The 120595-nt window shown below is 30.2% G+C and overlaps 16 protein-coding genes and 2 pseudogenes across 23 annotated transcripts; 8 read left to right on the top strand and 10 right to left on the bottom strand.

The window, feature by feature from the left end:
* Positions 1–1749: 1749 nt before the first annotated feature.
* LOC112691517 (putative ankyrin repeat protein RBE_0220) lies at positions 1750–2230 on the top strand. Its single transcript, XM_025565784.1, has 2 exons — positions 1750–1999; positions 2077–2230. Exons 1-2 carry the CDS (start codon positions 1872–1874, stop codon positions 2228–2230), a joined length of 282 nt encoding a protein of 93 aa, XP_025421569.1. The 5' UTR covers positions 1750–1871.
* An 8823-nt stretch (positions 2231–11053) lies between these two features.
* On the top strand, positions 11054–11442 carry LOC112691502 (annotated as a pseudogene).
* Positions 11443–32511: 21069 nt separating this feature from the next.
* On the top strand, positions 32512–39986 carry LOC112691516 (zinc finger MYM-type protein 1-like). The gene is made up of 2 exons (XM_025565782.1): positions 32512–32641; positions 38779–39986. Exons 1-2 carry the CDS (start codon positions 32512–32514, stop codon positions 39984–39986), a joined length of 1338 nt encoding a protein of 445 aa, XP_025421567.1.
* A 1108-nt stretch (positions 39987–41094) lies between these two features.
* LOC112691505 (ATP-dependent DNA helicase pif1-like) lies at positions 41095–41348 on the bottom strand. Its single transcript, XM_025565771.1, has one exon. The coding sequence runs from the start codon at positions 41341–41343 to the stop codon at positions 41095–41097; it is 249 nt and encodes an 82-aa protein (XP_025421556.1). The 5' UTR covers positions 41344–41348.
* A 26-nt stretch (positions 41349–41374) lies between these two features.
* Positions 41375–42042, bottom strand: LOC112691515. Its single transcript, XM_025565781.1, has 2 exons — positions 41438–42042; positions 41375–41384 (listed from the first exon to the last, which is right to left on the bottom strand). Exons 1-2 carry the CDS (start codon positions 42040–42042, stop codon positions 41375–41377), a joined length of 615 nt encoding a protein of 204 aa, XP_025421566.1.
* An 88-nt stretch (positions 42043–42130) lies between these two features.
* Positions 42131–42754, bottom strand: LOC112691514. The gene has a single exon (XM_025565780.1). It carries the CDS (start codon positions 42752–42754, stop codon positions 42131–42133), a length of 624 nt encoding a protein of 207 aa, XP_025421565.1.
* Positions 42755–44833: 2079 nt separating this feature from the next.
* On the bottom strand, positions 44834–45757 carry LOC112691513. Its single transcript, XM_025565779.1, has 2 exons — positions 45727–45757; positions 44834–45606 (listed from the first exon to the last, which is right to left on the bottom strand). Exons 1-2 carry the CDS (start codon positions 45755–45757, stop codon positions 44834–44836), a joined length of 804 nt encoding a protein of 267 aa, XP_025421564.1.
* Positions 45758–47056: 1299 nt separating this feature from the next.
* Positions 47057–51804, bottom strand: LOC112691504 (probable pyruvate dehydrogenase E1 component subunit alpha, mitochondrial). The gene is made up of 6 exons (XM_025565770.1): positions 51613–51804; positions 49069–49134; positions 48821–48994; positions 48331–48549; positions 47710–48207; positions 47057–47328 (listed from the first exon to the last, which is right to left on the bottom strand). Exons 1-6 carry the CDS (start codon positions 51649–51651, stop codon positions 47140–47142), a joined length of 1185 nt encoding a protein of 394 aa, XP_025421555.1. The 5' UTR covers positions 51652–51804; the 3' UTR covers positions 47057–47139.
* A 127-nt stretch (positions 51805–51931) lies between these two features.
* On the top strand, positions 51932–76669 carry LOC112691503 (leucine-rich repeat serine/threonine-protein kinase 1). 7 transcript variants are annotated; one of them, XM_025565762.1, is made up of 31 exons: positions 51932–52044; positions 52146–52349; positions 52443–52602; positions 52678–52742; positions 53003–53168; positions 62368–62527; positions 62605–62749; positions 63349–63485; positions 63551–63692; positions 63772–64071; positions 64137–64493; positions 65166–65456; positions 65532–65806; positions 65871–66077; positions 66156–66355; positions 66418–66602; positions 66677–66830; positions 66900–67177; positions 67251–67541; positions 67596–67842; positions 71840–72064; positions 72129–73510; positions 73574–73780; positions 73872–74265; positions 74328–74560; positions 74643–74832; positions 75059–75254; positions 75314–75559; positions 75635–75813; positions 75875–76008; positions 76077–76668. In XM_025565762.1, exons 2-31 carry the CDS (start codon positions 52308–52310, stop codon positions 76359–76361), a joined length of 7473 nt encoding a protein of 2490 aa, XP_025421547.1. In that variant the 5' UTR covers positions 51932–52044; positions 52146–52307; the 3' UTR covers positions 76362–76668. The 7 variants fall into 7 exon arrangements, with proteins under 7 accessions (XP_025421547.1, XP_025421548.1, XP_025421550.1 ...); XM_025565763.1 differs by having other exon boundaries at positions 51932–52084; XM_025565765.1 differs by lacking the exon at positions 51932–52044 and having other exon boundaries at positions 52051–52349; positions 52678–52718; positions 76077–76361.
* A 3288-nt stretch (positions 76670–79957) lies between these two features.
* LOC112691512 (tigger transposable element-derived protein 6-like) lies at positions 79958–84087 on the top strand. Its single transcript, XM_025565778.1, has 4 exons — positions 79958–80162; positions 80238–80794; positions 83791–83912; positions 84030–84087. The coding sequence occupies exons 1-4, from the start codon at positions 79958–79960 to the stop codon at positions 84085–84087; spliced, it is 942 nt and encodes a 313-aa protein (XP_025421563.1).
* A 573-nt stretch (positions 84088–84660) lies between these two features.
* On the bottom strand, positions 84661–85617 carry LOC112691511 (protein ZBED8-like). The gene is made up of 2 exons (XM_025565777.1): positions 85426–85617; positions 84661–85206 (listed from the first exon to the last, which is right to left on the bottom strand). Exons 1-2 carry the CDS (start codon positions 85615–85617, stop codon positions 84661–84663), a joined length of 738 nt encoding a protein of 245 aa, XP_025421562.1.
* A 2351-nt stretch (positions 85618–87968) lies between these two features.
* Positions 87969–91409, top strand: LOC112691510. The gene is made up of 3 exons (XM_025565775.1): positions 87969–88033; positions 89501–90896; positions 91011–91409. The coding sequence occupies exons 1-3, from the start codon at positions 87969–87971 to the stop codon at positions 91407–91409; spliced, it is 1860 nt and encodes a 619-aa protein (XP_025421560.1).
* A 4101-nt stretch (positions 91410–95510) lies between these two features.
* LOC112691509 (zinc finger BED domain-containing protein 5-like) lies at positions 95511–95936 on the bottom strand. The gene has a single exon (XM_025565774.1). The coding sequence runs from the start codon at positions 95934–95936 to the stop codon at positions 95511–95513; it is 426 nt and encodes a 141-aa protein (XP_025421559.1).
* A 90-nt stretch (positions 95937–96026) lies between these two features.
* On the bottom strand, positions 96027–96389 carry LOC112691507 (protein FAM200B-like). The gene has a single exon (XM_025565773.1). It carries the CDS (start codon positions 96387–96389, stop codon positions 96027–96029), a length of 363 nt encoding a protein of 120 aa, XP_025421558.1.
* A 1774-nt stretch (positions 96390–98163) lies between these two features.
* Positions 98164–104057, top strand: LOC112691498 (death-associated protein kinase dapk-1-like). Of its 2 annotated transcripts, XM_025565759.1 has the most exons (17): positions 98164–98259; positions 98778–98978; positions 99043–99243; positions 99308–99462; positions 99535–99655; positions 99725–99911; positions 99968–100089; positions 100150–100360; positions 100517–100746; positions 100886–101032; positions 101327–101515; positions 101586–101804; positions 102366–102539; positions 102608–102820; positions 102887–103099; positions 103171–103405; positions 103922–104057. In XM_025565759.1, the coding sequence occupies exons 1-17, from the start codon at positions 98164–98166 to the stop codon at positions 104047–104049; spliced, it is 3042 nt and encodes a 1013-aa protein (XP_025421544.1). In that variant the 3' UTR covers positions 104050–104057. The 2 variants fall into 2 exon arrangements, with proteins under 2 accessions (XP_025421544.1, XP_025421545.1); XM_025565760.1 differs by lacking the exon at positions 100886–101032 and having other exon boundaries at positions 103922–104049.
* Positions 104058–104449: 392 nt separating this feature from the next.
* Positions 104450–104986, bottom strand: LOC112691506 (gamma-glutamylaminecyclotransferase-like). The gene is made up of 2 exons (XM_025565772.1): positions 104804–104986; positions 104450–104743 (listed from the first exon to the last, which is right to left on the bottom strand). The coding sequence occupies exons 1-2, from the start codon at positions 104984–104986 to the stop codon at positions 104450–104452; spliced, it is 477 nt and encodes a 158-aa protein (XP_025421557.1).
* A 492-nt stretch (positions 104987–105478) lies between these two features.
* Positions 105479–107286, bottom strand: LOC112691499 (splicing factor 3A subunit 3). Its single transcript, XM_025565761.1, has 2 exons — positions 107178–107286; positions 105479–107047 (listed from the first exon to the last, which is right to left on the bottom strand). Exon 2 carries the CDS (start codon positions 107038–107040, stop codon positions 105538–105540), a length of 1503 nt encoding a protein of 500 aa, XP_025421546.1. The 5' UTR covers positions 107041–107047; positions 107178–107286; the 3' UTR covers positions 105479–105537.
* Positions 107287–107692: 406 nt separating this feature from the next.
* Positions 107693–109484, top strand: LOC112691500 (annotated as a pseudogene).
* Positions 109485–120595: the final 11111 nt, after the last annotated feature.

The following is a 120595-nucleotide window of genomic DNA, read 5'->3' as shown; positions in this document are numbered from 1 at the left end:
GTTGTCGAGGCCTTGTTCTTTATAATAAAAAAAAAAAAAAAAAAAATTATAATACGATTTAAAAACTGTTAATAATGTGATTTAGTGTTTGAAATCTAAATTTAAGATAAGATTTTACCTGTTCTACGAACCTTGATTCATATTTTTTTCTTTTAACTTAAGTTAGATATTTCTATTATTGGTAATTGGTATCCATTTTTATTAATATTTATCATTCATTATTAGTTCTAAAAGTAGAATTTTACGAGATTTTTTTCAACAGTCTATTTTTTTTTTCACTATACCCATTACACACTTTAACTTTGTAAAAGAATTATTTTTAATCATAACAAATTATAATTTTTAACTTAGTAATTTTTAAAAATACGTTTAAAAAATGAGATCTAAAAAACACATACGTTTATTCAGTTTACGATTATAATTTTTTATAATCGTGATTCTGATCAAAAAGTTATCACTTAGTAAGACATTAAAATTATTAAATAATATTATTCAGCTTATATTTGATTTTGTTAAAACTATTTTTTGTGAGTTTTATTTATTACATTTTCTATATTTTTCTGTAAACATTTTAAGTTTCATTATATAATTAAGTAAATAATTTACAGTCTAACTTGAAAAATTGCTCTGGTTTTTTTTATTAATAAATACTAATTATTCGAAACACGAAAGAATTCTTATTCTAGTTTATATTAAATTAAAAATTGCTATTTTTGACAGACATTAGTAAAACACGTAAATGTTCTTTTGTTCAAGCAAATGCAAATAATAATATTACCATTATGTATTGTATTATATATACATATGGGTATCATAGATCTCGTGTGTTTTCCTTTTTATGTAATTCTACATGAAATTTAGTAGCCTTAAAAGTAACAATAACTACCTGAATTAGTCATTTTTTTTATGTAATTCAATCATTGTCAGAAGTTTTAAGTTAGAACCAACACCATATCGGAATTGTTAGTTTTTCATGCAGTTAATCACATTATAACCGTTTTCCATGAAGGAAATATAATATAGTAATCTTCAATATCGACAAAATAAAAATTTCATTTATATTAAATTGTATTCAAATATTTAAATCAAATAATATTTTTACCTACAATATTAATTATTTTTACAAATGTTTTAACTGTTTAATTTATACAGATTCCATAAATGTTTTAAAATACTTAACACGTTTATTTCTTTTATGTAGTTATTTTGTATCAATAACAATTTGGAAATGTCTTTTTGTACGAAATATTTTGTAAGTGAATGTGTGTATATTTTTCGGTTTCCCTTTGAAATATGTAAGCCACACGTTTTATTACAATACTAAATAGTAGGTAATTGGAGTTTAGGTTTTGATTCGTTGTACAAGGTCCTTTGTTCATGCTGAATCAGTCACGGCACATTTAAAGACTGTTGTAGAAATTTCTATTATTATTTTCTTTCCCTTCTTTGGTTATAATAGTTGTCAGTTATACGAATGTATTAATATCATTCGTCTTTGTCATTAAGTCGAAACAGTGTTTGCGAATTTGTGATGATACGAAAATGTTTAATTGGCTCACCCCTAGTGATCTATTTACAAACAAATGTCTTAAAACAGAAACCGGTATAGATGCATGTGCCTACTTTATAAACGAAATACGTCAATATTGTAAGCTATTATGTTACTAAAAATTAAAATTTATATCTTTGAATTTGTTTAAGAAAATTTTTTTTTTTTTTTCAAAAAAAAGAAAACACACAAGCAATACAGTAAACAAAGTTAATTAAAAATAAAGGTTTATAATTATTTTACTCACATTATATAAACTTATGCTGTTATATTGCTATGTTCTGTTAAAGATTCCTGGGAAGAATCACAAAACACAATTCATATGGCATTACGAGATGCCATTTGCAGAGGAGATTTTAATGCAACCCGTACAATTTTGTTGGAACTTGGGTCAAAAGAAGATTTCATTGTTAATATGGCACCTAATGGTAGTACCACATTGTTATACTGGTATTAAACTTAATTATTTACAATTCATTATTATTATTATTATTTTAATTATAAACTAAAATATTTATTTTTATTAGTGCTTGTGAAGTTGGGAGAAAAGACATAGTGAAAATGTTACTTGATCATAAAGCTGATGGTAGAATACATCCAATAACTCGGTATTCTCCTCTTTACATTGTTGCTTTTAAAGGAAAAAAAGATATTGTTGAAATAATTCTTAAGGTACTATGAATAAATTAAAACATTTATTTGTACTATATATGTAATGTACACTCATTAATTGTTATACATTTTGTTACCAATAATATTATTAATCTTCTCAACAATACTAATAAACTTATAACACTAACATGGATTCCTAGCCACACCGGAATTGAAGGTAATGAAAGAGCAGACATGATGGCAAAACAAGCAACCAGTGATCAAACCATCGAAGTATTGAACTTGCCTTCTAAAAATGATCTTAAAAGAGAAGCCAAAAATATCATAACAAACTTATGGCGTAAGGAATGGCATTTTCTGAGGGACAACAAATTAAGAGAGATTAAACCCACCACCGATAGATGGATTAACCCATCAAACATAACTAGACAACAGGAAGTAATTCTAACCCGCTTAAGGATTGTACACTCCTGGCATACCCACAAACACCTCGTGGACAAAACAGACTCAGAACCATGCATCACCTACGGATCCAATATCTCCATCAAACATCTCCTTTTAGAATGCCGCCAATATAATGAAGAAAGAACTAAACACAACATTCCAAGTAGCATCGCCGTATATCTCAACAATGAACCTTAAAATATCAACAGTACACTAAGTTTTATAAGAGACACCAATTTATACAAAACCATTTAACTTTTATTCTCTGTATTTTGCTTCTTTCGTATCTAATTCTTATTGTTTTGTTACCTACTATATATTTATAATTATTTACCTATAATGTAATAATTAATGTGTAATCATCATTCGCGACCAATGACCTATGTTGTCGAGGCCTTGTTCTTTATAATAAAAAAAAAAAAAAAAAAATCAATACTATAAAAAATACCCCATACTAAAGAACTTATTAGTTTTTTTAATGATATGCAAATTATCATTATAAGTATTATTATATCATTATATTAAGTTATGCTACTGTGGATTTTTTTGTAATAGTTGTTTTTCAGTTCACCAGTATCTAATTCATAAAAATATAAACTACTACATTAATTATTAAAATAATTTATAAATGTTCAGAAATTGGGGCCTCTCAACACAAATTCAGCGAGGGCCCCTGATACGTTGACGTCCTATCGGCCATGGACAGGCTGACACTGCACCATTAAATTATGTAAAATATTATAAACTGTTTTAAACTAATAAATAATAATTATTTCGAAACGCGCACGGACAACACAATTCAAATAATAAAAAAAATCAAATAAAAACCTAATTCTACAATATGCCATTGACATCAGTAGCAGGTCAAACACTCAAAGGATTAGTCCAAGGTCTATTCCACCATACTTCCCCATATAACATGTGCACTATTCACTACAACCCTCTACAGCACTGTTGACTATAGGCTGTCAGTTAGTTCTTAACAATCTCTTGATCATAAGCCTCTATGTGTGAGCATCGACCGCCGAGGATCCTTTAAAAAGCTTTATGTGACAAGTTATTTCTACTTATTTCAATTTAAACTTTGGTTTGTGATTTGAGTTATCTGTGGACATGTCGAAAAGTATCACTTCACCAAATCCTGTGTCGTTTAACTTGATTTCAACCTCACTCTATTCTTATAGCAATGAACTATGTATCTATATAAGTAGTTGACCCACTGGACAAAGAATATAAAATATAAAATATATTTTAAAATACTTACCATGTTTACCAAGTAAGTGCTATGTTATTTAGCTTCCAAGACTCTCCAAGTTGCATTGATCTGGAACGTTTGTAACCTCAAGAGCCCTTAAACTAGAAGAAATTTAATCAACTCAAACCTCACTACTTATCTTTTCATATATCATTTCTCTTTTCTCTATTAAATAAATCTGTTCATTTTATTTATTTTTCATTTTGAGTTATTATAAATCTATTAATTTATTCTTAATATATTATGATCGTTTCATGTGAATAAAAATAAAAAAACCAAATCAGACGAAAAATTATTGAGTTCATATCAATTTCGATTACTGTTTTTTATATGTTATAATTGTATTTATAAAACTGTTAATAAATTGATGTTGATAGTCGTTTATTACTCATTGATTTTTTTATACAACCCACCAATACCTAACTTCCGTTCAACGAATACAATTTTTCACTTTCTCCAATATCAACTTTCTTCGGGTAGCGACGTAGTATTCGTCCATCCGCTCAAAGTCGTCATATTCTGCCCTCCTGTCCTGTTGGTCAAGGTGTTCTCAATGGGTTCTGATGTAAAGTTTAATATGTGTCAATAGTTATATTACTAAACAAAACAGTGGCGTATTTACAGGAGTTGATCTGTGTGATATATCATCCCCCAGAACCTTTTTTTTTTATTAATTTCACTTTTTTTATTTTTCTTTTAAATGCTTGAGCCGTAAATCCGTAAGGATATTCTTAGTATTTCTAAGTATTCTATCAGTCCGTTATCAATAGAAGTTAATAATAGACATAGACAGTTGTAAACAATATAGTTATTAGTAGTTTCAAGAAAATCGTGAACATTTGATAATTATGATGAATTATTATTATTATTATTATAGTTTAATATCCTAATGTTCATGGTTATTTTATATATCTATTAATTGATTATATCTGTGATTATTAAATTTATACTATACTAGCCGACCCGTCACAGCTTCGCCCGTGATTGGTTGTTTATTTTGCCTTCGGACCATGATATGTAGAATTTTTTATTCAAATATTATTGTTTAATGTGATCGGCAAGTAAATATAAAAAAAGGGTCAATGAAAACTTATTAAAATTTTTCTAGCGTTATAAATGATAAAAATAAATACAGATAAAAAAGAATTAATTTATGTTTGAATAATTTAAGAATTTGATTGAAGTTGATGGAAAAAAAAGAAAAAAATAGAATTAAAATAAGAATTTTACAAGACTTCTGAGTATATGATGTTTTATGTTATATTTCCTGTTGAAATTAAAATCATAAGATGATTCGGGTCCCCAGTTCGAGAAAATGCCACATATAATTGCGCATGTTAAGTTAGATCACACACCAATCGTGTGATTGACAGAAATGTAACCATTTTCATGTTCTAAAGTTCCATTTCCAATTTTCAATAACTGTGCTGGAAAAATATCGTCCCCTCCGCATAAATAAACTCTCATGTTTGTTCGCAAATAAAGTTTTTCAACATAGTTCCATATAGGGGAAGATTTTAAGCAAGCATTAACGACATCAGCTTGAGTACCTTTACGGATTACTGGTAAGGTTTGACGGAAATCACCAGCGAAAACAAATGTTATGCCACCCATAAACTTATTATTACACCTAAGATCTTTTAATGTTCGATCAATTGCTTCGATTTGTGATCTGTGACTCATTGTACACTTATCCCACACAACGAATGAGGTTTCTTGAAGAATTTTTCCAAGAGGGCCATTTTTACGAATCGGACAAACGTATTCTGAATCAAATAATATATTTAACGGTAACTTGAAAGTCGAGTGAGCAGTTCTACCGCCACTAAGGAGAGTTGCTGCTATACCAGATGAAGCTACTGCTAATGCAACTTTACCTGAGGATCTAATTTGAGCCAACAACAAATTAATTAGGAATGTTTTTCCTGTACCACCCGGAGCATCTAAAAAAAAAACTCTTCCTTGATGATTCATTACAATTTCTGTAATAACATTAAAAGCATATTTTTGATCATTTACTAATTTTGGTAAATTGATTTCTACAAATTCTCGTAAGATTATTATCGTAAGAACGCAAAATTGAAAATTCAAAAGAATCAGATGCATTTTCATTTCGAACAGGTGAGTTCATTCCAAATTCAATTAAATATTTTTCAGACAGACAAACAACTTTATCTTCTATTTCAATCAAACCTCTATTAAATATTTCATCAGAAAAAGTAAATTGCAAGTCATTTAATCGAGTGCGCTCTGTATAAAGAATATCTTCACAAAAATCATTTCTAAACTGTTCCCACAAAAATTGAGGTTCAGACGGTTGGCAGAAAACTATGATTATTGCGAATAATTCTCTTAATTTTGAAGGACTTTCTGAAAGAGTTGCCTCCGCTAGAGCATTTTTCCATTGCTCGTCATTTTCTATAAGCCCAAGAGCAAAAGAGGTAGCTTTAAAAGTCGCGTGAATGACTCCATCAAAGGCCTTCAAGCTTTCAAATGAAGTAGGACCTTGTACATACTTTATTAACAATCTTAAATGGAAGCACTCACTTTGATTTGGGTGAATCGTGAAAATTCTACCAATGGCAGTGTCCATTTTTATTCCTTGCCAACCTGGAACATCTTTTCCCCGTCTTCTTTTTAACCAGTCTCTGCTATTATCCCAGGTATAATAAGAAGGAACTTCATGATAGAACAGTGTTTTCGCAAAATCATCATGTGAACACAGTTCAAAAAATGCAGTTAGTGTCGTTTTTCTTGGATTTTCAATAACTTGATGAAGATTATTAGCATTAAAGAAAACACGCTGTCCATTTTCTAGATGAACAGCCAAGTGCTGAACTGTCAGATCTCTATCATGGATTTCAAAATTGAAAATTCTCCAAAACGCTTCAAAAGTACATATGTATCGACCATTCAAATAATTTGTAATCTCATCGTTTTCACGATTAACAGAAAAAGTAGCTCTATCTGATCCTTTATTAATATATTTACATATGTATTTTATCGCTTTAACCGAATGACAGTATTCTACGTTAATATGCGCATTAAAGCACCAAGATAGCACTGGACAATACGGTACAACCCAACGGTTGTCAACCACGATTTCTGTTTGACCACGAACTTTTAATATTGCAGTATAACCTCCATCATATGGTGATCTCCGTCGGTAAGTCGGATAACCATCATCTCAAGTTTGAGTATCCCTGACCAATTTGTGAGGGTATTTCTTACTACATTTTCCATTATTCATACATGGCGATCTAATATTTAACTCGCCGCATGGGCCATGAATCATATTCTTGCATACTATTTCATAAAGTATAGGATCTCTGTCTTTGTTTGGTATCTCGGAAGAAATAATTTTATCCATTTCATCTGGCTGAATTTTCGTTTGTAACCACAAAAAAATGTGGCAGTGTGGCAAACCTCGTTTTTGCCATTCAACACTGTAAACATAACAATTTACATCTCCGAAAATATATTTATTTTTTTATACATGCATAAACTTTTTTAGTTTGAGATGAAAAACTCTAGAGATTATATCGTTGTCTATCAAACGACTTTTGGTCTTGAAATAATTCATTTTTTATTTCCAGCCATTCCGGGTTGCATGTGAAAGTAATAAATAAATCTGGATGGCCAAATTTACGAACATAAGTCATGGCATCCTGATTTTTTTTATGCATGTGACGTGGGGAGCTAGTAAAAGAGGAGGGAAGAATTACTTGTTGCCCCACGTTATTAGTATTAATATTTGCATCATTGTTAACAGCATCTCGGAGGTGAACATAACCATCCGCAAGTAGTTGTTTTTTTATGGTTACGAATAAAGTGTAGTCTTTCAGAAATCATTTTTGCCATCATATCTACGGCGAATTGGCTGAATAATGTTTTGTAATAATGTAGATGATTTAGACTTGTTTCTCTAACCATAAACCTATAAGAATAAAATTGCATGCAGGAGACAGTTTTTTTTCTGTAAAATATTAATGTGATAACCGTCTTTGCCTCTAGTATACATCTAGTATACATATAGTATAGATAGATATAGATAGATAGATAGATTAGCGATAGTGTGTAAACCACGTGTTAAGTGTTCACATTTGCTCTCGTCCTTTCGTGTAATCGTGTCTCATTTAAAATTAACCGATCGGTGAACAGAATTTTTTTTAAATGTCGAATACCATAAAAAATTACTTTTCGATAACTCAACCTAAAAGAAAACTGGAAGTGGTGGATGACAACGATGATGAACCCATGTCTGTAGTTATCATGTATGTATTATTGCTATTATTATTATTATTATTATTATTGTAACTGTTTAATAAGAGTGTTGGTGATATTGTTAATACTAGTGGTATAACTATAAAATCCGTGGATTTTGTCAATTATGTACATCATACAGTTCCATTAACAGATAATGAAAAGTTATTTGTGATTATTATTGTTCAAACTAAAATAATTTTGTTTGAGCCATAAATTTATTTTCATTGTACTTAGGTGCTTAAAAATATCTGGCATCCTCCTCGAAATTATGCTTTTCCATTATTAGAAAAAAACAAATTAAGAGGATTAAAATGTCAGTTTGAATGATTAGATTAATATGCATGGCTTGCTTACTCAGAAGATAAGGCAGGCCTTTTTTGTAAATATTGTGTTGTATTTGCTAGAACTGGTGATATGCAGGAGAAATTACTTGGTCAGCTTGTACTGAATTGCTTTAATAGTTATGCTAAAGCTACAGCGGCAAATTATCTAAACTCTTGGCATTGTTCTTTTCTAATTCATACTGCATTAGTGTAATAAATAATTTATTATAAACATTTCGAGAGCATGTTAAACATAAATACAATTGCCAATCTGTTATACTATTTTATAAGTATAATGAAGAAAAAAAAATTAAAAATGATTGATCAAATTGACTTTGATAGGTATGTTTTATGAATTATTAATAATTTTAATCACTGATTGTATAATTTAAGATTTAATTCATAGAGTGTCTCAGATTAAAGAAAACCGTAAGAGACTTATTCCAATTATTGAATGTGTGATACAATGTGGCCATGAAGAGCTTCCCTTAAGAGGATATAGAGACAGTGGATCAATTATTGTTGATGGTAAATTTAAAATAAACAAAATGAAATAAATTGGTATTTAATTTGCTTTAGTTTTGTAAAAAAAATAAGAAATAAATCTAAAGCTAGGGTAAAATAATTGTTATAGAAATATTTTATTAAAAATGTATAATTATTATTATTATTTTTTTTTTTTTTTTTTTTTTTTTTGATGGATGATACTTTTAGAGAAGGCAATTTTAGATCTATTTTAAAATATAGGGCGAAAGGTGATGAATATTTAAAACACATTCTCGAAGGACCTGATCAAGGAAACCGACGTTATACTAGTCCCATCGTTCAAAATGATATAATAAATGCTTGCAATACTATTTTAATAAAAAGAATTTCAGATAATGTAAATAATTCTAAATGCTTTTCTATTTTAGTAGATGAAACATCTGATATATCTACTATTGAACAGCTTTCAATATGCGTTAGATATATCAATAATCAAAATATATTAGATACATGAAGATTTTCTGCAATTTTTTGTTATTGAAGTTCTTACTGGTGTGAATTTAGCAACATTTATATTAAATGGTAACTATATTATAATCAAAAATTTATAACTTTTGTATAATAATTATTAATTACTACTAAATATAAATGGTTAAAATTTAATTTAGGTTTAGCTCCTTATAGTATAAACTGCAATTATCTACACGGGCAAGCGTATGATGGAACCATGAATATGGCAGGTAGAATTAAAGATGTTCAGTCAGTGATAAAAACAAAATACCCTAAGGCTTTGTATGTACACTGTGCGGCTCATTCATTGAACCTAGCAGTGTCGGCAGCTAGTGATCAGCAGCCTATCCGTAACTGTTTAGGCATAATGAGAAAGCTCATGTTTTTTTCAAAACTCCAAAACGCAATAATGTTTTACAACATGAGATTGAAAATGGTGATATATTACCGATGCAAAAAAATTGAAACGCTTATGAGCCACTAGGTGGATACAACGTTACGATGCAGTTAATGACTTTATTCAATTATTACCATTTGTTGTCAATGCACTACAAACAATTGCGACTGAGTGGAAAGATTCATCCTCAATAGATGCAGATATGTTGAAAAAGGCTATACAGAATCAGAATTTTTAATTTCTCTTCATGTAATTAAAGTGAGTTGGTTAACTAATTAGTATAATAATTTATAATTGTTTTAATTATCTATAAATAACTGCATTTGCCACCGTGTAGTTAAACAATAATTTATAGTAATTAAACCTGCATGTTGTTTTTTTTCTGGATTTTTATAGGTCATATTTTCATATGGTTTGCCCTTTTGTAAAAAATTACAAAAAGTGCGTATCGATTTAAAGCAGACGATAGAGTTAGTTGAGGAGGTAATAGATTGCCTTCGAAATTCAAAGAATTGTAGGGATACAAAAAAACAAAGCAAATCCTAAAGTTGACGGTTTATCTATACTCTATTCAATTTAAGAGTACATCAGGCGACGGACGAAAACTGGTCGTAACCGCACATGCTATTCCCCCACTATCGGTTATCGGTGGTTCAGTCACTACATTCGGCCCCACCACTAATTATAATCATGATGTATAATAGTTTATATGCAATATTATTTACCTTGATTATAATATATACGTCAGCTTGTGATAACGACGTTGTAGTCGACGGTGTACGATTTATAACGGCGCTCGGCGATAAGAATCGACCGGAAACGATTATTGTCGCCAATTGATTTTGGAGGGTCGGCTAGTGGGCAGCGATTAGTCGTACATGCGCAAACCGATGTGCTCTTAAGTTGAATAGACTATATAGAAAACTATTACAGAATAGTTATTTTCATTCCATATGTAGAAAACTTTATACATGAAATTAAAAATCGGTTTATGAACCACAGATGTATTTGAAGGTAAATAATATATAGATTGTATTAGGTCTACAATTTTATTACATTTTATTCATGACATTCATTAACATAATTTTTTAGGATTTTAATGTATCTTTGGCAGTTCAAAACTTACCGCTGAAGATATTGAACAATTCAATAAATTGATTGAATTTTATGCTCCAGAAATTCATACAGATGTGGCATTGACAGAATTAAAAATGTGGAGGAACAGACTTGCAAATCAAAACATTACATTAAAATCGGCATTTGATTGTTTGCTAAAATGCAATGAAGATATATATATCAAAACATACATTTTTTACTTAAAATATTGTCTACATTGTCAGTTCCAACAGCTTGTCCGAAAAGGTCATTTTCAAGTTTGAAAAGAATTAAATCATATCTACGCAACACAATGTCTGAAGTAGGTACTTAATTAATACTGAAATAATGTATTAACCCATGTACTTTGTTATGTTTAATTTTTTTAATTTATAAGAGGCTAAATGATTTAGCGATGTTGAGCATTCATCGTGATATAGAAATTAATGTAGAAGTATTGGATGAAATATCTCAAAAACCACGAAGAATGGACATTATTTTATGATCTAAATTGTACTTATTATGAAAATTAATGTATAATATTATTAATGTTGGTATAGTTTTAAATAAAATCATGTTATATAAAAGTGCACTTTACGGAAACTGGAAAAGTATGATAACAAGATCCTCCTAGAAGATATTTGTCCCCTTGACTCCAAATGTACAAAATAGTTATGGTTATATCACCTCCTAGAAAAAAATCCTAGATACGACACTGAAACAAAACTAGTCATAACCAGCCGTAATAAAAATACATATTAGGAATTAATATGTACCAATCTATTGCAGTACTACTGGAGTGTATATTTAACACAGGATGAATTCAGTCAGTTGAAAAGTGTTTAAAAAAACCGTTACGGTTTCTGTTTTCATAAAAAATATAAATAATATTAAATTTTAAAAGTAAATACATAATTTTCTTAGATATTTTATTACGAAGCGCATTATTTCGATTGGTATTTTATTAAAAATCGCAAAATAAATCTTGATTTATGTTTAACATCTTCGGGTGGTAGTTAGTAAATAAAACCATCAAGGGAAGACACCCATTTTTTTTTTTTTAAGTGAATATGTATAAATATAGTTGGCGTCCTATAAATATATTTTTCTCGCGCTCCTTAGAGTAACCTGGGGTAAGATGACGCACTTTTTTATAAAATGATTTTATAAAAATACATTTTTATTATCAGAACTTAATACATGATAAATAATAGCCAATATAGTGTAGAAATGGTAAAAAAAAAAAGATTCCTATATAAATAACTTTTCCAGTGTGAATAACTAATTTTATTCTATCTAAATATTACATCAAAAAGTAAAAAATTAAAACTTATCTCATTTCAAGCTGTTGTTCAAGTAAATTTCGTTTTTTTTTTTCTGTTACTGATAAACATAGCTGGTACATTGATAAACACTAAACAGTATGTCCATAATTAAAAATCTTAATAATTTATTGATAATAGTTTATCTTACCCCATGCGTCATCTTACCTTAGGTTACTCTAGTGGTGGCCAGTACGGACGTGGTTCCTTATCCAGTGTATCATAGAAATATGCATTGCACCTTGGACAGCCGCCTCTATCATACTCTGTGTTCTAGCCAAGAAATAAAAATAAAAATATCTTATAAATATTGAACTGAACACTAATTAAATGAAAAAAAATAGTTACTATACCAATAAATATAACTGTGCCCAATTGTTATTATTTTCCATTAAATTTCACTTGAAATAAATTACTTGGAATATCTAAAGTCTAATATATCCAGTAGCGTAATTTGGAATTGGTTTTGGTGTGGGATTGGGATATAAATTTATACTATCATTCTAGTAGGGCTATGCCCCCCACACCCCCTTTAAACATTAAATCTCATATATCTCAATATTATATTAATTTATTATAAATTAAATGGTATAATAATGATTGTAAAAAATGTTAATTTTTAATTATTAACTTTTTCTAACTTTGTACTTACAGGTTGTTCTACAGAAATCATTGATCTAATTCTTTGTTGTTCCAAAGAAAATATCCTTATGTTATTGATTTTTAAATTTATGGATATGGATATGCCATAATAATTACATAGAAATAAGAAATACATAAATGTATGAAGATTTAGATTATTTCAAAAAATATTTCAACTTTATTACGACAAGTTTTTTGCTGGGTTGGTCTTGATCTGAATTACATTTTGACAAGCTGTTTTCTTTATCAGTTTATTTAAATTTTGTTGAAAAAAAGAAATAAAAGCATACTGCCTTTTCATTTTTAATTTAATAATTGAATACGTAATTTAATAATATATTAAATTTACATTATCGCACAATAGACACACATCCACAGTTACAGAAAAAATAATATTATTTTATTACTCATTTTATTATATATAATATAAATAATAATAGACATTGGTGTTGTACTATTGCTGATCGTTTACAGTTTTATAATATTTCAAAATAGTTAATACCAGTATTGCCAGTTATAATTTTTTTAAAAAGCTATGAGTACTATCACATAAGGCCGGAAATCAGCTGAAAAAAAAAAAAAACGATTAATAACAAACATATTAACGGCTGGTACCAAATTGGTTTCATAACTCCAAACCCATATGCCGAATTGGTTCCCGTCTAAAAAAGGTATTTTATTAGGTATAGCCAAATTGGTTCCCGTTTAATTACGCACATTTTCCTCCTCAATTTTACAGGCTTAGGACTATCAACTTTAAAGTAAGCTTGGTTAAAAATGTGCGTAAATGTGTGATAAAAAAAAAAATGAAAAAATATCTACAATTTTAAATCGTTGATTTGGAAGTCAACTTGTGATCACTTTAAGTACAAATAATAAAATATAATAAATACAATTTAAAACAATTGATTTGTAAATTTGAAGCTAACTTTCTTTAAATATTCAATTCTTGTAATCTTTTTATTAATCTAGTCAGTCATATAATTTTCCAAATTCAGTAATCTATTGTGTATTATATTTCTATACTTCATCTTATCGATATAATATGATCGATATATGATAATATATATTTAAAGCTTTTAAAATTTTGTTTCTTCTCTTCTATGCACTGGCCTGCTGAATTTTAATTTTTAATAATGTAAGTAAATTGTGTTAAAAATTAAAATTTTCAATATTTTTCCTGTAAACAAACGAGAACCAATTCGGCTATACCTAATAAAATACCTTTTTCAAACGGGAACCAATTCGGTTATACCTAATGAAATACCTTTTTCAAACGGGAACCAATTCTGCCAAATGGGAACCAATTCGGCTACTCCCATATTAACACAAAAATAAAAATATTAATACTATTAAAATTGTTGGCAATTTCTATTTCTTTCTTTAGTAAAGCTATTAATCTTTTTATCATATTTTACAAATAAATAATATTATTAGAACATTAAATATAATAAATAAAAATATTAAATAATCAAATTCATAGTTTATTAAATTTTAATGTTCTGAGCAGTCCAACATTAAAACAACAAACGAGGAAATAAAATAATAAGTATTAAAAATAACAAAACAAAATGAATAGGTAATACTTAAAAAAATGTTAGAATAGTGAATTAAAGTCTTTTGAATCACGAATCTACAATCGTGAAACGAACTAAGATATACTAGTCCGAGGTGTAAAGTGATAACTATTAACTAGATATAAATATAAATCCGATTCGTAATTAACAACCACCACAAATAAATATAATTTGTTTTGATATCAACCATAAATATGGTTTATCATATGGAGTGATAACGAAAACGAAGGGAAAAACTCATGATATCAAATGTATATGTCGTTGTGTAATATCATACTTATATACACAAACAAAATATATGATTATATAAATATAAACAGTGGCGTAGCCAAGGGGGGGGCTAAGGAGGCTATAGTCTCCCCCATGAGCCATGTTTATATGTATTTTAATCAAAGGCTTATTGATGTTATGCCACTTGAAGGACTTATTCCGGCAAATTTAAATATGTATGACGATAAAAATATTATAAATGCTGCTAAAATATATGTCCAAGATCTCCATGATGATATCTCATCTACAATCAGAGCTGACCTGTTCATATGGGGGCAACAATGGAGTCAAAATACTATTCCAAAACCGAATTCTGCTCTTGATTCACTCTCTCGTCGCACCAATCTTTGACCTAACATTAAAATACTTTTACAATTATTCGCCACGTTACCAGTTACCTCTTTCACTCCGGAAAGAACGTTTTCAGCATTTAATCGCTTAAAAATTTTTTTAAGAAGTACTATGTCGGAAAACAGATTATTAGCTATGGCTGATATAAATAAAAAAGAGCAATTCGATGAAAGTGAAATAATAACTGAATTTTCCAGAAATTCGCCTAAGAGAATGCAGCTGTCAGAGTGAAGCAAGTGACTGAACACTAAAACCAAAATTATTATTATTGTTACGGATTCTTCCTCGGAGAGGAAGACGACGTGTAAAGAAGAGGAATTGTAATCACGTTTCTCAAAGATATACACTTTATTTTGACACTCAATTAAAATACATATAATAAAACATAAACTATAAAAGGTTCCGTAAAGTATGTTCGGCCAATGCTAATACCAGACTGACTGCCTCGGTCATTCCAATGGCCGACGTCTGTCCGCGTCCGGGTAACATGCTGTCTCAGCATTTGCGCGGTGTGACACTGCACATGTTACTACATAATACGAACATAATATTATTCAGGGGTTCGTAACACCCCCCCGACTAAATGAGACACGGGGGTCCCATGACCACCGTGTTTCATACTAATTACATCTTAAGGTTTACATAATGTTCTGAACTAAAAGAGAGAGAAAAAAAGAAAAAAAAATTTTTACAAAAATTATGGAATGTTTATGGTTCTGTGTTTTCCCTTGTACCTTCCGTCTGATCGTCGGGTATGTCGGGGTTATACATTTTTATATGTTTTTTTCTTAGTACAATCGTCAGTATTATATAATAGGTTTTAATAACTAATAGAGATTCTGAGGATACTCGGGGTAGCCTGCCTATTTCAATTGCCATTTTAGCTAGTTTAATAAAATCTTTAATAGCGTACATTCCCGTTATGTTCTGTGGTACAACATCTTTTAACATTTCTGCTAATAGAGGCAGTGTTTCATTTTTTTCGTCTCTGGGTATTATATCCATTTTTATGTTCTGGACGTTCTGATGTAATGGTGTAAAAACGGAATGATCTATGTGTAACTCACATCGATGGGATAAGGTTAATCTACCTATTCCTACTAGTTCAATTTTGAAAGTTTCGGCAGTATGTGAACAAGTTATAATTCCTGAATTAGGTGGAGTGGCATACAACCAAGAATTCGTTTCTGACAACGTATGCCATATTGGTTTATAACTCTTTATAACTTTCAGATTACAAGTATTTGGAAGTGTCTGGTGGCTAGTGAGTAGAGAGACTTCACATAGTTGCGAGTCCAATCTCAGATGTGTTGGTTCATTCCTGTTACATAGTTTACCGGTTTGTAAGGTTTTGCATTTTCTCAAATTTTCGGTTGTAATCGTTAGGAATTTCTCATTGTCAGCACTAATCGCTAAATAGTCAACATCTGGTGAGATTAGTACTAAAGTGTCTGAATTAAGTTGAATAGGGAAAGGAATCGAACGGTAGACATTATATTCTGCATTCAAGACGAGTGGTATCTCTATCACATAAACTAAGTGGTCATCTTGAATGAAAACCGATAATTCGGCGACGCGGAGTAACTCTGTTAAGGATTCTGCCCTGATATCTACTGGTAGAGAACTTCCAGCCGGTAGTGTCATCTTTACTTCTCGCAATTCTCTAAGTAATTGCTGTAAAGAGAGTACACTGGTATGTATCTTTCCATCTATAGCAGCGTTTATTATCGCTATGAGGCTCTGGGTTTCATACTCAAATTTATTGAGGATCATTTCCATCAAGAAAGCTTGCTCTACAAGTTTAGTTTTGAACTCTAATTGGTCGATGGTCTGATTATTGTCTATCATTTGCTGTTGTAAGTACCGGAGGTTCTGGTCGATTTGCTGCTGGTGTTCTGTTATTCGTTCGAGTACGCGACTTTCCGCTGCTGAGTCTACTTTTAGAATTCTAGTCTTTTCGTTGATTAAATTTAGACTTTTTAATTTACCCTTTCCTATGTCAATGATTTTATCCATAAGGAATGTAGTGTTGATTTTTGAACAAATACCATACAGGACGTTGGCCATTCGTCCGAAGGCATTCTTCGATCCTCGACGTGCCCTATCGTGTGGGTTGTAGCCAATGGCTAGCATTAGGCTACGATAATTTGATTCAATTTCATAAAGTTGGGTTAACGTTGCTTGGTTGAATTGTTTTACAAACAAATCGCATATGTGAGAGAACTCTGGATGTTTAGACGTTGTGGTGATAGTACAAACTTGTGCAGTAGCAGTGTAGTGAGACAACAACTATTGATATTCGGAAACATGCCGTTGAAGATTGATATACGTGACTAATCCCCAAGATGTGGATGACAATTTCATGAGTCCATGGGCTTCATAATATAACCTTTGATTATCTTTAAAAGAAGTTATATCATAAGCTGGTTCAGATGATCTGTCTAAGGCTTTGATGTCGAAGTTTTGACTTAAAGTTTCAGTGTTTGCCATTGATTTTATCATGAAGATTCTGGAACAAAAGTGTTCCTCTCATGAAATAATTTTAATAAGTTTCTGTGAAGGACTACTGGTTTGTTCTTTTTTAGAATTGTGATGTTCGGAGAATCTGGGCTAAGTTCGATTACTGTATAAGGTCCATTCCATTTCGGTGCTAATTTCCCTTTGTTAGCTTTCTCTTCTAACATGACTTTATCGTCTATTTTAATGTTTAGTGGCGCTAATTTAGAGTCATATCGTAGTTTCGATTTCGATTTAGCGTTTTGAAGTTGAGTTTTAGCTAATCCATGGGTTTCTTGCACTTTTCGTTTGATTTCAAAATAATAATCATTTTAATTATATTGAGGTTCCGGTTCGCGGGTGAAGGAGTTCGGGATAGTAATTTCGTGACCATAGACTAGTTGATATGAATGGAAATTTGTAGCAGAATGTACTGTAGAAATGTGACAGAACATAGCGTAGGGGATGTAAAAATCCCAGTTTTGAAGTTCTTTATGGACGAAGCTACGCAAATATTCTCCTAAGGTTCGGTGACTCCTTTCCAAACTACCATTGCTCTGCGGATGATAAGAAGTGGTTGAAGTTTGCTTAATTTTTAGAAGATTACATACTCCTTTAAAAACCTTGCTTAGGAATTCGGTTCCACAATCTGTAACTAGTGTTTGTGGAAGTCCGTGTAGGCATACAAAAACTGTGTCACAAAATGATGAGCGGCAGTGTTGGCTTCATGACTTACCATAGGTACGGCCCACGCAAATTTTGATAGGTCGTCTTGTAAAGTAAGTATGTAAACATTGCCATCATGGAATTTAGGTAGTGGATCTACGATATCCATGAAGATCATCTCAAAGGGTCTGGAAGCAGTGGTAGTGACCACCATAGGTTTTTTAGTTGTTTTGGTAGCAGATTTGCTAAGTTGACAGATAGGACAAGAGAGGACGTATTTCTTAATTGTCTGTCTCATTCCCTTCCAATAGTATTGTTTAGAAATACGTTGGTATGTGCGATTTATACCTTGATGTCCACCCAACGGATTTTCGTGAAATTCTGTAACTATCCGAAGTCGTTCTTTCTCGGTTAGCTGATCACGGGCTATCACGGTTATCGTGATAGTTGATTTTCGGAAGATATAACACAACATTGAGCGTACCGTCTCCCATTGGAGTCCATCCAATGCGCAACCAAGACGGGGACAGGCAAGCTGAGTGATGTTGTTGTTTAGGCAATGTTCTTTAAGATTCAGTAGGGTTTGAAATAAATCAAAATACGTTGGTTTCTGCCAATAATGTTCCTTGGTGATGAGGTATAGAATGGTCCGGTTTTCCACTTCCAAGGAGGCTATTTCAGTCACCATTTTCTTTTGTTCTCTTAGTTGCGCCACATGACCGAATTTTCTTCTCATAGTAAGTGCTATTCCACGTTTCATGTGAAAATCTGCCGAAACGCAGTGTGCTAATGGTATGTGGCTTTCTGTATTGAATAAGTTTCCTTCGACTTCTCGTATGTTTGAAGTGAGCGTCTTCAAATGATTGTCGGCAGAAAGGTATTGATGATAATCGAGAGGTTTTGAAGTTAATGGAAGTTTCTGGTCTTTATCTGTAGACGAAAGTTGATTAGATTCTGAAGTTTCTGGCAGGTTTAAATGTTCTGTCAAATTGGTCGAAGTTGTCGATGATTGAGAAGGTTCAGGTGATTTACTAGGTTGCTGGGACCTCGTTACAACTTGGTGAATCCGACTTAGGGCATCGGCATTCGTATTATTAGCTCCTGCCTTAAAATGTATAGTATATTAGTACTCTTCTAGTTTGAGACGCCAGCGTGTGAGTCTCGAACCAGGGTCCTTTAAATTAAATAACCATAATAGTGCACGATGGTCGGTAATAATGTTAAAATTTTGACCGAAAAGATAAGGTCTGAAAACCTTAATCCCCCAGACTATACTGGAAAGTTCCTTTTCGGTTGTATTATAATTAACTTCTGCTTTACTCAGAGTTCTAGACGCAAAGGCTATCGGTAGGTCTTGACCGATAGGACCTTGAGAAAGAATGCATCCAGGGGCGTAATTACTGGCGTCGCACGTTAGATTAAAAGGCTTTGCAAAATCGGGATACTGAAGGATCGGGGCATCAAGCAGTTTTTTAAGGATTCGAACGCCTGTTGACATAAGTCGCTCCATTTGTATGGAACATCCTTTTTCAACAGTACTGTTAACGGTTTGGCAATTTCTCCATAGTTTGGAATAAATTTTCTGTAATATCCCGACAATCCCAAGAAGGACTTAATGTCCTTAACGTTCTGAGGAACTGGAAAATTCTGTACACATTCAACCTTTTGAGGATCTGGTTTTATACCTTCATCAGTAATCAGGTGTCCTAAATAATTTACTTCCTTCCTAAGGAATTCACATTTCACTGGTTGCAACTTTAGATTGTATTTCCTGAGTCGATCGAATACCTCTTTTAGCTTTTGAGCATGATCTTTAAGATCTTTAGCGTAAATAATTATATCGTCCAGGTATACAAATGCTTTGAGTCCGTTTACACCAATTAATACTCTGTTCATTAATCTTTGGAAGGTTCCGGGGGCTCCTTTTAGTCCAAAAGGCATGCGTAAAAATTTATAATGCCCCTTGTCAGTGGAGAACGCGGTTTTTGCTCTATCTGACTCTTTCAAAGGTACATGATAGTACCCTTGGGCGAGGTCAAGCGTACTATAGTATCTGGACTTTCCCAATTGGTCTAATATATCGGTGATGTTGGGTAGAGGGAAAGCGTTTCCTGTAGTAATTTGATTTAATTTTCTGTAATCCACACAAACTCTATATTTGACTTTTCCACTAATTTTCGGTTTCTTTGGAACTACTAGAAGAGGTGCGTTCCAGGGTGAATCGATTGGGGCTATTACACCTTCCCGTTCTAGTTGTTCCATTTGTTCCGTTATCTCTTGCCTGTGGCGTTGAGGCAGTCTATATGGTTTCTCGTTAATGGGACGCACGGCGTCTGGAGTTCGAATTTTATGAGCCACTGCTAACGTGGCTGATATAACATCACCTTCGAGTGCGAATAATTCTGAATATTCTTCGCAAATAGTCAATAATGATGTCTTCTCTTCTTCATTTAAATGTTCAGTTCGAAGGGCTTCACGTAGCAGTTTTAGTCGGTTGCTATCAACACGGGTATTTGACTTCTCATGAATGTGCATAGCATGTACTGTTGCTTCGTTAAATTCATCATAGTTCAAGTGTTCCAAGTTGGGAATTTGTATCTCAATTGATCGTTCTGTGAGGTTTATTAATGGTATGAGGACGGTATGGTTACTTACAGTGGCAATACAGTTTCCACAAAGTATATCTTCCATAATGCTCCGAGTATTGATTAAAATATTTGAATGGTCTGTGAGATTCGGAGCAGACACAGAAACGATTGTTTCCGTTCGAGGTTGCAGTGTTACTACAGAAGTGTCAGTTACTATCAATTCTTTGGTTTGATAGTTAATAATCGTCTTTCTTCCGATTATGAAAGGTTTTCCTAATATTCCTTCATTTGGTACAGGGAAGTCATTATCCACTACCTGAAATTCCGCTGGATATCTCTCGGTTCCTATTTGGAGTTCCAGAGTAGCCGTTCCGAGAGTCTGTACGAAATGTTCTGTTATCCCTTTTAACTGATAAATAATATTGTCATACACCATGACATCATCATTCAGGGCCGATAATTTTATCAAGTTCATATCGCTACCTGAATCGAGTAAAAGTTTAATGGTCTGCTTAATAGTCTGAGGACATTGACAAATGACATAGTCATTTGCGAGTGTTTGTAGTATTGATGCAGTTAAACGTTTCTGCAAATGGAACGGCGGCGGTTTTTATGCTCCCGGCTGGGCGTCCGCTGCGGTCCCAGCCTGTAACGTGTTTATTGAATTCGAAGGTGTTGTACTTATTGAATTTTCTGTGCGCTGTGAATTTACGTATTTTAGCTTGCGGCACTCTTCCTTGGTGTGCCCAAGTTTCTTACAGTATCGACAAGTAATTGTACGTACCTCTAGTTTTTGGAAATTTGTGCTATCCTTGCTTCCGTTTGAAGTTGGTTGAGTTTGTCTTGACCTACAATCTCTAGCCCAGTGTCCTCCTTTTCCACATGGAAACAGGGAGTGGGTGGTTTTTTTGTGGTTGATTTACCGTTACCGTGTTTATGGTTGGTTTCGAAGAATCTTTTGGATTCTTCGAGAGAATTCCTCACACTTTCTTCTTCTCTTGCGGCTTGCATGGCTTTCTCTAGTGTCGGCGGGTTTCGGGCTTTGATGAAATCCTTCAATTTCCCTAACCCTTCTATGAATACTTGAATAGTCTGGGCCTTGAGGCTGTTTTCCAAAGCTGTAGCTACTTCCACAGATTTGCCATTTGTTTCCTGCTCTAATATAAGGGTCTGAAGCGATTCGATTCGGGAGGAATATACCATAACATCCACTTCGGGTTTCTGTTTACTTGAATACAATTCGAGGTACAAATGTGTCGTGGTTCTCTGCGGTTCTAAGGATGTCTTGAAGGTTTCCTTAAGTTCAGTCCATGATTGAATTGAACGAAACTTGACGGCTGCCCTTGCCTTTCCTGTAAGACGTATGATAATTCCCTGGAGTAACCGTTGTTTGGCTTTATCGTTCGCGCATAATATCGCGAATTCACATTGTTCTAAAAACAATTCGAGATCTTCATGATTGGCTCCACTGAAAGAGTGTGGTAATAATTTCAAGGCCGCTTCTAAACCGATAGTGTCCACTAATTTGCTCGAATTTGATAGAGGTTCTTGTTAAAAGTTTGGGTCTGGATTTTCTGGTCTAATTTCACTAGATGATCTGGAGGTGGTTGCTACTGAATGTTCTCCGACGGGTATTTGTACGTTGTCTGCCATGTCGATGGTCAAGTCTAATAAATTATACTGCAAGGAATGGTCAGTAGTTTCTAGGACTATATCTACTTGGTTTAGTGTCTGATTTACGATCTGCAATAGTGCGTCGTTATTTTGAGTCTGGTTAACCAAAAGGTTATCTACCAAAATGTCTGCTACTGGCCGTTCTGAGTCGGCGTTAAGTGGGTTTGCGAATCTAATAGGGAGACTTGTTCGGGGGGTTATACTGGGTAATATGCCTTCCGAATTTTCCGAATTTTCTGGGTTCCTATCACTGCCCTCCGTATCACTCATTAACTCTAGTACACGTTAAATGGTTTGCGAAAATTTTACAAGTGGACTTAATCTAATGAATATTTTTAAACACAATTTTAAAATAGAGTCTAGTGCTTAAAAGTAATTATGATATGTGTACTCACGCTACCAAACGTAATGCGGTGCTCATCATAAAGGTTGTCGTCGCTGTTTGGCATGACATTTCACAACTGCTAGTCTCAATGCGAAGTTGAATGGATGGTCTGAATGCGAGGTTAAACGGATAGTCTATAGTTGAAGTCGAACGGATGGTCTGAAGTTGATAGCCCGTCTCGAAGTCGATCCCACGTAGGCTTGATGTAACTTCTTTGACGGTCTGTCATGCTTGTCTTAACATGCTGTCTCAGCATTTGCGCGGTGTCACACTGCACATATTACTACATAATACGAACATAATATTATTCAGGGGTTCGTAACATTATTATTATAAATTATATATTAATAAATATTTTTAAAACTATACTAAAATGCTTCAATTACGTTTAGAAACTTGGTGGTAGATGGTGGGGGGGTTAAGGGTGAATTCTCATATCCTCTCTTACCTTACTTATCCAAAAAAAGTGGTTAGCCCCCCCCCCCCCATTTAAAAATCCTGGCTACGCCACTGAATATAAACATATTTATATTAATTAAAATATATTATATATAACTTAAATCAGTATTAAGCTAGTTAAAAACAATAAATGGCTAGAAAAAAAAGCTAGAAGCAAGATTGTGTATTTTTTCAGTTATATTGAAATGAAAAAGGCCAGATTTAGCCTTAAAAAGGTCAGATTTGGACTTAAAAAGGCCAACATGGCATCAATGGTTAATACCTTATACCACTGAATAGAATAATATAATGATACATTGTTTGTCGACGTCGTCGAAAGCAATTTCCTAGGAAAATAAACCAAGTTTTGCTATAATGCTATAAATAGTCGAAAACAAGACCCAATATATATAGTATAATATAGGTATTATAGTAATATGTCAACCACTGTACTCATTTCATTAATATTAATGATTATAATAAGAACTTTTAGATTATATAATAAATAATTGATAAATAACTAACATTAATATTTGTTTTAGAAAACATTTCAATGTTTCACGTTTTTGTGAAATATTGCATGCTTTAAGCACTAAACAAAATTGGTAAATTGTAGATTTATCAGTGTTATATTTTAACTCTGAGCTATACAATTTTCTTGTCATATATTACAATTGTTGAACTATCGTAGTTTTATATTAGTAAAATAAAAAAAAATCTCAACTATGATAATATCCATGTATTCTTATTTCTTATCTTAAAATCTTTTAAAGCTTAGTGCTTACGGAAATTTAATTATAATTATTCTAAAAAAAAAGCGTCTGGGGGGGATATATCCCCATATCCGCCCCACCAAAAATTACGCCATTGAATATATCTAAATATTATATCAACAACGGCATTCAGAAATTTTTTTAGATCGCAGGTAAGTTGCTTTAATATTTGTTTTCGAATCCTTTAGTTTTCATTCACTACTTCCTCAGCCGCGCACGCACATTAGCTGTTTTATTTATATAACGTCGAACTTATAGACACGCGTGTATTCGCTTGTGTTCCAGGTGCCATGGACCAAGTTTGCATTCAGTAGAATTAATCAGAGATTTTTACCCTTGTCACGGCCCGTGCTCAGGGAGTCTAATATCACCATAAGCAAGTTCGACAGGATGCCCTTGCCCTACGACGTATTGGGAAAACGCATTAAAATAGTCGATAAGAGGTACGTTAATGATATGTTCATTGTTTTTACACTTTTGTAGAACAACTATTCTTAAAGATCACTGATTTTTTCCACAAAAAGAGCGGGTACCAAAATACTCAATTTCAATACAATGTCATCAAACTGAAATATTTAGTGGTACCTCTTAGCACGAACACACTGCATATGTTAAATAAATAATTTAAATAATACCCCGTATTATACAACTTACTATTTTTTTAATTATGTACATAGTTTACTGTTGATTTTTTTGTAAAGTTGTTTTTTCAGTCAACCAGTATCTAACATTATAAAAATGTATCATAAAAATATCAATTACTACATTTATTATTAGAATAATTTATAACTAAATTGGGGCACAAATTAAGCTGAAGGTCCTCGGTACGTTCACGTCCTATCGGCCATGGACAAGCCGACACTGCACCTTTAAATTATGTAATTTGTTATAAACTATTTTAAATTAATAATTAATGATTCTTTCGAAACGCGCACGGACGACACAATTCAAATAATAAAAGCCTAATTTGACACACACCATTAACATCTGAAACAGATCAAACGTTCAAAGGACCGGTCCAAAGTCTATTCCACCATATTTCCTCATATAACATGTGCATAAAACACTTTACCGTACTGTTGACCATAGGCTGTCAGTGAGTTCGTAATATTCTCTTGATCATAAACCATTTATGTGTGAGCATCGACCGCCGGCAGTCCTTTAAGAAACTTCATATTACAAGTTATTCCTACGTGTGATTGTTTTACTTTATACTTCACTTTGCGGTTTTAGTTATCTGTGCTCGTATCGAAAAGTGACAATTCATCAAATTCTGTTTCGTTTAGCTTGATTTCAACCTCACTCAACTCCTAAAGCAACTATCTATATTATCTAACGTATCATATATATATATATATCTATATAAGTGTTGGACTCACCGGGCAAAGAATATAAAATATATTATAAAATATCTACTACGGAACAAGTAAATGCTATATTATTTAGCTTCCAAGACTGTCCAAGTTGCACTGATCTGGAACCTTTGTAACCCCAAAAGTTTTCCTTTAAACTATAAGATATTTAATCAATCCAAACTACACTATTTATTTCTCCATATATAATTTCTCTATTAAATAAATCTTATTTCATTTACTTTTAATTTTAAGTTATTATAAATCTATTAATTTATTGTTTATATACTACGATTGTTTCATAAGAATAAAAAAAAAACTATAACAGGTGAAAAATTGTTGGATTCAAATCAATTGCGTCTACTGTTTTTTATAGGTTATAATTGTATTTTTAAAACAGTTAATAAATTTATGTTGATAGTCATTAATTTATAATTCAATGTGAATTCAATCTGCATACTTCTAGTAACTAATAGAATACTTGTACCCACCAACCAGGGGGACAACTGGTGGGTGACCCAAAAGTCATGTTGCGTGATACCAAAAGGTATGTCAATGGAACTTAGAGGTTTTTGAGTGTATTATTTTAAAATTTAAATAAAAAAAATAAATATAAAAAAATAAAAAAATAATAGATAGATATATATTAAGAACCACATTTGTCGAGAATCTCCATAATGGTTATAAAATATGAAAAAAGTATTTGTGGGGAGGGAATCTACTTGACTGTGATAGCATTGAATGTTCAGGTATGGTTATGGTGTTCTTCGGCTATGTACGTCCGCCGTGGGCCCGTAAATAGTTAGCCCGACATCGTATTGACTAAAAACGAGCGATAAAAATAGTAATTGTTCAATATGGTGAATGACAATTTAACAAATTTCACCACCATTCGGTGAATGAGAGTCAGTACCAATCATTAACAAACCAGGGAAAGCATAATTTTCAAGAACAATCTAAACAAAATCTGATAACATTTTTATTTTAATAATTTTATTGGAAGTACAACTGTTAAATATCATAATATGTTATAATATAACTGTTAATGTCTTATTTTTACTTGATGGATGATTCCTGAGCCAGGATGCCAAAATCCAACTCCATATTTAGCACTGGCGGTTTTTGAAAAGTCTACTTCTTTATTTAAATATTTTGCACGTTTTAAATCTTCCACTGACAGAATCACTCATTAATGGACGAATAAAGTTTGAAATTGTACAAATCTGAAACAAAAATAATATATAACTTAAATGAACAATTTACCTGTATTATTTTACAAATATTTACCGTATGGTCATTATTAATTGTTGAAAATTGAGAATCTTGAGTACATAATAAGTTTAACTTAGAAGAATTAACTGCTATAAACAATTATAAATTTACAAAACTAAGAGAGAGTACTAATGATAATTATTTAAACACAAAAAAGTAACTAATAAATCAAAAATAATAATAAATTAAAATCAATAAAAACAATAATAAAAAAAAGTAATAAAAAACTAAATAACTTTATTCTTTACCATTTGTGTCTTTAATACAAATAGCATGTTCACTGCCTAAAGTGTCTTCTGAACATTAAACAACACTGCTTTCTACATGAAATATATATATATATACAAATTACTTAGTACAAAATAATTTTTTAGTAATAATTTTATTATTTAAATTATAAATTATATTGTAAAATACTGAATTCAATACTATCTGTAACATATATATATTAAAATATAAAAAATAATATTCGTTAGGCTATATGTAACGATATGTAAAAACATAAACCGGACTCTAAATTAATAGTAATCTACACATTTTTGAAAATAAAACAATTAATAATAATATTTCACATTCATTTCATCAAATTTCTACTGTGTTAAAACTTGAGATTTGTGAAATATTGTTAATTAACAGTTAATATCAACTAAAAGGATTAAAGTTTAAAATATGTTAGATCGAAAAAAATATGGTTAAATAATAAAAAATTTAATTAAAATTAAAAAATATTACAACACTTACCATTAGTTCGAATTTGATTTAGCACATGTTGAAAATTAATTTTTGTCTGATTTGAAGATGAACCACTTTCTAGAAGCAATTGTTCATTTTTCTTACTTCATTTTTCATAGCCTGACTTGTAAACTCATATCTCATAACTCATATCAAATCAATATGTATTTAACTTCTAAAAACATTTAAAAGAACAATGTACGTAAAAAAACAGAAAATTTTAAATAATATGTATAAAACACTGATTGAGGATATCACAATTCACAGTATCTTATAGTGTAGTCACAAAATATTATCGAATAACAGAATAAATAACAACACGGACACACGTCATTCAAAATTCTGTCGGACAGTTACGGTTAAACTGTTCTAAATATAGGTATTAGCAGTGGCGTGGCAAACTGATAAATTTTCAGAGGCGAGTTACAAATACTCCAAGTACCCACCCACCCACCGGTAATGATGATTCTTTGATAGAAAAAATATATTTTATTGATTACCTGGAACTGGAAGACAAGTTGATGTAGCAAGGACAATTAGTTCTTCATAAGTTAAGTTATCATTTTCAAAATCATTATTATTCATTACTTCTATAATAATTCAAATATATCAGTACTAGTTTTAGTAGGTAGGTATGTGAAAATACAATTTAAGTGTAAATCTTTATTATAGATAGGTAGTTTGTTATTATTAAATCAAAAATTAGTTAAATTACAAGTCTACGTTCCATTAAAATAATATGATAAAATATTTAAAAAGGTATCAAATGGTTAGGTAATTAATAAATTGTGTTTAAATATTTTATTAAATTTTATTCAGTAAAATACCTAAATGTAAAATGCTAAAATCTTATATTGAATCAAATTAACTACCGACCTTTATCAATAAATTTTTAAAATTAATAGTTTAAACTGGCAATTACTTAATTTTCCATTAAAATATTGTTTTAAATAAAAATATGAATATCAATAAGTATAAAATATGGACAATATGGTACAACTAATGGCAGTGCCGTATTTACGGGGGGGGGGGGGGGGGCCCGGGGGTCCGGGCCCCCCCCCAAAACCCCCCAAAAAAAAAAAAAATTCTTACATATTTGCAGACCCCGATTTATGTAAGCACGCGCGGACATGTTTTTTTCCCGTGAACAAAATATTTATATGAAATATAGTTTAAAATTAGTCAACAGTCGAACGATCAAAAACCCGCCGCCAACGTAATTAAACTTTTCCTTGTATTGTATGTATTACCACTTTATAAAATACCCGTATTAGATAAACATCAATAATTCTCGAAACAGTCAAAACATTCTTATCGCCAGGAATTGACGACTCACATCATTCTCCAATAAACTATTTCTATAGGACAATATAGATATCTATTATTAATCTATATGAATTTTTGCTTTGTAAACAACTAAACAAGGAAATTGTCGTAGAACCATTTACTTCATGTTTGTATTTCGTTACTGAACGACGGCGTCGGCTACGAGTGCGAACTGCATTACATTTTTTCAATAAAATACATTAGATCTATTACGTAAGTACCAACTAAATATATAATAAATTAGTAAATAATAATAATAGCTCATTGATCTGATGTGAGCCGTAAGGAATTTATTATTTTTAATAATAACATAAAACATTAATGTAACTTTTGGAGTCAACTGGTCGACAATTAGTATTCATTTAGAACCATGTTTACCTACGTAATATTTATTTTCTGTCCAGAGATAAGCAGAGTGATATGGACGACTGTTGTCATAATGTCATATTTCTATAATGTAAACCTATTTTTACGTTTTAACACGAAGTTGACAACATATTATTAAACTGCTATAGAAACAATATTAATTGTCAACGTGTACTGAGAATAATTATTGATATAGGTACGACTATCAGAGCTACGAGGCATACTTCAATATTCGTTTAACCTATATTATATACTGAACTTTTATATACAAAATCATATTATTTTTTCTTTAAAAATCTATCTGTACCCTGTGTCTCTGTGATGTATATCGGTTCATAAATGTCTCTGATATAAAATGCATAGGTATTGCATATAATCGTCTTGCAAATCGTCGAATACAATGATTTTTTTTTTAATAACCTTTTGTTTAAAATTAGTTAATATAGAATACCTATTTATTTTTAAATACAAGGGTCTCTCATTTGTGATAGGTGTGAATACAGATTTGACAAAACCTAACATTTAATAATTATTTAATAAATACTATCAAATTTATTTTTTTATTTTTTTTATAGCTCTATATTTGCATCTATTTATTGTTTGGTAATTGGAATTGGAATAAATATGTCTTCCAATAAAAAAATAAAACAAAGTTCATTGAAATCATTTATAATTGTTTAGATTTTATACTTTAAAATTATAAAATATAATAAAAAAACTATTTTTTATTCTTATAATCTATTAAAAACTATTTTTTTATATCAGTACCTACATATCTATATTATGTTGGAATTATTGGACCCCCCCCCCCAGAAAAAAATTGAAAATACGCCACTGACTAATGGTACCATTATTTGTCATTAAAGCAGTAAACTGAATTGTTTAATTATTGTACCAATTTCTATTACCAAGGTAATCATTATTCAATGTTTTTGAAATAAGACTATTATAATATATTATCACTGTGGAAATATTATTTAACTGAAGAAGATGAACCATCAAATGTAGATTTTTCACGGTTTTGTTTATCATATTCACTTGAGGATGATGTATGATTATTACACTCAACATCAAAACTATTGTAATTTGTATTACCTTTCATTAATAAGTATAAAATAATATAATAGATATAACAATGAAAATATTTAAATAGAGTAGATTACTTACTTTCCGATATTTTGGTAAAATTATTACATATTTTTTTGGTTTGAGGTAAAGTAAAAAAAGACTTAATATTTTTATTTTTTATTTTAGATTCACGAACAGGGCATGTATTTATGTGGCGAGTCCAGTTTAGATCATTCATAAAACACCTTTTTTTTTTATTATAATCGCATTGTTCATTAGAAGACATTATTTTAAAATACGGTTAAAAACCCCTTCTTGTTATAAAGTATTGCTTATTAGTTAGTAAGTACATAAATGCTGAGTCGCATTTTCATCGACAGCCATCACCATCGGTCTGCCGAAGTAGCTCAGGCAGTCGAGGACAGTCGAACATAAACAACATACGTCAGTCGACCACATTTATATTAATAATTAAACTTAATACTATGTCATTATTATAACTTAATATATATAAATAGTTCGTCAGTTGCTGTGTTTTTTTGTGTTAAACATTCTTATTTATGAACATATTTGTCTTCCGTTGGAACTAACCGATGGGACATAACAATTAGGGATGGGCATGAAATCCGAATATCTGAATTATCCGAATATCCGGATATCCAAATCTGGATTTGAATCAAATTCTTACCCGGATTTCCCGAAGTATCCGGATTTATGGATTTGCTTTTTATGTGACTTCAGACTTACAAATATTTTTAATGTATGGTAAAATAAATTATTTTATTATAATGAAAATTTAACAAAATGTTATATTATTAAAATATTATAAGTATATAAAAATGAGTCATTGAACAGCAAAATCAAGTTGAATAATCTGGATATACCCACCACTACTAACAATACACATACATCGAAAAATAAAATCGATTCTAACAATGATACATCAGGCAGCTCAGCAGCAGTATTCAACTGTATCATTATATGATTTCAGGATAGTGGTGAAAGATAATATATTATTTCAATTTTGCTGTGGTCTATTTTTAGCCAGAAAATGTATATTTCTTAGAATGGCAAAGATGACAACGATATGTCGATAACATCATATTGGTATTATTATCGGTTCATTATCAACGGTATTAAAAACTAAACTAGCCAATAAGATTGACAAATTATGATAATGTAAATATATGATTCAAACGTAATTCCTTTTTTTTGTATTGTACACGCAAATAAAACAATAATTTACCCAATGGCTATTTAAATTATATATATTAAGCCGCGTACACACTTGTAACATTCGCGCGTAACTAAACTCCGTAACGCAACTTAGACGCGTAACAGCAATCGCTGTGTGGACGTGAAGGCGTAACACCGTCGCGTAACAAAAGTTGATACGCGACGAAGTTACGCGGCGTCTCACGAGTTGTCGGTAAATTTGAACCGCATCAAAAGATTGTTGCGAGGTGAGGTTACGAAAAGTGTGGACGTAAATAATAACGCAACTTCGCAACAACGCATTATTTGTATTCTGAACGTCACGCTACACGCTTTAAGTCGTAAACACTGTTGTCTGTAATTAATTTTTGTAACTTAATATTTCAATGTGGAGTGGAATGAAGAAAATACAATACAATTTATTGAATTGTATGAACAAAAACCATAACTTTAGTATGCAAAATACCCTCAATATTATAATAAAATCAAAAGAAATGATGCTTTGGAAGAAATAACAAAAGATATTGGGTTTACTGCTGATAAATGTAAAAAAAAATTCTTGGCTTGTTATCAGGATTGGACAAGCTTTATAGCTCGGCCCGGGCAAAATAATTTCGAACGGCCTCAATGGAACTTTATAAATAGGTAGGTACCTGATCAAATTATTGTTTAACTGAAAATGTAACTTCGTAACTCAAAAAACAATATTCACACAAGTACATTTGAATATTTTCAGATTAAATGTTATACCTTAAATTAATCTAGTTTACGCATAATATATCTTATCTATAATATTGATATAATGACCTGCCTATTAAGATAAATTTTACACCATAAAAAATGATTTGATATAAATATGTTCATACATTTAATTTTAATTGAGTTAGAACAGTGAGGTCGGCAACTAATGTCTCTTTTATGCGGCCCACGGTTACCAATGGTAAAAGATGGTTGGAACCAGCAGAAAGATTACTTCCTGGTAACAACCTAGACTGGCCGGTATGGAAGACACTGAACAGACTGCGTGTTGGTGTAGGTCGGACAAAAGAAAATATGAGAAAATGGGGATATGGAGAACAAGACATAACTTGCATATGTGGACAAGAGCAGACTACGTCACACCTACTTGTCTGTCCAAGAGGGCCAAGCCCATGTACACAAGAGGACCTTATGATAAGCAACAAGAAGGCGGTAAATACAGCCATATATTGGACAAAAGAAAAGATATAATTAGTACAGTGGCGTATTTAGGAATTTTTTATGGGGAGGGTCCAGATAATTTTCAGAATACAAAGCCGTGGGGGGCTTTGCCCCCCATACCCCCCCCAATTACTCTTTATTATATAAATATACCATATTTATAATACAATTTACAATTTAGTTGTTACTTTGTCATTTTTGTTCACATTTTCATTCTTTATATATTTAAATGTCAAATACCGCCAAGCAAATTTCATAAGGCACCCAGTAGCATAAATACCATAGTCCATCCAAATTCCACATATTATATAGTATACAATATAAAATATAAGTAGAAGCATTTAGCAAAATATACAACTATGGTCTATGAGGAAAGCAAGCTTAACAACTATAGATTTCAATTATATAATCAAGATAATAATAAATTCAGATTTTAAACAGTAACATACCTGAGAATTTAATTTCTTATTCAAACTTTGCTCACCGTCTTCGTCGATAGACCTTTACAGATTTAAAGTCTCGGCAGTCTCGCTAGGGGTCGCACTACTACAAGTGGACTCTGTAGACCGAATCGCAGTGAAAAAAGTTGTTATTTTAGGTGTGTTGTTCATTTTGAATTTTTGAAAGATTAATTAAACAAAAAACGACACAGCGAAGTTTCGAATTCGAACGGTTTTGAAGATCATGTAATGCATAATCATAAATAAGAAAAACCGTCCGTCATCATTGTTATCTACCGGCTACCGCTATCATTTAATTTAATTTGATAAAAGCAGAGCGTTTGTTTAATAACCAAGAACTCGGTATTTTTCAACCATGTTTGGTTCCAAACTGATAACGAAAAATCGTGATAACAATTGAAAATGTTGATAATACTGACGCTTCGAAATTTTTTTACAAAATTGTTCATATCGACATATGTCATATCCTATGATATAATTTGTTTTTATTAAACGTATAAAATAAACATATAAAATCACAAACATTTACATGTACGAGTCACGAGTCAATGGGGGGGGGGGGGGGCCGGCCCCCTTGGACCCCCCCCCCCCGTAAATACGCCACTGAATTAATATGCAATACTTGTTACCATTATATAAGTGTGTTATTATTATTCATATTTTACTTATTTGATATTATTTATTTATTTTTGTTTTATAAATTACATGTTTGTTTTAAATTTAATTATATGATGCCTGACACGAGAAAAAAAATGCGGCCCACAGTAAATTTCAAAACTAGCAAATATCGTTGAATATCATATACATTTTTTATATTGTCTGGCTCTAGAACCATTTTTAATTTGTGAATGTGGCCCAAAGGTCCATTAAGGTTGGAAAATAGTAACAGACTTGTTATTGACTAAACGTCAAAACTATTAAAATGCTTTTGAATAAAAGTCTAATAAATCTTATAAAAATTATTATTATCGAAAAACAATTTCGTTATCGCATATCTTGCTTGACAATGTCTACCCATACCATGGTCTTAGAAAATTAATCTTCTAAGACCATAACCCATACCAACATTTTATTTTAATAAAATGTTGTTTGAACAAACGCGAACGGTACTTCGTATGATTAACATATTGTACACATCTTTTGTATTCAAATTTCCTACAATTTTTCTATTTATAAATATTCTGATGATATCCTTGTTATCAATTGCCATATCGCGACATTAAAAATGTTAAATTTTCAAACTCCGAGTTACCTAATCCTGTGTCACCGCATCCATTAGTAATGTCATGTTACAAGACGATATTTTTTATTTTATTTTACGAATAGAAGATAGACGCATTAAATTAAAAACAAAAAAATCTAAGTTATTTTATTTAACCAAAATTACAGCAGCCCACCGGGGCATGCCCCGGTGCCCCGGTGGCCTAGTCCAACCCTGCTTATTATCTGCAATGAGACGAGAAAAATCAAAAATCAAAGTAAATAAATAAATAAACATAGAACACTACACAACATAGCCACACCGCATCACCTACACACAAATAATGATATCGCAACACGTAACACTACAGATTCACGTTATGGCGTTTCGTTACGCGCGAATGTTACAAGTGTGAATGTTACAATTAAAATAATTTAAAAATTACCTAGTAATACCTACTTTGATATTGATACTGTAAAAACTGCTTTTCGTGAGAATTAATTTTTATAGTTATTCGCATAGAATAGAGATGGTTATTCATAGCAAAATTACCTAATTTATACGACACATAGAATTAAATTACACCTATGTCATACCGTCTTAATTTATTTAATTTTAATTCTCACTGATGTTCAATAATTTATATAATTAAGATTTCGTGGGGGGGAGGACGTGCTAGAGGGGCTACGGCACTGTTATTGATAAATAAATAATATAAAGGTTTGTACCTATTATAAAAAAAGGAAAAAAAATAATATTATAATTTATAATATAACAAATTGCCGAGAGTATTTAAATAATAAGATGTAATGAAATTAACAAACAAATGAAAAACCAAAAAGAGTAAAACCTTTCGAATTTTATGAGTTTTTTCTTCAAATGTTTATTAATCATAAACTGATATGATTAATGCATACAAATCTAATGCAACTAAGATCACATTCAGATCAGTATTTGACAACCTATCGAGTATTTAACACACCTACCCCTTATTTGAAAAAATCTCAGAGGCAATTGCCTCTGAAATTATCATTCGCCACGCCACTGGGTACTAAGTAGGTACATTGGTCTTTCCGTCTGACATTCGATAACAATAAATTTACAATAATAAAACTCGCTCACATAGATAACACTTTAACATAAATCATAATTTCTAGTAAGTATTTGTTGTTTTTAAAATGTTTTTTTGCTGCAGTCAACAACTGTTAACAATTGTGATTGTCTGTTAAGTGTGGTTATTAGTTACATACATCCAGTGGCGTAGCCAGAATTTTCAAGTGGGGGGTCTAACCACTTTTTTGGATAAGTAAGGTAAGAGAGGATATGAGAATTCACCCTGAACCCCCCCCCCACCATCTACCACCAAGTTTCTAAACGTAATTCAAGCATTTTAGTATAGTTTTAAAAATATTTATTAATATATAATTTATAATAATAATAATAATTTTGGTTTCAGTGTTCAATCACTTGCTCCACTTTTATAGCTGCATCCTCTTAGGCGAATTTCTGGCAAATTCAGTTATTATTTCACTTTCATCGAATTGCTCTTTTTTATTTATATTAGCCATAGCTAACCCATTCAATCTGTTTTCCGACATGGTGCTTCTTAAAAAAAATTTTAAGCAATTAAGTGTTGAAAACGTTCTTTCTGGAGTGAAAGAGGTAACTGGTAACGTGGCGAATAATTGTAAAAGTATTTTAATGTTAGGTCGAAGATTGGTGCGATGAGAGAGTGAATCAAGAGCAGAATTTGGTTTTGGAATAGTATTTTGACTCCATTGTTACCTCTATATGAACAGGTCAGCTCTGATTGCAGATGAAGTATCATCATGGAGATCTTGGACATATATTTTAGCAGCTTTTATAATATTTTTATCGTCATACATATTTAAATTTGCCGGAATAAGTCCTTCAAGTGGCATAACATCAATAAGCCTTTAAATAAAACTAGCATCCATTGATTCTATTAAATGGTCAAGATACATTATACATATAAACACGGCCCATGGGGGGGCTATAGCCCCCTTAGCCCTCCCTCCCTTGGCTACACCACTGGATACATCTACATATTGTACACTTGCACTGAAGGCTACTAGAAATTAAATTATTACGATATTAATAATTTAATATCTTGGGGAACGAGGGCCCCTCGACCCAATCCACGGTCAGGGCCCCGGACGCATTCGTGTCCTAACGTCCATGGCCAAGCCGACACTGCTATATAAATAGTGATAATGATAGCCACTGACAGTGAATGATTTTTGTAGTACTATTGAATTGTTTTTTGATTCAAGTGCTCACATTTTGAAATTTTTAAACTTAATTTGATTTTGTTTTAATTAATTATTATTCGTTATTTAATATTTAAATAATCATCTAAATTAAAAATGTTCGAACCAGTGTTAGGTTAGGTTAGGTTAGATGTTGCAATGATTAGAGTCATTGGTGAGATGATTGTTTTGAAACAAAAACTAAAAACTAAAAGTAGTGAAAGAGAATGGGTAAGGAAATGGATAGAAAGATCTGCCTTAGAAATTTCCAATACTTCGGTACAATCGGTTATGAAAATCTATTATGGCCTTGTTCCACAAACATGGATGTTCTTCATAGCTTTTAAGAAATTCTAATGACAAATAGCTTAGAGAACATGACTATCTATTATAATTGAGATATTTAAATTTTAAATTAACCGATTACACTCTATTGGATACGTGCTTATAATAGATAACACTATGACAAAAATGTGTAAACAGTTTACACGATAACATATTTAGTTCTACCATTGATTATAGAATATTCTATTCTATAATCAATGGTTCTACGATAACTACTGTCATGCAAGCGCGATAGTACTGTCACACTATCTAGCATAGCTAGATAGTGTGACAGTACTATCATAGCAGGGGCGTAATTACGGGGAGAATGTGGGGAATAGATCCCCCCCCCCCCATGAGCTGTATTTATATATTGTCTTATACCCAGGGCCGGCGGAAGGCATGTGCAGGCAGTGCATTCGCACAGGGCGGCAATATTACAGAGGCGGCAATATGGGCAAGGAGATAATTATAAAATACAAACAATACAAATAAAAATATGCTTAAAAGTTTGTGGTAATTTATTTTTTCTGTTGTATATTATATTAAATTAAAATTTTTTATGTGAGCACGTCATCAATATGTGTAGTGCGTTATCAGTAATTAATAATTATTGCCTAGGTACCGTATTGCTCACCTGCCGCCTGAGACAAACCGGTATAATTGTGATACATAAATGTACATTAGACGGACGTCGCGGCGGCTTTTGGACTAGGTGACGGCGCGCGGCGTACCACGTATCGATAATGCACCAAGCATTATGAAATATACCAATATAGATGGAACGGGAATCCCTGGTTTTTCGTTATCGCGCCGCCGCCGTCTTAATTTATAGGGCAACGACTGTAAGATGTAACGACTGCAATAGACGACATTAATTGTAGTTCGACCACTGACAAACACACACGTAATACATTTACAGCAGCCTAGTGACAGAAAACGAACAATAATTAATTATTAGTTATTACATTGTGATTTGCGAGGTAAGTTAAGATTGTTTATTCTTATTCGAAATTACACTAAAAATATAAATTACTTATAAGTAGGGCTCGGATTTTAAAGTATAATAAATAACAAAAAAGCTAAAATAAATTGGTTTATTTGGAATCAGAATGACGTAAAACGAATTTATGTATAAAAATTTCATACATAAAAAAAGAAACATTTGCTTTAAAATCCTAGACCTGCTTATAAATATTAGATACTGAATCATTATAATCATCATTGAATCATAATACAATACAAGTTTTTAACAATAATTATAATTTTAAAGATTATTTGTAATTAGGACTGAGATAGTGAGGTGCTGGGGCTTCTATAATTTTAATATTTTATTATAAATATAATTCATAACCCTAGGGCCTAGGGAAACTGTATAATTAAAATTTATATTGTTTTGCTACATTAAATAACGCATATTTAAGTATTTAAAAAAATTAAGAATATTAGAAAATTGTCTATATAATTTCACTGTATTTTTTTACCACTTTTTAAAAAAAAAATTATCCTTTTTTAGTTTATTCGGATTTGATAAATATGTCAGATGGCAGGCAACGTCTTTCGGGTTGTGAGTATAAAAAAAGGAAAGCTGAAAAGGAAGCAAATATAAAAAAACAAGCAGGATCATTGAAAAAAATTTTCCAAAAGTCTACTGTTCTACATGAATCTATATCTGCGAGTAATAACATAATTACTTATCATACTCAAAATACATCTACATAAATAGTTATAAATTCTGTTATTCTAACTTCTGACCAAGTTGATGAAAATCCGATAGAAACCGACATTGCCTTTACTAAAACGTTAACCTCATTAAACGTTCATCAAACCATTTAATTTCATCTGAATCTAAAGAACTAACGTTAATTATAGGCACTGATCCTGTAACTTGGCCAACTTTTTTAAGCGATAAGTTAAAAACAACAATCGTTGAAAAAGGTCCTCCTTCACCCATCGCCAAAACTTTTGTATTTCCTTTAGATGACAATAATCGTAGATTTACAGTTTTTAATTATCAACGTTGTCTGAGTAATGGAGAAAATATTCTAAGAACATGGCTTGTCTATTCCTTGTCCAAGAATGTTATTTTTTGCTATTTCTGTAAACTGTTTTCAACTTCAAAAACTAAACTAGGAACAGATGAATATAACGACTGGCGACACGTTTCTATTATTTTAAAAGAACACGAGACATCAAATTCCCATCTTAGAGCACATCAAACTTGGATAGAATTTTCTTCAAGATTAAAAGCTAAAAAAACGATTGATGACTCTAATCAACGCATATTTGAATCGGGAAAAAAATACTGGAATACGGTTTTACAGAGAATCGTGTCAGTAATACAGCTTTTAGGTCAACAAAATTTAGCATTTCGGGGTTCATCAGATCAACTTTACAAACAAAACAACGGCAATTTTTTAAAAATTATAGAGTTTATGGCGTTATATGATCCTATAATGTCCGAACATGTTAGACGAACAATGAATACTAAAAATAAAACTCATTATTTGGGAAAAGACATACAAAATGAAATCATAAGCTTAATATCTGGTGCTATTAAGACACGCATACTTAATATGGTTAAGGAAGCGAAATATTACAGTATAATTTTGGACTGTACTCCTGATTTAAGCCACGTTGAACAAATGACCATTATTATTCGTTTTGTATTTGTTGAATCGTCAAAAAAAGAGTCAAATGTTACAATTTGTGAACATTCTCTCGGTTTTATTCCAATAGAAACGAGTACTGGAATGGGCCTTTCTGATATTATTACACAGCAGTTGAAGGACTTGAGAATTCCAATTGAAAATATGAGGGGCCAGGGATATGACAACGGAGCGAATATGAAAGGCAAACATTCTGGTGTACAACGAAGAATTCGCAATATTAATCCTCGCGCTTTCTTCGTTCCTTGTAGTGCACATTCTTTAAATCTTATTGTAAATGATGCAGTTAAGTCATCAAAAGAGGCGATTGAGTTTTTCGATATTATTCAAAAAGTTTACGTTTTTATTTTCGGCATCTTCACACCGTTGGCAAAGGCCCCCCCACAAGTTTACCCTACAAATTTATTTTGATCAAATATTCTCAGTTACGCCACTGTATCATAGTGTAATGACAGTTACTACCAAATAATTTTCATCATGACAGTTCCTTGACAGTGACTGTCACCATATAAATGAGTATTTAGGAGTACGCCGAAAATCGAAAATCTGCTGACGGGTATACTCGCGTATCCGTACTAATACACCCATGTATAGGAGTCTTATCTAGAGCAATACAAAAAATAAAAATAAAACAACCAATAAACTTGTAATTTGACAACAATAATTTCTGTTTACAGTCAATTTTAACGCGATCGTAAACTATGTATAGAAAAAAATCTTTCTCTCAAGGAAAAATCGTGATTATGTACCAAGTGAAGTATTTTTTCAAAGGCACTTAACAACGTAAAATCGATGAAAAATTATGCATTATAAATCATATTATTTAGTTTAATATCATTGTTATAGCTTAAGTCATCTCAAAGTACTTGTAGTTGAAAATTTATTTTAACAGGTTTCCCATAGCCATTAGGTTGTTTGACATTAGTATACAACGTTGGACTTGATTAGTGTAATATTACAAAACACATATTATAGTCGCGGCAACGAAAACTGGCCGGTGACCGGCGCGACTCTAGCGGCCATTTCCACTCGGGGGTCATTATACTTCCAAAATTAATTGCCGCGTTTTTTTAAATTAATTTATTAACATGGTATATTATATTCATTTATTATTATATGAAAGATGGGACAAAATGGTTTAAAAATTATTAGCGTAAAGCATTATTTCAATACATATATTATACATACAATTTATTAATTGTTAATAATAATTGCAAAACAATCTATAAATACATATTATATATACATAAAATAAAAAAAAATCATAATATAATATAACTAGCTGACCCGACAGACTTCGTCCTGTCAAAAAGATGACCCGACAGACTTCGTCCTGTCAAAAAGATTTGTAATGTGGCAGTTTTTGTGCCTACGTATTTTAAAAAATTCTCCTGAACAGAACCGTCACCCTGGTGATAGAGCGTTGTGAATAAAAAATAATTAAATAAAACATATATAAGGATTTAAAAGTAAGTAATCGCTTTATTGTTAATCATGTGAATCATAATTATTATTATTATCATTGTAGTGCTTTGTAGTATACGATGTTTTTTGTTTGATTACCTGGCGCATAGATAAACAAATCTGATGGTTTTCCAACACGGGAACAGGCAACATACAATTGACCATGTGAGAAACATGGGTTTTCTAGATTAATACCACAAACACTTAATGATTGCCCCTGGGACTTGTTTATAGTCATAGCAAAAGCAAGACGCACTGGAAACTGTAGTCGTTTAAACTCAAATGGCACATCAGTCGGAATCATTGGGATGCGCGGTATGAGAACATCTTCTCCTTTATACTTTCCTTTGAGTATAGTTGCTTCTATCACATTATTTAGTAATTTTTTTATCGCTAACCGTGTACCGTTGCAAAGACGCGGTTGGTTGATATTTCGCAACATTATAACCACCGATCCAACCTTTAATTGAAGATTGTGAGGTGGCAATCCTGGCAAATCCAGCGAGTTTAAAAATTCCGGTGGATAGTTGACTACATCATCTTGATTAGTAGCCGGATCAACTGATTTATATATCCTCAATTCGCCTGTAATTTGTTCTTGAATTTTGAAATTTAATTCATTTACATCTATGTTTTTTGCAGCCAGTATAGCTCGTTCGCTCAACCAATCATGGTTTCTGTAATTTTGAGAAACATCTGGAAACACCTTCTGAATAAGTTCATCTTTTGATCGAGTTAACTGACAAAAACTTTGAGGAAAGTTAATGCAGCCAGTCAACATGTCTATAGGAAATTTGCCATTACCAATGTCAATGAGTTGTTTAGAGAATATGTTTCCAGATTGGTCATTTTGCAACTCGACACGCATATTCTTGCTTAAATGAAGTACTTTGACATGTTTCCACAAACTGGAGGACTTTAGACATGCATTGAGTTCATCAGCTGGCGTTGATCGTGGAATCACCGGCAATGTTTGACGAAAATCTCCTGCTAATAAAATCATTGCACCACCAAATCAGTTATTATTGCTCCGTAGATCTTTTAAGGTTCTGTCCAAAGCCTCCAAAGATTTTTTATGTGCCATCGTGCATTCATCCCAAACAATCATGTGATGATATTACAGCATCATTGAGAGTTTGATCCCAATGAGCGTCATTTTCAAGCAATTGCAAACGTTGACAGGCTTCTCTGTAGGATCCACACAATTCACCATCAACAGTTCGTAACTGTTGGAATGATGTTGGGCCACGTACATTGACCAATAGCAGTCGTAAATAAAAACATTCATCATTGCTTGGATGTACTGAATAAATCCGGCCAATCGCATCGGTGGAATATACATCTGTATATCCTGGAACTGGTTTTCCTTGTTTCCGTCGTATAAATCTCCTTGAGGATTGATTCCAGGTATAATATTTTGGCATTTCAGAATATAGCAATGTTTGTGCGAAATCATCGTTTTGGCATGTCTCAAAAAAACTGGTTAATGTAGTAGATGGTGGCTGAGCATCTCTTTGTACTGCGTTCTGTGCTGTAAAATACACTCTTTGTCCATTTTCTAAATGCACAGCTAAGTGAACAACAGAAGGGTGTCTCTCATGAATAAGAAAAGAAAATATTCGCCAAACTGCTTCATTACTACTGACATAGCGGCCCATTTGGTATTGGGTAACTTCATCATTGGAATTATCTGCACCAATTCCAATCACAGCCATATCACTCCCTTTGGTTACATATTTGCAAATGTATTTAATAGATTTCACTGAATGGCAAGATTCAACGTTGATGTGTGACCCGACAAACGTTGTTTTGTCATATAAATTATTTCTAGAGAATATTTTGCTAGAAAAAAATAACTAATTAAATATAGGCATGTAAGAATGTGGGTAAGGATAAGGATGTAAGGAAGATATATGGCGTGCTATGAATGGTAACGAAATATAAAAATGAAAAAACATCAAACATTTATTTTTTTAATAATTTATTAAAATTGATCCATTAAAATAATATATATCGCTAATTATGACAATATAAGTAAAAAACAATATCTATCCCTTAATGCAATAGAGTGTACAATATTTTTTGTAATACAATGTCTGTAGCTTAGATTTGAGCACATCATATTTTTCACACGGATAATTATACGTGGTGTGCTCTCGAGCCATCCAGTTTGTGTTTGCGAAAGATTGTTTGGCTTTGAAACTTATTGATAGTCATTGCAAATGCCAATCTAATTGGAAATTTAAAGCGTTTAAATTGTATTGGCACATCTGTGGGTATAATAGAGATTCACGGTAATAATATATTTTCACCTCGGAATTTGTCATTTAAAATTATGGCTTCGATAACATTTTTTATTAATTTTTTAACAACTTATCGCGTGTCGTTGTACAACCGTGGTAGGTCAAATTATGAAGCAAAATAACCGAAGAACAAACCTTCAATTGTAAATTATGCGGTGGCATGCCTGGTAAGTCCAATGAGTTTAAAAACTCTGTTAGATAATTTACAGCTTCAGTAGCATAGCAAACTATATCTATAGATTTGTATGACACCATGTCTCCTGGTAATAAATGTTTATCTTGAGATTCAATTCGTTGACGTCCACATTTTTTACTACTAAAATTGCCCTTTCTGCCAGCCACTCATGATTTATGTATTGTCTGTGTACATTGGAAAATATCTAGTCAATGAGAGCATCTTGCGAATAAATGATTGTGCAGAAATCGGTCGGTAATTTTATACATTCCGTTTTATCTGTAGTAACTTTCCCATCTCCAATATCTAACAATTGTTTTGAGAATCTTCTGCACGCAGCTTTTTTTGATTAAATCGCAAGTATCAAAATCGTTCGCTCTCTATCTTTACATACATTTCGACCATGAATTGTTGACGAAACTCATGATATCGTAGAATAATTTTGTCTTGATCTCGTTTAATCATCAACCGATATGCATAATAATTTTTCGAACTAACATTCTTATTTGTTTTGACACCTGTTGCGGGATCTTTTTTTGTTTAATATTTATGCAATAACCGTCATTTACTACCAAAAATAAAATTAATAGTTTTTAAATAGTTTTTTTTATAGTTTTTTAATAGTTTTTTAATAGTTTTATTTAATAATTCATTTTCAATTGTGCAGTTATCGACCTAGTCAAAAAGGGCTATTTTTAGGGTTTTTCCAGCAATAATTCTAATTTTTCTCGCCGTAAAAACCATCCTTGAACTTCAACGAACATTTGAAAAAAAGATTTGGCCAAATTGGTCCAGGCGTTGTTGAGTTATGCGCTTACCAACATATTTTGCGATTCATTTTTATATTATAGATAATATAAATATAATAAAATTAGTTATTCTAATTGCTCTGTATCTAATTCTCCATCACTGGAATCGCTATCATCAGGCAATATCGTCAAAATTATAGGTTCCATTAAAGCGTCTCTAAGGATTTCCTTTTGGTTATCTAACTCCTGTAATTGTTCGGCATGTTTTACACACTTCTCCCAATCCTCTTTGGTTACCGCATCTAACGCTTCGTGGGTAAGACGTTCGATATCCACCATCTTGAACGTATGATTGTTTTTCGCCACTTGACTCTTAACTTGGGCCCATATAAGTTCGATTGGATTGTATTGGCAATGATAAGAAGGTAACCGTATTATTTCATGTCCATTTTCTAAAGTGATTTGGTCAAGCAAATATTGCTTTTCGCGTGGAATTAAGGCTTTAATTTTTTGATGAAGTTCTGGTAACGTCTTAAGCGGACTAAACTTAACATTTTTTTCATTCAATCATTTTTGTACGTCAGCTTTTTTCCAATTGCTTTTTGGGTAATTTTCTACCAACGTGGAATGATATGACGCATTGTCCATTACTATGACAGACGGCTCTTCAAGATTATTTAATAGTTCAACAAACCATTTTTGAAATATTTCAGCATTCATTTGACTATGGTAGTCAGCGGTATTGCCTGTATTACTACGGAATACTTGTTTGGACCCTTGAATAAACCCGTAACGCGCACATCCAGCGTGACACACGATAAGCCGACCTCCTTTTCCCGTAGGAACTTTCAAACCTTCAGTGCTACCTTCATTTTGCCATATCATTGACCTCGTATGGTTTTGATTGACCCATGTTTCGTCAATATAAACAATAGGGCGATCATCTTTTACCTTGCGCAGCGTACAAATCTCTCGAAGGAATTTACATCGAAGTGCAACCATGTCATTTCTCTCCATTAAGAATTTTCGGCCATCATTACACTTTTTATAAGAAAATTTCAAATTCTTCAACAGGTTTTGCATCGAACGTAAGCAACCGGAATAATTGATTTTCTGTTTTAAAGCATTTAATATTAAATTCGCAGTTGGATACTCACCTCGATCGTAAAACTCATGCACCGTTCTTCTAACGACATCTGCATCAAAATCGTCGATCTCTGATACAATTTTCGCACGTTTGTAGCCTTTGCGTGGAGATTTGAATGATAAAACTGGCTTTGATTCATCGGGTTTATCTTCTGAATGTTTTACTTCAGAACAAATACGTCTGACAGTGCGCTCTGACAATCCACAAGCTTCGCCGGTACGTATTTATGTTTGTTTAAAGAAATCGGCAGTTAAATCCGATTTTGATGACAGTACTTTTAAAAATTTATAAACATTATAAACAATTTGTTTACTCTGGCTGCGTGTATCACTATTTAAAGACATTTTTAATAGATCCTTGTACAAAAAATGTATTCAAACACAAAAAAAAACAAATATTCACAAAATTGATTTCAAAAACGTAGCTACAACACACCGTCTGTTACAAATGTCTGTAGCATAATGCACAAAAATACAAAATCAACAGACGTATACACTATACTATACACGTTTACGATTCGTCCATAATACATTCCAGCTGTTTTATACCAGTTTTAGATGGGTACCTAAATTATGAATTGAATAAGGGACCGTGTAACAAAAAAAAAAAACACATGCCGTGCGCCTATTGTGTAAACATCTCGGTGGCGGTGCGGTGCAGTTTGAGAACCCAAGGCTAGCCGTCGGTATATGACAGGCGGGTCACGGGGGTAACCGGCCAGTTTTCGTTGCCGCGACTATAGTGTAATAGGCTTGTTACAAAGCGACAACAGGATTCTCAAAATGCTTCTGATATAAAAATATCATCTTGAAAGTTAAAAAAATGGAAGTTTCATTTTATTTCCAATTTTAAATACACTGAATTGCATTCATAAAATTATATTGAAATAAGATCGAAAATTATTAAACTGGTTAGATTGACATTTTTATAATACAGTTTTTTTTTAACTGATTTATCAATATACACTAAAAATGTAGTGTAAATAAAAAATACATAATATTATAATATACTATACAGGAACATTTGTAATATTAGTCAAGGCCGCCCAGATATTAGATAGGAATAGCTGTGTACTTTGAGAATTTATAAATAAGTACTTCGTTCTTGAAATAAAATAATATAAAATAAAATAAATATAATTACCTGTATGATTAAAATATTTTTTTTTTATTATTTTATGTACATCATCCAGGTATTAAAATATATTAAATTTGTTATTTAGATGATTTTATTCATGCCATTAAATATTTAAAAAAAAATATATTTACTTAGATAAATCTTAAATACTTAAAAAAGATATCAATTGTCAGCTAATAAAAAAAAATATTAGATGTTTGGATTTGATTCAGTCTGATTACTATAGTCATATTTTATCTTTAATAAGTCTTTTAGTATTTAAATATTTAGTTATTTTAAATGTACTTATAAATATTATTAAAAAGAGATAACAAAATATTTGTTAACAAGTATCATAATTTATTGCTTAAGTATACATTTTGATTTCTAGCATTGTCAAAAATTCCCAAGGTACATAAATTTATGATATATCTATTGTCTAAAAAAAATAATTTTTTTTCACAATCTGAAAAATATAGCAGTCATTACGTGAGGAGCATCTAACAATATATATAACTTACAAACAATGAAGAAAACAATAACTGGACTTAATATTTTGTAAAAATACAATTTGCACAATTATACAATGAACAATTGTTAATTGTTAATTTTAATTTAAATTGACAGCTGGTCCAATTCGAATGTGTTCCAAATTTTTAAATGGAGTAACTCCTCTAATAGTTGTTTCGAGTGGTTTAGAATATATGTCACCTGCAAGATCAGCCAATGGGACTTCCGTATCTGTTTTTGCTTTCTTAACAGCATCATCAATTTGAGCTTTAACTTCTTTGTCAATTTCCTAAACAAAAATACAAATCTTTCAAATTAAAATATTAAATATTTTAAAACTTAATATTTTTATTATTTTTACTTTCTAAAATAAAATCAATAAATTAACAGTTATATCATGATTAATTATTATATAAATAGGAAAAGCACCTATACAATTATCTGGTAATTTGAATTATTACTTATTATCAGTTTAAATATTGATTTTAAATTAAATAATTACGAATATTAACTTGGACTTAATTTAAGAATACATATAACAAAAAGTAATTGACATACAAGAAAATCAAAACAATAATATTTACAACATAATTTCATTATTATATATATTTTTTTTATAAAATAATTATTTAAACATTCAATACACATGGGTTTAAATATATGCATTTACCTTTAGTTCATCAATATTAACTAAATTAGCTCCAATAATTTTTTCTTTGAAAGATGTAATAGGATCTCTTGTTTGTCGTACTTCTTGAATTTCATCACGAGTTCTGTAAGATGTTCCAGGGTCGGACATAGAGTGTCCAGAATAACGATAAGTAGCTGTTTCCATAACTAAGGGCCCTTTACCACTAGAACAATAATCAATAGCAAAACGAGAAGCTTCTCTGACGGCTAAAACGTCCATGCCATCCACCCAAATTCCAGGAATATAATCTCCCCGTGAATAAAATGTTATACTAGCAGATGAACGTTCAGCACTAGTTCCCATGCCATAGCCATTATTTTCACAAACAAATACACAAGGTAGATTCCACAATTTTGACATATTATAAGCCTCAAATACTTGTCCTTGATTAGAAGCTCCATCGCCATATAATGTGAAACAAACACCACCAGTTTTATTATACTTAGCAGCAAAAGCTATGCCAGCACCAAGTGGTACCTAAAAATGAAATAATACACACTTTTAATATATTTATGCAAAAAGTATGTTAATAATAAAAATACAAATAAGAATTATACTTGAATTTTAAATTTCTATACTAAAATAAAAACATTTACTAACCTGGGCACCAACAATACCATTGCCTCCATAAAAGTTTTTAGCGTACATGTGCATAGAACCACCTTTACCACGAGCATTTCCACCTTTACGGCCTGTTAATTCAGCTAATACACCAAATGGATCCACACCCATAAGATATGTCCAACCATGAGCACGATATGCAGTAATTATTGAATCTGTATCACGAAACACGGCTTTCATTCCAACAGCACATGCTTCCTGCAATACAAATAAATAAATATTTTATATGTTTATAGCTTAAAAATATAGTTTAAGTCTTTTTTTATAACCCAATAGCATACACTAGGTGATTTGAGGTACAATACCATTAATTTTGTTGGACATTAAACATCAAATCATTGATTAAATATAGGTGAAAAAAACCTTTTTTACTTATAATTATGGAATTTAAATAAAATGGCTAAAATCATTAATTCCAACTATTTGTAACTCTAGAGCTATAAGTATTTTTAACAAATTGTTAACTTACTTGTCCAGAGTAGAGATGGCAAAAACCTCTGACAATTTTTTCCTTGTATAAATTACCAGCAGAAGTTTCTATACGACGAATAGTTTGCATTTGTGTATAATATTTAAGAGCGTCCTCCCTGGACAAAGTAACATTAGTGTTTGGTCCATTTTCGAGCTTATGTAATTTAAATGGCTATAGAATTAAAAAAGTTACTAGTTTAGTAAATATAAATTTATAATAATTAAATTAATAAGAATAATAATTACCTTAGTTTCAAATGTTGCTTCTGAGGCGCTTGAAAAAAGACGGCTCTCTAATATGGATAAAACATTCTGTAAATAACATAAAACTAATTTAAAAGAGAAAAAAAAATAAAAACAAGAATATCTGTTAAATAACTAGGTCAGTCACATCATACAAAACATTCACTATATCTAATGTTATGTGTTATAATTATGAAATTCCAAAATTATGATATAACAAAATAAAAATAAAATTAATTAACTTGCTCATACACCATAAATGTACAGCAAATAATTAATATTTGTTATATATGGAAGAGAATAGATGTAAGAATTCTTTGGCAAAACTTAAAACATAATTTAGTCAGGAAACTTATTTGCAATAATTTTTAAATTTATATTAAATAATAACTTAGTATTTTAAATATTTAAGAATGTAAAATATCTATAAGTACCTTGAAGCATATTTAAAATTTTCGAAGTAAGTAATTATTTATAAATATAAAAATTTAGTTAATTTAGTTATTGAACATTTATCAGTTATGACAGTATTAAAAAAAATTTTTTTCACATAGTTTATCAGTTTTAATTTGAAAAAAAAATCATTTTTTTTCATATAACTGATACTAAAGTTATAAATGGTTTATAATTTTCTAAATTATAATACTCCAGAAGTATTAAAAAATTAACATCTATGATGTACAATATACTATACATTAATTTGTGAAAATGTTATTTTTTAATTTTTCCATTGAGCATATAAATATTGTAATAATAACCAATATATGTAATTTTTTAGATATAATATATATGTTTTAATTAATTAAATTAAATAGTATTATATTTCATAAACATTTAAGCAGTTTGTTATTTTTAATGTATCTAATACATTTATTACTAGTAGTAAAATAATTAACGAGCACAAGACAAAAAATATTTTATAAACAATTATAAAATGTTGAGGTATTAGAATATGGTTGAGAAAAGTGGTGTAAATTGGATCCAATATCTGGTGGTACAGAAGCATATTATCAACTTATAATTCCCAACACACCAATTTTCCAATTTCCTAAGTAAAATTCTTCCCAATAAACTATATATTTTCCCATATTTTTCTTTAAATAACAAATAAATTTTGAATTATTTTAGCAGTAAAACCTTTATTATTATAATATGAATAAAAAAAAAAAACAGTCAAATTTTGTTTTTAGTATGTTGATTTTCTTGGCTCTTGAAAATAATATTATGGGTATACAAATTTTAATAATTTTCTGGTGGTGCAAAATATATCTTTGGACCACCACATTTTAGATATGGTGTTGTAAGTGCCACATTTGCACCACCCAATTTACACCACTGGTTGAGGTAGTGGTATAGAAAATATTTTGTAAAATGTATAATACTTTTCAGATGATCATATTTAAAGACGTTGAAAGCTTTATTAGTTGAGCCCAATAATATCACTATCTATTGATTGAATTCATTGAATAATACAGATAAATGTAAATTAATGTAAGACATTGGATTGACATTCTCTGTAAGGTAAGATGATAAGTCATATTTTTATAATTTCAAAACAAAAATTATTAACAGTTTCAGGTAAAAAATTAACATAATTTGAATTTTTTATAATTAAATACCTAAATAAGACCTAAAAATATCACAATATATAACTATGATCAATTATTTTCTTACTTGTGGACGAAATTGGTGAGTATTTGTAGATACCTATCTCAAAACATATATATTTAGTATAAAAATGTTGTGAAGTTGAAATATAATACAATAAATAAATACAGTGTAATGTCATAATTATTTAGTAGTCTTTATGGCTATATTACATTATTTTAAAGATAAAAAAATAAATATTGAATTCATAGTTTTATTTTATTTTTACTTAATTAAAGTACAGTTAATTAAACTTAAAAATTAAGTAAAGTAAACAATGAAAACATATAAACTAGATTGCTTGTTTTAATGTAACAGTTTAATACTATCCATTATTTAAGTTACAAATCGATACTATTTCTAAATGGAAATTTTATTTTGAATATAAGTTTATACAAATGTAAACAAAGACTTTTGGCAACTTCCTTAATGTATTACGTTAAAAATAAACTCAATATTTTTAAATATTTCTAAGTATATAAAAAAAAACTGAGGCTTAAAAAAAATAATTTTGTTACACTAACAAATTTTCCTGGTTGCTGTTTAGGTTTTGGCTACAATATGAATAAAACATATTTCTTTAATAGAAAACAAAATTGTATTAGATAAATAACTAGTTCAATTTGACATTACTAAAGCCAAAAAAAATTATTTTACTGTTTAACACCCATCTACCATTGACCTAATCTTTATTTAACCTACACAATTACATTTCAAAGTAAAACAACATAAAAGTGTTCTGATACAACTATTACCATGAAATAATAAAAACAATTTAACTAAATAGTAAATAGTAAATAACAAACAATCATAAGAGACACAATATTTGACCTTCTGTAGGTTAAACGGGAGAGTATGCGTTTCTTTTGTACCAACGATTATTTGCATTAAACTTGTTACCTTCAGACTGTTTTTTCTCAAAACCGACGAACCGTTCATCTTGCTAACGTCACAAACGATTTATACGAAAGAAATTTATAACTACACACGCGAATAACTTTAAAACTTATTGGACAGATCGATCAGAAACTGGCCGGAACCGGAATGTGACGAGGAGTGAAGCAATTTGTTCGAACCAAACAGAAACGCGATAAGAGGAATTGATGAACAAGAACAGCTGCTGCCGCTCGACCTGCCCACTCGTTCGTCGACGCACGGTAACACTGGACGTGCGTATCCCTTTTTCGGTTGGTATTAACCGTTTTAACCGATATCCCAACGGTATCGGTCCGTAGACGTAATTTAAATCAAAATATACTGTTGTTGTGCACATCTGTAGTTCTGACTAAGTCGCGGTCCACTTCCCGTTGATAACGACAGCGTGATTACACGGTAACGTTGATAAAATCAAATTCGATGCATCGCGATTCATGTTCGAACTTTTGCTGTCCCGTAGCGTTTCGTGTGCTTTGACAATGTTTTTGTTGTCACAGGTGTGTGTGTGTGTGTGTACGCGCCAGCGTTGGGTGTTGTAGACCAGTAATGTAAGTGCAAATAAAATGCTTCTTTTTCGAGGTAAGCCGCTCGGTAAACGCCAGTCGTGAGATGTTTGCTGTGACGGGCTGCATATTTCTCACTGAAATCGCTTTGGAACTATGGCCGAAGACGAAGATTTCCCGGGACGGCTGTTACATCAGGTAAACAATTCCAAAGGGTTCTCATATAACCATAGACAGCACATCTATCACCTGTCTTGCTGCACTGTGATTTAACATGTTTTGATCGTGCAGGTAGCATTATGGGACAACATAGACTTCTTGACAGACCTTCTCAAAGATGACGAACATAAAAAATTTGTCAACAGTCGTGATTCGTGGGGCCGTACTGCTCTTCATGCGGCATGTTCAAATGAGGGTTCTGGTTGTTTGGAAATATTACTTAATGCCGGTGGTAATGCACATCACTATTACATGTAAAAAACAGCTGGTTACTCTCTAAAAGTGAATTTTAATTTTTTAATTTTAGCCCTTGTCGATACACCTTGCGGATCTCGTGGCGATTTGCGAGTATGTAATTACCAAAAACCTCTGGTATAATAGTTCAATACAATTTAAATTAGAGTTCCTTACAAATTTTAAAAATTCTTATTCATTTTTCATGTATTTCACATTTATTATAATTAATATAGGATTATATTCGTAAGATTTTTTTCTCTTTTTTTCTTTTGTAGTATAAATATACCTTATCCTTTTTTAAACGTCTTATATTTTAAATAATTTATATTAATTAATGGTAATATAAGTAATATAACTTAATTAAAAAATTCTTTATGATCTTTTTTTATTTACAGACTGCATTACATATAAGTGCATATATTGGATGTCCAAAAAACATCCAAACTCTCTTAAATCACAATGCAAATGTAATGTTGCAAGACTCTAATGGACTTACAGCACTGGATATAGCCCTCAATACAGAAAACACTACTTGTATCAAATTATTGAAAGATGCTTCAGGTAATCTTATAAATACATTTTAATTTTTACGAATAAAAAATATTTTATTGTATTTTGAACCAATATAATAATCTATGATCATAGTAGTGTTGTTGATAATCTTAAAAACATGTTTTTTTAATTTAAATGCATTACAACCAATTTGTATAACTTAACAATTTAATCCTTTTCGCTTAATATTAATAATACATTAGAGCCACGAATGAAATCACATAAAATTATTTAGTTTGATAATAGTTCCCTAACTGATTAAACCTTTATAAAGTAGTTTGTTTTTATTTTTTGGAAAATAAATATTCCATGATTTGCTACGTTTTCGAAAATCTTATGTACCTATTTACACTAGTGATGGGAATAAAATCGGGGTTCTTCGAAAATCTGTCAAATCTGGATTTCGGATTTCAGGCTAGAAAATCCGAGATTTGGGTTTATTATTACAAATTTCTGTATTCTAATCATATAACTTTCATTACACCAATTTTTAGTCGTTTTTTAATTCTCAGACAAGATGATGGTGGTCTAAATAAGATATCTTAATAATCGGTAGACAGTTCAAGTCTTGCGTACCATTATTTTTGGAGAAAATAATGGTAAACTAATAATAACTAAAATGTATTTTATGATATCCGACTTATATATTTAATATTACACAAAAACTTGTATGTGAGATTCTTAATTAGGTTATGTTAAAATATGGTTAATTTTAAGAATGTTTAATTATTTTGTATTTTCTATAAATAATTCTTGAAAGAATACTAATTCAATGTTTTCAAATCCGAAATCTGGGTTTACAGTAAAATCCAGATTTCGGATTTTGAACCTCAAAAATCCGGATTTTCAAACTTCAGCGAATCCGGATTTTTCCCATCACTGATTTATATCCAATTACATAAAATTTAAAAAAAAATCAAACATTTTTAGTTCCCATGTACACATTAAATAATTTTTGTTTTAAATTATCTATTATATTTATGTTACTGTACTTTTAATTGTATTTTGAATCTGTTTAATAAAATTTACCAAATATTATTAAAAAAAATTTAATTTAGGAATCGATTAACATAATATACAAATTAATAAAAAAAATATTTCTTGGAATTTTACATTTGTACGTAGGTACATTTTTTATTTTCATGTAATTTTCAATAACATTATTTGTTCTTTTTTTGTAATACTATGAACACCTCGATTAAACATTTAGGTTTTATACACCACTCCTACTTAAAATATTTTTATATCTAAATTTGATTTTGAGGTCTACTTGATATGTTTACAATTATAATAACCAGTTCGTGTCCCGCTATCGTACAAGCAGCACGTGTGTTGCCTTTGTGTCCGTTATCGCTTTATAGCTGTCGTTAGCACGTTATATAACATCAAGGTCGACACTTATCACAGGTAATATGTAATTTAATATACACATATACCTATATCTTACTAAATTATAGAACAAACCAATTAAATTACCGCCGTCGCGCGGTGATTTAACTCCAATTCAACCCAACATAAAATGTCTATACTAAACCAGATCAAACATCAAACATCTAAATCAAACATGCCACCTTCTTCACCAAAACAATTAACCGAAAATCTCGTTCCTGACACCTCAAAAAACATGGAAAACAATTTAACACATCAAAATATTGTAACCAAAAATAAAACCTTCAAAGAAACACTAAATCCAAATCCGTTTCCAAAAAAAGATCAGGCTATTATATTTGACATAGAAAACGAAGAAATACAATTAAAAGATTACATTATTGAAATAGGAAAAATAATCAAACCAGAAAACATTATTTTCGTGTCCAAAATATCAAAAAAACGAATGTGTATCTTCTTATCGACAAAAGACCTAACTAATAAATTAATTAAAGACAACGAAAATTTAGTAGTGCAAGGTCAAAATATTAAATTAAGAAAGCTATACAATCCGGACAAAAGAATTATCCTTGCAAATGTATACCCCAATGTACCACACGAAACAATAATAGAAGCACTTAAAGAACACAACATAACACCCACCAGTCCTATATCATTTTTACGCGCAGGTCTTCACATTGAAGGTCTTACACACATATTCAGTTTTAGACGCCAAATGTATATATCACCTAATGACGAAAACAAAATGCCTAGCTCCATACCAATCAATTTCGAAAACGCAAACTATCGGATATTTCTTTCTAATGACGAATTAACCTGTTTTCTATGCAAAAAAATCGGACATACTTCAAACAATTGCCCCAAAGCAGATGAGCTTAAAACCTCTGAGACAATTAATATTAGCCCTGTGTCAAATACCCAAACTCAGTTAAAATTAGACGAACCTAAAACACCTGTACATCCAGATTCGGAATTTGATTTTTACGAACCAATGGACCACTCTCAAACCGACAATAAAGACCAACCAATTGAGACAGAACCACTTCCAAATACCAAAAGATCAGTTTCAACACAATCGCCCACATTGTCGGCTTCAACAATATCAAACAAGGTGACTCCATCACCAAACCAAATCAAAACACATAAAACTAACCCTAAAAAAAAAACAATTAACTCCCGCGACTGAAAATTTCATAGAAAACATTGATACACATTTATTACCAATTAAAAGTTTTGTTGACAATAATAAGAAATTACCAATCAATTACATACAGTTCAGAGATATAATCGAAAAAATACAATGTGACCCAGATCCAGAACTTATACTCGAACAGTATAACATTTCGATAAAAGCTATGATAGATATAATTGAAAAAGTCAGACCTAAACTTCAATCAAATAGTAGTGTTGCGTGCCGTCGCTCAATAGTAATTGATGGTTAAGTTTTTTAAGGATAATACTTCAATAAAAATACTCAATTGTAATTCAAACTGTTTATTTAGTACAAAACATTAATTTAAGAAATAATGTGGCGTGAAGGTGCTTGCGACTGTACCTGTAAACCACATCTGCCTAATAGTCTGTTCGGGACTACCTTATATACTCCGTTCCTATGGGATATTTGACCCGGACATAGTTTGATGTTAATATTAATATTCTAGACCCCCTTCGAAAAGTATCTACTAGCCAATTTTATAATACATTTAAGGAAATGTTTTTTATATTGTTTCGGTCATTTGCAACCGATGCCAATTTTATTACCTTGTGAAGGCACGTCCTGATGTTGTTTCGGTTTTTGCAACAAGTTATTTGTATGTGACTCCTCTGTAAGATTTGGATATTCACAAGGGCATATATTATGTATGTCCACCACGTAGATATCATGGTGTTTTCACATATAGTGTAATTTGTATTTGCGTGGGTAAGAATGTATATTATAATGCAAGCCCCAATGTTATTTATGTGGACCCCATGTATTGGTAGTCGTAAGAACCTACATTTATGTATGTTCGCAACAGTAGTAAAATATGTTTTACGCGTCTGCATAACGAATTATTCAAAACATATCTAGACAAACAGTTAAATTCAGACACATAAAACTAAAACAAACCACTTTCCTACCGCATTAGTTAAAAAAAAAAAAAATCAAAAAATGAATAGTAAAAATACATTTAATACAATTTCAACAAACAACTCAAATATTAATATCCTCCAATGGAATGTAAATGGTTTCTTCAATAGACTCAACGAAATCAAAATTTTAATCAACACACAAAACCCCAATATTATTTGCTGCTTACAAGAAACCAACTTTACACACAAGTCATTGCCCAACATTAAAGGTTTCCAAGTTTTCACCAAAAATAGAATTAACTGCAGCAGGGCCAGTGGGGGAGTTGCCATTTTTAAGGACACTTCGTACCCAGTACAAGAAATACCAATAATATCCCATCTGGAAGTAATTGCAATCAGATTAAAAGCCAAAGAAAACTTAACAATATGTAACATCTATTTACCTAACCTCACTAAATTCAACCTAAATGATATTCAAGATATAATAAATCAACTTCCAACACCTTTTTTTTTACTTGGTGACTTTAATAGCCATAACAGTCTGTGGGGTTCTCAACACACTGACGCCAGAGGTCGTATCATTGAAACAATTCTGGATAACCCTAATATTATGTTATTAAATGATGGAAATGACACATACTTAACAACAGCTTCAGGCAATACATCTTCAATCGACCTAACTCTATCGTCTACCTCAATAGGTTGCAATTCCGAATGGAAAGTAATACCAGCAATATATAGTAGTGACCACTGGCCCATCATTATTAACATTAAGTATCGTAATAACGTGGAACTCTACGAACTCCCCCCCCTAAATGGAATCTAAAAAGCCCAAATTGGGAATTGTATACACAATTAACCAACTATGAATTAGATAAATTGTTTATACCCGAAAATGAAGATGCCGAAGTAACACTTGCAACTCTCGAAAATATTATTTTAACCTCAGCCTCCAAATCAATAGGAATTACACGATACAAAGGAAAAAACCCTTCGGTCCCCTGATGGAACAAAGCTTGTGATATATCTATTAGGAACAAAAAAAAGCCTATAACAAATACAAAAAAACCAAAAATATATTCAACTTAATTGATTTTAAAAGACTCAGAGCTATAGCCAAACGAACCATTATTGATAGCAAAAAACTAGCTTGGAAGCACTTTACTAAAACATTAACAACCTCTACTCCCCCATCCGAAGTTTGGGGAAAAATTAAAGCAATAAAAAATAAACCAGTACACAAAAACATCAAATTTTTACAAACTAATACCCTAAACTTAACAGCATCTATAGACATAGCAAATGAACTTGGTCGTAAGTTTGAAGAAAATAGCAATAACTCATCACTAGACCCACTTTTCCTAGTACACAAAAAAGATAATGAGGATTACAATATATTTAAAACACCGCAAGCGTTCTCGCTCATAGATGAAGACCTAAGAGCATTAAATGATTAAATTACTATTAGCGAAATAATGTTAAGTCTCAATAAATCCAAAAGCAAGAGTTGTGGTCCTGACAATATTCCTATAGACTTTATACGACACTTACCTACCCAAGGAATTAACTTAATATTAAAAATATTCAACAAGCTCTATCTGACCAACAAATTCCCCAAACAATAGAAGAAAGCAACAATAATCCCCATCCCAAAATCGTCAAATAACCAACATACCACTGAAGGTTATCGGCCTATATCGCTCCTATGTGCATTAAGTAAATTATTAGAAAGAATAATAAATAACAGACTCAGTTGGTACCTGGGAAAAAAAAAACCTACTTGAGGAAAAACTATTTGGTTTCCGGAAACAAAGTATGATACTTATATGTCTGGACATATGCAAAGCTTATGATACCGTATGGCGGTACAAGGTGCTCACAACTTTATACAACTGGGGGATCCACGGCAACATTCATGCTTATCTACAACATTTCTTATCAGATAGATCATTCATTGTAAAAATTAACAACACGCTCTCTGAAGAATTCACTCTAGTCAATGGAGTGGTACAAGGCTCCTCCATTAGTGTTACACTTTTCTTAATTGCAATCAACGAAGTCACCAAAATAATAAAACTGCCCACATATGTCAACATTTTTGCCGATGACATAAATTTACACTGCAAAGGCAAAAATAATAAATCCATTTTAGAAAACATCCAGCTTAGTGTAAATATCATAAATGATTGGAGCAAAAAAAATGGTTTCAGATTTTCATCAACTAAATCCAAATGCATAGATTTTCTAAGAAAACAAAAAGAGCACTTAAACCAGAAATAAAACTCGACAATGTAGTTATTCCCTTAGTCAATAACATCAAAATCCTTGGAATGACCTTCGATAACAAACTGAACTGGAACAAGCACTTTTCAGTCTTAAAAACAAACACTTCCAAAACCACCAACATAATAAAAATACTAGCGAACAACAAATGGGGTGCTCAAAGTAAAATTCTTCACAATGTTTACAAAACACTAATTAGATCTAAAATAGAATACGGTGCTATCATATACGGCAGTGCAAAATCAACAAGTCTAGAAAAACTCGAAACAATTCAAAATAACAATCTACGCCTAATAACAGGTGCATTTAAAAGCAGCCCGATCAAAAGTCTTCTATGCATTACCGGGGAGATATCCCTAAAAAAAAGACGCAAATTACTCGAACTACAATACGCATTCAAAATAGCCTCATATCTAAACAACCCGACCTATAATTCCTTATTCGACAAAAGATACAATAATGTATATTATCTACAGACCAACATAAGCAAACCAATTGGCAGATGGATTGAAAACTTTTTTAATGCCCATAATATAAACCCAAAACATATAATAAAATCCGAAATTCTGACTAAACCACCTTGGAGACCAAATAATTTTGAAATTGATTTTAGCTTTGCTGAAAACAACAAAGGAAACACCGCCCCCCAGTTATTTAGAAATCTTTTTAAAGAAAAAACAGAGATCAGGTATTAGTTTTTACTGACGCATCCAAAACCGAAAACAGTATTGCATTCGCAATAATAATCAATGGTTCAGAATACAAATTTAGATTACCTATCCTAAACAGCATTTTCACCGCAGAAGCCTTAGCGATCCAAAAAGCAATCCATATAATCAAGGAAATGCCTAACAACACCTTCAACATACTAACCGACTCTCTGAGTACACTTTTAAGTATCCAAAACCCCCAAAAAAATAACGAAATTACCAATAATATTATTAATCTTCTCAACAATACTAATAAACTTATAACACTAACATGGATTCCTAGCCACACCGGAATTGAAGGTAACGAAAGAGCAGACATGATGGCAAAACAAGCAACCAGTGATCAAACCATCGAAGTATTGAACTTGCCTTCTAAAAATGATCTTAAAAGAGAAGCCAAAAATATCATAACAAACTTATAGCGTAAGGAATGGCATTTTCTGAGGGACAACAAATTAAGAGAGATTAAACCCACCACCGATAGATGGATTAACCCATCAAACATAACTAGACAACAGGAAGTAATTCTAACCCGCTTAAGGATTGGACACTCCTGGCATACCCACAAACACCTCGTGGACAAAACAGACTCAGAACCATACATCACCTACGGATCCAATATCTCCATCAAACATCTCCTTTTAGAATGCCGCCAATATAATGAAGAAAGAACTAAACACAACATTCCAAGTAGCATCGCCGTATATCTCAACAATGAACCTCAAAATATCAACAGTACACTAAGTTTTATAAGAGACACCAATTTATACAAAACCATTTAACTTTTATTCTCTGTATTTTGCTTCTTTCGCATCTAATTCTTATTGTTTTGTTACCTACTATATATTTATAATTATTTACCTATAATGTAATAATTAATGTGTAATCATCATTTGCGACCAATGACCTATGTTGTCGAGGCCTTGTTCTTTATAATAAAAAAAAAAAAAAAAAAAAATTATAATACGATTTAAAAACTGTTAATAATGTGATTTAGTGTTTGAAATCTAAATTTAAGATAAGATTTTACCTGTTCTACGAACCTTGATTCATATTTTTTTCTTTTAACTTAAGTTAGATATTTCTATTATTGGTAATTGGTATCCATTTTTATTAATATTTATCATTCATTATTAGTTCTAAAAGTAGAATTTTACGAGATTTTTTTCAACAGTCTATTTTTTTTTCACTATACCCATTACACACTTTAACTTTGTAAAAGAATTATTTTTAATCATAACAAATTATAATTTTTAACTTAGTAATTTTTAAAAATACGTTTAAAAAATGAGATCTAAAAAACACATACGTTTATTCAGTTTACGATTATAATTTTTTATAATCGTGATTCTGATCAAAAAGTTATCACTTAGTAAGACATTAAAATTATTAAATAATATTATTCAGCTTATATTTGATTTTGTTAAAACTATTTTTTGTGAGTTTTATTTATTACATTTTCTATATTTTTCTGTAAACATTTTAAGTTTCATTATATAATTAAGTAAATAATTTACAGTCTAACTTGAAAAATTGCTCTGGTTTTTTTATTAATAAATACTAATTATTCGAAACACGAAAGAATTCTTATTCTAGTTTATATTAAATTAAAAATTGCTATTTTTGACAGACATTAGTAAAACACGTAAATGTTCTTTTGTTCAAGCAAATGCAAATAATAATATTACCATTATGTATTGTATTATATATACATATGGGTATCATAGATCTCGTGTGTTTTCCTTTTTATGTAATTCTACATGAAATTTAGTAGCCTTAAAAGTAACAATAACTACCTGAATTAGTCATTTTTTTTATGTAATTCAATCATTGTCAGAAGTTTTAAGTTAGAACCAACACCATATCGGAATTGTTAGTTTTTCATGCAGTTAATCACATTATAACCGTTTTCCATGAAGGAAATATAATATAGTAATCTTCAATATCGACAAAATAAAAATTTCATTTATATTAAATTGTATTCAAATATTTAAATCAAATAATATTTTTACCTACAATATTAATTATTTTTACAAATGTTTTAACTGTTTAATTTATACAGATTCCATAAATGTTTTAAAATACTTAACACGTTTATTTCTTTTATGTAGTTATTTTGTATCAATAACAATTTGGAAATGTCTTTTTGTACGAAATATTTTGTAAGTGAATGTGTGTATATTTTTCGGTTTCCCTTTGAAATATGTAAGCCACACGTTTTATTACAATACTAAATAGTAGGTAATTGGAGTTTAGGTTTTGATTCGTTGTACAAGGTCCTTTGTTCATGCTGAATCAGTCACGGCACATTTAAAGACTGTTGTAGAAATTTCTATTATTATTTTCTTTCCCTTCTTTGGTTATAATAGTTGTCAGTTATACGAAAATGTATTAATATCATTCGTCTTTGTCATTAAGTCGAAACAGTGTTTGCGAATTTGTGATGATACGAAAATGTTTAATTGGCTCACCCCTAGTGATCTATTTACAAACAAATGTCTTAAAACAGAAACCGGTATAGATGCATGTGCCTACTTTATAAACGAAATACGTCAATATGGTAAGCTATTATGTTACTAAAAATTAAAATTTATATCTTTGAATTTGTTTAAGAAAATTTTTTTTTTTTTTTTTCAAAAAAAAGAAAACACACAAGCAATACAGTAAACAAAGTTAATTAAAAATAAAGGTTTATAATTATTTTACTCACATTATATAAACTTATGCTGTTATATTGCTATGTTCTGTTAAAGATTCCTGGGAAGAATCACAAAACACAATTCATATGGCATTACGAGATGCCATTTGCAGAGGAGATTTTAATGCAACCCGTACAATTTTGTTGGAACTTGGGTCAAAAGAAGATTTCATTGTTAATATGGCACCTAATGGTAGTACCACATTGTTATACTGGTATTAAACTTAATTATTTACAATTCATTATTATTATTATTATTTTAATTATAAACTAAAATATTTATTTTTATTAGTGCTTGTGAAGTTGGGAGAAAAGACATAGTGAAAATGTTACTTGATCATAAAGCTGATGGTAGAATACATCCAATAACTCGGTATTCTCCTCTTTACATTGTTGCTTTTAAAGGAAAAAAAGATATTGTTGAAATAATTCTTAAGGTACTATGAATAAATTAAAACATTTATTTGTACTATATATGTAATGTACACTCATTAATTGTTATACATTTTGATACCCATCTTCTGAAATCTACATACTTGAAAAATATTAATGAAATTTAAAAATATTAAGTTACATACAGTAAATATACTACTTCAGAAGTTTTTATGTCCAGTTAATATTCTTAATAATTAAAATTACATTATTTTTTATCAAAAAAACTTACAATTATTTATTTATGAATGGGCAAATTCATTAACACCACTTAACCACTTAACAGGTATTTATCATATAGTTTTTTATATTGGTAACTTATATTAATATAATTTTCATTGGTATGATAATGCCAAAGTGAAAATGCCGATTTGATTAATAAAATATAATACACTAGTATATAAAACTTATTATTAATTTCATCTTGAAATTTAATTATTATTTTGATTTAATTGAATTTAATATAAAAAAGTCTTTCAATTAAATTTCAGAACGTTAATAATTTCAGGATTATTAATAGCTTGTGTATAACATAACTATTATTATTTAATAACAACAAAATAATAATTACCTATAATAACCACTTTTCTTGTTTGTATTTCAGAAATTTCCTGATCTCATTCGTCAAACTACTGTAGAGAAATGGTTGCCAATTCATGCGGCATGTATAAATGGAAATACTCATATTGTAGATCTCTTACTAAAATATCCTTATCATCCTAATACACTAATTAAATTAAGGTATTTCTTAGTTAAAAAAAATTATTTTATATTATAAATTAAATTTTAAACTAATCCATCTGTAGAAAAGACAATTGGGAATTTGATGTTCCATTTGATATAAATACTAAAGATGTCAATGGTCAAACAGTATTGTATTTAGCTTGTCTCTTAGGGAACTCAAAAATTGTAGACATACTGTTAAAATATCAAGTTAAAGCAATAAAGGTATGAACACATAAAAGTATATATAATACATAAAAGTATGTGTATTATAGATTTTATACACTGTTTATGCTTGTTTCAGGTTTGTGCTGCTGATGGAACTTCTATAAAAGATGATAATAATGATATGTCAAAACGTAGCCGTATTTCAGAAGGCATTCAGTCAATAGTTTCTCGTCTCAGAGGAAATCTAACTAAAGAAACAGATTTAAATGAAAAAAATATAAAACCAGTTGAACTAAATGTATATTGTAATGAAGAAGCCCCAGAAACTGCTCTTCATGCTGCTGTACGAAATGGACATAAAGACATTGTAATTGCGTTGCTTGAAAATGGTTCTGATCCTAATCTACTTACTTTACAACCAAGCACTGATTACAAAGTATGTTATTTTTATATGTAAAATCCTAAAGTAACTTAATGTATTTATCAATTTAATTTAAACAGCAAAAGGATGATGACACACGAGAAGCTGGGTTTTCTCCATTGACCATAGCTTGTAGTAAAGGAGACACATCCATTGTTGAATTGTTATTAAAATATGGTGCTAGAGATGATGATTGTAAAGCACTTGCAGCTGCAATGATAACCAAAAATCAACATTTAATAACTACATTACTTGGGACTAAAGCTTTTGCTGATCCTGAACACAAAATCAATAAAAAAGCAATGACAGATAATATTGCTTCACAATTTGGTGGTCTTTCAAGTTTAACTTACAGTAATATATTTCCTAGTACTCCAGTTATGATAAATTGGCATAGTCAGCGTTGTAAACTTGAATCCATAAAATCACAGTGGCTGGTAAGAATATTCTCAAAATATTATTAATAAAAATTTATTTAATAACTTATAACAGTTATTATTTGATAATTTTATTTTTAATTAAAAGTGTCTTTTTCATTTTAATTTTAAATAATAATAATTATATCATATATTTTAAAACAATTATATTTTTACTGTTTTTATCACTGTTTGGTTTTCTAGTTTTACTTTTTTTTATGTCAAATTTTTTTTTTATTTTTAACTAAGTAAAAAAAAAACCCCATTTTAAAATTTTGGTGTGATACCAGTTAAATAAAGTACTTAAAGTTTAGATAAATATCTCTCAATATGTTGTGTACTAGATTAGCAAAATTCTAATATACATTTTATTAATTTACTACTGATTCAATAATTGATATTTTCAAAAACATATTTTGTTTCTGAATATAATGTATATATTTCTATCAAAATAATAAAATTATTATATGAAAAATAGTTGAAATTTATTTTTGTTACAAAAATGTATATTTTTTATTTTAATTTATATTAAAATCATTATTTTAAAAATATACTCAGTGAATAAGAAAATAAGTAATGCTTGTTTATAAAACCATTCTTTAAACATAAATAGTATACAAAAAGTCGTCTTTAATTAGAACATAATCTTAAACTTTATATAAAAAATATATAAGTAAACTAACTAATTTTTAGATTGACGCTGCTCTCCACATCAATCCTAGACTGAAAATGAATCCCCGAAGTAGAGAAATTGTTTTGTTTGCTATAACTAGACTAGATATATCAAATAATTCACTTACCCAAGTACCAGCAATCATTTTTCAATTGCAAAGTCTTAAGTATTTAAATTTGGCTCAAAATAAAATTGAAATATTACCTGATCCAAATGATTTACGTCAAGTAACATCTCCTACAAGTAAAAAAATGTCTAGACTATATAAATCCATCTACACTGCCAATGTTCTAGAAGAACTTTACCTGCAAGTATGTTATTATATATTAATGTTTTGTTTATGTATAATTTTGTTATTAATGGTTTATAAATATTACAACCATCAGGATAATCGTCTTGATAAAGTTCCTGAAGAGTTATTCAGATTACCTTCATTAACTACACTTGATTTATCCAACAACAAACTTCATTCTGTACCATTTCAAATGTGGCGAGCACCAAAACTAAAAGATCTAAATATGTCTTTTAATTTGATTAAAGAACTTCCATATGCCCAATCAGAAAATGAAGCCAGAAGTTTACGTGAAAAATCTGTTGGGCGAATCCCTATATTAGATAAAGCCTATGAAGTAAAAGAAATTGATGCTAATGATATTGATGAGTATGATTTAAAACACCAATATTTCATTATTTTTTAATTTATTTTGAATAAATTATTATTTTAGAAGTATTTCATTAATTCATCATAATGTTTGGAATCGCACTATTGAAATAATGGAACAAATTGCTAGAGTTGATGATGCTTTTGAAGTTAAATCTAACACTTCACAATTATCTTCATTAAACTTATCACATAACAGATTTAGCTCTATACCTCCTGTACTATCATGTTTAGCTGTAAACTTAACACGGCTTAACTTATCTTATAATTGGTAAATATATATTTTGATTATATTTTAGTATTAAATACTACTACAAAATTTTGTTTTGTACATTTTTTTTTTTTTTAGTTTGAGAACAATGAGTTATATAACATCATATCCCAGTTCACTTAAACAATTAGATCTTAGTCATAATAAAATATGTGTTTGGCCTAGCCTACCACAAATTAATTTAGAAGAAGCTACACCTGATCAAGAAAACTTATTGTGTTATCGTTTGGAAACTGGACAGGTTCCCAAATCAACTGTACCTTCAAAAATACGAACTAGTTAGTTTAAAAATCTTATACAATATTAACAAAATATTATATTCCTTATTCATTACATTTAGGTAGGAGAATGTCATTAAGAGCAAATATTTTAAACCGTGTATGTTCTCACAGACGTCATTTAAGGCTTGAAAATTTGAGAACACTAATGCTGGCTGATAATTGTTTGAATAGAATTCAATTATCAACTGATGATGATGGATTTCTTATTGTTTCAAATGATTCAGCTGATGAATTGGATGATTGGGTATCATATTCAATTCAAATATTCTTTTAATTACTACATTTAAAGTTATTTATCATAGATATGCTTTTCTTTAGGATACAGGAGGATCATTATTGGGAAATTCAAAATCAAAATTGATTTTTCCTAATTTGAGTATGTTGGATTTAAGTAACAACCAATTAAAAGAAATTCCTATCAATATAAATGAACTAATTAATTTGTCTGTATTAAATATAAGCGGAAATAAAGGTAAACTATAAATTTTAGTATGTATTTTTATTATTTCTGATTATTTCTTAATGTCATTTGTTTATCTAGACGTAACAGAATTACCTCCACAAATGGGTTTGTTATCACGGTTGTGGAATCTTAACACAAGAGGCTGTAGCCTACAAGAACCACTTAAATCTATGATAGATTCAAATAAGTATAAAACAATGGATGTTATTGGTTATTTGAAATCTGTTCTTGAAGATGCTAAACCATATGCTCGTATGAAGTTAATGATTGTTGGAGTTCAAGGAATTGGAAAAACATCATTATTAGATCAACTTAGACAAGAAGGCACAGGCAACTACAAAAAGAGACCAGTAGATGTTAGATATTATCATTTGATAAATAAATTTTAACTTAGAAATATGTTGCTAAAATAAAATTTTATACTTATAGCATTGGGCAAAACGTATGGGAAATAAAAATATAAACCAAAAAACTAGCAAAGGGACCAATATTTCAACAGTTGGTGTTGATATTGGTGATTGGGTATATGAAAAAAAAATCAGAGGAAATTCTCAATATGGTCCAGTGATGTTCAGAACTTGGGACTTTGGTGGCCAAAATGAATATTATGCCACACATCAATACTTTTTATCCAAAAGAAGTTTGTACATTGTTGTATGGAAAATTACAGATGGCCATCGAGGAATTGCAGAAATCTTACAATGGCTAGTTAACATACAGGTAATTAAATCAAATCATGAATTTATTTATAAAAACTAATACTATTTTTAACAGGCTCGTGCACCTAACTCCCCAGTAATAATTGTTGGTACACACTATGATGTCAGTACCAAATTTCCTGAATACCATTCAGAACTATTACAACAACTTATTAGAGACCGATTCATTAATATAGTAGATGCAGAGAAGTATGGTTTGCCTAGAGTGTTGGATACCATTGAAATAAGTTGCAAAACAAAACATAACATTAAGCTTTTATGTAATATTATTTATGATACAGTGTTCAGTCTCAAACCTCCTGGTAAATACATATTTAATTAATATATATATATATATATATATTCTTTAACGGTGAATTAAATATTTTTAATTTAAAAGAATATTCATAGTATTCAGAATGAACAACTTTCTCATGTTTTAAATTATCTTTATTAAAAACCTCATTAAAATCAATTAAAAATACATTTTTCAATTCACTCTAAATCTAAAAATTTTAATTTAAAAAATGTACAGTCAACTTTTTTAGGATTGATGGAGAAAAAAATTTAAAAATTAGGAAATTCATTGTTAAATATACTTAATAACAAATCAGTTTTCAAAATTATATAAGTAGGTCAATTGGAATTGGTACTTAGGAAATATAAAATATCTAAATTCTTATGTTGCTCATATGCTAAATGGACAGAAAATTAATTTTTCCGATTCTTTTAACTACATGGTATATTGAATAACAAATGGAAGAAATACGTAACATTTTTAAAACATCAAAATAAATACTAGAAGTTTGAAAATACATAATATAAATATATTTTACAATTTAAACTATTTAATGTAATATTCATTTGTAATTATAGAATCTATTTCTAAAACAAATTACATATACCTATAAATAACAATTCACTAAGTCTTCCAAATATATTTCTAGTAGCAGAAGTTATAAATAATAGGGTGTCACTTATTAAACTATAAAATTTTTTTTTTTTGCATTTTTGTTAGTCTCACCCATTTAATTTGTGTATATGCATAAATATACAGTTTTAAGTTTTAAATCAATCTACTAATGTGAACCCGTGCCGACTTTAATTTGAAATTTGAGTATATTCATTCGTAATTTAATGATATATTTTACATTTTTATATACATCTCATTTACAATTAGGAAAAATTTAAATTTGTTACAGAATATATTTTAAATAAAATAAAATTGTCTAAAAATTATGTTCTTACATATTTCTTCTTATTTATTATAAGTTACAAGATATATTGACTTTTGTGTATGAAAGTACCATTTTCTCAAAATTAGATTATGAATTTTTATAAATACACAATGCACACGATTACAGAAATTATCAGATTATTTGATCATTACAAACATCGTGCAGTTAAATATTATCGTACTTCTCTAGATAAGAACGATATGAATTACGATCCACGAATCTAATAGATTTTTGTAAATAATATCTTTTAGTGGTGTTCATTACAATGCGTGTTTAGTTGAATACGTCGTTTGTTGTTAAATTTTTTTTTTTTGTGTTTTTGTTAATATGTCTAGAAAATTACGAGCTCATGAAAAAATATTTTTGATTGAGTCACTATCTACCCAAATCGTAGGTTCAAAACTCCCGTCTATTGGACAAATGCTTTCAGTATTTTTTTATAATATGAGAACAGTAAAACTTAATACGAGAGAAAGTGAGTCGTTAGCCGTTCGCGAGTGCAATCTTTTTAGGAAAAAACCTCGAATTCCTGTCCGAGCAATTCAATTAATAAACTTTTAAACTTGTACGAAGAATGGCGTGATCTACAAAAAAATTCACAAAAAGTAGGTGATTCATTTAAATTAAAAGAAACAGAATTTATTAACAAACTCAACAATTTATTTGATATTGCACATGCTAATAATGAAAATTGAAAATGACAAACAATTTTTAAAAAATCAAGAATTCCTGGTCGAATTGGTTGTCTTAGTGGTATAGAAAAAAAGTTACTCGAAAATGAAAATAAAATAAAAAATTCAAAATCTATTATCTGATATGTCCTTTAGTTCATCGTCAGATTCTGAATATACACAATGCACTCGTTTACCAATGACAACATTAAAAATAAAAAGGGGCCGCACAAATTTCATTTCTCCAAAGCTTGTTGCTGCATTGGATCGATGTAAATTAAGTGTACGGGATTCAGTTTATATTATTCAAGCAACAGCTGAAGCTTTGGGTAACAATACTGATAACTTGGTTATAAATAAATCATCTATACATCGATGTCGTGATGCTTTACGGGTTGAACACGCTAATAAAATTAAAACCAAATTTCAAAGTTCTATTCCTAATTATATTACTATACACTGGGATGGAAAAATACTACCGACATTAAATGTCAGAGATTCAGGTATTGATAGATTACCGATTGTTTTAACCAGTAAAAAACAAGATTTGGTTATTGGTATCCCAAAAATGGAAAAATCAACGGGAAAAGAACAAGCTAATGCTATTTATTATGAATTAGAAAATTGGGGCGTAACAGATGTTGTTCAAGCTCTATGCTGTGATACCACGGGTTTAAATATAGAGCGTTTTATTGGAGAAAAAATTGGGAAGAGATTTACTTTACCTACCTACGTTTTTGAAACTGTACTTCCTCATACGACAACAAGTCCTGATATTCCACTATTCAAAAACTTCCGAAACAATTGGAATAAAATTGATATTACAAATACAACTTCTGGTATAGACGACCTTGAGTGTTGCATTTGCGTTAGAAGATACACGAAATGATATCCTGCACTTTTGTCGAGCTATGTTGCAAAATAAATTTTACATAGATAACTATAAAGAATTATTTGAGCTATCTATAATTTTTTTAAATGGTAATTTGAACAACAAATTTGAAATACGTCCACCAGGAGCAATGCATCAAGATCGTTGGATGAGTAGAGCTATTTACTGTTTTAAAATATATATTTTTCGAAATCAATACTCATTATCAACTTCTGAAAAAAACGCTATTCGTGATATTTGTGTTTTTATTGTTCGATTTTATTTAAAAGTTTGGTTCAGCTGTATGGCACCAGCTAGAGTACCGGCAAACAATTTAAATTTTATAAAATGTTTAAAACTATATGATAATGAACATTCTAAAATTTCAAAAGTCACTATAACAAAAATTAGTTATCATTTATGGTACTTAACAGAAGAAGCAGCAGCATTAGCTAACGAAATTAAAAGATTAATGCTACAGTCACTTAACAATGATGGAATTATCCAACAAACTAAGCGTCTTATTGTATTATTTCAAGATTTTAGCGAAAATTTTTCAGGTATATGACTATCATTTTTGTTATTTAGTAACGTAATTCGTAAGGTTATTAATAGAAAAATAATTATTTTTTTTTTTTAGAAAAAACACTGGCCTCTTTTATATCTAAGAACAGTATGCAATTCGATTTGGTATTAATACAGACTTTTTTAATGATGATCCGATGATCCAAGGACATGGGACACTCAAATGAATTATTTACACAGGAAAGAAATTGTATGCTTGCTAAATGTAGTAAATGATACAGCAGAAAGAACAGTTGAACTTATGGAAGATTTTCGTGGAAGTTTAACCAAAGATGATAAGAAATCTGAGTTGCTATTACAATGTATTCAAGAACACAGAAGACTATATCCTGATTGTAAAAAGGAAACATTGAAAAAACAATTTTAGTTAATAAAAATTCGTAATAAAATTTTGAGAAAATAGTACTTTCATATACAAAAGTCAAAATATCTTGTAAATTATAATAAATAAGAAATACGTAAGAACATAACTTTTAGACAATTTTATTTTATTTGAAAAAAATTCTGTAACAAATTTAAATTTTCCTAATTGTAAATGAGATATATATAAAAATGTAAAATATATCATTAAATTACGAATGTATTAATATACTCAAATTTCAACTTTAAGTGGGCACGGTTTAATCTTAATAGATTGATTTGAAACTTTTTATAGTTAATTTTTTACAAATTTTTACAAATTAAGTAGGTGAGACTAGAGAAATAATGAAATTAATAAATAAGGGACACCCTAATAAATATATTTAATATTTATTGTAGATAGTATGTCAAGATTTTAAATAATTTATAATATAATTTTTTTTCTTAATCCTAAATTATAAATTTAGAAAATATTGTGATTTAAAAAATTGTGGATGTTGGTACCATATCAAACCCTTAATATAAATATTATACCTAGTGATAAAATATTATTTTAACAGTTTTAGTTATAAATTAAACCTTGAATATTTTGTAGGAAGTAAAGAACTTTTATTGGAACAGAGAGTACCAGCAACATATTTAGCATTAGAAGACATTGTAAGTCATATTGGATCTGAAAGACGACAAGCTGGTTTAGATCCTGTCTTAAACTTAGATCAATTTAAAACTGCAGTAAATGCAGAAATGTTATCAAGATATCATAAATCATTTCGAGATATGGCTGAACTTAATCAAGCTATTTTGTTCTTGCATGAAAATGGTATGTTGCACAAAAGTATTCCATATATAAATCACTATTGAGAATTTTATTTTTTTATTTTTAGGTGTATTGTTACATTATGATGATGCAACATTAAAAGATTTATATTTTTTAGACCCACAATGGTTATGTGATATGTTGGCACACGTTGTAACGATAAGGGAAATCAATCCTTTTGCTCGTTCAGGAGTAATGAAATTAGATGACCTACAAATTGTATTGAAATCATCAACTTGTACAAGAGAATATATTGTTAACTTGCTTAATAAATTTGAAGTAGCTCTAACTTGGGATAGCCGATCGTTATTAATTCCATCTCTTTTACCATCTGAAGAAGATATGTTAGATCAAAGAGCACAACCAATATCTATCAAAGTACCTATAAAATCAAAAATTCGTAATATAAAAACAAGATCTTCAAGTCAACCAATGTTAGATTTAGTTGATATTGGAGAACATATTACTAGTCGTTCAGATCCAGAAGTATCTGTCCGCCGTTTATTGCTTATGTCATATTTTCCATCAGGCTTTTGGTCTCGGCTAATTACACGCATACTTAGTGATGATACAATTATTAGTGTAATAAGACATATTTTTATGCCAACTGAGGTAAATGGTGATGATTTTATGTGCTCAGATTTTCAAACTCATTTTGATTGGATATTATGGCAAACTGGAATTGAATTAAAATTTGCAAATAAAATCACATTATTTCGTATGAAAGAAGTATTACACCGTAATTTTCCAATAAACTATAGACATCTTAGATTTCAGCTTTTCCAAGAAACCTCTTGGTTTGATATTCCAATAAAAACTTCTTCTATTCTTGAAACTTATTTACCCTTAGATACTGTTATTATAAAAAAACCAATAAAAAATAATGATGAAGAAGACATAGGGTTTAGAGCTATTGTATTGGATCCATCTCCTGTACAAGCTGCAAAATTATTAGCTTTAGTAGTAGACCATATAGATGTACTTTTAGAAGACTGGTACCCAACATTGGGTACCCGATTTGTTCATACCTCTGAAGGAAAATGTTTAGTTACTAGACTTGTTCCATGTCCAAGATGTTTAGCTGGAAGTGTAGAAACCGATAGTATTTCAATTGATATGAAAGACGATGATAGTACAAGCAAAATAGATCATATTTCTAAAGAATTTTTGAAGAAAGATTTGTATGGTAAAAATATTGTGCGTAAATCTCAAGAAAGTTACAATGGTTCTGATGGCGGCGATAGTGGTGTTGGACATGATGTTAGTCCACAATCAAGTAGAAAAGTATCTGTTGATGGGCATCCTTTAGTGTCAAACGATCAGGAAGGAGATATACACTATGGATGGATTGTTGAAGATTGTATTCTAGCTGCATCTTCAGTAGATAAACTTTGTGTTGTTTGTCCAAAGCATGGAGACTTACCTTTAGCACAAGTTGCTCCTGATACTGTATGATTTTTATTCTTATATGAACATGTACATTAATTACTTTAATTGCATAACATTTTCTAGGTATTTTTGGATTTGGGCAAAGAATTGGTAATTAATGATGAAGATATTATCCGAGGTAAACTATTAGGTCGTGGAGCATTTGGATTTGTTTTTAAAGGAGTTTGTAAAGGAAAAAAACTTGGTAACAGTATACAAATTGCTATTAAAATGCTTCAGCCTGTACCACCTGGACCTAATGCTAGTCAATCTGCTGTTATAGCTTATAAAGTAAATTGACTATTAATTAATTAAATATATATTAATTATTGAATTATTTGAAATGTATTTTGAAAATTTAATTTTTATTTTTTTTATATAGGGAGCTCAAGTAAAGTGGGATCGTGATCCACTCCAGTATACTTGTAAATCTTATTGTAGCGCAAGACAAGAATTAAACATAATGCTGAATTTAAAACATCCAAATATTGTTCCATTAATTGGTGTTTGTACTAAACCACTAGCACTTATTCTTGATCTTGCACCAATAGGTGCATTAGATCAAATTTTAAGAAACTATCGAAGATCTGGTTCAAAATTAGATCCTCATATTCTACAACAGATTGTATTTCAGATAGCTAAAGCATTAGAATATTTACACCAGCAACGAATTATATATAGAGATTTAAAAAGTGAAAATGTTCTTGTTTGGTCTATTCCAGTTCCATTTCAAGATCCTTATGCAGTTAATACGCATGTTAAAATGGCAGATTATGGTTAGCATTCATTTTAATAAAATTAAATTTTAACCAAAAATTATTAACCAATTTCAATACAGGAATTAGTCGTTTATCTTTACCATCTGGTACCAAAGGTTTTGGTGGTACAGAAGGATTTATGGCTCCAGAAATAATCAAATACAATGGCGAAGAAGAGTACACTGAAAAGGTAGACTGCTTTTCATTTGGTATGTTTGTTTATGAACTTTTAACAATGCATCAACCATTTGAAAATCATGAATCTGTAAAAGAAAGTATTCTAGAAGGACATCGGCCAGCATTAACTTATAGAGTAAGGAAACCAACATATACATTATTATTATTTTGTTGCTTTCTATATTGCACTACAGTTGAAAACTTTTTTGTTATTAAAGGAAACAGCATATCCAAACTACTTGCTTGATTTAATGGCTGTGTGCTGGTCACAAAGTCCAAAAGAACGTCCTTCAGCTAGCCAAATTGTTTCTATTGTGTCAGCTCCTGAATTCACTCATTTATATGATGTAGTTTCACTAAATCATTCAGCTGATGTAGTTTCTTGTACTCGAGTACCATTACCACTTAGTATGTAATATTTTTCTCATAATTCCTAAAGCAAAACTATAACATAAATAATTTTTATTAAAACTAATACTTCATCCAATATACTATTTATTAGATTATATATTGCCTTTAAAAAAAAAAATGTTAGCTTTTACAAAACATGACTATAAATATGTATGTCAACTTATTCATTATTATTTTGTACTTTTGAAGTGTAAGTCATATTTTTTTGATTTTTATATTATAGGTGAAGATAATGAGAATAGCGGCGATGAAATATGGTTGCCCTGTTCTAATGGAAAACTTGACAGATTGGCTTTTAGTAGTACAAATTGGTTTCATTACAGAAGTACAAATGTAACACATAAAATTACAGCCATTTGCACAATAGATAATCATAGTGTTTGGTTAGGAGATTCAGAAGGACAAATTCATGCCTACTCGTAAGCTTTAATTATTAAAACTTATTTTTCTGTCTGATACTACATTGATTTATTTCCAGGAGTATTGATAGCAAATACATGTTTAGCTACAAACTGATAACGGATGACCAAGAAGTTGTTGTTAAATGTATAGTGACCCTAAAAGATAGATATAGGGTTGCAGTAGGCTTGGAAAATGGAAGAATATTTCTTGTGCGGAGTGATATGTCACCCCTAGCACCAACCATGGGAGAAGGAAGTTTTGTAATGAGTGAACTTGGAAGTTCAACTGTATTGTTTGATTTTATAGCTGTTGACAGTAATAAGTAAATTTATCCAAACACAATTTTTTTTTTTAAATTTTATTACATTATCTAATTAATATTTATAAAAAAAATTAGGACTTGTGAATTATGGTGTGGAGAAGATCAAGGACGTATATCAGTATACACTATCAAACAAAATGTAGCAATCAATTATGAAGTTCTTGAACATTTTGATTACACAGGCTTAGAAACACAAGTCATTTCACTAAGCACTTCCCATGATCATCATTTTGTATGGTCTTATGTACACCCAGGTTTGTTGAAATATACTATGCAATAATAAAAAAGTTATATTTTTTACTATTTTAACTGCAGGTTGTGTTGTTTATCAATGGGATATAGTTACTAGAAAAATAATGAATAAGTTGGATTGTTCAAAACTAATTCCATGTTCAGAAAGTCTAAAATCAATTAGTATAGAAGAACGATTGAGTCCAGGAAAATGCCAAGTACTGTAGATGAAAATATTTTTATTTCAGTTAGAACTCACCAAAATATTACTTTTAACATATTTCAGATAACTAGTATTTGTACAGTTGGCAATGAATTATACATAGGTACAGCTTGGGGTTGTATTGTTGTTGTTGAACAGGATACTGCTAGGCCTATCACTGTATTCAGACCATATGAACAAGAGGTAATATGTATGACTGCTGCTGGTGAAGGTAATGCAGTTATAAGTATAGGCCATGGATATAGGAGCTTATTGAAAAGGTATTTATCTCATTGTAATGATATGGCTGATGTGACGGGAACAACATTTGCAATACTCTGGTCTACTCGCAACTGGAATTCTTATTAATATATTATGTTAAACCTATTTATTATATATGTGGGTTATTGCGTCATTTCTAACTAAAAACACTTCCTTCTAAATTACAAAGACAATTTTACTTTTATTTCTAATAAATTAATATATTATTTGGATTTGGACTTTCTCAGTGTGGAAATAAATTCAATTAAAATATTTTAATTAATTTCTCAATAATATTTTTACTGTACATAAAATTATCATCAAAAACCATGACTATAGTATAAACTTTTAAAGCGCTTTGTGATTTTATTAGAGATATTTATTAATCAGTTATTTTTTTTTTATCAATCTACACATATGTTTATTTCTAAACTAAAATAAAATGTTTTGCAGTTGAATCATTTTCTGTTTTATCACAATTTATTTTTAAAATTTTTCATTTTAGATTTTATCGGACTTTCACTTTTAAATTATAAATCATCAGTTTTATAGATAGTTTCACTGTTAAATTTTAAAATGTATTACAATTCTTTTATTTATTTTACCTTGGATCACCAGTTTCAAAATTATTAAATGTACTGTGTATAATAGATAAACTATACAAATAAACTTATGTTAATGACTATATATTCTATAAAACTTAACTAAAATTATTCATAAAGTGTTATTTTCGTACCAACTACTTTTTTTTTGTCATGATGTCTCTTAAGGTTATTGTTATTTGTTATGTGTATGTATTGAATAATGATACTTGATTAAATAATCAAGCTATTATTTTTAGTTTGATTACTACCAACTTACACTTATTGTTTAAACTTTACGATCATCATTCTAATAAATACAACTTATACTATTTTTTTTTAGAATATAATCTAAAATCAATGCCTCTACTTTGGTATGTTTCATATTACTTAAATACTTATTTTTGCATACTTTCTCGCACTGTTCACAATTCTCTTAAATAGTTATTTATACTTAAAACGAAAAATAATATTAATATTAATATTAATTTAATATGTTACATTATATTATACGTAATTACATAAATGTGCACTTTATGAATATTTAAAAATAACCAGTTAAAACCAAATGACGCCAATTACTAAGTATTAAGTCTGTGATTGTAAATAATTTAACATCACAATTATTCTTTAATGAAAATGTGATATTTTTTTTGCATTTATTTTATTTCGATTCACTTGTTTAAATGTTGTCCATTCTTAATGTGTTTTAAAATATTGTTTTATTTTGTTTATTTGTTTTACTATTTAATTCCTATTAGTATGTAGGTATATGATTTAAGTTTATTTTTACTAAATGTATTATTTGTTTTCATATAATATGTATTACATTATTTATGTTAAGCATTTTACTCATATAGTCAAAAATCTGTTTATAACAATTGGTTAACATTCTAAGACAGGATTTGTTATAATTTCAGTATTAATGTTTCACACAACTTTTCACAATATATACCGCTTTATCCTTTATATGTATACATTTAGTTACTAATTTTTGTTGTATACTACTGTCGCTTTATGTTTTATCGAGCAAAGTAATCATACTAAGTTACCTGATAAATATTTTTGTTATTAATATTAAAATTAATATTGTTCACTTCTAATAAAATAATTATTGTCATTTTACAATATTTTTTTATTATTCATTGTATTTTTATCCTTATCTTAATGTCAGAAATTCTAATACATATTAGTCATCTAACATCTAATTTTAAGCAGAGTTCTATTTTTTCATATATGTTGTATCTTGTAAACTAACAGAAAAATGATTCTGAACAACCTAAAACTTGTCTAAAATAAAAAGCTCCCTGAAAATACATTTTTTGTGATGTATACTTAGATCAATAGCCAGTGTAAGAAACTTAATATATATCAAGTAATGGTGTGAACACGCATTGAAAATGCAATAGCTAAATCATTTGTCCTTTCAATTTTAATCTTTACAACGTATAGTAATGGTTGGATGTACATTTTAATAATTTGTTCTAGTGCTCAAAATGTTTAATCTACACCATTTACTCATTTGTCATAATTATATTTTAATTTAATTTATAAATTAATAAAAATATTCAATACATACCTTAAAAAGGTATTAACTTAAAACACTGTCTTATGTGCTATAACATAATATAGGTACAATATACAATAAATCTTTATTAAAAAATATCTTGCTTGAACAGGTATATTAAACCGAATAATAATTTATTTTATTTTATCTAAAGATTCTGGTTGATTACCATTACACATCAATGACTTTTTTTAATTTTGTTATTAACAAGGACATAGGATACACAGGATTAATTATTAGAATAATCACCTATTCATGAAAACCACTATTCGTAAATAGTGATCGAAAAAGTAGCTTAGTAGGAAATAAAAAAAATTAAGTCTACCATAAATTGTATGATATTTCTATGGTATTTATAATCAGACAAGTATTATAAACTTAATTTTAAGTTTGTTCAAATAAATTGCTTTAAAATTGTAATGTAAGTATATCAAAAAGTTAAATAATTTTGTAATTTTATTGTGTTTGTTATTTAAACCGTTTAAAAAAAAATCAATCATAACATTATTCGTAATTTAATAATAATATTAGCATTTTGGGGATACTATCTGACGTAAAACCATTAAAAATTCAATATGAATTCGTTCAATATTGAAGCTTTGCATATACAGTAGCCGCCGCTTATTGGACTCACGGTTAATTGACTCATTCGTCTATTAGACTCAAAACGGCTGGTCCCGATTTGCACATATACTAACACACAGCAAAAAATTCGTCTATTCGACTCACACACCGGTTATTAGGGTCATTTTAAAATCAGATAAACAAGGAAAATATGTACATCATTGAAAAAACGTGTTATAAATAAGTCGGTACCGGTACATATTTTGCTTTTATCGCGGAGATAAAATAAATTACTTTTCACGATAAACCACGGGGTGGCCATACGTATACGTAAGTGAAGCATTTAGAAGGAGAACGTTTAGAGTGTCCAATTGAAAAGCATTAAATTATTGTACCAAATTATTGTATCCCTTACTCAACCTAATCACTGATAAGACACGGTTATCATATTTTAAATTTTTTTTTTAATGTTATTATTGTTATCGTTGTATATTGGCGCCAAATTCAAAGTCTCAAGTTTCGAAATTGGAATTCTCGTCTGCTAAATGTTTAATACGTAAAGTAAACATGCTGTTTACTGTATGTAACATACTGTATGTCTTTACAATAAGTAAAGTTTTTCATTGTTACTTTTACTTTGTGCTTAATAGTCTACAACTCTAAGACAATGCCAAGTTGTTTTTTGTGTAAACGTTCTTGGTCTGCGAAAAAAACAGACGTTAGCTTTCATCGGTAAGTAACACTTATAAACATTTTTTTTGGTACACGTTAAACATTTTAATAGTTTAATTTTTAAATTTAAAATTACAATAATTTACAATAATTTGGTACAATAATTTAATGCTTTTCAATTGGACACTCTAAACGTTCTCCATCTAAATGCTTCACTTACGTATACGTATGGCCACCCTGTGGTATGAATAGACGTCGTCGTGTTCAGTGTGTTGTCTGCGTTTACATTCTGTGTGAATATTTTTATTTATCGTGTTACAATGAACAAACGACGTGATTTGAGTGTGGAAGAAAAATTAGATGTTCTTAAAAAATATGACGAGCTTCCGAAAACGAACCAGCGACAAGCAACATGTAAGTTGAACGTGTCTCAAAGTTTACTAGGTAGGATGCTGAAAAGTCGACAGGAAATCGAAAACGCATCATTAGAAAATGTGAATTCAAACCGTGAAAGAAAAAGGGTCGGTAAAGAAGAAGAAGTTGAATAAGCTTTAAAGCAATGGTTCATAAAAGTCAGATAAAAAGATGTCCGAGTTACAGGACCACTTTTGCGCCAAAAAGCCGAAGATCTTGCGATAAAAATAGGCAAAGATAATTTTGTGGCAACAGAAGGTTGGTTTCACCGATGGAAGAAACGCGAAAACATTTCATTCGTTAAGCCATATGGAGAACAGGGAGAAGCCAACCATGTAGCTGCACGGTTGTGGATTCATTCAGAATGGCCATCACTTATCGCCAAATATCCTCCGTCTTGTGTGTTCAATGCGGATGAAACTGGACTTTATTTCAGGGCATTACCTGAGCACACTTACGCGTTCAAAAATGAAAAAACTAGAGGAACTAAAACTAGTAAAGAACGTCTAACCATATTATGTTGTGCGAGTATGGATGGTGAAAAAAGAAAACTGCTTGTGATTGGTAAAAGTAAAAATCCCCGGTGTTTCAAGGGTGTTAAGAATCTACCGGTAGACTATACTGCAAACAGTAATGCATGGATGATAAAAGAAATTTTCACCGAATGGCTGATCAAGTGGGACAATGAACTTCATCATGACGTTTTATTGCTAGTCGATAACTGCACGGCTCATGTGGTTACAGTGAAATTTAAACATATTAACCTCGTATTCTTACCCTCTAACACTACATCAATACACTTTATCAAAAAATTAATTTATTTTATTAATTAGGTACATATTTTATTTAATTATTTTATTTTTAATTGCGTATAGATTTTTATTTTTATACATACATATTGAATCTTAATACATATTTTTAAGTAAATACGGTTTTAAATTTAAGGATTTTTAAAATTTTTTTGAGTCATTCGCCTTATTGACTCATTTGGTTAATCGACTCAAATTGTCGGGTCCCAAAGTGAGTCCAATAAGCGGCGGCTACTGTATTATGTTTTTATTTATCACTGTTCAGAGTTAATAATCTACAAACCGATATGATGTGCATAACTGGAAAATAAAAATAGTTCTCACAGGGTAACTTATTTACTAAGGTGAGTTCGTCTACACCAGGGGTGGCGAACCTATGGCACGCGTGCTAAAAATGGCACATTGACCAAATTTTAATGGCACGCGCAAAAAATTGAAATTGTACAAAAAAAATTTTTTTGCTGTTTATAAAATGTTGGTTATAAGAAATTCAAATAAACAAATTATATATGTTTTAAAAATAACAATATTCTTTATACTTTCATATTTTTCGTCAACCTATGTTTGTGAAAGCTTATTCGCCATAAAAAATGTAATTAAATCGAAGAAAAAAAAAGGTTTTGACCAACAAATGATTGCTGTTTGTGTTTCACTAAGAATAACTAAAATTTAATAAATATAATGTAATAAATCTGAATTTTGTTAATAGTCTTAAAAAATATAATTTTCTTTGGGCACGTAAACGATTTTCAAAACCTGAAAAGGAAAAATTTGGCACTTGAACCTAAAAAGGTTCGCCACCCCTGGTCTACACTATGCCGCTAAAATTCCATTTGGCACGGTTATTGGCAAAGCCATTTGCTTTACCATTGAACAATGGGTGTTGGAATTTAGTCATTTAAATGCTGTCTGTTTGATAAGTTTTCCTGTTTTTAAATTAATTTTATATGTTCTCCGAGGACGATATACTTCGCTGACTTCTACATCTCCAGATGGAATAGTATATTTTCCGTACGATAAATAATTACTTTTTTAGCTTAAAATGAAAATTATGAATTAAAAATAAGAATATAAATTTAGTTTAATAGTAGTTAAGTAAATTTTATAATAATATTTTTCTTTGTAAAATTAATTAACCAACCAAAATATATAGTCGTGTGTGACTAGTTGGCATAGTGTTGAACGTTGTTTTACACAGCAACGATATCTCCCGGATTTTGATAAAACTAAAAATACAATTTCATTAGAATGAACCTTGCTTACCAAGCAAATAAAAACAAGTGTATTAAACAGGAGCATCCGAGTTGGGTCCCGACAGGAGTGTATTTTAGGGGGGTAAAGGGGGTGATCCTCGGCTAAGGGAGCGGACTTGTCCCCGCTCCTTCGTGATCTTGCTGGCCTAGTCGGGGTTAATTCGAAGCAGCAGCAAATGCTGGTAGATCGGGTCCGCGGGTTGCGAATAGCGGTATTTAAACACTCCTCCGTGGTAGGGGAGACGAGGGAAATATTAGAATACTCTCGCCCGGACAATTTGCTTGCGCGTCAGCCAGCACGGGGCGAGAGCTTCGCCTATGCGTGTTGGTGTGTAAAATGTACGGTGTGCCGAGAGCTCTGAGGCGGCCGTACGACCAAAATGACTCCGAATCTGGTTCGCCAGAGGCTGGTGGCCTGTCGGTGTGACCGTCCCGACAGGTCGGACGTCTGTTCCTACAGGCGTCCGGGCGCATTACTGCGTCTCATGTGATTCTCGCTCTTCCCTGGGGATCGCGGTCCCGGGGCGGCGTGGCTGTCAAAGGTCGCGTCGCACCGGCATCGTGCCCCCTCGGCAGGTGTGAGTCATGATGGCAGTAATGCGATTATTCCCCTTTCTTAAACACGGAAGACGGCGGGGTGACTGGCCGCCGTCGACGCCTGTCCAACCATTGACGCGTAACACGAATGGTACGTCGGGGGGCGCGGTTAGCCCAGGGCGGCGTGTGTCTTACGCGTCTTCCTGCCGCGTCCAGTCTGCTTCGGTGGATCTGAGGTTGGACTCGACGGTGCTGCGGGGTCGCTAGGTAAACCAGGCGAGCACCGGACGCCTGGGGTCTTCCCAGACTTAACGGTACGAAAATCGGCAGTTCGGCGGGGAGCGGCGTGAATCCGCCCGGGTCGTGTGAATCACCGACCCGTATGGAGCGTGTCCTTTGAGGAGAGAAATCTCATAGAAGGGGCACGCTCGTCTGAGCGAAAGCTCGAATGCATTGGTTCATTGTCCTTATCGCTTCCATCACTTTTTTCGTGTTTCTCGTTTATGTTTTCAATATCAACTCCACAGCCTAAAGCTTTTTCTAAATTTTCCTCTAATTTTATAGTAGAAATAAAATCGGTTGGAATTTGGGTTGATTTTAGGCCAACTTTAGTATGTGTTCCGAACATAGCTTCGTATGGCTCGTTTCACACTATACGGTTTTGACCGGACGGCGATAATATTTTAGTGGCGCAAAGAATAGCATATACGCTTTCATATTATACGGTCACGGCAAAATACCGTCACCATGCCGTGTAACAACCGTTTACTGCCACTACAGTGTACGGCAGCCGGACTTCGCGATAAGCTTAGTGACCAAATGATCCGGTTTTTGCCGTCCGGATTTTTGCCGTACAGTCAAGACCGTATGGCAGTGGTTCTTAACCTTTTTCGAATGACGGAACACTTAACATTTTACAAGATTTTCGCGGAACACAACCGTAAAATAAAATAGTAGTACATACATTTTTAATTTTTTAATATATTAAACAATGAATGTATAGCATAAAATTGTTTGCATGCCATACATGTTAGTGTTAGTCACTAAAAAATAATAAAATAATAAAAAGAGTTAAAAAAAATTTAAAAATTTGAAATTGAATACTTTGTCTGAGATATTTGTGCCTGATGATTTTTACAGATATTTTCAATATCTGGCCGTATGTACGATATTGCTACTCTCATTTCCTCTTCAATATCTGTCAGCCTTTCTCGTTTCTTTGTTTTGATATTCGTCAGTGTTGAAAATCCAAGCTCACATAAGTATGAGGTTGAAAATTGTAATAATATTGAAATTGCTTTTTCAGAAATTTTTTTAAATTTGGTTTGAACTGAAATCCAAAATTCTTCTACTGTTATTTCGAAAAATTTTATTTTTAGAGTTCGATCTGTTGTTAGCGTTATGAATTCTTCCTCTTCTTCTAACGTAAATTCATAACTTGACGTGTTGATGGTAGAAAATGGATTTCGTATCCAATCATACTTTTCAATATTTAATTCAGGAAAGTATTTCGTGATTTTTTCTTCTAATAATGCTAAATGTTCTGTTATAATAGGAATTATTTCATTATTATTTTTAATTGAAGGAAACATGTCTACAGTATTTTTTTGAATTATACGTGTTCTCCAAAAAGATATTTTTTTTAAAATGTTAATAGTTTATCCGTGGATGTAAGAATATTTTCGTTTTTACCTTGCATGCCAGCATTTACGCTATTTAAATAATTAAAAATATCAGTTAAATATGCCATTTTAACACACCAAATATCGTCTGTAAGAAAAGATATAAAAACAGTGTTACCTTCGTTTTGAAAAAACATTAACAATTCATTCTTAAGTTCCAGAATTCGATTTAGAACTTTATCTCGCGATAACCATCTTACTTCACAATGTAAAAGTAAACATACGTGCTGAGCTTCCATTGATTCACACAGTTTTTTAAATAGGCGTGATTGTAATGGACGCGATTTTATGTAGTTAACCATGCTTACAATTTTATCCAATACAGACTTTAATGTAATAGGTAATGTTTTCGAAATAAGCGATTCTCGGTGTAAAAAACAATGTGTAGATATGATATTAGGATTTTTTTCTTCGCTAATGTTGTAAATCCTTTAATAGAACCAACCATTGAAGGAGCTCCATCGGTGCAGATTCCTACACATTGGTCCCATGTTATGTTAAATTTATCTAAATATGACGAAATTGAATCAAAAACATTCTGTCCTGTTGTACGTTCAGTAAGTTGTTTACAGCATAAAAATTGATTCACTATTTTATTTTCATCAATGAAACGAACAAATCCTAGTACGTGAGCTATACCACTGATATCAGTAGACTCGTCAATTTGCAAAGCGAAATATAGTTTATTAGTAGTAAGTTTGTTAGTGACAGTTTTCTCAATATCATCTGACATGTGTATAATTCTGTTTTTTATTGTATCGTCTGAATGCGGAATTTTCATAATTTCTTTTTTTGCATCATCGCCAAACATAATTTGAACTATTTCTGAACATGCCGGTAAAATCAAACTCTCTGCTATGGTGTGTGGTTTTAACTGTTTTGCAATTATTTCGGCAACTTTATAAGATGCGATTTGTGCTTTATCAGATATTGTTACAATTTTTTTAAAATGTTTTCTTTGATTCATTTGATTATTCAACAACCTTTCAAAATAATTTTTTTCTTTAGACTGGAGATTGGCGTGCTTAGATGAAAAATGCCGTTTTAATTTCACTGGCGCCATTGCGCTATTAGACAACTTTTCCCCACAAACCACACAAAGGGGAATTTGACAATCATTTTCGTCAACATAAGTGAACCCAAAATTTAAATAATCGTTGCAATATTGTCTATTGACCTTTTTTATTTTATTCTCATCATTGAAAGTATCATCATTGACATTGCTTGTATTTGTACTTGCACTATCAGTACCAGAATCATGTTTCCGTTTAAGAAATTTGTCCATTTTGTTATTAAAATGGTCGTTACAAATTAAATTAATTAACTAAATAAATTTCAAATTGTACTTACTTAAAAAAATAACAGAATCCTTATTTATGAAGTTGTACACGCGTCTAACGTTGATAACCGTGGGCAACGTACTAATACTAATGTATTTTATAACTTTTATTAGTGCAGAAAATAAAATTGTCAATATCTATACGTATGTTATCGCAGTATGGTGGAGATTATCGTATAATATAATAATAATAATGTATATTAATATATTATATAGTATAGTAGTATACTGACACATTATATTATTCGAAAGTTAACGATAACGTTTTTGTGTACAAAAATAAACCAACAAAACCTAAAATGATTCTATTTTTGAAGAAATTTTTTTTTCACTGATTTTAAAATTTTGGCGGAACACTTATACGAAGTCCACGGAACACCTGTGTTCCGCGGAACACCGGTTAAGAACCACTGCCGTATGGTGTGAAACGAGCCTATGGCGAACATTTTGTACAATAGTGAAAACTCCGTTTCTTCATAAATTGAACCTTCGCTCCACTTTCTGGAATTATTATCGATTAACTATGTTGCGAGCATGGGTGCCCGCAAGGGGGGGGGCAAAGGGGCCATACTGGGAATTTTTGTTTCAAAACTATTATTAATTTAATACCACGCATATTAATTATAACATAATTTTATTGAGATCCATTGATGAAGTTTAGTAAAATTTATTATATTTTTAGATATTCAAAAATGTATAATCTTGAACGTATTTATTTGTTTACAATATTTACACGTAACTGCATACCGCTTAAGACTATAAATTCTTCCGATTACCGATTTCTATGGTATTTGATTTTGTTCTCATATATTTTTAGATACACGTTGTGACCCTTAGAATTTTAATCTTGCGCCGGGTGGGATTTTATCCTGAGGGCGCGCTTGGTTGCGAGTATATATTGAATATCTTGGTTGGCCCTTTCAACAGATTCTTGACTTGGTGAGTGTCTAGGCTTTCCGTGGACAATTTTAAGTTATTCCCTTTCATTGTCACTGCAAAATTGTCGGGGCTCCAAATGTTGTAAAAATATCAATTAACACGTAGGTTACTACTTCAGCCCGTTTATGAGTTAACAGTCTAAGAATTACGAACTTCATAAAGTGATTTTGATAGACCATTATGAAATCGCCATCAGGCTAAGCTTGCATGTCTATTAAACCAACTTGACAGCGAAAGTTCAATTCTGATGAAAGTATAAGTTTTACAACTAAAACTTTTTTTTTGACAGTGGTCACATAAATTTAAAAATATCGTTATATTCTCCCTTGTTATATTTTTATATTTCAAGTTCAATTCATACTCCATAAGGTTTCTACCTCCATGTCCCACAGATATATGTACTTCATTAAGAAGTTGAAACAATTGTTCATTGTAAACATAATACTTAATTTACCTTCGGATACTGGAACTACTAACCTTTCAATCCCTGATATATTTACAACATCGTATTTTTTAATTAATTTGTAATCATCTGCAGTCTTTTTTTGTGGTTTTAGTTTTCATATTATTCACTTTTAAAATTAATTCATCTTATTTTACTTTATTTAAAAATACAGCATTTGCATTTTTATTTAATAGTAAATTGTTAAACTTCTCATTAAACTTTTTTTTCATTTTATGTTAGAAAATAGTTCACAAATACTTAGAAACGTTGACCAAAAGAAAAAATAACACTACACGGCAACTGCACTACACTGCAATGACAGACTACGTAACGTCGCCGTCGTGACAATAATCATTAGAAAATATTGAATAGCATAGGCGTGCGCAGACTTTATTCACAGGTTATGCAATAAGAAATATAAGGCCCCTCACAAATAAATTTTCTAATCTTCCCTTAATGTATTTGCATTTTTTTTTAACGCATATAAGATTCAAGTCACAATCTAAGTTTTTGCATATATACTACTTAGCTTCTTTACTTCCCTTAGAATCTAAAATCACACATAGTTTTACAGTAGAATATTAAACAATGCACTGTAGAAATAAGTAGTTTGAAATTTGATTTATATTTATTAAAAAAAAATTTATTATTTATTTAAGATCAAGTATGTACTATATTGAATGCTTTTGAATAATTTTAACATATTTATAATGTTGTTATTTTATGGAGAGTACTTAAAATCTAAAATTCAAGTCTTCTTTTTATCGGCACACATGCTTTGAATTCATCTATTACATCTTCAATATTGATTTCTGATGCCATCTTTTGCTCGATAAATATTAACATCAGTGAATCAAGACGTTCTTGTAACATAGTGTTTCTAAATTTAGACTTTACAATAGACAATTTGGAAATGTCCCTCTCGCACGAGCAGCTTGTCACAGATATTGTTGCAAATTGTGTTAAAGCTTTATTGAAGTTTGAAAATATTGTTTTCCGGTCGTTTTCTGATAACCAATTCAACCATACTAAAATTGTTTTAGTTGATGACCCTCTAATAGAAGTTCTATCAGACATATTTGTAATGAGCTTAATTTCAGACTCAAATGTAGTATTCAAATTAAATTTTTCCTTCAACATTGAAATATCATTACTATCAAGCTTTAATTGATTTAAATTTCCTGTGGCGGTAATTAAATTTAAAGTTTCTTAACTTAATAATAAATATGGGCCCCTCGCATGAAGCCGCAGACTATGCAGCGGCATACCCTGCATACCCCGTGCGCACGCCTTTGACCAACACACACTTACCCATTGATAAAGGTAAACCCATATGTTCGACCATTGTCATGACTCAATTCCGGAGATAATTAAATGTTAAAAGTTAAAAATTTTATAAAAAGAAAGGCAGCCGAGACTTATGATAAATCAAATACAAATTGAAAAGAAAAAAAATCGACAAGTGTGAAATTATATAGCTTCTTGATTATCAAAATGCTCTGCTAAATCTATGGTAAAAAGACCGAGAAAAACCAATATGAAAAAACCAAACTAAATTTCTGATCTTAAAGAATTATCTGTGAAGACCATAAGTGGAAACAAAATTATTATCTAAAATTGTTAAACGAAATAATGATTTTATTATGATTTTTATAATAACTGATAACTATAATTATTAAGTTATTAATAAGTTATTAGTAAAGACCGGATTTAATAGATATTGCAACTTTTTATTGATACCAGGTAAACCAAATCTGATCAAATATATATACGAATCGGATTAATCACAGTCTTCCTAATTAATTTAATAATGCAATTTTTTGCAATTTTCAACGTTTTTGAAATTATTGCAATTTTTGTATACTTAATATAAAAAATAATAAAATATATAAAATATACAAAATATTATTTGTAAAATAATTTTACAATAAAAATATAACTACGACGTACATTTTTACATGTAGTTAAATGTAGTTTAGCTTTTTTAAAATTATATTTATCTGAGTTATTCACAAAACTCACAAGTTTAGAAGGATCAAATAATTAATTCCTTAATAGTTTAAACATATTTAGTGAAATTGAAAATATTTCGATAAATATTCCAGGTCCCAATGGGAAAATAGTTAAATATTAATTAAAATATATTTTACAAAAAATTGAAGGATATAAAACTATTAAAACTTACTCTGAGGTTATGACAGGAAATCAAAATGTTAACTTAGTTATAACATCAAAATTTTTAAATTTCGATAACAAGTGTAGACATTGAACGTCCATTTTCATATATAAACATATTTTAAGTAACAGACGATACAATTTTAAAGAACACAATTTGGAGATGTATATATTTAAAATGATATATTTTGTAAACTTATCACTAGGAACTCCCCCGGCCCGGCCGGTGCGGTGGACGTTCTAATCTTATCTTAATTAATAATGCCTGAGCTTACTAAATTATCAACTTCTCAAACCTGGAGCGGCACAAAATATTGTTAAAGAAATCGAGAAATACAAGGTAAAATTAGTGGCTCTACAAGAAATTAGATGGGATGATACTGGAACGATAGATATACAAGAAACAACAATACTTTATGGTAAATGCAATGAGCAACGCCAGTTTGGAACTGGTTTTGCGGTACACAAAAGCCTAATACCAAATATAAGGGAATTCAAAGATATAAATCCAAGAATCTCATTGTTGACAATGAAAGCGCATTTCTTCGAAATAACTTTCATAAATGTACATGCGCCTTCCGAAGATAAGCCGCAGGAAGAGAAGGATGATTTTTATGTGAATTTGGACTTAACATTAAATGCACTACCTCAATACAGAATAAAAATAGTCTTAGGTGACCTAAACGCAAAAATTGGTAAAGAGGCTGTATTCAGACCAATAATTGGTAGTCACAGCCTGCACGAAACTACAAATGATAATGGATTAAGACTTATCGATTTTGCATGTGGAAATGGTCTTGTAGTGAAAAGTACAATGTTTCCTCATAAAAATATTTATAAGGGAACATGGATGTCACCTGATGGAAGGTACGTCAACCAAATCGACCATGTTCTAGTGAGCGTAAGATTCAAAAACTGTATTCAAGACATAAGAACGATGAGAGGAGCCGATGGTGATTCGGATCACTATCTGGTTAAAGGAAAAATGAAAGTCAAAATAAAAAAGGTTACTCGGAAAAAAGGAACAGTGGTAGACAAATATGACACAGCTAAACTAAACAATGTGAATACATGTGAAAGGTTCAAGTATCTGATGTCGGAAAAAATCAGGAGGATAAATACAGATATAAATGACTCAATTGATACAAAATGGAAGAAAATTAAAGATACTATAAAGGTAGTGACAGAGTCAGAAATCGGAAAAGTAAAAACTGTAAGAAAACCATGGTTCAACGATATATGCGAAGATGCTCTAAATCGGAGAAAAGAAGCTAGAAACCAGTGGCTTAATGACCAACATAATATAGAAAAAGAAATTGCGTATAAAGAATGTCAGAAAAGCGCAAGTAGAGTATTTAGAAATGAAAAACGAAAATGTACTCGGAATTTATTGGAAGAAGCAGAAGTAGATTCTAGAATGAATAGAACGAGACAGTTGTACCAAAAAGTAAACAGTATACGAGGAGGATACAAAAAACATAATAAGTTTTTGAAAAATGAAGATGGTTCACTGACAACAGGACAGGAAGAGATATTGGAAAAATGGAGACAATATTTTGGCCAAATACTCAACTGCGAAAATCCAGAAGAAACTTTTGAATTTCCACTAGTAGAAACCAACGATTGCGAATGCTTACCTCCTACTAGAAATGAAATAAAACAACAAGTATTAAGGTTAAAAAACCAAAAATCTCCCGGAGAAGATGGGATTCAGGGAGAAATATTAAAAAAATTAGAAACAGTATCAAGAATACATAATATTATTGAGATGGTATGGCAGGAGGAAAGACTCCCAGAGGAGTGGAATACTGCGCTAGTATGCCCTATCCACAAAAAGAACGACCCCCAGATATGCAGCAATTATAGGGGAATTGCATTACTAAACGTAACCTATAAAATTCTTGCATATTGCTTATTAGATAGAATACAACCGATTGCGGAAGAAATAATAGGGGACTACCAAGGAGGTTTCAAACCAAATAGATCTACAACAGATCAAATATTTGTGATTAGGCAGACCCTTCAAAAAATGTGGGAGTTCAATAAAGACGTGTATATATTATTTGTGGACTTCAAGAAAGCCTATGACTCTATCCACAGGGCAAGCTTAATCAATATTCTTAGGGAATTTAAGTTTCCAAAAAAGCTAGTTAATCTTGTAGAGGCAAGTACAGTATAAATGGAACAAGAATCAAAGTAAAGCTAGCAAATATGTTGTCACAACCAGTAGAAGTGGTGACAGGCTTAAGACAAGGGGATGCGCTTTCTCCCATACTATTTAACTTAGTGTTGGAGAAGATGGTAAGAGAAACCAATTTATGTGAAGGGGTTGAGTTAGGACGATCGACAATTAATATTCTGGCATATGCGGATGATATTTCTCTATTGGGAAGGAGTAGAGAGATGATAATAAAAATGGGAAAATCACTTATAAAGGCTGCGGAGAAAGTAGGACTTAGGATTAATGAAGAAAAGACAGAGTACATGGTGGTCAGTCGGAGAAATGGGAATCTGGTACAAGAAGAATTCATTGAAGTAGAAGGATACAAATTTAAAAGAGTGGATCAATTCAAATACTTAGGGTCAATTATAACTCAAGATAACGACATAAAAACAGAGATTTCAATGAGATTACAATCAGCTAATAAATGTTTCTTTGGACTTAGTAAAATTTTTAGATCAAGAGCAATTTCTAAGAACCTAAAAGTTAGAATGTACTTAACTTTGCTAAGGCCAATTGTCCTCTATGGAGCAGAAATGTGGCCTCTGAGAAAGACTGAAGAACGAAGGATGGCAGTGTTTGAGAGAAAAATACTTAGGAAAATTTATGGGCCATACTTTGATGTTCTCACAAATGAATGGAGGAAATTACACAATGAAGAACTGCAATCCCTTTTCCAGCGACCGGATATACTGAAAGAGATAAAAAAAAGAAGGCTAGTTTGGGCTGGACATGCCTGGAGAAAGCATGACTCATTAATAAGAAGAGTAATAGAGGAAAACCCAGTGGGGAGGAGACCTCTTGGAAGACCGCGCTTAAGATGGGAAGATTGCGTTAAGAGAGACGCCAAAACAGTGGAGCCGGAGATTCATTGGCAGGAAGTAGCAGAGGATAGAGATAGGTGGCAGTATGTTTATCTAGAGGTATGGTCTTGAATGGCCGAAACCAAGAAAGAAAAAAAAGAAGAACTCAAACCATTTCAAGTGTTATGTATTTAATTTTTTTTTTCGTAATTTATTTTAAATTTTAATTATGAAGACAGTTATAACGATTAAGAAATGGCTATTCAGTCACTTTTTTCGGGGGAAAAAATTAAAATTTTAAATTAAATAGTTATTAAGACCAGAATTTCGAACGCTTAAATTAACTTTCAGTTTTTTTTTTTTTTGGGGGGGGGGTAGTGGCAGCCTATTGCATACCCTTAATAAGAGGTCTGCGCACGCTTATGGTATGCAGCGCACTGTATTTAAATCTGGGCAGGGTACACATTGCCCGGGCAATCTAGTACAATATCCGGTGAATGTATGATAAATTTGAGGTATTAAAATGTTCATTCTTACATCTAATAAATTGTACTGTACTTTAATTTTATAGGGGAAACCAGTATATATTGTAATAAATAAATAAATAAATTGGCCAAAATATTCGGGCATTGTATAATAATGCCCAGATTTCCTACTTTACCCGTAACATATATATAATTAATACATTTAATATATTTAATTCTTTAAAATCACATAGTTTAGAAAGTAATAGTCCTTTATCTGATCATGTAAGTTTATTTATAAAATCCATTTCATCAACATACATAAAAATGAAAGTAAATTACAACTTAAAAGTAAATAATGATAATCCATCTCTAAGAATGTGATACAGCAAATTAATTATTTTTAAGGACAGTAAAAATTAAAAATAATATTTTTTTATTAATTAGGTAGCTTCCTTTTTTTATGTTATAAATAGTGTGAATGTTAGGTATTTACTGACATTTTATATCTAACATATTGTTTTTAAATGTAATTAAATTTATATACATTGTAAAATATTATTTAATTTGTAATCTGTACATGTATTCTATAATATAATTTTTGTCATTATTCAGGGTGCGGCGCAGCCGACTGACGATTTTTGAAGGGCTATAAATAATAAACAGTTAAACTTAGATGAAAACTATTAGTACTGTTAAAATCAGTGAGAAATCCCATTTTAAAATTATGTTTTGTAAATAATATTCTTAAGATGACGGCCGTCAGCATCAATACACTGTTTTAAACGTTATCTGAAGTTAACGTATGATTTTCTGGACGTTTCGATGGGTATGTCCACAATTTCCTTTGTAATTTTTTCTTTAAGGTCTTCTATGGTATGGGGGCAATGCCTGAAAACCTTATCCATTAGGTAGCCCCAGAAGAAAAAGTCACACGTGATTAAATCAGGAGAGCGTGCTGGCTAGCCAATGTCACCCTTCAGAAAGACTAATCGCCCAGGAAACCTTTGTCACAAAACAGCAAGTGAAATTCGAACGGAATGCGCTGAGGTCTTGTCTTGTTGAAACCATACACCTCTCAAATCAAGTTCATCAACCATTTCCTCCAACGTTTGCTGCAGATAAGTTTCTAACATTACAACATAATGAGTGGAAGTGATAGTGACTGTCCTGTTCTCCTCCTCAAAAAATGCCGATCACTCGGAACACAGCACACCTTATTGTGTTACTTTAAGAGAGTGAAGTGGTCTTTCATGGAGCCGTTGTGGATTATTTTCAGTTCAATAGCAAACATTTTGCTTATTTTTAGTTCTAAAAAGATGAAAATGGGCCTCGCATTATAGAAAAAAGTTGCTGTCGGAGGGATTTGCAGAAGAATAAATTGATGCTGACGGCTGTCATCTTACAAAACATAATTTTAAAAATTGGATTTCTCAATGATTTTAGTCGTACAAACAGTTTTTATCTAAGTTTAACTGTTCACTATTTATAGCCCTTCAAAAATCGTCAGTCGGCTGCACCGGTGCGCTACAGGGTGCCTGTACTTCTAATATTATGTCTGGTAGGTATGTTATTAGCAGGGCTCAGGACTTATAGCACTTAAAATCGTTAAATAAGCGCATAAAAACATCATTATAAACACTAAAATAAGCATTTAAAAAATTTTAAATTAAACAAGAATATTAATTTAAATAAAATAAATAAAATAACAAACATGTATAATTTTTAATAGATAATATGGAAATATTTATTTTATATAATTATACACTGAAATATTTAATTTTAATTTTATCAGGTAAAGTAAATTAGACATAGTTTATTTGTAGAAAACAACTGAATTAGTGAGATGGATGAGCCTGGACATCACTACATAATTTTTCAAATCTTGGGATCAAACTTGATACTGCTACTCTCATTTCCTTCTCCACATTGATTTTTGACCGATATTTGCTTTTTATCACAGCGACCGCCGAAAACCCAGCTTCACATAAATATGAAGTAGAAAACGGAATTAAAACACGTAGAGCTTTTTCACATACAAGGGGATATTCATTTTTTATTTAAATCCAACATTTTGTCAATTCCATATTTAAAAATTTTGATTTCAAAGTACTGTCGCAAGACAACTCAATTAGACTTTCTTCTTCAGTAGAAATAAATTCTGATGGAACAATGGAGTTAAATGGATCTTGAATCCATGCAAATTTATCAGTGTCTTCATTTTTAAAATATTTCTCAAACCATATCAATAGCTGTGATAAGTGATCTTCAAAAATGGATTTCATATCTTGAGAAATCTCAACTCTATTAGAGGTCAGAAACTGCTGCAATATGGAAAAAGAATCTTTGTTCGTGTCTTCATTCATTTGTCTTCTCCATAGTTTGAGTTTTTTTATAAACGCTGTCATTTTATCCATCGACTTCAAAATGTTTATATTATTTCCCTGCAATGAGGTGTTCAATGCATTCAGTTTTTAAAAAATGTCACACAAGTATGCCAATTTTATTAAAAAATTTTCGTCAGAAAATTCATTGGCATATTTGTGTCCTTCTTCTTTGAGGAATATATAAATTTCTTGCCGTAGTTCAAACGTACCTGATAAAACATTACCACGAGATAGCCATCGTGCACTGCTGTAGTACAACAAACTTGAGTATTCAGCTCCCATATCGTCACATAATTTTTTGAAAAATCTTGCTTTCAGTGGACGAGTTTTTATAAAATTGACTACATTCACTACACATTCTAATACTTGGTTCAGCGTGGGACTTAGATATTTTGCCGCAAGTGCTTATCTATGGATAATGTCATGGGTCCACAGTGCATCAGGGGCTTTGCTTCTAATAAGTGTTTGTAATCTTCCATAATTGCCAGACATGGAATGATCTCCGTCAGTACAAACACCGACGTATTTAGTCCAATCCAACATATTTTCTGACATAAAATTATTAAGAATATCAAATAAGTCCTGAGCTTTGGCGCTTGTTGTAATATTTTTACAAAAGAGTAGGTCTTCTACCATGACATCATCATTTATAAACCTAACATAGCATATCAAATCCAGCTGCAACCCAAATTCTCTTTCTTTGATTTTTCCTATCAACTGATCATTGAGGTCCTCCGCCATATGGTGAATTCTGCGGCTAATCGTATTATTGGACAAAGACACTTTTGAGAGTAATTTCCCAGCAGATTCACCAACCATAATATTTACCATATCTATAGCAGCCGGTAAGATAAGTTGTTCTGCAATGGTATGGGGCTTTTTACACTTCGCAATTCTATAGGACACCTTATAAGATGCAATCTAAGTATTGGTTGGTATTGGTGCATTCTTGAAAAACGTACTTTTTTCCTGTTTTAGTTCTTTTAACTTTCTAATAAAATAATCTCGAGGTTTGTCAATCATATACTTGTGGTTTGCTTCTAAATGGCGCTTCAATTTACTCGGCAACATGCATTCTGATGCTAAAACTTTCATACATACTACACATAGTGGTCTCTCTTCACCATTAATTTCTGTTGACGTAAAACCAAAATCCAAATAACTATCATCATACTGATGACATTTTCGCTTTTTTACTGTTTCACCGCGACTGGTTGATGGTAAAATTTCTTCGTCTTCACATGTACTCGTACGTTTACGATTGTTTAATAAAAATCGATCCATAATAAATAAACACAGAACAAAGTTACAACTTAAAGAAAATCACAGAACTTACTATATATATATTCTTAAGAAACTTTAACAAAATATTATAATACACCGAGACTGATACATATACGTGTATAGGTAATAAATAGGTACTAACGCAAAAACGAATTTCACCAGACACGAACAGTCGTTTATCTATATCAAATACAATAATTGATTAGTATAGTAATAATAACTTATTGTAGGAATCAAGATAATGGTAATAAAAATGACGGTATTCGTCATCATAAAATATCGTTGTTTATTTTTAGACCAGATAACATAGTTGACATCGAGGCTTAGCCGCGGCTCCCCTGACAACACACCGCGGCGCACCAGGGCGCCGCGGCGCATAGTTTGGGAACCTCTGTTTTATGGTATATTTCATAATTTATATTAATATTTAGTATTTAATTCTAGCCCTGCTGATTAAAGTATAAAACTTGGTTTTTTTATTAAACATATATTTTATTTTTATAATAAAAACTATAAAGTTATGAACAAAATATCCTTGGTTTTACAAAAAAAAAAAAAAAATAAAGGATTTAAAACTCTACAATCAATATATAAAATATTAAATGGCGAATTGGACGAGGACAATTTCAGTTGTAACCTAACCCCAGGACAAATTTCTTTATTTAAATATCTGCCAAATACATCATGTGACGTTGAACGGAGTTTCAGTCAATACAAAGCCGTACTACGATCCAATCGTCGATCATTAATTTTCGAAAATTTAAATAAGTATGTGATCGAGCATGTAACTCACGTATTGAATGTGAATTATAAATTTTATTTTATTTTATTTCTCAATTATATTATATTAAGATACACAGCCAACCACTAATGTATTTCAATAAATAAATATTTTTTTTGTACCTATATTTTTGTGTTTACCTTATAAAAATTTAAATGTATATATTTGCATATTTTTGTAAATAAAATGCATATTTTACAATTTTTTATTGCATACAAATCCTAGCCTTGGTCATTACTGTACCTAGGCCTGTATTTAAAAATTCGGCACCCTCGGACATATAATTTATTACCCACCCCAATAAATAATAATAATATAACACTTATTATTTCGTCCATAATCGAGATTCTTTAATATTAAAATATATCTTATAAATGAAAATCGTTTAATACTTTTTTTAATTAACAAATTATAACATAATAAAACATACTATTTTATTTTTTTTATTGTTTTATTTATTTATTTTCATTAGGTACATAATTTTTAAAATTAATTTTGCCAAAATATTTTGCCGCCCCTGAGACTTGACGCCCCCGGCCATGTGCCTACCCGTGCCCCTTTCCATAAATACGGGCCTGACTGTACCTAACTATTTAAATACAATTATTAAATTTAAATAAAATGTAATTTACGTGTATTTTACACGCATAATGAATAATTTAAACATAGTGAACACTTTTTTCTCTGACCATTAATTTATATTTATACAATTTTTCACACGAATTAATAAATCTATAGTCTTGGTTATTAGATAGAATATTTATAGTCGTGTTATCCACATGGGACAATGATACCGACGATATGATAACAGAAGTTGGCACTTGGCCATACTTATTTGTATCATTATTATTGTTGTTTGCTAATGATTATCGATAATGGTTCTTTGGAAATTAATAATTGCGTTTATTTATAAACGAATGTACTGTTTGCCGGATTTCCACGGTTCCGTGGACCGAATGGATATAACGTAGTGTGTACCCAGGTACCAGAGTCATGACGTCGTTACTACAATCGCTGGAGGAAGCGGACGAAAAACTAGCAGAGTCCATAATCGACAAGGATGACCCGGACATTTTTGCCGAAAACAATGTGAGCATTTCATTACAGTATTATTTCCATTATTAGCTGTGAAAATAATATTATAGTATTACTAGAGCTCAGTTATGTGTGATACAACTATTAAATATTAATCATTATTAATTATGTATTTTAAATACGTCAGAACTTCCGAACTGCGTGTAACAAATTTCACTAAAAAATTATGAAATGTATTTTATTATCATTTTATGATTTCCATGTTTTAATGTGTCTTTTAATGCCCGTATTGCAGTTATTTATCTTACGTTACCCTGTGCTATTTAATTCAAATTGCTCTATAAGATTATGTGGTCATTGATATCATGGCTAGTGACAGCTATAGTCTTTAAACGCAAACCAAGAGTTTACACGTTTATATACTTCTTTAAAAAATATGAAAATGTGCACTAATTAATATTGTTTCATTTAATGATGTTAAGAAATGTTTTGAAATTAGCATTCATTGTTGTACATAAAACAAGTAATGGACTCACATGACGGTCATAAAATTATTATTAATGCATGTTTAGAAGGGACAAACCGCTCTGCACTTGGCGTCTGCCTGCGGATTTCAACATATCGTAGATGTCTTGTTAAAGAAAAACAGCAGTGTATGCTCCAGAGATTTTAATGGGAACACTCCACTGCATTTGGCTGCACATCATGGAAACATATCTGTGATTAAAAGTCTACTTTCACAACAGCCACAAGTTGCTTACGAACAAAACAATGTATAACAATGCTGACAGTCTAAAATATCAAATACTGTTATTAATATTATTATTTTATTTTTAGAGTGGAGATACTCCAATGCATGTTGCAAGTCGTTATGGATATTTAGAGTGTGTAATGATATTGGCAGAACACACTATCACAGCAGATATTGTAAACAAAAATCTGGATACACCACTGCTTTTAGCCATTGCAGAGAAACATGAAAATGTTGCGATATACTTATTACACAATGCTCCTGGAAATTTAGAAATGTTCAATAATGTAAAAATGTTTTTAATATTTTTTTTTTAAATAAATCATTATCATATTTATTTGTTTTACTTAGGAAGGCAATGCTCCAATTCACGTTATTGTACAAGAAGGTTTAATAAATTGCGTAAAAACAATAATACAATTGGGCTACAGTTTTGAGTATCCAAACGGTCAAGGTTTATATCCATTACATATAGCAGCCAGGCATGGACATGTTGAAATTGTTAGGTAATATATTTTAATTTTATTAATAGTTAAAATTATTTAATAGTATTGATATAATTTAAAACTTTTAATTAGGTGCTTATGCATAGCCGGGAGTGATCCTCAGCAGCGTAGTGCAGATAATATTAAACCTGAAATCACTGCTATAAAAAATAATCAAAAAGAAATAGTGTCTATTTTTACTAAATTAAAAACTGTAAGTTTACTCAGTCTAAACATGTTTTTATTGATAATGACTTTATTTTACTATTATTTTCCACTACAGAATAGTGCAAGGGAAAACTATATTCAGCAACTATTAATAAAAAATGAGTACATACAGAACACAAATTTATTATTTTTTGGACATTCCAACGCTGGCAAGTCATCAATTATACGGTTAATGAAACTAGGTTTATTTTCAATACTACTTGACAAGTCACGAAATACATTAAGAACAATTAACAACAACAGTAAGTACACATTTAATTGGTTTGATTGACACTCTTTTCATAATTATATTTAACAGGAACTATTACATCGCAAGGTCAATGCAATAATGGAAACGAAATAAGTCTAACAGAATATAATATGTCAAATACTTCAAACTATAATAAGCATGACGGTACTCGGGGTATAGTAGTTCAAAAGGTATTAATTAAAATATATAATTTGTTTATATTATTTACATGTTTCATAACTTTTTTTTAGGAAAAATTATCAGGTATCAATGAATGCACGTTTTGGGACTTTTCTGGAGAAGATACTTATTACAACTCATATCATCATATAATTCAAAATACGCCCAACAAAATAATTGTAATTGTTTATAATGAGCAACAATCTTCAATGGAAATTTTGAAAACTGTCCGTTTTTGGTTGAGTTTTGTTCAAGCAAGACTTCAAATTACTGAACTAATAAGTGTGTACTACAAAATATTTAAATGATCTCTTATTATTCATTTAATATATAAATAAATAAATAGTTTATACATATAAATAAATAAATGCTAAGCCTAGAATATTATTTAATTAGATTGAAATAATTATTTTATGTAAATATTTTCAATGTTTTTAGATAAAAATGGTGTTTCAAATCATTTAGTGCCATTGTTAATAGTTGCAACACATAATGGTCAAAGGATGTGTTATACATCTGATAATTTAATTAAAACTGTAAAAAGTGAATATGGACATATATTTCAAATATATGAACAATTAATATTTTTTGATATAATGGGAGTTGATTCGTTGAGTATTAAAAACTTAAAAGAAGCCATTAGCTCTTGTAAAAAACAACTTCACTATGTAAGTATTTATTATTATTATTATTGTTTTAAATATAATGTTAAAATGAAAAAACAATTAAATACTATTCAAAATAACATTTTTCTTCTATACACAATAATTATTTAAACACAATAGTTAAATTCAACTTTTCTATCAGGGTTACTACCAAGGTGACGTTTGTGGTATAAACAGTTTGAACAAATTAAATAAGCTGTCCTTCTTCACTCGTGGCGGTTATAAATTACTTGATGATCAACCTAGGGAAAACTATTATAACACTAAATCATCAATAACAAGAATTAAGGTTTAAACTTTATTCATTAATGCACATTTGTTTTTATTTATCTTATTTTTAAATATGTGCACTAATGAAATTTCACTGTGCGCATCTAATTCAAACAGCACTAACATAATGTGTGGTACAAAGGATTCACACAAATTGTATTTTATTATTATTAGGGTACACACTACAATTAAGTTATTTTTATTCTTAAGTAGGTATTCAGCATTATATTTGATTGTTTAAAATGTATTTATTTAAAATATTTGCCATAAAACTATTAACATATTATCATTGTAAGACTATTACTGATTTCAGAATATTCCACGCATGAGTGGTTTTTGTGAAGCTGTACAACATTTTCTGCCTAAGCTAAGAAAAATTGCAAATCCCTTTCCAGTTTTGTCTTGGAAGACTTTTTGCGATACTATTCATCTTGAAGTAAACCCGTTAGCTACTAATCAACATTTAAACATATTACTAATCCAACTACAAAATTTGGGAGAAGTAAGTCAACTAGTTTTTTTAAAGAATATAATTTTTAAAAATATAATGTATTTATTAATTGTTTTTATAGGTTCTATATTTAAAGTCAGGCTTACAACCAGATCTGATTGTTATATCTCCAAATTGGTTTGGAACAAGTATTATTGGTACACTGTTTTCTGTTAACTTTTTAATCAGTCAGACACGTATGTCTGGTTCATATCAAGCAAATGATTTCCAAATTATGTTTCCTCATTATGATGCCATGTCTGTTCTTCAGTTACTAGAAACCATGAAAATATGTGTTCAAGTAAGACAAATTATTACATGGTTTTAATTTTAACTATACTCAGAATTTCAGATTAATAGTGACAAAATATCTGAGGGATTCAAAATAATAATAAATTACTCCAAAATATTTTTTTATTTAATTTTTTAGAAGTGTAACAAAGCATTATAAAAGTGTTTTATTTTATCTTTTTTATATTTTGCAAACTTAGTTATACCACAGAATAGATTAAATGTGCTCATACTATATTTATACTATTCTTTAATATAATGGTTATATATTATAAAATATTATCTTAACATTTTGCATGGTGGGTAAGAAAACTATTGAATTCTGTATGATTTATACATAGATAAAGTTATTGCTGTAACTAATCTGTAAATAATATTTTGTTGTATTCAACATAGATATTTGTAATTAATTGTATAATAGCCTTGTAATTGTGAAAATTAATTGATATTAACTAGTAATCAAATTGTGTTGCATTTATTATTGATATTAGTTTAAATACCCTCCTATTTAAACTCATTTGTTATTAATAATTGCTTTTTGTATATTTTAATATATATTAATTATTTTTAGTATGATAATGATGGAGATATTGAGTACGAATTCCCAGGGTATATTATAAGAGAAAAAGATGAAACATTATGGAAACCTTGGGGTAAAAGTGTTGATAGTTGCTATGGTGGCATTCGACTGAGTCCTCAACCACAGTGTCTAGAACTTTTAACATCAATTTTTTTTCGAATACAAGTATTAACACTTATTAATTTTCTTTTTTTTAATTTATAATTACTAAATCATTTTAAAATTGTTTTCAGGTAGAACTACGATATCTACAAAACAATTATTATGAAGATATGGACAGTTATTTATATCAATGGTATGGTGGTACTATATTGTGTATAAGCAATATTGAGTGCATGGTATCCCTTGAACAAGATGGTTGTATTGAAGTAAAAATACGTGGTTCAAAATCATCAAGTTATACCTGCTTTTATTTTCTAGAAGAAATATTGCACTCCATTAATCTAGTAAAAATAGTTTTTTTTAAACTTTTTCCTTAGAATAAGGTAATATAATGTAAATTACTATTTTAGGTATTAATTGAAACATGTCCAGGATTAAAAGTAATCAAAGAATTTCTTAGCCCTTCAGATTTGTCTGAACATTATGCAAAGCCCCGCAGTTATGGTGTTGATGATATATTCTATGCAGTAAGAAAAAATTCTGATTTCAAATCTCATGTTATTGATCCTGAAAAAACTAAAAAAGAATGTATATTGGACATAATTGCTTTTGGGTGTGATCAGGTGATCATTTATTCTATTAATAATGGTATATATTTATTAAAACACTTGTATTTATAAACTAATATTTCAAGGTGGAAACCATGTTGTTAAGTACAGAAAATTTGCCACTAACAGAATTGAGTATCATGTGTCGACAAGAATTAAGTCGTCTTATTGATCCTGTGCATCCATTAGGTAGAGACTGGGTATTATTTGCTCTCAACATTGGATTGGATTCAAAAGTACAACTATTTGACAACGGACCAACCAGTCCCTTTTTAGCACTGATAGATACATGGACAACTGTTCAACCTGCACCAACAATTGGTAATAATTAGTGTTAGAAACGTTCACTTAAAAATTGAATTCATTCACGTTTACATTCAGTGCATAGAAAAAATAACTTATTCAGATTAATGTTAATTTTTTATTAAAGTGAACACGTTTTCGTTCAAGGTTTACAAAAAAATGAACACATTCATTTGGCCATTCAGTTAAATTTTTTATTTTTTATTTATGAACGTACATTCTGTATAAATGGGATCTTAAAAAATGTATTAGTTATATTTTATCTATTGTTTAACCACTTTACATATAATTAATGTTTATTGTTTATATATATATTTTTGAAATTATAAATAAATTTAAACTCCCCAAAAATCATTCAAATTCATTAAAAATATCAACCTCATTTATGAGAAAAGCGAGTGATGTTTGCGTGTCATTTACAAAATGTGAACATGAATGTGTAAATACACATTGTTTCCAAACACTGATAATAATTAGCACTGAATCTAAATATTAATAAATTTAATATTAACATAGTGTTAATTCATTTTTCAGGGATGTTAATTGATCGATTAACTGAATTAGGCCGTGAAGAAGTAGCACTGGTTGTATTGCAGCACGTGCAATGTTATAGAATAAATATCATTGACATTAACAGCTGTTCAGTAGCAATAAATCAATGATAATGCAATTTGTTTAAAATTATTTATATTTATTAACTTGTTAAATTTTGGCAGCACTACAAGTTATTGTTTTATTTCTAGTCAATTAAAGTTGAAAGAAAGTGTTTTTTTATTATTGAAATTATTAATTATTTAAAATGTATTGTTAGCACCTTTATTTTGTATGGAAAAAATTACAATTATTGAATAATTTGTTTGTATAACATTAAGTGCAATATTATTTTACTCGAAAAATTGCACTAGTGTAGAACAAATAATAATTTTAGATTTTTGTACACTTTTGATTACAAAATAAATATTGGACTAATATAAATATTATTTAACTTACTTTATTGATTATATTGAAATGCTGATTCTTTATTCTAATAATTTTAGTTCTTCACTGTAAAAGGTTTAAACATTATGAACTAAAATTACCCCAATTAGGAAACCACAATTTGTCATCTGGATCTCTTTGGTACCTTGTGACATATGGAAGTTTATGTTCACCATAAGAATCATAATTGTCAAAGTAAGGTAATTCCAAGTAATTATCCGGGTAATTTGGTAAAAAATACACCCAACAATCAATAACATCTTCATTTTGCAATTTGACCTTGGTCTTTAGACGATTATAAAAATCTGGATGATTTTCAAATTCATCCAAAAATGCCAACATCTTTGCATCAACTTCATAAATTTCACCATTTATTTCCTAAAATTATCATCTACAATAAAATATTGAATGTTGTTTTATTTAACAATTTTCACTTACATATCCAGTACCTTCTTTTAGCAATAAAAATGGTATGTTATATTTAGTTGATATTACTAAGGGATACTTTTGTAAAGTGTTGGCAGACGATTTAAATACTGCACAACCATTTTTAGAGTCATTGAGATGATAATTGTTAGGCTGATTATGTTTTAATGTTCCATAAACAAAAACCGGTTCCATTTTACTGAAATAAATTAAGTCGTGAAGAGTTCAGTATTCACTTACAAGAAACAAATTTTATTAAAAAACTTAAATTAAAATATAAATACTCTTTATATTATCAGTTGTTCAATAATTCTGATTAATTAATGTTTCTATTTTATATCATTAATTCCAGTCTATATAATACCAAAGATAACAAATGCAAATTTAGATAAAATTATGACAGCTGATATACATTTATATTCAGCTTAGAAGGTTTGAATAAAGGTTAGGTACAAGTACCAAGTATACAAGTACATGTATCCATATAAAATCATACACTATAATTAATACTTATTACTTTTCTAATAATCCATTCTAGTCATATGATGAATATAAGTGATAATTAATATCATTTATTATTGATAATATTATGATTACATATTATAAGGTAAATTATTTTGCCTACTAGATACAAAAAAAAAAAAAAAAAACAAAAATAATAAAAATGATAATTTTAAATGTTATTTTTCTAATTAAATAAATGATGTTTTATATTTTAATTTAAAATAATTATAATTTTTATAATTTTATAATAAACCTTGACGCTTGAGATCTTCATAAGTTTTCTTTGTCACTACATTACCTTGAGAGTCTTCAAATTCTTCTTCGTTTTCAGGTTGCCATCGTTCATCATGCTTCATAGTCTTCAATTTTTCCCAAAGTGCAAGAGCATCTTCAATCTGTGTAACATTAGCAAAATGTGCAGTATTTGGAATACCTAAGCATCTCATACCATGTGCATGTCTCCATTCAGCGAAATGTCGCTGAAAAGCCTTGGGACCTTTATACGTAAAATTACCACAAATCTCACAGTTGTAACTAATATTTAATCCATGCAATTTGTACAACCAATAAGGAATTGGCTTTCCATCCCAACCAAGAGGTAAATTTTTTGGATTATATGGTATATCTTCACCTTGCTCTTCTTCAGATTCTGATGCACTTGCTTCATTTTCAGAGTCATCACGTTCTCCTTCGGTACGAGCTTGTCTTCTTTGAACATTTTCTCTTGTAGCTAATCTTTGTTCTGCTAAAAGTTCACAAAATTTATACACTTGGGCCTCAAGCATTGCTAATTCTTTTTGCCTTTCTTGTTCTTTACTACGGTTCATTTTTCCAGGTTTACCTTTGGCTAACAATGCCGGATCTAATGAAGTTTTTCCTTTAGTAGAAAATAGCCGCTGAGCTCGTTCTTCTAAAGTTCCACCACACTTTAATCCTAAAGCCATCAAAGCTGATTTTAAACGATCAAGTCCAAGGGAAGCCAACTCTTCCCAAGATGAAAAGGCGTATAAGTCCAAATGTGCTCCTACATTGGCTAAAGCACTACTAGTATCTTTAGGCCAACCAGGAAAAGTGCCTTCTTCCCATTGACTTAAAAATTCATTTCGAACAGTATCCATTTCATTGTCTAAATCATGTAAAGGTTTTATTCGTAAATAATAACCATGCAAGTATTCCAATAAAGTATCAACATATTTTCTATACTCTGAATTCTTGCGATCTTTAGGAATATCAAACAAATGGTCAAATATGGATAAATAAGTAATGTAATCAACCTTTTCAACTCCTTTTAAATTTACATATTTTTCATAACACTCATGTAAATCTAAATATCTTCCATAACCTTCTTCATCTGTAAAATCAACCATATTAGACATTTCCTCTGAAGGATTTTCCCGAAGATTATTTAAATCTTCAAATTCAACTGACAGTGGTACTGATATTTCATTGGGGTGTTTCTTATGGAAATCTTTAATATTTTTCAGACGAAAATAAAATTCAGCAAACTCGTTGGGTCCCGAAATTGAAGTAATTTCTTCTTTACGTAAGCCATCTTTATCTTCATAAAACTCTTTTAGCTTATTAGTTCCTTCCATATATTGATCAAGCAACAGTTTAAGCCTATGTTCTGAATTTATCACATCTCTTGTTGTTGGTTTCTTCCACAGCATTTCTTTCACCATACTATCGACCAAGCGCTCGCGTTCTTCGTGGTAACGACGTTGCTGTTCTATCAAAGTTTCCATTTCTCTTCTAATAGATATGTTAATAAAAATAAATTTATAACAAAATTAGATTCTTAAATTACTTAAGACTATTATGACAAACTGTTAGGTTACTACTTTCATATTTAACTACTGCTAAAATTTAAAGAAATACTCACGTAAGTATAGACCTGAAGAAATGAGTCCTAATCGTCAGATCAAGTGAAGAAAACTCGTCAAAACAATAAAGATAATCGAAGTAATGATCAAATGTAGTTTACTAACATTAAACAGAAACATTGTGAATTGAGGTTATCAAGTATCTCCCGGTACAGTGGGACCAATAACAAATAAAATAAATTTACCAGACGATAATAAAATGCTCCCAACAATGCTTAGGTTTAGGTCAGTTCTCCTCGGGCTTGGGTAAGTTCTCCTCATTGATAAGAGATAAAAATGATAAGAAAACATTTTATCATGAAACACCATAGACATAATATAATATTATGTCTATGTGAAACACCAACTGTTCGGAATCAAAATTTTTACTGCCAGGAATTTAACGCCAAAGAATTAGGATATACTGTGTTTATGTATTTTATATATTTAACGGTTTACTGATTACATTTTAAAATTATAAATCATTATCACTTTGGTTATTGTTTAAGACTATCACCTGCGATTATTTCATGAAAAAACTTTCAGCGATTATATTTTATAATAATCAAATAATAATAATTACTTAGTTTTGACTTATATGTACCATTCTTGAGGGATGCAATCAGTGAAAGAGGTCTTGATCATACAATTACAACATCGTCAGTTCTAAGCATTTATAACAGTGAAATAATTAGGTAAGTTTACTTTTATTGTATAATCATTGTTATGTGTATGCAATGTCAGAGTTATAAAATTATAACTCAAATGAAACTAATTATTTTAATACGCTTCTATTTTACTAGATATGTTAGGATTTAAAGATATTAAATTTTAATGATCTTTTCTTGTAGCATGTTTTAATACAAAATCAAAATTTAGGACAATTTTCTATGATAAGATTAATTTAATTTTTGTTATGTTTTATAATACTATTAAAATCATTATTTTATTATTAATATATTTATTTGCTAACAATTGACTAACAGTGTTCTTTAAATTGTAATTTGTAATTGAACTGTAATATTGGTAGACACTAAGAAGTAGCCACAAAGTTTATGTGCATCCAGTCCTCAGAAAGATTGAAAAAGATGAAAAGGTTGCGGAGACCAAAAACACCGCAAACCATCCACATTTCAAATTATACCCTCAACATTTTTTCAACAATAACTGATTATGAATGATATTAGTGTAGCAGTTGTTTTTGCCAACATTGATGCGATCTATAGATATCGCGAAGAGTTAACTTCTGTAGAGCTGGTTGGAGTAGATGCCACATATAAAACTGTTCCTCAAGTTCCAGGGGATCTTTCCTAACATTTCAAGTACTCTACAAAGATGTTGTAAGCAATACCTTCTGGTTATAATACTGTTAATATACAGTTAAGATATTATTTAATATGTTTTATTTTTCATTTAGGCATTTCCAATGGTCTATGCCCTTTTGAGGAGTGAAACACAAGAAACTTACTCTTCATTATTTACAGTAATACGCAATATTTTACCTCTTCGTTATAATAGAATAAGTTTTGTCACTGATTATGAACGAGCTCTTATGAATGCTATCAGGGAAATATTTCCAAATAGTCAATTAGTATGTTGTTGGTTTCATTATACAAAGGTAAATAACATTTTATTATGATAATACCTGCCAGATAAACTAATATGCATTTTAGATATTTTATTTTGGATATAATATTACATATAATTAATTTTTATTATCCAATATTTTCTCTATTTGCTTTAACTGCGGTATTGCCTTGACATGCTTAATCTGATGTTGAGTAGTTTTAATAATTATTACTTCAAATACTAATACTTAATATATATATATATAATATACTTAATTTTATGTCTAATATGTTTGCTTAATTAATTGTATGTTAGTCATACTTGCATGATAATAAAATATATATAATTAGTTTTTTGAGTTTCAATTATGGTTCATTTCTTTAAATTGTATGTACTTTACTAGGTTAGAAATTAAATGTGCAAAAAAGAGAGGGAAAATACATCTATAATGATAAGAGAATGCGTATAGCAGCTGAATCAAGACGGTGACTTGTTGATGTTTTTGAGAAGAGCTGGACACTGTGTTGATGAATATGTTCAAGATGAAATCGGATAATATCCACAGGTTTGTTGAAATACAAATGTTTAACTTAAATTAATGTATATAAAATATTGATAGCTAATTTTATTATTATTAGGAAGGTGATCAATAGATTCTTCTCCAACTTCAGGTTTTGTATCCTTTTATTATTAAATGATATTCCAAAACATAGTATAGTCAATTTACAAAATTGTTATTTAATTTATATTTCAATCAGTACTTGTTAATTTTCTATTGTAGTAAGTTTATAAAATTGTTAATTAATTTATATTTTAATCATTACTTGTTAATTTTCTATTGTAAGTTTATAAAATTGTTATTTAATTTATATTTTAATCATTTATGTATTACATAATTTGTTAATATTCTACTGCAATATGTAACATTCAAAAATGGTATCCATCCTTTTTTTATTTGTATTTTATATCATTATTTTTATATTAATTTATATTGTAATTATTAAGCCAATTGCGTGTTGCGACATTTATGTTACAGTTGGTTATGTGCTATTAAATTAATTTTTTATAATTAAATCTCAAATTTAAGAGTAATTATTACAGTGTCATGTATAAACAACATTTATATATTTGTTAAATAGATACCAAAACATAACAAAGTATATAATAATCATGAAATATATAAATCTTGTTTTAATATTGTATATCTTTATACCAATGGCAATTACTATACTATCTATATAAGCTTTTTAGTACTTAATTGTAAAAACGGTGAAACATTTTGATTTTTGGAATTTATTTCAATAAAGCTTAATAAAAATAAATTTGCTTATAACAGCAATAAGGAATAATAAAATAATATCCTAAACTTCCAAAAAACATATAACAAGTTAAAGACATAGACTATGATACAACAATCTCTTTTAAACCTGCATGATATAGATCACAATTCAAGTGACATTGTGTAAGTTCATAGATGCGCATTATATAAATTTAAATAGATTATTTATATATATATATATATATATATATATATATATATATATATATATATAAATCTTTTATTTTTCAATATATAATTAACTGATTGATGATACTTTCTTTAAAAATATTAAATCAATTATAATAAAATTCTGTTAATGGTCATTGATGAATATGGTACCTATTTCATATATTTTTTTTATAAATAAATAGCTCACTTTTGTTATTAATTATATGTATTTACCTATATTTTAAAATGGTTTCAGATTAAAATTGATACCAATAATGTAACTATTTAAACTTTGTCATTATTGTGAAAAAAATTACTTACTTATGAGGAACTCAAAAACATATTCTGTAATTTAAAATTTTATATAGATTTAAAAAACCAACTAACTAAATTCTTAAACCTCCATTAGCCCCTCCCTTGGTTAGTGATAAAACCAGCCCTTGATTATGAATTATAGTTATTATTTTTAACAATAATATATTTACAGCTACATATAAAATATATACCAAACATTGATTCCATAATAATTGAATTAACTATTTACATTCAATTCCTGTAGTACTTATTGGGAATAGTTATTTATACGTATGAAAATAATTTAAATATTGCATAAAAGACAAAAGTTTTCTAGTGAGAATTATTTTAAATATACATGTATTATATTTTTTATTACACTATAGTTTTAAAGGTACTATCATTAATATATATTAGAAATAGAATTGGGGCTAGATGAAAATCTTGAGGAACACCCGAAGTAACTAATATTGGTTTTGACTGAAATTCTTTATAAACAACAATTTGAGTACGCTGTGAAATGTAAGACTCAATCCATTGAAGAAGAGACCATATACGCCAATATATTTTAATTTATGTAAAAGAATAGTGTGATTAACTTTATCGAAAGATTTAGCAAAATCAGTATAAATAACGTCCATACGTAAACCAGCTTAAAAAGCAACAATTATGGAATGTTGAAGGGTAAGTAAATTAGTAGTAGTTGTTTTAGACGGTCTAAAACCATGTTGATCGTCAACAATAATTCTGTCAAGTTCAGGAGTTATCATATCCGACACAATAGATTCAAATGTTTTAGATGCAGTTGAAAGTAAAGAGATAGGCCTGTAATTAGAAATATTCGATAAGTCATATGATGTCTTAGGTATAGGAAGGATAATACTTGTTTTCCATCTATCAGGAAAAATACCACTAGATAAAGATAAATTAAAAATATAAAGTAGAGGAGAAGAGAGGACAAATTTACATTATTGATAAGACTGTCTTGAAATTAAATCAAGTCCAGGACCACACTTTGAACTAAAGTTATTTAAAGCATTAAAAACTTTGATTAAAATGATTTTACATGAAAATAAAGGTGCTAGCAATGAGTTATTCGGAGAAACTGCACTTAGATCAATATATTTTGAGTTACCTATCATAATGTTCAAAAACAATAGTAAAATGTTGAGCAAAGGCTTCAACAATAGAATTTGGAGAGTTAAATTTAGAATTATTTAAATACATACAGTCAGGTAGAAATGTTTTTTTGCGTTTTTCATTAATAAATTTTCAATATTTGGATGGTTGATGTTTAAAATCTTCCTGGATATTTTTTAAATAATTTTGGTAATTTAATTTAGAGAGAGCCAAATGAGAATTTATTATAATCGTTAATGGCACGAGTTTTTAAAGATTTTATGAGCTATTTTCTTTTTAAATATTAAATTTTTTAGTTACAAACCAAACCATATAGGATATTTTTGATGAGTTATTATTTTTTTTTGGAACAAATATATCAATAATTTTATAAATAATAGAATTAAATAAATTTGTAACTTCATTTACATTAAGATTTGAAAATATTTCAACCCAACTTATTGAGCCTAAGCATTTAATGATATCAGAGTAATTACACGAGTAAAAATCAATAGTAAATAAATTATAATCAATAGGCTTATAAGTATTAATAGGAATAATTATAAGTAAAGATGGATGGTGAACATCACAAGAAACAAGAGGAGTCGTAAATTTAGAAACTGTAATATTATAAATATTAGAAAGAACTAGATAAAGAATGGTATTATTTTTATTTAAAACAGTATTGAATTGGGATAAACTTAAAACTGAAATTTTAGATAGAAAGTCTACTGATAATTGATTTAAATTTAAATAGTTAGGTGAACAGGAAGGATAAGTGAATTGCCATTTTACGTTTGGCGTATTATAATCACCTAATAAAATTATATTTTAAACGTAGTGATAGGAAATGAATAGATCATTAATATTATTGAACTTTTTATTGTATAACGTTATAGGTGGGCGAGAAGGAAAATAAGCATTACCTAAAATATAGTAAACGAAATTAATTTTGACAATAACAAATAAATGTTCTACGGAACAGGGAGGTAAGGGTAATATACGAGAATAGTACCTATGTATTTATTATTTATTGCAATTAGCACATCACCACCTCTTGAACAATCATATATTGTATCACAAATACTCTAAATAAATAATCAAAGCAGATTTGAATAATTAAAGTAGAAATTTAATTTATTTTAACAATTTTCTTTTAAATAAAACAAACAATTAGAAATTTTACATTTCATACGCGTTTTGTCGATCACCTGATGACCTTACGAACATTTTTCACATAGATATACTTATAGTATTTTACAGTATGACCTGTCGTATAGGCCACGCAAAGGCTTGACATATAACAGATATATTTCGATTATTGAGTGTCAGGCCGTTAAAGAGTAAATATCGATACCTTTCGGTTAAAACTTATTAAATTCTCCTTTTGGTGACCACGATAACGAGTACAGGATAAGTACAGAAACATCTTGTTACTTTACAAAAGTGTTTTATTACCACAAACGCTTCAGTACACACTAGGATTTGATTCTCCCAATTTACTAGGAAAAAAATGACAAAACAAACATTTTATAGTTTAAAACTAAATTAGATTATAATAACTTCAAAATCTCACAATAAAAGACACAATTTACTTTTAAATAAAAACTTGTCATTAGCCGCGACACCCCGCAATCATTTATTTTTGCCTCGTATGTAATTTATTACGAACTATTAACTATATTAAGTTTCAAGCTATAATATTTTGTGATCATTCATATATGGAATAACAGACCGGTTTTTATTTTTTTAAAAAACATTGGTTTTGAAATTTGAATTTGAAAATAAATAAATTTGAAATTCAGGGATTTTTTTGTTATTATGTTAATGACACTGTAGAGGTTGGATTGGAGAGAATTTTTCTTTTGGACGTTGGCATCAATGAATTTGGAAACTTCATTTTTATCTCTTATCAATGAGGAGAACTGACCTAAGCCTCCAACAATCCTCATCATGTTATCACGTTTTGAACTCTAACCACTCCATGTTATTTGTGAATTTTCGTCGACGATAATCTATCGATTAGAGTCTTTTGCGCTTCAATTGCGAACTTAACGTTATATTTTAAATATAACTACTTAAGCTCACTTGTTAATATAGAATTATATTTTATTCTGATATTTAATTTGGATTTAAATAATATATTACTTGGTTGGATTTTGCAATTCAAAATTAAATATATATGATGTATTTGTTACTGTTGTGAACAAATGTATAAACTTTTTGGCAGATTCATTATTCTCAATATTATTTGCTCTAACAATATATACATTAGATTCTACATCACTTTTCTTTTCGTCGATAACTAACACAAAATTGTCTTTAAGTTGACATAGATACTCATTTAATAAATCAAAATTCATTTTTCTAGTGAAACGTTGAAACAGTTTTAATTGAAAAGTTCAAACTTTTAACTTAGGTATATAATATTAACCTTATCAATTTATATTAATATTATCAATGTTGTATGATATTTATTTATACCTATTCAACTTAAAAACTAATAATAATAATATCTATGCATATTCAATATGATATAATCATATAATAAATTAGATAATAATTAATTATGTTAAGACTTTAGTTATAATGTGTAGGTACAGAGGTACTAGTCATAAACTTAGCTACAATACGGCTAAAAACCAGTTAAACGTTAAAAGTCATTGGAAAAATCATTAAATGCATTTTGTCCAATATTTAATAATTGTAATTGTTAATTACCTAATGTTAATTAATAACTGTATAAATCAAATTAAGTTTAAAAAAAATTGTTATTGTTATTGATTACAATTAAAATTCTGATTAAGGTTTTTTTTTTTTTTTTGTTATGTGTTTTATAACAAATACATATTACTTAGATACATTTTACTATAAAAATATTTTAGTTACTAATTGCCTATTGGTTAGTAATATTAATACCTATACCAACTATTTATAATACATAAAACAAATAATAAATTTCATTATTTTTTTTTTTTTTTTTTATAATCTAATTTGATTCCTAATTAAAATGTTGAAAACATTGAATAACAACATAATCTAATAATTTGATTTGTAAGTTGATTTTACTGTGTCAGTAGATAAAGAGTATTTCTCTTTGAGAATATTGAATCATGGTCATGGCAGACATTCAGACATCAGATTGTATTATAAATTATAAAGTATCTTTCAAAGTTAACCCCCTTTCTTTTGAGAATTTTAAGAAATTATTGTTGTACTGCTGTTTATTTTTGCGAGTTAATATTTTTATATTAACGTTATCAATAATATTGTATTTGATAAAAGAAAAACATATTTGCGCGGTTTTTTCAAATAAACCAATGAAAACGGCGTATTTGTATACGGCGCTGGGGCTCTAGTCGGTTTGGTAATACGCCCCCCGGCCCGGCCGGTGCGGTGGACGTTCTAATCTTATCTTAATTAATAATGCCTGAGCTTACTAAATTATCAACTTCCATCACGCACACTTCTAATACGCAAACCAACAAAAATAAATTAAATTCCAATAATAAAAATGTAAACCATATACAGAGCGTTTCAAATCAATCCAACACTTCTAATGAAGTTTTTTCGGACAACAAAAATGACGATTTTCAATTAGCCAAAAAAAATTCTAAACGAAACCTTTCTTCAACCAGTTCAACCGAAAAAGCCGAGTTAAAGAAACCTAAGCCTGTCTTTGTTAGCACAAATAGTTATGATTCTCTTCATATTCATGACATTGAACATTTTACCGAAATGTCCGATACATCAAAAATCAACTTAAACGATTCCGATGTTCAAAACAATCACACTCCGTTACCCCCTCCAATATTCATTCGCAATGTTATTGAATACATGGAACTACGTAATCAATTAATAAAATTGATTGGTTCTCAAAACTTCAGTTTCAAGTTATCAGCTAATAATTTAAAAATTAGCACCACCAATTCACCGACTTGTACAGAGAGATCATTAAATATTTAAAACAAGGTAAAGTAGAATACCATACATACCAAGCCCGTGAAAACAAAACTTTTCGTATTGTTATTCGCAAGTTACACTCTTCAGCTCCAACTTCAGAAGTTGGCGTCTCTATTGAAGAAATTGGCTACTCAGTCCGCCAAGTCACTAATATTATTTACAAAACTACCAAACGCCCCCATCCAATATTTTTTGTTGACCTTGAACCTACTCAAATCAACAACGAGATATTCAAACTAACATCACTACTCCACACTAAAATAACGGTAGAAGAGTAACATAAAAAAAGAGAAATCATCCAATGCTCCAACTGTCAGGAGTTCGGCCACTCCAAGAGTTATTGTGTTCATCCATCCTCCTAGATGTGTTCGCTGCGTCGATTTCCACCCTACCCAACAGTACACAAAATCAAAAGATACACCTGCAACCTGTGCCTTGTGTGGTGGTAACCACACAGCGAATTACCGCGGCTAATCAGTCCAAAAAATCTTACAACGTTCCAATCTCAAGTCAAACCCAAATTCTAAAAAATATGTGAACTATAACACCAATGTAAACAAACAGGGGATTCAATCCAGTGAAGGAACATTTTTCACCCCACCGAACACCAGAGGTCAATATTCTTCAATTCCATTTAAACGAATAAGCTTTCAGTAATTTCCCCCCCCCCCCAGGTCCAAGCCACTGGCCAACTCATCTAAACAGGCAACCTGACTTACTTGATTTTTTTTATAATGTCAATCCCCAATCATATAATTCACAACATTCAAAATGTATGTGATCTATCTTCAGACCACTCACCAGTTATGCTAAACATTATGAAACCTCCAATTCTTATTTCTCCTCCTCCCTCCATTTCCAAAGGTCCAGTCAACCGGAATCATTATTCCACGTCGCACAGTGGGAGGAATTGCATTTCTAGCTGGCCAAAAATTTAGCACCTATCAAACAAAGTTCGACACTCACAAATAAATATTTTTTTTATTGATTTAATATGCACAAACATTTTCTTACTTTAATTTTAATAACTTACTTCAATACTTATCTCGATATAGATAACTGTTTAGAAAATACAGTTGAGGCAAGTAAACATTGAAATTATGAAGTTGGATAATATTACAAACAAAATAATTTTATTTTTTAACAATAAACATTTATGTAAGAAATTTAAAAAAAAATGCATTATTTTCAAATATTTAATTTATCTGATACTTAATCGGATAACCAAAAAATTAATAAAAATAAAAATTCAGAATAACTACTACTTATTTCACTGTTACAAGTTTCTATTTTTTTCTGTTCTGAGCTTTCGATACCAAGTAAATTAATGGCTTCTGGAGGTAATTTAGTTTTTGATTTGTTAAGTTATGTTCTTAAACTTGTAATTAATAGATCAAATGACACTAATAAGAAATTAAAAAAATATGTGTTTGTATAAATACGTTATGATTTTTGAGAATGATGTACTCTGAATCGATTATAGTTTTTATTACTTGCCTCTTGGGCATCTTCCTTTGACTTTCCCTTGCCTCTAAAGTGGAATTATTTCGCTTATAATAATATTTTCAGGTTATCATCTATCTTTAGCTAACTGAACTCTATCATACGAAGGATATATATCAGCCTCATGTTTTTTAGCACCTAATCTAGTTTTGTGATACAAAATTTTAGTTATGCGAGTATTAATGATAAATGCTATATCCTTATGCAGCACGTTTTTCTTCAACATACAATGTCAATTTTACTGCACAGATTCATTTATATAATGAAGTTATTTCTCTCAAGTTTTTTTATTTTATTGCGCTTAGAACGATCACTTGATTCTAAAAAAGATTAACGTGGTCTATCAGAACTTGTAAAAGGTATATACGATTCTTTACATTTCTTCAATAAAAGAATTTTAAATTCTAAATCCAACCACATCATTTTTTTTAAAAAAAAATTTAGTCAAAAAGTGATTCGAGTGTAACTATTTCTTATTTAACTTACTACTAAATTCTTCAACTTTTTTTAATACATTAATCAAATTTCTCATTGCCTTCTAAACTCCCACTTTTCTCCCAGCCTATGATTTTTGTAAGTTATCATTGTGTTTCGTGATTCATAAGTACTTGATGCAGAAACATTATTTTTCAAAACTTCGAATAAAAAGCCATTTTTTACGTTGCTTCTTTCATCTAGAAAAATATATTTATTTCAATAAGGGAAAAATTGGGGCAACTTATAAATGTCATATTTCAAAGTGTATATATATAAGCTTAAACTAAAAAAGAATTCACATCTCTAAGAGCCTCTAAAAAAAATGTCTACAAAATGAAAATTAAATAAATTTGAATTTCTTTAAATTCATGATATCTATGAATTTTTATTACGACATTTTAATTAATAAATAGTACTGAGAACAAATATAACTTAATTATTTCTATTGGTTAATCTATTTTTGATTTAGCAAAAAACAATTAGATTTTTACTTATGAAATAACGACAATGGTCAAACTAAAATGAAAACTGCGTGAATAACAAGCGATTACCATATGATACGCTAAATTCAATAATCTTTCAGTACTTTACCTACTCCTATCAGTTCATTAATTAACAATTATTACATAATTTGATATATTTACCATCGTCATATCAGTGGTAACAAATATTCCTGGTTGTAATCGTTAATCACCATACCTAAATTTTTATTTTTGGTCAGCTAGAAATGCAATTCCTCCCACTGTGCGTCGTTAGTAAATAGTACAAATTTAAAAATTTCTCTCAAGTCTTGCAACGAAATAGAATCCGCAGCTCAACATTTAGTTAGCTCAATCCAATCAGTAGTCTATGATTGTTCTTATCCTCCTAATCTAAATTCTCACTCCAAACACAACGATTATCTTTTACCCCCTAATATAAAAGCTTTAATTGCTGAAAAACGCAGGACACGCTCTTTTGGTAAAGATCAAGACTACCTTCAGACAAATCAACTCTCAATAATCAGTCTAATACCATCAAAAAATTAATCCAAAAATACAAAAACGATCTTTTTGACACTAAATTTAAACTTTTAAATATACAAGATGGTTCTTTATGGAAAACCACGAAAAACTTGCTTAAATTAAAAAAATTCTCTAGTCCCATTAAAAAATCAGATGGTTCGCTTGCACTTTCAAATCTAGACAAAGCCAATCTTTTTGGGGAACACCTCGAATATTTTCGCACCTCACCAAAACATTATTCCTAATACCACACATTTAGATAAAATAAACAAATTCATTGATGCCTCATTACCTATGTCTCGTCCCATCAAACCCGTCTTTCCAAATGAAATTTCAAATATTATACAAAGGTCAAAGCCCAACAAATCTCCTGGGCACGACTTGATAACAAATAAAATGATAAAACATCTCCCCAAAAAAACAATTATCTTGCTTACATATATATATAACTCTATGTTAAGATTGTCTTACTTTTCTGTCATCTGGAAACTATCCATCATAATTCTTATACTTAAACCAGGTAAACCCCCTAATGTACCAACTTCATATAGACCCATAAGCCTACTTCCAAATTTAGGTAAATTGTTCGAGAAAGTCGTTTTGAAAAGGTTAAGACCAATCACAGAAACTCAAAAAATAATACCTAATGCCCAATTTGGATTTCGTGCAAAAAATTCCACAATACAACAAGTACATAGGCTAGTCGACACAATTTCATCCTCTTTTGAAAAAAAAAAAATACTGCCCAGAAGTATTCCTCGATGTGGCGCAAGCCTTCGATAGAATCTGGTACACTGGTCTGCTTTATAAAATCAAACAATTCCTTTCTGCACCCCTATACCTATTAATTCGATTTTACCTTGAAAATCGTACCTTCAAAGTACGTCATGGTAATAATATTTCTTCTCTTTTTCCAATCCAAGCCGGAATCCCTCATGGGAGTGATCTCTCTCCGGACCTTTACAATATCTTCACATCAGATATCCCCACAACACAAAACACTTTCTTAGTCACCTACGCCGATGATATTTCCGTCTTATCTCCAAATAGTAGCTCAGATGAAGCATTCAATGCTCTTCAACTCCACCTCGACCTTATTGATAAATGGTCCTCTAACTGAAAAATTAAGATCAATGCAGATTGTCGGGTACACAATATAATATTATCTACCGCCGCAGTACAATATTTGAAATTTATATCTTATCTGTGGTACCCTGGAGTGGGGAAGATATCCGCGAAGCGCGGACCGTTGGTCACCGCCATAGGCCGTAAAGTTGTTGTTCCGCCGTCTTTGTGATCAGGTCGTGGCCGTGTGCGTCCATTATATACGTCGCGAATCGGTGCGCCGTCGCCGTAAATATCCCCGGTGATTCCGTGCACCCCTTCATTGGGTAACTTTACGCCGCGTCGTGGTTGCGCGCGAAGTGTATGGGTGAACCTCGTCGAAAAAGGGGAAAAATTGTTATTGTTTTTGATTTTCGTGTCTCACGCCGGAACGCCACTCGGCATCGTGCCGCGCACGTAGTATTGGCCCGTTTCGTTGCGCCTGGTATACCGTGGGTTACCAGATCGTCCAGGTCCCGTCATTTTTTCTCTATTCGTCATCGTGTCGAGCGACGACCTGGTCAACCCGTCCAATTCGACATTAGAAGCATATAGACCTTCGGATCCAGTCGTCATGTGCCCAGATGCGGAGTAACCGATTTTGGAGTTCAGGTCGTACGCACGCTTTTGCCATTTAATTGTTTTTTTTTTTTTTTTTTGTTTGTCTTTATTATTATTTAATTATTATGTATAAATATTACTTCTTTATTCTCCTTGATTATTATACTGTTGGGGAGGACCGGCTTGTGGTGCCCCCCCATGTTTTAGTATACTAACATTAATCTAAGCTATTTTTTTAAAATATATATTTTTCCGTCAATATATCATATTAGTTGTTACAGAAATTGCCATATGTATTATAATATATATTTTGTCAATGGGTTCCTTCTCGTAAGGTTGACCCTCTTGACGATTG

The sequence above is a fragment of the Sipha flava genome, unplaced genomic scaffold (assembly GCF_003268045.1).
Source record: "Sipha flava isolate LNK unplaced genomic scaffold, YSA_version1 624_pilon_pilon, whole genome shotgun sequence".
Lineage (NCBI taxonomy): Eukaryota > Metazoa > Arthropoda > Insecta > Hemiptera > Aphididae > Sipha > Sipha flava.
Note: the sequence above shows the minus strand (reverse complement) of the source record. Positions and strands in the feature narration are given on the sequence as shown.

What these genes read in the sequence shown, in the direction of transcription:
- LOC112691517 (XM_025565784.1), top strand. Translation starts at nt 1,872, where the DNA reads ATGGCATTACGAGATGCCATTTGCAGAGGAGATTTTAATGCAACCCGT. An exon ending in AGTACCACATTGTTATACTG is followed by an intron (nt 2,000 to 2,076) that starts GTATTAAACTTA and finishes TATTTTTATTAG; the next exon opens with TGCTTGTGAAGTTGGGAGAA.
- LOC112691516 (XM_025565782.1), top strand. Translation starts at nt 32,512, where the DNA reads ATGGGGATATGGAGAACAAGACATAACTTGCATATGTGGACAAGAGCA. An exon ending in TGATAAGCAACAAGAAGGCG is followed by an intron (nt 32,642 to 38,778) that starts GTAAATACAGCC and finishes CGTTAATTATAG; the next exon opens with GCACTGATCCTGTAACTTGG.
- LOC112691505 (XM_025565771.1), bottom strand. Translation starts at nt 41,343, where the DNA reads ATGATTCCGACTGATGTGCCATTTGAGTTTAAACGACTACAGTTTCCA.
- LOC112691515 (XM_025565781.1), bottom strand. Translation starts at nt 42,042, where the DNA reads ATGATTTTATTAGCAGGAGATTTTCGTCAAACATTGCCGGTGATTCCA.
- LOC112691514 (XM_025565780.1), bottom strand. Translation starts at nt 42,754, where the DNA reads ATGGCTGTGATTGGAATTGGTGCAGATAATTCCAATGATGAAGTTACC.
- LOC112691513 (XM_025565779.1), bottom strand. Translation starts at nt 45,757, where the DNA reads ATGTCTTTAAATAGTGATACACGCAGCCAGA. An exon ending in TAGTGATACACGCAGCCAGA is followed by an intron (nt 45,607 to 45,726) that starts GTAAACAAATTG and finishes GTGGATTGTCAG; the next exon opens with AGCGCACTGTCAGACGTATT.
- LOC112691504 (XM_025565770.1), bottom strand. Translation starts at nt 51,651, where the DNA reads ATGAACGGTTCGTCGGTTTTGAGAAAAAACAGTCTGAAG. An exon ending in AAGCAACATTTGAAACTAAG is followed by an intron (nt 48,995 to 49,068) that starts GTAATTATTATT and finishes TTAATTCTATAG; the next exon opens with CCATTTAAATTACATAAGCT. An exon ending in GCCATCTCTACTCTGGACAA is followed by an intron (nt 48,550 to 48,820) that starts GTAAGTTAACAA and finishes TTTGTATTGCAG; the next exon opens with GAAGCATGTGCTGTTGGAAT.
- LOC112691503 (XM_025565762.1), top strand. Translation starts at nt 52,308, where the DNA reads ATGGCCGAAGACGAAGATTTCCCGGGACGGCTGTTACATCAG. An exon ending in TCGAGTACCATTACCACTTA is followed by an intron (nt 74,833 to 75,058) that starts GTATGTAATATT and finishes TTTATATTATAG; the next exon opens with GTGAAGATAATGAGAATAGC. An exon ending in GGACAAATTCATGCCTACTC is followed by an intron (nt 75,255 to 75,313) that starts GTAAGCTTTAAT and finishes ATTTATTTCCAG; the next exon opens with GAGTATTGATAGCAAATACA.
- LOC112691512 (XM_025565778.1), top strand. Translation starts at nt 79,958, where the DNA reads ATGAACAAACGACGTGATTTGAGTGTGGAAGAAAAATTAGATGTTCTT. An exon ending in CCGTGAAAGAAAAAGGGTCG is followed by an intron (nt 80,163 to 80,237) that starts GTAAAGAAGAAG and finishes TCCGAGTTACAG; the next exon opens with GACCACTTTTGCGCCAAAAA. An exon ending in GAAAATCCAAGCTCACATAA is followed by an intron (nt 83,913 to 84,029) that starts GTATGAGGTTGA and finishes TTTTATTTTTAG; the next exon opens with AGTTCGATCTGTTGTTAGCG.
- LOC112691511 (XM_025565777.1), bottom strand. Translation starts at nt 85,617, where the DNA reads ATGGACAAATTTCTTAAACGGAAACATGATTCTGGTACTGATAGTGCA. An exon ending in GTCAAATTCCCCTTTGTGTG is followed by an intron (nt 85,207 to 85,425) that starts GTTTGTGGGGAA and finishes ATTGCAAAACAG; the next exon opens with TTAAAACCACACACCATAGC.
- LOC112691510 (XM_025565775.1), top strand. Translation starts at nt 87,969, where the DNA reads ATGTCCCTCTCGCACGAGCAGCTTGTCACAGATATTGTTGCAAATTGT. An exon ending in TGTGTTAAAGCTTTATTGAA is followed by an intron (nt 88,034 to 89,500) that starts GTTTGAAAATAT and finishes ATAATGCCTGAG; the next exon opens with CTTACTAAATTATCAACTTC. An exon ending in GAAATGAAATAAAACAACAA is followed by an intron (nt 90,897 to 91,010) that starts GTATTAAGGTTA and finishes ATGGTATGGCAG; the next exon opens with GAGGAAAGACTCCCAGAGGA.
- LOC112691509 (XM_025565774.1), bottom strand. Translation starts at nt 95,936, where the DNA reads ATGGTAAATATTATGGTTGGTGAATCTGCTGGGAAATTACTCTCAAAA.
- LOC112691507 (XM_025565773.1), bottom strand. Translation starts at nt 96,389, where the DNA reads ATGGATCGATTTTTATTAAACAATCGTAAACGTACGAGTACATGTGAA.
- LOC112691498 (XM_025565759.1), top strand. Translation starts at nt 98,164, where the DNA reads ATGACGTCGTTACTACAATCGCTGGAGGAAGCGGACGAAAAACTAGCA. An exon ending in GGACATGTTGAAATTGTTAG is followed by an intron (nt 99,463 to 99,534) that starts GTAATATATTTT and finishes ACTTTTAATTAG; the next exon opens with GTGCTTATGCATAGCCGGGA. An exon ending in TCAACCTGCACCAACAATTG is followed by an intron (nt 103,406 to 103,921) that starts GTAATAATTAGT and finishes TTCATTTTTCAG; the next exon opens with GGATGTTAATTGATCGATTA.
- LOC112691506 (XM_025565772.1), bottom strand. Translation starts at nt 104,986, where the DNA reads ATGGAACCGGTTTTTGTTTATGGAACATTAAAACATAATCAGCCTAAC. An exon ending in TAAAAGAAGGTACTGGATAT is followed by an intron (nt 104,744 to 104,803) that starts GTAAGTGAAAAT and finishes TGATAATTTTAG; the next exon opens with GAAATAAATGGTGAAATTTA.
- LOC112691499 (XM_025565761.1), bottom strand. Translation starts at nt 107,040, where the DNA reads ATGGAAACTTTGATAGAACAGCAACGTCGTTACCACGAAGAACGCGAG.